Below are 122,662 nucleotides of genomic sequence, written 5' to 3'. Positions count from 1 at the left end.
ATTTGGTCACTGGCATCTCCCAGAGCTGCTTCCAGTAGAAGCCATACAGAGATGCTCCCCAGTTTCTACGGAGGGAGCAGGCCCCCTGCCCGTACAAGAGCGCCTTCATCACAGTCATTCCTGGGGCTCTTCCGCTTGGCCATCATCCCATCAGGGAGGGGCTTTGTCCAAGTTTGTTTCCACTCTTGAATATTCTGCCTTCAAGAAAACAGCACTCTCGCCAAACCATGTTTCTCTCTCCCGCCGTTTAGTGCGATTTCCATTATTCATGAACTCTTCCAGTAGTCTTAATGCCAAAAGTTTTGCTGCCAGAGGGGCCGAATTGATTTTGTGGAGTGGTTTGCACACTATATATAAGATCTTCTCATTTATTTATGTGAAAGGAGCCTACCCTGGGCTGAGCATCAGGCTGGGCCAGGCAGTGCAGGGCACTAGGTTTCTGGGCCACATTGCCTTGGAAACCACGGGGCTTTGAGATGAAGCCCAAGCGGGGGCGCCCGTAGCAAATGGAGACCTCTTCCCTAAGGGGCTCCCCCAGCCCTCCCCCGCCCTGGGTAATGAGACTCCAAAGGCCACTGCCAAATTCAGCTCTGGCCAGCTCCCAGCTGTAGAAATATTCAAGCAGTATTAGTAAACATGGATTCCAGGGACGATGTTTAGCCTTCTGAATGAGCCTGCCTCGCTGGGCTCTATTTACTCTGAAAAAAAATCATGGCGCGATGGGAAGAGGATGGGCTTTGCAACCAGACACACTGGAGTTCAAACACCAGCCCTGCCTCCAGAGGACGGACCCATCTCTCCCAGCCTCTGTTTCCTCATTTGTAAACTGGGTTAGTATGCAAATTAAATGCTAAAAACCACAGGAGCACCTATAGCAGGGCTTGGCATGTAGAAATGCCCAACAACGGTAGTGCCCTGTGATTACCAAGAGCTTCTTACCAACCTCATCTGAGCATTGACATGGGTTTCCTTCCTTTACTTAGCAAAGTAAACTGCTGCTTAATCTTTTTAGCCCTTGTGGTAGGTAAAATAATGCTTCTCTCCCCAAAATATCCATGTTCCAGTCCCTGGAACCTATGAATGCTACCTTACACGGCAAAAGAGATTTCACAGACGTGATTAAGGATTGTGAGATGAAGAGGCTCACCTGGATTATCCAGGTGAGCCCAGTGTAATCACCAGGGTCCTTATAGGTGAAAGTCGAAGGTAGGGAAGTGAGAGAGAAGGACAGGTTAAAACCGAAGCAAAGGGAGAGATGCAAGGGAGGTTTGCAGATGCTAGGCTGCTGGCTTTGAGGCTTGAAGAAGGGGGTCATGAACCTAGGAAGCCTCTAGAAAATGGAAAAGGCAAAGAAATGAATTCTCTCCTAGAGCCTCCTGAAGGCACTTCGCTGTGCGGATGCCTTGATTTTAGCCTGGTGAAACTCATTTCAGACTTCTGACCTCCAGAATTGTTAATAAATTCGTGTTGTCTTAAACCACTAAATTGTGGTAATCCGTTACCACAGCAGTGGGAAACGAATACAGCCCCTAATCCCTGTCCGCCCTGGAAGACCTGGCAATCCCCTCCTCACATCGTGGAGCATCCCTGGAATCCTCCAGCTTGGCTCTGGCCCTAACCCAACGTGCCTGGACGAAGGAGAGAAGAAAAGTCTGACGTGGGACACAACCGCCCCAACAATAGGTAACATTAGCTGGTTGCTTCTAAATACGTGACAAGTCTTAATTCATTTAATCCTCACCACACATCTATAAGGTAGGTACTTTATATCTCCCTCTTACAGATGGGAAGCTGAGGCACAGAGATGTTAAGTCAAATATCCAACGTCCATACCACTGGTAAGGGACAGGATGCAGACTTGCACTCAAGAAGTCTTTCTTCAGAGTCCAAACTCTAAACCACTTCTCTGTGCAGCCAAAGTCCCCACCCTTGAGAGTGAGAAGCTGGAAGCACCATCTCAGGTTCTCCCCTTCCAGAGATTCACCCCATCGGCATGACCTGAGATTTAAAACAGCATTTTCCCTTCCCTCTAGAGGTTGAAGAGTGGTTGGAGAGAGGATGGAAGCCAGTCTACCAACCCCATTTCTGAGACGCAGTCACAGGCAGAATCCAGAACGATTTCCACAGCGCTTAGAAAAGGCTGGTCCGGATAGCGTGCCCCCTCTCACACAAATCTCCCCCCTCCCACACCATGCTCTGCCTTATGATGAGCCCCAGAAAAAGGCTCCAGTCATCCCCCAGCTGGCCTGGCCAGTGTGGGGGCTCCATGGGACAAGGCACCTGTTGCCCTCCGGGTGGCCCTGACACAGGCATCAGGTGAGAGAAGAGTGCAACGGTGTGACTGATGGGTTCTTAGAGAGTTCATATCTGAAATGTGTTCAGAACGTTGCCTAGTCCACAGTACGGCTATGCGAGCATTTATTTACTGGACTGAGTTTCTTTTCCTGGACAGAAGGGTGCCAAGGAGCATGTCATGTAAGGTGGTGCTTCTCAAGCTTTCACGTGCACCCACATCACCTGGGGAGCTTCTTGCAATGCAGACTCTGATTTAGAAGGTCAGAGATGGACTCAAAGATCCTGTGTTTCTAACAAGGTAATGCAGATCCAGCTGGGCCGTGGATCGGACTTCGAGTACGGAGGGGGTAAAGCACAGGTAACATTACCAGGAAGCCAACCTCATTGTGAGAAGAGGCCCTGAGGGTCCAGTGTGTACCCTGACCGCAACTATTAAGTCTGGCCTTTCAAGCCTTTCTCCCTTTCTGGGCAAGTGGCTCTGGGCGGGAGGCGTCCCTCAGTCTGGCCAGGATGGTGGCAGCAGGCCATTTCCACTGAAGACCTGGCCATGTCTCAAGCACAAAGGAGGCACTTAGCCAGGAGGTCAAGGAAGGAATTGACCAGTAGAAGCTTAAACCCTCAAAGCTTCCCCATCCCCTACAAGGTAAACACTAAGATTCACGCCCGTGTCAACAAGACTCAAAACCCTGACCTCCTTTTTACCACATAGCTTCCCAAATATGACTGGCTGTGACCAGATGGCCTCCCACTTGATGAAACAATGTCTCCTGTCACTCGAAAGTCCCAACAGCTTGCAAGCTCAGACAATGAGGTGAACTGCACCCCTCTGGGCCCCTCAGAGCTCGTCGTTTGCCCCCTCTGCATTCCAAGCCCTCACTTCTCAAAGTGTGGTCCGTGGACCGACAGCATAGGTACCACCTGGGAGCTTGTTAGATATGCAGACCCTCAGACCCCAACCAGAGTGACTGGATCAGAAGTCGCGTTTTAACCAGATCCCTGGGGGTTGGGACAGGGGGATTTGTGTGCCTGTGAGAGTCAGAGCAGCACGGGCCTGAGCCACTTCTATTTCTGCGTTTGCCTCAGGTTCACGCTCAGCCCCAATCTCAACTTCCCTCTCCGGAGCAAGTCAGCCTGACCCGCGAGCCGAGTATAAATGTAGCCTCGTCTCCCGCTCTCCTTGGTTACCTCTCCTTTCAGAAGCTTCCAGTCCTTTCCTCATCTTCCTCTATCAGGGCCAATTCTGAAACCCTGCCACCTTCTTAAAGTAGTCCCAGAATGTGTCAACAGCCCTCATTTGAGAATCCTTGCAATGATTTTTTTTTCTTTCTAAATAAGAAATTATCTACTTGAAGGTTTTAAGCTGTGGCCAGCCAAGCCGCTCTGCACAGGCGCATGGCTGTGCTGTGTTTGCCACTCTGGCCTCTGAGGCTGTCTGTGCACCTGCAGAAGGAGTCAGCCTCGGTGGGACAGAGGGGAGGCCACCACTTGGGGCCAGTTCTGTGTAGAGTTCTTGTCCTAAAGGCACCTTGGACTGCAACAGGGAAAAACAGCAAAATTGCAAGCAGCTGCCATGCCTCACATGGCACCAGCCAGGCTGACCCCGGTCGTCCCGGGGCAGGTGGGGTTATTCCAGGGAGTTGCTTTTCGAAATGAAACAGCAGAGGGTTCCTTTAAGGCGCTCAAGGCCTGAGGATAAATTTCGAATTTACCCTTGGAGTAATGAATGATACTGTTTCCCTTTTTATTCGTCGTGAAAACAGCCTTCACAACTCTTCATGAAGGCTTCTTAGATTGTGTTTTATTTTTTTAACCCAGTCCATCAATTTCTCGCAGAACATAAAAATACATGTAGAAAATTTGTAATATAAATGCAGACATTTTTATCAAAGAAAATAAAAACTAGTTCACCAAGCAGAGATGATCACAGATCATATGTGGGTCTGTTTCCTTCCTCCCTCAGTCCTGTATGTCTAATATATACACATAATTATGTTTTATGCCCTACATACGTATGCACCAAGATATAGAACATCCTTTATAAAATGGGAATGATACCATAGAGTTTTATACACTTCTCTTTAACTTAAGTATGTACTATCTCGTGTCATTAAACTTTCTTTGAAAACATAATCTGTTGTGTGGTTCTGGTCATAATGTATCTGTCCACGCCTCTAATGTTGACTATTTCTTTTGTTTTGATTCTTTGACTATTTTTAATTTTTGATACCTTTACCACGTGGTTTAATAAAAAGTGACTTAAATCTTTTATTTATTTAGCAAACGTTTATTGAGCACCTACTCAATGCCAGGTGCCCTGCCAAATGGTAAGCATGTAAAAATGAAGTACTGAGGGACTCACGGTCTTGCAAAGAGACAGGCAGATAAGCAAATGCACACACTGTAGTAATACCTGTAATAAAGGGAAGTACAGGGCAGGAAATGAGACTCCTAGTCACAGACAGCAGGATACCCCACAGAGTCCTTAGTGTGGAGGATAATTTCAGAGAGTACTGAGTAATGCATCCCCTCCAAGATAAAAATCACTGTCGCTTACGTATATGTCCTGTCTTCTGCCACGTCTGTGTTTATGGTGGCAATATATCTTCATGACCTTTTCCATTTCTCTCTCATTTTCAATATCAGCACAAAGCCTCTCAAATCTCTAGAGGCGCCAAGAGTCCTCTGCAGTTCCCCGTCTCACGTAACCACATTTTTCCCAATAGAAACCAGTGTCAGGATGACAAGGATAGGATCCGTCACCCTGGAGAGCAAGACCCACAAAGGCTAGGTGCGTGGCCCGAGTTCCCGCCACAGGGGCAGGTTCAGAGTAGGACTCCAGATCCAGCTGCCAGCACATTCTAACCATCTGTTATGGGTTGAATTGTGTCCCTCCCCAAAGATGTTGAGGTCCTAAGCCCGGTACCAGTGAATGCGATCTGATATGGCAATGGGGTGTTTGCACATGATCGAGTTAAGGTGAGGTCATTGGAGTGAGACAATCCAATATAACCGGTGTTCTTCTAGAAAGAGGAAATTTGGACACAGAGACAGACACATGCAGAAAGAATGCCATGTGAAGATGAAAACAGAGGCAGGGAGCATGCATCTACAAGTCAAGGAACACCAAAGATTGCCAGCGAACCACCAGAAGCTAGGAGAGAGGGATGGTACGTATTCTCTCTCAGAGCCTTCAGAACGAACCAAACCTGTCAGCACCCCGATTTCAGCCTTCTAGCCTCCAGAAAATAAAATTTTTAAAGCCACTCCATTTGTAGCACTTTGTTACATACAGCAGCCCTAGCAAACTGATGTCATCACGTGACCCCAAGTTGATATCAATCAACTGGACAATTCATATAACGTTGAACCTCTTAGCTAGACTAATTCTAAAGTGCACTCAGTTTTGCGAATCACGGATTTTAGAAGAAAGCATGCTGTGCATCCTATCTTTAATAAGGAAACACATAGCAAGAAAGAAGGCCAGGTAATAGCAGTCCCAGATTCTTAATGAGAATCACAGTTTGCCATCACAGTTTGAAGATGGACATGTGCAGAAAGGAAACTCTAGGTAAAACTTTGCTCCAAATCCCAAAGTTCTTGTCTAATGAGCCACATTCATTACATGTGAGGTACTAGAACTTTTGTCCCTCCAGCCTGAGTCCTAAAAGCTCTGTGAAGGTAGGGACCCTTGTTTCTTATCATATCCTCGGTGCCTAGTAGGTTTGACCCTCAATATTTGCTCAAGAAGTATAATTTTGAATAAATGAATGAACAGCCTCTTTATTTCTTTTTAAACTCACAAGCTATTCTTAGCCATTTTAGATCACTGGTATCCAGATTCGGTTGTGTACCCCTAATACATGTGTATTTATTATAAACATATGCAACACTACGTGATCAAATACACAGAAATAGAAACATCCAAAAGATAAAATGAAAAAAATAAACATAATTAGAGGTTCTATTAAGCTCCCCTAAAGCTCTAGTGGACGTTCTTTGCACCCCAGAGCATCCTCAGCCACCACCACCGCCGCAGATTTTACCACAAAGAAGAGCAAGAAAACGGAGATCCAGGGCAAATGAAGGCTTCTCCCTCAGACCCAGAGAAGCAACCCCTGCTCCGACACCCGCTTCCTACTCATTTAGCTTTGGTAGGAAGGGGCAGAGTCAAAGGAGAGAAATGCCTCTGATTGAAGAATAGAAGGTCATAGGTACCTCTCCAGATCACACCCACGAAAAACGCAAATAGTATGATCAAGTGTCTGTTAAAAAGGTTTAGCAGGGCTTCCCTGGTGGTGCAGTGATTGAGAATCTGCCTGCTAATGCAGGGGACACAGGTTTGAGCCCTGGTCTGGGAGGATCCCACATGCCGCGGAGCAACGAGGCCCGTGAGCCACAACTACTGAGCCTGCGTTTCTGGAGCCCGTGCTCCGCGACAAGAGAGGCCGCCATAGTGAGAGGCCCGTGCACCGCGATGAAGAGTGGCCCTCGCTTGCCACAACTAGAGAAAGCCCTCGCACAGAAACGAAGACCCAACACAGCCAAAAATAAATTAATTAATTAATAAACTCCTACCCCCAACATCTTCTTTAAAAAATATATATATATTTAGCATAGGACCTCCCAGAGCTGTTAATATGCTTCGGAAAGCCCCAGGAGGCTGGAGCCTGGTTCCCCTGGAAGAGGGTGAGAACCCTACAAACTGGGAATATGGGATTATATGATTCAATTTGTCTAAACTATTCAGAAAAAGCATTCTTCTTTTTGCCTACCATCCCCCTCAGTGCTTTCTCCCAACATTTTTGATCACGGAACTCTTTTCTTCAGTGAATCCTTATTAACATTTTGAGAGAAATTAGTCTGAGACTGAGGTAACCAGAGAAAACAGTTATCTAAAAGTATTAAACTTCATTAGAAACATTCAATTTTTAATTCAAATATAACTAAAATTTTTTTCACTTAACTTGGGAGTAAATTACTGTCTTCTAACAAATTCTCAGAAACTTAATAAATTTGTCATCAATTGAATTTAGGTTCACATCTTTAAGCCCTAAATACATAATGGACATAAAAAAATAACTAAATGCAAGCAAAAACATCTAGCTCTAGCTCACAGTGAAAAAACACACATTAAAAATGGCTATTATTAAATTAGAAAGAAAAAAGAGAAAGACAAAACGCTAGTGAGTATAATGAATGTGCTGGTTTGATACGCTGTAGTGTTTTATTTCAATGGAACAACCCTTTTGAAAAGTAACTTAACAATAACTATTCAGAGCCAAGAAAATGTCCTATACCATTTTACCCATTAATCCCTTTTCTTAGAAATAATTGAAAGTCTGGAACCAGGACAAGAGATGAAGGAGGGGCACTATACATTCATTGCATTTTTTTAATGGAAAAAAAATCTAAATATTTCATCCTACAGAAAACAGTGAATTTTGGCACATCTCCTAGAAGGAATATCATGTAACCACTGAAATTCTAAATTAAAATGTGGAATATGTAGCAACATAAGAAAAAACTTATTTTATAATAAGGAAGAAAAGCACAGGATACAAAATTGCATAACAATATGAAAACCATATGTCCACAAAAGATTATAAAAAGATGAGTTCTTGTAGCAGGCTGGTAAGATCATAAGCGAATTTTTTTGTTGTTGTTTTTCTAAAACTTTGTAATGTTATTGTATTTTACCTTTTAAAAATATTTTTAAGAACATAAAAGCAATTTGCTGCTATATACATTTTTAAACCCAAATGAATTTCTCATACAGTACAAAGCACATTTTTCAAACATTCTCCCACTCATCTGTAGGCGCATTAAAATTCAACTAAATTTTCAACGATACAGATTATCTTTCAACTTGAAAGGTGTGTGAAGGCCCTTAGATAAACAGAACCATTCCTGGTGCCCAACATGATTATTTATTTTAAGTCATTTTACAAAATCTAGTCCGTTCTTGCTGCACCTGGTAATTAAGTTCAAACATCCTGAAGAAGGCAGCCTCCTCTCCCCGAGGCCCAGAAAGAATTTCAATGGCCATGTAAATCTTCCAATTAGTTCACAACATAAAATTACAATTCAGTTTTGATATTTTTTCCCTCTGGGTTTTTCTCTTTTACCATTTTTGTAACCCATATTGTAATTATGCCTGCTCAACCTGACGCAAAACAGCCCCTCTTTTTATGCTAGGCTTATAAAATGCAAGCTGGCTAGCTGGTCACTGTCCTGTTTAAACATACCTGTTCCTGGGAATTCCCTGGCGGTCCAGTGGTTAGGACTCCGAGCTTTCACTGCCAAGGATGCGGCTTCCATCCCCGGTCCGGGAACTAAGATCCCGCAAGCCACCGCCAAAAAAACAAAAACAAAAACAAAAACAAAAAAACACCCGTTCCTGAAGACAAAGGGTCACTCTAAGCTTCTGGGAAAGACTCTCCCAGCGACTGAAGACCTCCTGACTGAGGCCTCACCCACGCCCCTTGTCAGCTGACCTTTGAAACACCATCATTCTCAGGTGGTGGGATTTGCAGGTGTTATCTCTAATACCCGTTTCCATTTCTCTAACCTGGCTTCCAGAATTGCCCCCATTGTAATCCAGGGGCTGAAGATAACAATTGAAAGTTACCTTCCCACCAATCAACTCGGAAGTAAGTAGCCATGCCAGTTACTGGCAGGGTAATTTACTGAGATACTAATTTCTGTTTGGTTTTCCTGTGACCTTCCCTCTTCCTATTTTAAGCAGACATCCAGACCCTTCACAACTCCTTGCCTCAGGAGTGTCACCTCTCCCCCCGACTCCACCTCCACCCAGAGATCTGAGGTTAGCTGAAGTCAGGTTTTTTGAAATACTTAACTCATTAGAGAGATTATACAGAGTCCTTGAGAGAGACAGGAGAAAATAGATTTTGAGAGCAGTGAGAGCAAGGGGAGAGATGGCCTTCTGTCACTCACAGCTCCCCTCACCTCCATCTCCCACCCACCCCTCTCAACCCTGGAGAGGAGACGTGTATCTGGGAGACTAAGCCCCGGGAGTTGTGCGGAGCAATAGAATGGTGGGCAGTTCTTCCCAGAGGCAAGAGGCACCCCTGCCCTGGGCCCCATGGTTTAGAGGATTCCATTTAATCACAAACACACACACACATAACTATGTTTATATTCATGAGAGGACGTGCTAAAAACGTGCTAACAACTTTTAGGTCCCAAGGAAATACTTCTCCCCATCTCTTGTTCTGTTTCCTCAAACTAACCGCATTTGAACGCCATGAAATTCTGCACGTCGTCCCACTGACAATGTCAGAGATGGGGACTGCTTGGAAATGTAGGGGGGATTTGAAAGACGGAAGACTTTAGGTAAGAGAAAAGACAAATGAATTCATTTGTCAAATCCTTTCACTTGGCATGAATGCAGTAAGTCTAGCAAATGAAATATTAATTCCCAGGAGTGCCAAGGATTCTTTTTTCTTCTGCTTCTTCATGTCCCAATTTATCGTTACAGAGCAAGTCAACAATTAGAGCGGTGTTTGCAATATCTGCACATGGTAGCTGAGAAACATTTCACAATATTAAAGGAATCATATTAAAGTCTTTTACACATAGGTCTAGATTATCACACACACAAATGGATCCTGATTTAATTCAGTGGCAACTAGAAGAACAATGAACACTAGAATTGTGAGTAGTGTTTTTTAAATTTAATAAGATTAAATTAAAATTTCAAAATTAATTTAAAACTTAAGCTATATTATATATCTTTGATTTATCATTTTTAATATTAACTATAATATGTATTTTTATTTTATTTTAATAGATAATGTTAAAATATTAAAAGCTAAATAACTTTGAAAACATACAAATATTGTTATTTTTTTAAATTTACATTTACCTGAATTCTATATTTTTTGATGAAAATATGTTCAAATTTCATTTTTTAATTTATTCAATCATTACTGTCAGCAGAATATAAGTTATGTGAAAACCTTGATAATAAAATAGTGATTTTTGCTGATATAAATAAAAGGAAAATAAAGCTATGGAATAAGTACATAATTTGTGGTGTATGTGTGTGTGTGTGTGTGTGTGTGTGTGTGTGTGTGTGTTTAATTACTAATTACTTATCTAATCATCACCAGCCCACTAACAAAACGCCCAATTATGCTCAGTAAAAATTTAATTCCTTTGTCATTGGGTATTTGACAGTGTTCCATCATATAAAACCCACTGTTTTATGCATTTTGATTCTGTCATAATGAAGGTGTATTTGTCATGGTAGAAGGACAGAATATCTCATTAACCACCTTGGTACCTTGGTTTATAACTTCATCATTTTTAGATGTAAGGCATGACCTTGATCTGTGCCCTTGCCACAGCAGCTCTGCTGTCCGCGGAGGCTCTGCTTCCCAACCCACCAGCTTCCAACACAAGCCACAGCTGAGTCTCTTTGGCTCTGATTGGGTCATGTGACCCTGAACCCCTGAACCATTCTCTCCAACCAATTAAATGCAGTGTAGCATAGGCCAGCCCTCAAACACCCGCCCTTGTAGAGTCTGGAATGGACCCAACTCCACTTGAATGTCATAAAGTGAGTGTGGTAAGAAGGGTGGTTCCCAGAGGCAGATCAAGTTTTGTGAGTTATAACATTTTTTCAACTGGGGGGCAGGGGGAGCTTTCTAAGAAAAAGACAGATATTACAAACTCAAAACTTCAAAATTAGATATTGAAAGAAAATATTTCAAAGAAGAAAAAACAAACCCCAAATCCCCCAAAACAAAAGAAGGTCACCATTATCACAAAATCCTCCCTAGAATATCTCTATTATTGTTGGTTTTTTTCCTACAGTTTTTGGCTGAATACTCTTCAATCACTTCTTCATACAACAATCACTTCAAAATATCTTTCACTGTTGTGGCCTCTCCCGTTGCGGAGTACAGGCTCCGGACGCGCAGGCTCAGCGGCCATGGCTCACGGGCCCAGCCGCTCCGCGGCACGTGGGATCTTCCCAGACCGGGACACGAACCCGCGTCCGTTGCATCGGCAGGCGGACTCTCAACCACTGTGCCATCAGGGAAGCCCCAAAATATCATTTTTTTAAGGAGAATAGAAAGATAATTCAGTCCTTATTCTACTATGGTTGAATAACATTTTTTGAAATCACCGATAACTTTAAAATGTACTTTCAACTTCATATTGTATTGGTAATTTTCTGTGTATTTTATGCCAAATTATTATTATATTATTATCATTGCCAAATTCGGGACTTTTTTCACATTTCTCCTATGAATGTGCTGGATGATTTCAAGATATTTCAATTTTTCTTCACAAAATTTGACTCATCTTAAATACTCTTCAAATTGACGACACTCATTAACCAGTTTGCTGTCAATGTCCTCTTGTCATATCAGATCAGTCACCGCAGTGGGCAGTAGTGAGTATTCCTGGAAGTCATTAGGAAGACATTAGGATGCCAGCAAACACTGAACTATAATCGAGTGACTATGAACCACATAAATTTATCCGTTGAAGCACAAACTCAACTTCCCCTTAACTGGACTCAAAAATATGCCTTCAGCCCTTCTAATACTTTAAATACAAGGGGAAATGTGAATGAGGAAGGTCAGGGTGGAAAGATAGAGTCATGCCAATGAGAAGCTTGGAGGCTTAGGCTTCGGTAGCTTCACAGTATATCCACCTCTGGTGGTTCCCCAAGGAAAATTCTGAAGCTATTTCCTGAAGAAGGGGGAATGGATTCTGGCAGGCCAAAATAGTAGCTGTCCACTACAATCATGTTGGCTTTTAGTCCTTCTACCACTAAGTCCACTTTTTTCCCCATGAATAAATATACCTTCTACAAAAGATGTTTTGCTGCCCTCAATTAAAATGACACTTTGTTTTTTGCTTTTGCTTTTCTCTCCCTAGAATATCCTGTACCCCATCTTTATTTGACCTAGTCATTCCCATCTTACAAGGCCCAGCCCAAGGGCTGTCTTTTTTACCTCTGATCTCCCTACCCCAGAAGTGTTCTATGGTCAAACAGATTTGGGAGAAGTTGCATGACTTCTCTCTCTCTCTCTCTTTTTTTTTATTTCTCACAATTGAATTTTATTATTTTCTTTTTCTAAAAATTTGAAGTATCGTTGATTTACAACGTGGTGTTAGTTTCAGGTGTACAGCAAAGTGATTCAGATATGTATATATATATATTCTTTTTCAGATTCTTTTCCCTAATAGCTTATTACAAAGTACTGAGTATAGCTCCCTGTGCTGTACAGTAGGTCCTTGTTGATAATCTATTTTATATATAGTAGTGTGTATATGTTAATCCCCAAATCCTAATTTCTCTCTCCTCCCCCCATCCCCTTTGGTAACCAAGTTTGTTTTCTATGTCCCTGAGTCTACAAATAAATTCATTTGTATCATTTTTTTCAGATTCCACACATAAGTGATATCATATGATGTTTGTCTCTGTCTGGCTTACTTCACTTAGTATGATAATCTCCAGGTCCATCCATGTTGCTGCAAATGGCATTATTTTCTTCTTTTTTGTGGCTAAGTGATATTCCATTGTATGTATATACCACATCTTCTTTATTCCTCTGTCAATATGCCTGTGAGTACTTTGGGGCTTGAGAAGTTCCGCTCTACAAGAGTAATCATTACTGAGAGCTTACGCTATACCAGGCTGTTCTCATTGCTGTACATGTCTTATCTTATTTAACCCTCACTACTTACTCTACAGAATACATTGATTTTACTGATGAGGACATTCTAGGGTTAAATAATTTGACCAAAATTGCACTACTGATAAGAGAAAGATCCTGGTTTTCAGCTCGGACACTCTTAGCCATTTTACTATACTGCTCACTTACTTTTGTTTAAGCGGGGCTTCCTAACAACTTTAATCAACAGGCCCCCTCTCTGCACAACCCTTATTAATTCACCCATAAAAATAGGCTACACCCCATGCACCTAAGTTGCGCCACTCCTGGGCCCTATCCCCTCTGCATCCTAGCAGAGACATTTGTGTATCCTTCTTATCTCCTCCAGTAAGTCATGAAAACCTCTAAAGGGACCTTCATTTTAATCATTTTATCCCCCAAGTCTCTCACAGTATCTGACACACAGTAGGTATTCAATAAATATTTGTGGACTTAATACATATTGATAGCATTTTCAACTTTCCCAACCTGTATTTAATTTCAAAAAGAAGAAGTAAATCCAATAAATTAAATGCTAGAAAACGGAGACTAGAACGTTTTATACAGCTTTTCCAAATCCTTTCATATTTTTCCACTTCTGCTGTTTACTGAGTGAATAAGGAAATTAAAAAGCAGCGGCAGGCTGTTTAAATAGTCAGACAAATTCAATTTGGAATCAACACAAAGATATATTATTTTTGAAGGTCCTTAACTGAAAAGGAATGGAAAATAAATAAAGCTCAGAATCAATCGTAGCTTGATATGTGCAGCTTTGAAAGAGGAAATAACAACATTCTTAATAATGTCTAATAATTCTCATAGCACAGGGACACAAAAAATATTCATTCTGAATGACAACATGTCAATTCAGCTTCTTGTCCTTCAACCTGGAATAAACAAGGAGCACCCTCTGAATGTCCTATTTTTAAGAGCGACAAATGCAGAAGGGATTTTAATTTCCGAAGATTCAAGTTCAAATCATGAGTCATCTTCTCCATTTCAATCACAATTCTGGTATACTTTTTATTAGCTAAAATGAATATTTCTTACTGTAGGGGGAAAGGAATAGAATCTAAGCAAATTGGCCCACTCACTGTTGAAAACTTAATCCAAACACATTTTGCTACCAACAGAAATAAGCCTCACCCAATTTTGCAGTGTCTTTCAAGACAACAAAATGGCTTATCTTAAAACCCCCTTAACCATATTATGAATGTATCGCATATCACCAATCCATATTACATTATTTTGATTCCAATAAGCCAGTCCAAATATTTAATGTGGATAGTTCTGAAGAGCAAAATTCTCTGCAGGTAACAACATGTGGACCAGAGCTGCCTGACAGGTAGGATCCCAGCTGTGAAACCAAATCCGATCCTCCATGTGACCTCCAGAAGGTTCCTGCCCCTGCCTTGCTTTTAGCCATTCAGTGGCTCTCCAGTACCTTCAGAAGAAAGGGTAGACCAGCAAGGCCCTCCAAGACCTGAATTCTTCTTTGCTCTTTAACCTTATGTATCACCACTCCCCATACAGAACCACTTCAAGTTTCCTGCACATGCCTTTTTATTCCATACCTCCATGGTTTTGCTCAAAATGCAAAATACCTTCCAATTCTCACCCTCCTTCTTCCTCCCTCCTCTGACCCTCCCTGCCTCTTCAACCTAAAACCCTAATCTTTCGAAACAGTGCGTAGCCATGCAATTCCACTCCCAGGTATACACACATGAATGTTCATAGCAGCTTTATTCATAATAGCCAAAAAGTGAAAACAACCCAATTGTCCATCAACTGATAAATAGATCAACGAAATAGGGTGTATCCATACAATGGAATATTATTTGGTACTAAAAAGGAATGAAGTAGTAACACATGCTATGACATGGATGAATCTTGAAAACATTATGCTAAATGAAAGAAGCCAGATACAAAGGACCACATATTGTATGATTCCATTTACGCTAAATGTCCAGAATAGGCAAATCTATAGAGACAGAAAGTATATTAGTGGCTGCCTAGGGATGGAGGGGCTGGGGGAAATGGGAAGTGATCACTGATGCATACAGACTTCTTTTTGGGGGGGGGTAACGAAAATGTTCTAAAATTGATGGTGGTGATGGTTGCACAACTCTGTGAACATACTAAAAGCCACTGAATTGTGTACTTCAAACGAGTGAATTATACGGTATATGAATTATCTATCAATAGCTGCTATTAAAACAATGCTCAGGGGCTTCCCTGGGCTTCCCTGCTGGCGCAGTGGTTGGGAATCCGCCTGCCAACGTAGGGGACACGGGTTCGATCCCTGGTCCGGGAAGATCCCACATGTCGTGGAGCAACTAAGCCCGTGCGCCACAACTACTGAGCCCACGTGCTGCAGCTACTGAAGCCTGCGCACCTAGAGCCCGTGCTCCGTAACAAGAGAAGTCACCACAATGAGAAACCTGTGCACTGCGATGAAGACCCAACACAACCAGAGGAAAAATAAAAAAGGTACATACATATGAACACTAAGACCTTATTAATTTTGATTATCCAATGAAGACTGGAATGGTCCAGTCTGAAACTGACCTATGAATTTTCTCTGAGGGTATATTTTGCCAAGCAAAATAACAGCATAAACAAAACTTGTAGGAGTTTGTTTAACCTACTTAGCAGGAAAGAAAAAAATTAAGGGCTTTATCGACTCTATTATTTCTTTTTTCCTTTTAGAAGATGTTGGGGGTAGGAGTTTATTAATTAATTTATTTATTTTTACTGTGTTGGGTCTTCGTTTCTGTGCGAGGGCTTTCTCTAGTTGTGGCAAGCGGGGGCCACTCTTCATCACGGTGCACGGGCCTCTCACTATGGCGGCCTCTCTTGCTGCGGAGCACAAGCTCCAGACGCGCAGGCTCAGTAGTTGTGGCTCACAGGCCTAGTTGCTCCGCGGCATGTGGGATCCTCCCAGACCAGGGCTTGAACCCGTGTCCCCTGCATCGGCAGGCGGACTCTCAACCACTGCGCCACCAGGGAAGCCCTGGTTTCTTTCTTAATTCTTTTGGAGTTAGTGTTTTCCTGATTTTTAATAGGGAGCATATATTACTTTTAAAATCAGGACAAATAAATAAAGGTCATTGAAATGAAAACAGTTCTTTTTTTTCTTTTTTTTTTTCCTCCAAAACAATTCTTTTTTGAGGCCACAACAGTGAGAGGCCCGTGTACCGCAAAAAAAAAAAAAAAGAAAGAAACCAAATCACCGGGATTGCATCACCAGCTCAGGGCATTTACTTAGAAGCCTCTGTACCCTCAGCTGGAGCTCCCTTAGCATCTGTAGCCCACGGGAGAAGCTGGGTCCTGCCTGGTCCTTTTTGATCAGCTCCCAGAAATTTGTACTCAACCAGGTCACCAGAGTTGGCACTAGAAAAGGCAGTTTTATCTCGTGTAAGCTCAGAGGGCTTTTGGAAGCCCAGACTTATATTTCCACCCCCTCATCACTTACAGGGTACCACGCCTCCCGTCTGTTTTGAATCCAGTGGCATTTCCTGGAATTCAACTGCCTTCCTCTCTCTACAGAGGAAGTGAACAGTTTAGAAACCTAGGCTCTCCAGAATGCGAACTCAGTTATTGGCATAAATGTCTTTATACTGCTTCCCACGAGTGTAATTATCAAGTACCTTCTGTTTTGCTTCCGGTTTGTAGTACTTCGTGTCAGACGTTTGACTCAGGTCAAGTTTCTGACCTTTTCCTTTTTTCTGTTTTTTTTACACTTTTATTGGCATATAGTTGATTTACAACGTTGTGTTATTTTCTGCTGTACAGCAAAGGGAATCAGTTATACATATACATATATCCACTCTTTTCTAGATTCTGTTCCCATATAGGTCATTACAGAGTATTGAGTAGAGTTCCCTGTGCTGTACAGTAGATCCTTATTAGTTATCTATTCTATATATAATAGTGTGTATATGTCAGTCCTAATCTCTCTGACCTTTTCTTATATAACTTAGTTTTCCTTGGACTCAGACAGCTTTCAAACTAATTTGTCCTTGGGACATAGTACGGTGCAGTGGTTGTGAGTCTTATGACAGCACGCTGTGTGAGCGCTGCAATGGTGAAATAGGCACTTTGGTACATAGCTGGTGGGGATGGTAAAGGATCCAGGTCTCTTGGAAGGTAATTTGGCACTAGCTATCAAAATTACAAATGCATATAGCCTTCAATTCGGTAATTCCATTTCTGGGAATGTATCCCGCAGATAGACCTGCACACAGAGGAAATGAATGTGAGCTTCATCCTTATTGTAGCATTTATACTATTATTATGTTATTTGTTATAATTATATATTATAGTACAATAGTACAATTGTATATTACAATATAATAATAAGTATACATTATACTCTATATTCTATTGATACTATTATTGATATTATTGATATTTATTGTAGCATTCATATTATTATTATATACTTTGTTATAATCATACATGATAATGGTATATTATATTATGGTATGTTGTATATAAGTGTATATTATTCTATTCTATATTATTATTATTACTATAGCAAAAGATTTAGAAACAACCCAAATATCCATCAGTAAAAGATGGATGGTTAAATAATTACAGAACATCAGCATAATGGAATACTATATAGATGTTTAAAAAGTGAGAAAGTGGGAGTTCCCCGGTGGTCTAGTGGTTGGGATATGGCGCTTTCACTGCCATGACCTGGGCTCAGTCCCTGGTCGAGGAACTCAGATCTCGCAAGCTGCATGGCACAGCCAAAAAAAACCAAAAACAAACAAACAAAAAAGTCTGAAAGCCCTCTATAGTATATATTTAATTCTATATACAGAAGATACATAATTCATATTATATGAAAGTGAATAGATTTTTTATAATATGTGATCTATATTATATATTCATGATGTATAATACCATATATATATATATATATATATATATATACATATATATATATGCTGAGAAAGACAGCTTGGAGAGAGGTTAAGAGCACAGAGTCTGGAGCCAGACTACCTAAGTCAGAAGCCTGACCCCACCTCTTCCCATCTGTGTGATCTTGGGCAACTCACTTAACCTCTCTGTGTCTTGATATAATCATCTATAAAATGGAGATAATAATAGCACTTCTCTCATAGGGTTGATGAGAGTATTAAGTGAGTTAATATGCATTAAATGCTTAGAACTGGGTGTGGCACATAGCAGAGAAGAACCATATAAGTGTTAGTATATTCCATGAAGTGTTTTATATTCCATGAAGTGAAAAGAGCAAAGTTTGGAGGTGTATAATATGCTACGTTTTGTGTAAGAAATGGGAGAAAATAAGAACCCCTATTTGTATTTGCTTTTCTTTGCACAGAAAAGCATTAGAAAAATACTTACAGGAGGAGGGGGTGTAGTGCCAGACATAGATAGGAGAGACTTTTTAAGTGCATTTCTTTGAATGTCCTTTCAACTTTTTGAGCCACATGGATTTAATGCCTTTTCAAAAATATATATATATTGTTAGTTTTTTTAAAAAAAGAAGTATGAACCTCAGATTCATGAGAGTCTGAACTCTGACTCTACCACTCACTAGCTCCAAAGCCTGGCACAAAATTACAAAATTTATGACTTCTCTGAGGCTGAGATTTCTTTCTGCATAAAAATCATATCCACCAGTAATTGAGATGCACCAGTAACATGTCTGGTGTAGGGCAGGCCCATGGCACGTGCTCAGGAAGTGTTAAAGGCCCCTGACTCCACTTGATCTTCACGTCACTTTCTTCCAGGTGCCCCCAAAGACACTGATTCTCCTCCTCCAGCTGCTGGCATCCCAGAACCTGAGGCCAGATTACCTGGGGATGGGAGAGGAAGGCCAGACTCTGGGATGAAATCAGAGCAGGGTTCAAATCCCAGCTAAGTGGATTATTACCAACAGCATGGACTTGAGCAAGTGGCCTCGGTTTCCTCATTTGTAAAATGAAGACAGTGACAATGTCTCCATCTTGTAGGGTGATGGTAAGAACTAAACATGGTGTTTGGGACGCACAGCTTAGCACAGAGGAGGCGCTGTGTCCGTGGAAGTGACTGTGACACGGAGGGCAGGAGGGGCTGGGAGAGACAGGGAATGGCGTTTGTTCCCAGCTCCTGCTCTCCCAGTGTTGTCAGTGCCTTAACTGCTGAAGGCCGGGTGCTAAGTCTTGCCCTCTTTAGCCTCCTGGGGGAGAGAGAGCGTCTGGGTTAAGAGGACACGTAATCATTCTCAATATGCAAACAAGGCAGATGAGGCCCAAGCTCTCCAAGCATCTACACTCCTGTGGACCATAAACAAGCGAGCACAGAGAATTAGGATCATGTTTGTGGGCTGCTTCCTGAGTGAGATAGTTATGAAGGTAAATTGGAGAGCTCCAGTGGTTGGTTTAGGGTTTGACTATGCTTTTTTCAGACTGAAGATGTCCTGGTCTCCAGTTTTTTGAAAGATTGAGGACTTCAGACATGATATTCATCTAAGGAGAAGGAGGGGAGGCTTCAAAATAGGAGGCAGTTTAAATCCTGTTTCCACCATTCACCTGGGCCTGTTCTCTCAGTTGATGGAGTAGCAGTTGGGCTGGAAGGTAGCTAATTCTCCAGGTCCTGACACCAGGATCCGCTGCTTGATTTGGCATCAACCATAATATCTATGTGATGTCATTGCATAATATGATTTTTATGTCTTTGCAGACTTTATTGTTTTACTTTTCCTCTTGCTGAGAGCCATGTGCAGCTGTAAGTGTCATGGAGTCAGGTTTTTACTATCCTGAATGTGAAAGGCCACATTTCTGGCAAGATGTGGATAAGCAAAACCCCATGTGTGTCTATAAAACTAAATAGTAATTCCAAAGTATTTCCTAGTATGAGCCTGGGATGTTACCCAGGTTTTAAAATATATAATTTAAAATCCATGATCCTCTTGGGAAAAAATTCAGGATAGTAAAATAAATCTGCTCTTTTATATACACATGCCTCAGGGAAAACAGAATTTTATGTAAATAGCTGTAGGTGGTGATGTAACAGTATTACAATAGCCCCTAACAATTCTTGGAGTTTTCCAAGTGTGCTCTGAACAAAGGCTCTGAGTCTTTGCAAATTCTGTTCCTTCTCCCTGGAGTACCCTCTCCCTTCCTCCCTACCTGTACCTAATTCGCCTGAAAATTTTCTAATTTTCTTTCAGTTACAACCGAGACAAGCCTTTCTCTGGGAAGAGATCTTCCTGTGCTCTCCCCAAAAGTGGGTTAGTTGCCCCTCCTCTGTGCTCTTTCAGCAACCTGAGTCTTTAGCAAATGATTTAAATAATCTTTACCACACTGTCTAAATAAAGTTCTTTTTTTTGCCCTTGACTTCATAGGCACAGAATTGGTTGAAAACTAATCCTTGGTTTGTAATGCATTATCATTGCTGGCCTATGCTTGGCTGTGTTTTATAGTTAAGTGTTTTATTTTACCTCTGTATTTATTTGTAACCATATTGCCCAGTAGAAATATAATGGAAGACTCATATGTAGCTTTAAATTTTCTAGTAGACCCATTTTAAAAAGTATAAAGTAACGTATGGAATTAATTTTAACAATATATTTTATTTAACCCAATATAGCCAAAAGATTGTTATGTCAGTAAATAATATAAACATTATTAATGAGATATTTACATTCATTTTTTCCATATGAAGCCTTCAAATTTACATTCATTTTTTCCATATGAAGCCTTCAAAATCTGGTAATATATTTTACATTTAGAGCATATATTGATTGGGTCTAGTCACATTTCAGATAATCAATAGTCTTATGTGGCCAGTGGCTACCATACTGGACAGCACAGATTTATAATATAGCCAAACTCCATGCACACATGACCAAAAACAAGAACTAAAATACTACCAATAACTTATGTCTACCTATAGATGCTTCCCTCATCCTGCTTCTTGTCATCTGCTCTGTTGGCCCAACTAGAGGTCAAGTTCATGGAGGACAGAAGGTGTATATTATATAGATGTTTATGTTTCATTATCTTCTCAAAGTGTGGTCCCTAGATGCTGCGAGTCCCTGAGACACTTTTATTTCAAAGTGTTTCTTATAATACTATGAAGCCGTCGTTTGCCTTTGTCATGGGCTGACATTTGCACAAATCACAAAAGCAATGGTGTGTAAAACCGCTGGCACCTTACCACAAATCAAGGTAGTAGCCCCATACAGCACTGGTAGTCATTGTAATCGTCAGTGCCACGCACTTTCGGTTTTTTTAAAAAAAGAAAGTTGCACTTACAAAGTCCTTGATTGGGCTTCCCTGGTGGCGCAGTGGTTGAAAGTCCGCCTGCCGATGCAGGTGGACGTGGGTTCGTGCCCCGGTCCGCGAAGATCCCACGTACCATGGAGCGGCTGGGCCCGTGAGCCATGGCCGCTGAGCCTGCGTGTCCGGAGCCTGTGCTCTGCCAACGGGAGAGGCCACAACAGTGAGAGGCCCGCGTACCACAAAAGAAAAAAAAAAAAGTCCTTGATTAAGCATTAAGATGTATTAATTTTATTAAATCTTGACCCTTGAATGCTCATCTTTTTAATATTCTGCGTGATAAATGGGGACACACATAAAGCACTTCTGCTGCACATCGACGTGCAAGTGTTGTCCCAGAAAAGCATGTGTGCCATTGTTTGAGCTGTGAGCTGAGCCAGTGGCTTTTTTCATGTAACACTGTTTTTACTTGAAAGAACAACTGACAGACAAACCATGATTATTCAGAGTTGGGAATTTAGTGGACATTTTCTCAAAATAAACAAAGTAAACCTGTCACTTCAAAGAAAACAACTCACAATATTTATTGACAATAATAAAAATTTGAGCTTTCAAGTGAAGACTCAAATTTTGGAGGATGTATATCTACCACTGTGAATTTCACAGCTTCTCAATATCTAAACAATTTTCCGGAGAAGGTGGTGGTGATATTAACAAATGTGAAAAATGTTTTGGTTGTTACCTAAAGAAGTGGCAACATTTGGAAGGTATGTATAGCTCAGGGAGCCAGTATTTCCCAAATGACCAGTGTATAATGTTAACAAAATCACGTACGGATAAAAGATGCACTCAAAGTGCAGGAGGAAACAGTGGATTTTCATGTAAGAGAGAACAAAGTGTTCACTGATGTGGTTTCAAATTTTATGCTGCAACTAACTTTTAGGAAGTTATACTTACTGAGTTTTGGTGTATAGTATCAAAGATTATCCACAATCATTTGAAAACGCTACCAAGATATCCCTCCCTTTCCCAAATGCGTACGTGCTTTCTTTCTTTTCCTTCATATACTTTAAGCAAAAAACATATTGCAATAGATTGAATCCATATTGCAAGCAGATATGAGGATTCAGCTGCTCTCTATTAAGCCAAAATTAAAGAGGTTTGCAAAAATGTAAAACAATGACATTCTATTCACTTTTGTTTGGGACAATATAGTTATTTTTCATAAAACGTATATTATTCATGTTTCTATGTAACAAGTTCAGTATTGTTATTGTTTATTGTTTTTTAAATAAGTTTATTTATTTATTTATGGCTGCTTTGGGTCTTTGTTACTGTGCGCGGGCTTTCTCTAGCTGTGGAGAGCGGGGGCTACTCTTCGTTGCAGTGCGCGGGCTTCTCATTGCGGTGGCTTCTCTTTTTGCGGAGCACAGGATCTAGGCATGTGGGCTTCAGTAGTTGTGGCTCGCAGGCTCTAGAGTATAGGCTTGGTAGTTGTGGCACACGGGCTTAGTTGCTCTGCGGCATGTGGGATCTTCCCAGACCAGGGCTCAAACCCGTGTCCCCTGCATTGGCAGGAGGATTCTTAAGCACTGCGCCACCAGGGAAGCCCTGTTATTTTTAAATAAATTAATAAGTTAAAAATTTTTAATTTCTGTTTTAATTTCTAATACAGTAAGTATTGATAAATATAACTAAAATAAACAAAGCTCTGAGACCCTCAATAATTTTTAAGAGTGTAAAGTATTTCTGAGATGAGACCAGAAGTTTAAGAACCACCAGTCTAGCACATTTCCTATTCTATTCTATTCTATTCTATTCTATATTTCTTACACATTGTATTTTGCTTACATATTATATTTTATTTGTATATTATATTTTGCTTACATATTATATGTGTTAATATATAATATATTTTATAGCTTTCATAATATTTTACTATTATCTTAAAAAGTGATCAAAGTCAACATCACCGGTGATGGGACAAATCAACATCATGTGCCTCCCATATAATGTACTGAGATATAGACACAACATCTTTTCTATGGTATTCTTAACAAAAATGTACATCCTGAATCTAATCGTAAAGTAACTTCAGATAAACCCAAACACTGACATCTACCAAATATTTTACTTGTACTTTTAAAAAATGTCAATATATGAAAAAAATACAGGGCTTCCCTGGCGGCGCAGCAGTTAAGAATCCGCCTGGCGCACTGCAACGAACAGTAGACCCCACTCGCTGCAACTAGAGAAATCCCGCGTGCAGCAACGAAGACCCAACACAGCCAGAAATAAATAGAAGTAAATAAATTTCAAAAAAAATTAAACAATATATACAAACAGGGACTTCCCTGGTGGCCCAGTGGTAAAGAATTTGCCTTCCAATGCAGGGGACGAGGGTTCGATCCCTGGTCAAGAAACTAAGATCCCCATGCCGCGGGGCAACTAAGCCTGCGTGCCACAACTACTGAGCTCGCGCGCCTCAACGAGAGAGCCCGTGTGCTGAAAACTACAGAACCCATGCGCTCTGGAACCTGCGCGCCACAACGAGAGAGAAGCCTGCGCACCACAATGAAGAGCCAGCACACCACAACAAAAGATCCCACTTGCCTCAGCGAAGATCCCGAGTGTTGCAACTAAGACCCGATGTGGCCAAAAAATAAAGAAAATAAAAATAAATACTAAAAAAGAAGGCAATTAGACAATATTATTTTTTTTAAATACAAATAAAAACAAAGCAAAACCAAGAAATGGTTTCAGTTTAAACTAGCCTAAAAAGATATGACAGTGGAATGCCACCTACCATCTGGGGGTTTTTTACTATAAAATAATATTGGGCTTCCCTGGTGGCACAGTGGTTAAGAATCCGCCTGCCAATGCAGGGGACATGGGTTTGAGCCTTGGACCGGGAAGATTCCCACATGCCACAGAGCGACTAAGCCCGTGCACCACAACTACTGAGCCCGCGTGCCACAGCTACTGAAGCCTGCGTGCCTAGAGCCCGTGCTCTGCAACAAGAGAAGCCACCGCAATGAGAAGCCCTCACACCCCAATGAAAAGCAGCCCACGCTTGCCACAACTAGAGAAAGCCTGCACGCAGCAACAAAGACCCAATGCAGCCATAAGTAAATGATAATAAATAAAATAAATATAAAAAATATTAATGGCAATTGGAAAAATCTGAATAAAGTCTGTAGATTAGAAAATAATAGTCACTGTTAATTTCTTGATCTGGATCATTGTACAGCGGTTATGTCAGAGAATGTTCTTGTTTTTAGGAAATACACCGTGAATAGGGGAAAGGTGTCATTTCTGTTATTGACTCGGATGTTTCAGAAAACAATATGAGAGAGAGGGGGTCGGAGAGAAAAGAGCAAACATGGTAAAATAATATTTGGAATTTGGGAAAAGGAAGTTCAGAAATTCCTCGCATTATTAGTGTAATTTTTCTTATTCTGAAATTGTCAAAATAAGGAGTTAAAAGGGAGAAAGTTTACTCAACAAATACACGAGTGAATCCTTTTCTAGATACTCCACTTTTTTCAGCTTCTGGATTTAGATGTAAGAAGGATTAAACGGAGGAAAACGAAAAGTCTCTTACAGACATAGAGAACAGACTTGTGGCTGCCAAGGGGGAGGGGAGGTGGGGGAGGAATGGATTGGGAGTTTGGGATTAGCAGATGCAAACTATTATATATAGGTTGGCTAAACAATAAGGTCCTACTGTATAGCACAGGGAACTATCGATATATTCAATACCCTGTGATAAGCCATATGGAAAATAAAATGAAAATGAATATATATATGAGTCACTTTGCTGTATAGCAGAAATTAACACAACATTGCAAATCAATTATACTTCAATAAAATTTTTTTAAAAAACAAAACCAAAAAGTCTCTTAAAGTTATTATTATATCCTTACATTGCTTTAACAATATGTGCTAAAAGTGCCTCCAAAACTTACCTCCCCCTGTCATTTTTCTTAAAAGGGCCTTTAAACCCCAGAAATTGAGGTTTTCATTACATGCACTGCAAATTATTTTGTTCCTACTTTGATGTGGCAGGAAAGAGGATCCTTTGCCAGTCTCTAAGGCAACATGAAGAGGAAAGAGTAATTAGAGAATTACTGTTGGAAGAATTTAGAAAGGCGCTTGCGTCCTATCTTAGCTTTGGCCATCAGGAATTAGGACAGCCGGCAGGGAAGCTTAACCTCAGCGGCTCTCAGTTCCAGGAGGCTCTGGACCTCAGGGCCAGGGGGTGGTTCGCCGGATCCGTGAATCTTCGTTCCACTCCTCTGGTCTGGAAGTGCACCGCTTGTGGCTTGACTGCTCTGAGGGTAAAAAAGAAGCTTGGGGCATCTAGGATTGGCTGAAAACGTGTGTGGTTAGGAGTCTAGCCCTGCGGATAATTAGACGCAGATCCTGGAGTGAGGGAAGGTTTTGTGTTTGTGTTTTTTTTATTTTTTTAAACAACACGCCCTCTGTCTTTTCTTAACAATTCAATTCTGCACAGGTCGCCTCGCCCGCCTCCCTCTAGCGGCCCCGAGGAGGATCGTCACAGCCGGAGGAGCCATTGTTTTGACCGTGGCTTCCTTGTTCGGACAAGGGTCGTGAGCATTGGTTTCTTGTTTTAAGAGCCAGAGCCGGGCTTTCCTGGTGGCGCCGTGGTTGAGAGTCCGCCTGCCGATGCAGGGGACACGGATTCGTGCCCCGGTCCGCGAAGATCCCATATGCCGCGGAGCGGCTGGGCCCGTGAGCCATGGCCCTTGAGCCTGCGCGTCCGGAGCCTGTGCTCCTCAATGGGAGCGGCCACAACAGTGAGAGGCCCGCGTACCGCAAGCTACTCCGCCCTGGGCTAAGGACGTTTAAATCTGGAGAGATTAACGAAATCTCCCGAGAGCACAGCAAATTATTAGGGCTAACCCAGGACAGGCACATCAGTCAACTGACCCCAGTCCTGAGCCCGTCTCAGGAAAACTTGAAGAGGGACCCACTGGCACACACGGAGAATCCCCAAAGCCATACTTAGAAGAAAATACAAAGCCCTTATCTCCTTATCACTCAGGGCCTGCAAGCCCTGCACACCCCGCCCAACTTCCTTTCTAACCTGCTCCCAAGCTCTATGGGCTTCCACCACCTGCTTTATTTTTACCGTGTAGCCAGCAACACTGTCTGGCATTAGACTGTGCATCCATTTATCTGTTCATCGTCTGTCTTCCACTATACAATATAAGCTCCATGAAGGCTGCTTTTTCTTTCTTGCTCTCTCCTCAACACCGATCGCCTGATACGTGTATTAGATTCCCATGACTGACCTAACAAATCGCCACAAACCTGGTGGCTTAAAACAACGGAAAATTATTCTTTTACATTTCTGGAGGGAGAAGTCTAAAATAAGTTTCACCGAGCCAGAATCAAGGTGTTAGCAAAGGCCACACTCTCTCCAGGGCCTATAGGGGAGAATCGGTTCTTTGCTTCTTGCAGTTTCTGGTGGCTGCTGGCAATTCTGAGCTTGTGGCTGTATCACTCCAGTCTTCAAGGCCACCTTCAAATCTCTCTCTGCCTTTCTCGTAAGAATACTTGTGATGGTGTTCACGGCCCACTCAGATAATCCAAGCGAGTCTCTTTGCATATCAGGAAATTGAGGTTCCTAAAGATTAAGTGACTGCCCATGGTCAGACAGGTAGGAGTCTCGTACACACAGGTTTGAATCCAGGCAGTCTGACTCCAGTGCCCCTCCACTACCCTGTACAGGAGTCTGATGGGCACTTGTGCATTTATGGGTTTGGCTTTATAGATGAGCCCAACTATCTATTCTTTACTAAGTCCTATTCTAGACACCACAGGGATACAAGGAGGTCAAGGATCGCGCCTTATCCTCCAGGATGTAGCCATTTATGTGGAAAGAAAAGGCATAAAGTTGGATAGTGGTTACCCGTGTGTGGTAAAGTGACTAAAAGAGCGTGAACGGGCTTCTGGGACATTTGTTGACCTAGTGCTGGTTACAGTAGTGCGTGAAACAGTTTGGAAAAATTCATCGCTATACACTTGTGATTTATGCGCTTTTCTTTGTGTATATTTTGAAAAAGGCATAAAATTAAGGCATAAAGGCAGGATTCTGGGAAATGCAGGGGCTTCGAGAGAGGCCATAAGGCAGCCTCTCCCACAGCACTGGATGTCTAGCTTTCTGACTAACTGCCTGACTAATAAAGGGTTGTGAAGTAGGAGGTGAGGGAGTGGAATTTTCCAGGGACTTTCCTATGAAAATTCCCAAGGTCAGCCCATCTCAGACTCAAGTTTGGCTGTAAAGCAGAGTTAAACAGACATTTTAAGTAACATTTAAAATGTTGCCAATAAGGATTAACCCCCCCCCAAAGAAATCTACTGTCACATAAATTTGGAAAATCCTAGGCTAAACAAATTTTGATCCCTTTCTTTGCTGCAGGACTTGTCAGAGCCTTTAGTATATTAACATGACCTCTAAGTCTCCAAAAGAGAGATATATTTTGCATTTTTCCCCCAAACTTATTTTACTATGGAATACTTTATTTGTTTTCTTAACATTTTCAGGATTAATGTTCTAAGGAACAAATTTTGGGAAGTGCTATTGTAGAATCCTAATTTATAGATCCAATTCACCCAGAAATAATGGAGACCAAAAGTCATCTTTCAAAGCATTCCCTGAGGCCTTTCTAGGTTACTCTCACTGTCCCTCGACAAGCCATAAGAGCTGGTTCAAATGACTAAATAAAATATCCCATAACCTAAATGTCTGGATAAATGATGGGGCTGAGGGGGCACAGAGGACAGATGGGGAGCAGGGGAAGGTTAGGGTGCAAGTAGAAAAAATTACAATGACTTGAGTTCCAGATTATCCTGGAAAGTCGTAAGAGTGGTCTGGTTGAACAAAATGATTATTTACTATGAGGATGCAGGGCTTTCTCCCACAGCCAAAGAGTGGACTCTGGGACTCAAGGACAAGTTGGAACTGGACACCTGGATGCCACCAAGGCTCCCTCTCTGTCCTAAGTGTCCCCTTCATCCTTCAGTCTCTCAGGAGACCTATGTTTTTGCTTCTTGGCTGGCAAGATGGAAAATACAGTTACCAGCAGTTCCAGAGTTTATGTGTCACTGTCCAGTCATGAGGAGTGAGACTTAACTGACTTAATCCCAAATTCCTGAAAAAGGGATATTGGTCAGGCTGCTAGCCACTGGTGAGAACACTGGGTGAGTCACAGCGCATGCCACAGTCACACCATGACCGTGTTGGGGGAAGGGTGCAGTATGGATGCCCACATCCAGGTGGGGAGCTGGGCAGATCACCCAAAAGATGGCTGTTCCATCTTTTGGAACAAGGATCCATCCTGTGTACAGCTGCTTTGTAAAAGCACTTTCTCACCTTCTATGTACATAAAGAAATACGATTTTTTTTTTTTTTGATGACTCGGGAACTTTCAGTTCTTCAGAATCATGATGCAGAACAGTGGCTCTCCTCCCCTGACCTGTAGATGTCTCCTGTGGAAGGGACGCTGCAGACTGTGCTAGCCATTTCTGAAAATCATTTCACCCAAGTAACATGAGAGGAGCTTGCATTTTTTAAAGAAAGATTTGTTTCTTTCCCCTAAAATTTGAGTCCATGGAGGGAAATTTGGTTAATTAAAACAATATTTGTTTTGGGAAACTGGTTGTTTAAAGCTTCACTGGGCAAGATTTCAGTTGTTTTCTGCTATTACATCCTCCATATTTAATGCCGTCGTTTTGAAAATGGATTGACTTCAGAAGTATTTTTCTCTTGCTTTGGAGACTTTGCACATTGGCCCAAATGGGGTTTTATTTTCCATTTTAATTTATACAGTATAAATATGATGTTTGACTTCTTTGAAGTTAACAGTTTCACTGTGCAGATGTTTCTTGAAAGCCTTTTCAATTCATAGTGTTGGTTAAAAAAAAAAAATTTTTTTTATTTTATTAGCCTGGCTGCCTGCCAGGGGTAGGTGGGGAAACTGTTCCATTTTGCATAAAACTGTAAGATTTTCTTTCCTTGTGCTTTCCCCACCCCCAGCCAGCTACATGATTATTAGGATTAAAGATGCCATAGTGACATCTTGTGGTCAGCTGCCAGAGACACAGCAAACAGTGGTCATGGTGGGATGACAGAAGTGATCTGTTCATTCTCCCACAAGTATTTCTTGATTTATTTTATTTGCTTTTTATTTACCAGTTGGCTCAAATCACCCTAGATTTCCAGGTTGTTTTGCTTTACGGAAAGTACTGAACTTTACCCCCATAGGAAGGATAAACATGCTGTGTTCTGGAAGGGGAAAGAAGGACATAACTCTTACTTTTGGCTTTTTGTTGGACGCCCTCATGAAAACAATGTTGCACAAGTTAATCAGTGATAACTCTGAAAAATACCCAAATCTTTTCCCTAAAAGGGGACAGGAAAGAGTGATTCTAAATAAGCTCTCATTCTTTATTCTAATTCTCAGCTTTCAGAAACTAACAGGCGGTTTGTTTACTTCACTTGTTTAGTATTTAGATGAAAACGTATAAATAATAACCCTCCAATCTTTATTTCCTCTCCCTAACTAGTGTCAATGGAGATAAAAATCTGCTTGCATAATTCTTGACTTTTAAAAGAAAAATGTAGCAAATATTATGCAGAAATTTTAAAAATTATGTTTACCAGAAATTTTGTAAAATGTAGAAGATATGATGTAATGTTAAGAGAGCAAAACACCAAGTTATATATCTGTTGAGGTCCTATATACATATCAATGTGAAGATCAGCATGGGTGTAGAAGTCTACACAGGTATGGATGTAAATGTCAATGTCAAGGTCCATGTGGAGGAGGGCATAGATGCAGAAACAAGCCCAGAAAAAAACATATATACTAACAAACATTTTCTGTTTCATAGTATTATAACTAATATTTACTTTCTTATGCTGTTCTCGATTATCTATGTTTTCTTGACTGAACATATATTAAAATCATAATCAGGAAAAATACTTGGCACTTTTTTTTTAAGGATCAATGTTCTGTTTGTTTATATGTAAAATATCTCCATTTCAGGATGACACAGAAACATGAAAAAAATTCCTGCAAAGTGAGACGTATAGCAATGCACTGAGATGAGGGAACGGAGTGAATCATAGACCAAGATCAAAGTCACTCAGGGAGAGCTAAAATACTTGGCATTCCAGAAACCTAAAGGTCTGTCCTGTCTCTTAGGTGCCTTCCCTGTGGAGCTGAGGATACGGGGTCTCTGGTGTAGGGGGCCACTCTCTGCAGGAGAGGTTTGCCAAGGCCTCCAGAGAAACTGTGAAACAGTTCAAGTTTGTCTTTGGTGCAAAATGTGCATCTCTTTTTTCAGTACCTAATGTATACCAGGTGCTTTGCTAGAATCTTGACATATGTTAGTACTAAGATTGACAATTCTCCAAGGTATCTATAAAAGTGAGAAAAGTGAGAGTTGGAGAAATTAAGTGCCCCAAATCACACAACTGGTCGGACTGGGATTTGAATTCAGTCTCAGTGGGCTCTAAAGCCCCTCCTCTATACACTACACCTGGCTCTCACCGCCCTTTTCAGCAGATGAAATACTTTACACACACCTTTAGTGTCTCAGATCTCCAGAATCATAAAAGCAAATTCCTTTAGAAGTCATTGAAATATATCCTGAGAAGAACCCCTGGCAGGTGCCTCAAATTCCACTGTTACGGTGAACACCTTTATCCACATGCTCCTCATGTTTCCATAGGAGAAGAGGTTTTCTTCTCCACTCCCCCCAAAAAAGAGTGGTAAATCCTTCTGGTTGCCTCTCTTCCCCATCACTCACTCGACCCCCTAGGGAGAGGAGTGTGATATTTCAGTGGTGATACTTTTGAGAGTCTAACATCCTTTGGATCACATGAACCAAGGGGCAGGACCCCTGACTGTAAAGGTAACACATACAGCCAACAGTCCCCTCTTCGTTAACCAATGTGTTATACAAAGCCAATAAAATATTAACTTTTCACATTAAATAAGTTAATTCTAAAGTTTAGTTGGAAAAATAAACAGGCAAAAGTAGTCGAGAAAATTCTGAAAAAGAATAATTACCAGATTTTTTCCAAACCAGAAATCAAAGCATATTATAAAGCTATAGTGATTAAAAATGTATAGTGCTGATACATGAATAGACCAAGAGATCAATGAAAGAGAATAAAAAGTCCATAAATAGACCTAAGAGTATGTGGAAGTTTAGTATGTGATAAATTTAATATAGCTTAAAGAACAGTATCTCAAATCCATGGAGAAAAGATACGTTTTTCAATTAAAGGCTTTAGGACAACTAGATGGCTATCTAAAATAAAGTTGGATCCCATACCTCACAACTTCACCAGGAAAAATTCCGAGTGGTACAAAAATTTAAATGTAAAAAAGAATAGCATACGACAAGTGACATAAGAAACCATGGGAGAATTATTTAATAATCTCAGAGGGCAGAATATCTTTGCATTTATGACACACACGAAACACAGAAGTCACAACATTCCGCAGAAAAAATCAAAGACAAATGACAAAACTGGAAGGAAAAAATATTTGTAATAGACACCATGCTAATTTTTCTAAATATATAAAGAATTCCTAAAAATCAACAAGGAACAAACCAATGGCCCAATTAAAAACTAGGCAAATGATTTGCAGCAACATGGATGGACCTAGAGATTATCATACAAAGTGATGTAAGTCAGAAAGAGAAAGACAAATATATCACTTATATGTGAAATCTAAAAAAATGATACAAATGAACTGATCTACAAAACAGAAATCGACTCACAGACATAGAAAACAAACTTAAAGTTACCAAAGGGGAAAGTGGGGAGGGATAAATTAGGACCTTGGGATTAACAGATACACACTACTATATACAAAATAGATAAACAACAAGGACCTACTGTATATTCAATATCTTGTAATAACATATAATGGAAAAGAATCTGAAAAAGAATGTGTATATATATATGTATAAATATATATATATATTTATACATATATATATACACACACATATGTATAAGTGGATCAATTTGCTGTACACCAGAAACTAACGCAACATTATAAATCAACTATACGTCAATATAAGTAAATACATAAATAAATTTTAAAATAGGCAAATGATATGAACCAACTCTTCCCAGCACAGAAAAGACAGAACGTTCTTAAAATATCTGAAAAGGGGTTCAACGTCACTCACAATTGGAGAGACGTACTTTACAACTATCAGGGAGCGTCGTTTTGCACCCGGCCTGTTGGCAGACCTGAGACTTTGGTAGGAGACTGTGCTGGTGAGGTTGTGAGGAAAGAGGCCTGCTCCTACACTGCTGGTAGAAGTGGAAATTAGAACAGCCCCTGTGAAGGGCAGTCTGTGAATGCCCATATCCTTTGACACAGCCATTCCACTCCCAGGAATTTATAGAACAAAAGATGCTCCCATATGCAAAATGACTTAGGTACACGGTCATTCATTGCAGCAATGTTTAAACACCAAAAAGCTGAAAACATCAACCAAATATTGGTTAAGTAAGTTATAATACACCCACCTAAAAGGCTACCACGCAGCTATAAAAGAAGAAAAGGATGACATTCTTTATGTGTGGATATAGATCATCTCCATGAGATATTGTTAAGGTAAAATCCAGGGCTTAAAAGTGCATAGACTGTGCTGTCATCTTGTGTTACAAATCAAAACAGGAACGCACTGAATATACATATCTGCTAATGTTTACATAATCTCTCGCTTGAAGAAGTGCTAACAGTGTTTAGTTAAATAGCCAGAAAGAATGACCTCTGAATGTCTCAAACTCACTCAACATGGTGAGACCTTCGTGATGGTCAGGGCTATGCTCTCCACCCGAAGGTCAGGGGAGACTAATAGCAGAGGCGTGAACAGTACCCTCGGGGAGGCCCAAGCACTCCAACTACTGTGTCCTCCCCAGAATGGGGGGATCTTTTCAAACCATGTGGACACTTTTTTCTTAATTAATTGATACAAATCTGATACATTCTCATCAACAACGTATTTACACTCATTTTAAGATAAAAATAATGATTTATTTTTCCCCAAGGAAGATGCACCATATGGCGCTGAGGTCTCAGATACTCACAGATATATTGTGGCCTTCACCCAGTTTTGGCAGCAAGAGAGAATCGCTTGGGATCCATGCTCACATCTTTAACTACCCAACATTTTATGCTTGATCTTTCCTCCTGAATTCCAAATCATAACAAAAATAACAGATTTGTTGCATGCCAGGCATTTTGATTAGATGCTCATGGCAATCCTAGGATGTGAAGATCATTACTATCCTCACTTTCAAAACACAGAAGCTGGACTTCCCTGGTGGTGCAGTGGTTAAGAATCCGCCTGCCAATGCAGGGGACATGGGTTCAAGCCCTGGTCCGGGAAGATCCCACATGCTGCGGAGCAACTAAGTCCATGAGCCACAACTACTGAGCCTGTGCTCTAGAGCCCACGAGCCACAACGACTGAGCGCGCGTGCCACAACTACTGAAGCCCATGCGCCTAGAGCCCGTGCTCCACAACAAGAGAAGCCACCGCAATAAGAAGCCCACGCACTGCAACGAAGAGTAGGTCCCGCTCGGCGCAACTAGAGAAAGCCTGCGCGCAGTAGCGGAGACGCAACGCAGGCAAAAATAAAAAATTAAAATTAAAAAATAAATAAATAAATAAAAACGCGGAAGCTGAGGCTCAGAGGGTTAAATGCTTGCACAGCATCACACAAGCTAAAAGGCAGAAAGGCTGAAGTTCCACCACAGATGGATCGGACGCCAAAGTTATTTCTCTTTATCTGTATCAAGCAACTTTCAATTCTTTCTGCACTGTTGTTTTTTTGGGTTTTTTAAAAATTTATTTTTGGCTGTGTTGGGTATTCATTGCAGTGCATGGGCTTCTCAATGTGGTGGCTTCTCTTGTGGAGCATGGGCTCTAGGCGCACGGGCTTCAGTAGTTGTGGCACGTGGGCTCAGTAGTTGTGGCTCACAGGCTCTAGAGCACAGGCTCAGTAGTTGTGGCACACGGGCTTGGTTGCTCCACGGCACGTGGGATCTTCCCGGACCAGGCCTCGAACACGTGTCCCCTGCATTGGCAGGCAGATTTAACCACTGTGCCACCAGGGAAGCCCTGCACTGTTCTTTAATGCCTTCTTTATTTGGTTCTCTTTCTAGTGGTCCTCTATGACATATTAAACCTTATACATTCCTCTGGCTTCAATGTCTACAAATTCTAGTGGCTCTCAATCCGAGCTGCACATTGGACTCTCTCGGAGAGATTTTAAAACACACCCACCAGAACTCACCCACAGATACTTTGTTTTCATTGGTCTGGGATGGGATCTAGGAATCAGTGTTTTCAACCCCTTCCTCCACTCCATGTGTGTTTTATTGAACTTTGCATCCCCGGTGCCTAGTAGGCACTCACTAAATATTTGTTAAATGAATGAATGAATAGATGATGAATGAATGAAAGAAGGAAGGAACGAACGAACGAACGAACAAACTTCAGGGTAAGGTAGGAGCCAAAATTGTTTTTGACAATAAAGCAAGAGCAGTTTTGAAAGCCCTAGGCTAGGTCATAAATGCAGAGTCATTTTGATCTCCTTCTGGGACGCTGGAGAAGAAGGAAGCTGCATCCCTGTAACCCGCTCTATTTCCACACAATGGAGAACTATAAATAGCAGCCCTGAATCACATGAGGGTTATGTAATATAAGGTTCACAGAACAGGCTGCCTTTATCACTCAGGCTTAAGTTGCACTGAAATGGAAACTCAGCTGATGCCCTATGTATTAGTTTCTCCAAAAGATGAAAGTCTCTGGCATTTGCCCAGACCATCTATTTCCATTGCCCAGGTTTGAGGCCGGTTGCCAGGGCCTGTCTTGATAAGAAATTCCTGCTGTCTTTCCAGATAACAAGTAGGCAATTTCAGCAGAATTATTTTTATTTGCAAAGATAAGACCAGAATTTCCCCTGATCAAGTGAAAAGGCCGTGTATATCAGCTTTTCAGACACTTGGGAACACTGGATCATAGCCTCCAGTGAGAAGGTAGATATGCCACACTCGTGTGTACAGTTCCGGGGAGGTCACCCCTGCTTGTTCCCGTAGAGATTTGCTGATCACCTGAAATCCTTTGGTGAGACACTCAAATCCACTGTGTGCCATTTAGAAAGGGTTTGTCATCCTCTATAAAATGATAAGGTGGGCTTTCCTGGTGGCGCAGTGGTTGAGAGTCTGCCTGCCAATGCAGGGGACACGGGTTCGTGCCCCGGTCCGGGAAGATCCCACATGCCGCGGAGCGGCTGGGCCCGTGACCCATGGCCGCTGGGCCTGCGCGCCCGGAGCCTGTGCTCCGCAACGGGAGAGGCCACAACAGTGAGAGGCCCGCGTACCGCAAAAAAAAAAAAAAGATAAGGTACCTGGCCTGCCTAGGAAAGGGATCCCTGAGCTACTTTTGAATACACAATTGATTCTCACTGGTTAATAAAGGGGGACTTTGGAATAAATGTTTCCATGAGCCAAAGTGTAAGGATGTGGTGGCAGAGATGGGCACCCACATTCTTTTCTTCTTCAATGCCCAACTAGCCCTCATTTCCCATCCTGGCTTGCAGTTAGGTATGGCCATGTGACCGTGTCTTAGATGATGGAATGTGACAAGTGAGGTGTGCCGTGTCCACACTTGGCCAGGCACATTGCTCTGTGTTTTTATCTGCCTCCTGGATGTCTGGTACCGAGACGCCTGCTAGGGCAATTCTGGAAGCCATGGGATGAAGATGCTAGAGCGTCGCCCGTCTGGGTCCCTGAATGACTGCCTATAGGAGAGTCATCCTGTCATCCTTTTCGTTACCCAGTGCTCTCATCAGAGCAAGAAATACACTTCTTGGGAATTCCCTGGCGGTCTAGTGGTTAGAACTTGACGCCTCCACTGCAGGGGGCACAAGTTCAATCCCTGGTCGGGGAACTAAGATCCCACAAGCCACGCGGCGTAGCCAAATAAAATAAAATAAAACTTCTCTTGTGTTTGTGCCATTTTACACTATAGGCAGTGAGCCTTCCCTATCTAATTATAGATGTCATGAACGTGTCATTACACTTTAGCATCAAGGACAGGAATCCCTCATTTGCTTTGGAAGAAAAGATCCCACAGAATGGCTTACTCAAAATGACTCTGCCAGACTGCCTTTGCCCCCACGTGGCCCTGGGAGTTGATAAGCTCAGAATTCTTGTCTGACACCAGATGGGGATGTTTGCAGGGATCATCTGGCTTACCTCTAACGTGGATGAGCAATTTTTCCAAATTTCATCTCAAAACACAGACACTCCATGCAAGGACTTTAGCAAAGGCCTGAACTGGAAGAAAGGGATACTTCAAGTAAAATTCACATTGCACAACAGATGGGTCTCTGGAACAGCTGATCAAAATTGAAATTTTTATCAAACTGATCATATGTCAAGAAAATGAAAAAGAATCTTTTAAGACTTTTTGCAATTCAAATAATCACAATCCACATTCCCCACCTAAGTACTTTTTGAAATATCATAGACTAATAATTCTTTTAGTGAAACAACCTATATTTTTCAGAAGCTGTAATGATTTCCACGATATCACTGAAGCGAGAGCGGAGGTGGAGTGGAGAAAGAAGAAAATAGAACACTTAGATGAAAGTGAAAATAATCCTCAGCCCAGAAATCCACTACAGTACAGCAGAAAGGATTCCTGGGCAAGAAAGTAGGCAAAGAGTGTTCGATGCCCAGACACTGGATAAATGAGCAGAACTCGTTGGTGAAGTTGGTAGAATGCTCTAGAATTCCATTCCAGAGATAGAATGATAATGATAGATGATGCTTGCTTGGCATCCTTTGCCAAATGTAAATGTCTGGCAATAGAAGAGTGGGGAACTCGGGCCCCAACCGATTCCCTTCCAACTCCAGATCAGGGGCAGGAGGGAAGGGGGTTGATAAAGCACGGTGCTTACTTGAGAAAATAGGTGAAGACTCACTCTGCAGAAGAGCTCCAACATCAAATAAACATAAAACGAGTTCTCCAAGTATAAGGGGAAAAAGTACACTCTTAAAATTCAAGATCCTGGCAGGAAGGAAGGGATTACTGAGCTAAGAAGAAATCTATCCTTCCTCTGTGTAAGAGAGAAGATCTGGCACAGACTGTAGGACCTCACTCAAACTTTACTGCTCTAGAAACTTTGTATAAGTCTCTCCTCAGCCATCAGGCCAAATCTGAACCCAGTGACTTTGGAAAGCTCCCCAAATGAGCCTTTCAGCAGAGTTTTATATACTGCTGAGAAAGGAGAGGCAGTGTAGCTGTGGCTGTAGAGCAGGGAAACCCAAATTCTTGATTGCCCCCCCATCGATAAAACACTATTGAGCACATGACATATGTGTAGTTATGGATTCAGAAAGTATATATGTGCACTACTGCATGTAACACTAACATATTGTACATCATGGAAAACATATTCCCAATAAAAGAAATGTTAAAGGATACATCAAAATATTTTCTTTTTGCACCCTATGTGGGTTGTCTTGTACATGTTGGACTCTACCACCTTCAATCTTGGTCCTGGAACAGAGCCCTTATCTTCACAGGGGTGACTATGGTATGAAAAAGAGAATAATGCTGCACTCAAGTCTGTTGCCCAAGTAACTAAAAGAGTCATGTGGAAATGGAACTCCTTAAGGGTCTAACTCATGTTTCATTTCTAGGACCAGCAGGGTGCCCTAGGACACCAAGGACATGCTGGGTCCTCAGTGATGCTTGTTGAATTCAAACATGATCAAGTAAATGACTGAACAATCGAACGAATGCATGACAAACATTTTTAAGCTACAGGAGAAACACAATATTTAAGGCGTAATTCTCACTTGTCAATGAAAAATTTCCATTGCTGGAGGAGTGCACATCTTCTGCCTGGCTTACAGTCTGGAATTCCCAGGACCAGAAATCAGCTAAAGTTCTTTCCAATTTCTCATCAGAAGCTTTTCTTCGAAGGCCTTTGAGGTCTAGGTGGGTACCACAGAGGCCAGAAGAAGAGCAAGTAAGGCAACAGGGAGAAGTGATGGAAACTGGCTAAATGAAGGATGATGCATAGGGCCTGATGAGGGTGATCATATTTGCCTCTGTTAGGCCAGGTGTTTTCTTCTCTGGGTGTCTAATGGTTTTGTGACTCGTCTTATCAGCTACATTGCAAACCTAAACAGGTCTGGGAACATAGGGTGTTTCTTCTTTCTTCTGTCCCCTCCATGGTCTGGTGGAACGAGAACTAGACTTAGAATCCAAACCTACAAGTCTTCTACCCAAGTAGCTAGATGGCCTTAGACAAGACACTTAACCTCTGTGATCCTCAGTTTCCTTATCCAGCCAATAAGAATAGTACTACCTCACTCAACGGGCTGTTCAAAAGAGCAAAGAAGACTTTTGCAAACTGTGGTACTGTATACAAATGTAAGGAATTACTACTATAATTAAAGTAGAGAATAAATACGTGTTGAAACGCCTTGAACTGAGAAGAGAGGTGATGCAATTCTTTACACTAGGCAAAAAATCAATATGTGCCTCTACTTAAGACTCCTTTTAAAAATAACACGTATAGAGAATATATATACACATAGAAAAAAATTTCAATATACATATATATAGAGAGAGCAAGCTAATGCATACATCAACACATCACATTATTGTCACCAATGAATTGGAAATCTCGAACGTTTGTGATTTTATGGTAAATAAACAAGCATTGATGAATGTTTTTCCATTTTACAGTTTAAAATATATGTTAGGGCTTCCCTGGTGGCGCAGTGGTTGAGGGTCTGCCTGCTGATGCAGGGGACACAGGTTCATACCCCGGTCTGGGAAGATCCCACATGCCGTGGAGCGGCTGGGCCTGTGAGCCATGGCCACTGAGGCTGCGCATCCGGAGCGTGTGCTCCACAACGGGAGAGGTCACAGCAGTGAGAGGCCCGCACACCGCAAAAAAAAAAAAAAAAAAAAAAATATATATATATATATATATATATATAAATTGTATATGTGTTTTATTGGGACATGCAATATACCCATTATAAAGTATTGTATCCTGAACACCATAATGGTGATCACTGGAATATTTCTGCTAGTAGAATTACTCTTACATTTTATTTTCTTCTTTGTGCTTTTCTCTATTTTCCAAATTTTCTTTAATAAACACATCACACAACTTTTTTTTCTGATTCTGAAGTATTTAAAAAGAAAAAAAAAAATCACCCTTTTATACCTGACTTACATCTGTCTTGGACTGGTGGGTGACCACAGACTTTTGTAAGAAAATTTGCAAATGATATGATAAGGAGGGAATTCCCTGGCGGTCCAGTGGTCAGGACACCACGCCTAATCTGTCTGTATATGCTATTTTGGGGTAAAAACAGAGAGGTATAACAATATACATTCATATTTACTTGCATAAAGAAAATATCAGGGGGGAAGGAGAGGTGGGAACCCAGATGACAAGGGCAAGAAAGAAGCAGGGCTTTGTGTACTTTTCGTTATACTGCTTGAATTTTTAAAATATCATGTGCAAGTAATAACCAGCCTAAAATGCACATGTTATAAGAGCTCCTGACCTTTGTTCTGGGGAGTCAGGCCTCACAGTGCGTCTGTGCTACAGGCTGCTGTCCCCAATGGAGAGATGGATGTGCGGGCCTGGGCAGCGTGCAGGCGCCAGGCTGGTCCTGGGCTGGCCCTCCTCAGCCTGCTGTGTAGTCGTGCTTAAGATTTATCTGCTTCCTGTGGCAGCACGAGGCCCCGGCCGCACACTGCCTCTGGTCTCTGCTCCAACCCAGCATGGCTCTTGGTTGCCAGTTGGTCACATTGAACGTAGCTGGCTATGTTTCAGGGACTCACCCTGTTCAATACACTTTCCAAGCCAGGCTCAGTACAAATTAAAAAACAAACAAAAAAAAACACGTTCCCTTTATAGGCTTGCGTTCAGCTGAGTCTGAGATACATTTGGGCTAGAAAAGCCTGGGAGGTGCCCCCAGTGCAGCCAGGCCCCCTCCATGCTCCCACGTAGGAAGGATCTGCAGCAAATAGAGCCTCAGACTTCCTCTCGGGAGTCCATTTACTCTAATGGGAAATGCTGACATAGGGTTCCTGACTAGCCAACTGCAAGCTGCCTTCTGCACATGCTCTGTCGAGGGGATGTGGGTTGCAGAATTTTGCCAATATAGGTAGGCTGGTCACATCTGGTGGCCCTCATCTGATCAGTAATGTTCTGTGAAACTCAGGGAAACATGAAAACTTTGTGAAAACTACATTACAATTAGAAACGTCTGTCCACGAGAACATACTATTGAAAAAAATGGCAAGACAAGACAAGGAATGGGAGAAGGTATTTACCACACATATAGCCAACAAAGAATTAGTATGTAGAACATAAGTAACTCCTATAAATCAGTAAGAACCAAACAATCAAAAAATAGGCAAACAAGCAGTACGCTCCGTGGTCTCACGGATCTCTCTTGCTGCAACGGCGTTTGGAGGCCACAGACCCAGGGACGCCCCTCGCTCCAGCCTCCGACTACCCTCCAACGTTTCTTCCAGTCGCAACCCTCAGAATCAGCAGTTCAGGATCCTTGGCCTCGGGACCCACCAACACCCTTTTTTGAGCTTAACTCCTTATTACGAACCAACCGTGAGCTCCCAAATTGGTCAGAATGATTCCACCGAGGTGGAGGCCATTGTCCACCGCCTGGTCAACCTGCATCTGCGGACCTCCTACACCTACCTCTCTCAGGGCTTCTATTTCCACCGCAAGGATGTGGCTCTGGAGGGCGCGGGCCACGTTTTCCGCAAATCAGCCAACGAGGAGCGGGAAGGCTCCCAGTGTCTCTTGAAAATGCAAAACCAGCGCAGTGGCTGCACCCTCTTCCAGACGTGCAGAAGGCGCCCCAAGATGAGTGGGGTAAAACCCAGGACACTGTGGAAGCTGCCATGCTCATGGAGAAGAACCTGAGCTAGGCCATTTTAGACCTGCCTGCCTTGGCTTCTGCCCACGCAGACTCCCACCTGTGTGACTTCCAGGAGAGCCCGCGTCCTAGATGAGCAGGTGAAACTCATCAAGAACATGGGCGACCACCTGACCAACCACCGCAGGCTGGCTGGCGCCAGGCTGGGCTGGGCGATTATCTCTTCGAAAGGCTCACCCTCAAGTACCACTAGGAGCCGACCAAAGCCCAGCGACCTTTGAGGAGCCCTCTGGTGTCAGGGCTTCTGCCTGAAGCCCTTCTCTGCAGCCAGTAGGCAGCTTTTTAACTACCCTGGAGCCCTCCCCCAAGCCTTGGACCAAGTGGAAACAATAAAGCTTTTTTGCAGAAAAAAAAAAAAAAATAGGCAAATAATTTTATACCTCTTAGGTAGTTAGAGGTGGAATGGCTCAGTCATACGTTGCAGTATATTTCCCTTTTTAAGGAACCAACAAATTTTTCTGAAAAACGGTTGCTAGTGTGCAGAAATACAATATATTTTTCATACTGATATATTCTGTAGTCTTGTAAAACTCATTTATTAGTTCTAGCTTTTTTTGTAGATTCCATAGGATTATCTATGTTGATGATCATGTTGTATGCAAATAAAGACAGTTTTATTTCTAAAAGGCAAGCAAGCAATTTACCAAAGGAAAACCTGGATGGTCAATAATATATAGAAAGATCCTCAGTCTCAAGGAAAGAAAACTAAAGCTTCAGTAAAATATTGTTTTGGACTAATTAGATTAGCAAGATTGTAAAAGTCTGACTATCTTATTTATTTATTTATTTATGGCTGTGTTGGGTCTTCATTGCTGCGCGTGGACTTTCTCTAGTTGCAGTGAGCGGGGGTTACTCTTCGTTGTGGTGCGCAGGCTTCTCATTGCCGGTGGCTTCTCTTGTTTCAGAGCGCAGGCTCTAGGCGCGTGGGCTTCTGTAGTTGTGGCACACGGGCTCAGTAGTTGTGGCTCGCGGGCTCTAGAGCGCAGGCTTCAGTACAGTAGTTGTGGCACACAGGCTTAGTTGCTCTGTGGCATGTGGGATCTTCCCGGACCGGGGCTCAAACCCGTGTCCCCTGCATTGGCAGGCGGATTCTTAACGACTGTGTCACCAGGGAAGCCGTGACAATTCTTAATATTGGTTATTAAAACAATGGGAACACACACACTGTTGCTAGAAGCGTTAGTAGGTGTACCCACTTTGGAGAGCAATTTGGACTTGAAGATATGCACAACCTATATATTAGGATGTAACTGGAAAAGAAAATCCATTCCAGGTCTTGAAACAGAAGGAATTTAATCAAAGGAATTGGTGACCTGTGGATTGAAAGAGCTGGGAAGTCAAACAGCAAACAGTGAGGTGACCAGGGACCAGCCATTTCAGGAAATCACTCCCATCTCAGTCTATTGAGACAAAAGACTGAGGCTACAGAAGACCAGGAGTTAGTTGGGGTCTCTGGGCAGAAGCTAGAACCAGGGTGGACCTGTGGGGATGGGAGCCGGAGGTACAGAAGCGACATCATCTGGGCAAGAGGCAGATACGCACTCTGACTTCTCTCTCCCGCCAGCACCTCCCATTGGCTAAGCCCAGAAGCAAGCCAGGGGACACGGGAATCTGGGAAATGCAACCTAGGGGGGTCAGGTCCCTGAGATTCAGAACAGAGCAGGGGAAGGACACGGAATGGGTCTGTAACCCCTACAAAAAAAGCCCTTGCACACTAGCAGATGGAGACATATATAATAAAACTTATAGCAGCGCTGTTCATAACACCAAAACAGGAGAAACAAGTGCCTATTAATAGAAGAGATGAATAAATTATAGTAGTCATACAATGGAATGCTGTAGTAAAAGCAAATGAACTATGGCTACATTTATCAACATGGATGAATCTCACAAAGCCAAACAAAATAAATAAATGTCAGAATCTTTAATATTGATGTAAGGCATAAAGGCATGCAATACGTGGATGATGATGAAGATAGATATGTTGTAGAAGTATAAAGAAAAGTTGAAAACGTGTAAGGAAATACATCTTTTTGAAAAAGAAAGGGAGATGTGGGCAGAAAGAGATACGCTGTGGGTTTCACATGTAATAATAATGACACTGTGTAATGGGTACACGGGGCCGCTGTATATTGCTATTGATAGTTACCTTAACTTTACAAAGGGGCCTGGAGGAGTGTGAGTCTGAGTGGCTGTTCTAAATGGCAGGAAGAGACTCCATTAGCTTTGATTGGAGGCAGAGCTTGATGCCATTTGGAGAATGCAGACTGGCCCGAGAAACCCCTTCCAGCTCTCTCCCCATGGACCCAATCCAATTAGGCAAACAACCCTTGACCCCGTGAGCTCTAGCCATGCGGTTTGGTCCCATCCCAGAGGCACCCTCCTGACTGTCCTGCAGATATCGTGGGTAGGAGCTACGCTCCCGGTAAGTCTTCAGTGTTAGCTTCTCAGGCCCCTCCGGTGGGCACTGGTTCCGTGTCTCACCATGGCAGGAAACACGTGTCAGAGCTCTTCAAGGGTCCCTGTGAACCGTCCCCGCCACTAGACTTGGGTTAGTTAGACGGTAGCATTCCCAAGCATAGCCCAGCTCTCCAAAGATCACCATCCCCCAAATCTCTCTTCTCTACTCTAAGCTTTTTCACTTTGTTTTGTTTTTTTGGCTAAAGGATCTAAGCAGGACCAGCTTCACAGGCATGTGACCTGTGCAGTCACAGGGGCCTCCACACTTGGAAGGGCCTCGGGCCTGGTTTAACGCTCTGTTGTTGCTGTCTGGAATTTAATACTTTCACTTTGCCCCGGGCCCTGGAAATGCTGTACCTTTATCCTGGGCCCAAGACTTGTGGGACAGGTTCTTAGAGCCATTTCCTTGTAAATCTGCATATCAGGTATGGAATTCTGATAACTACTCTGACAACTACCTTACTGGTCAAAAGAGGCAGGAACATCCCATTACATTTATTTACTTGCTTACAATCTGTCTTCCCAACAAGGAGTTGTAAAGTCCATGAAGACAAGACGAGTTGAACACTGTCCTCACGACCTAGTTATTTGGCTCATAAAACGTTTTCAATAAATACTCATTGGAAGAACGAACATTTACAGAATCATTGAACCCGTGCTTGTCCCAGAATTGTTTCCTAACAATAGTTTATATGAAAATCATATACCAGATTTTAGACAGAGGATATATCCTGGAAGAATGTGCATAACTCAATACTGATTTTTCCACAGAAGTTAATGGGAGATGCTTCCTCAAAATCCACAACTATTGTACATTTTTGCTTTCATGCTGCTTTTTATTTTCTCAAGATTATCACTAACATTTTACAGGGTCCTCGCTCTAAAATGTGCCAAGGGAACTGTTTGTTTGGCCTTCATGACATTAAAGCCAATCTGAAGTTCATTCCAAAATGCCAAATTTTCAGCCTGTTTTTCAGCCCTAGCATTGTCACCCCCATTTAATGAGCGCTCAGGTGAGATTGCCTCAGAAGGTAAAAATATTTCAAATTATAGAACAGTCGATGTGAAAATAAGGAGAGTCAGGACTTTCCTGGCTGTCCAGTGGTTAAGACTCTGCGCTTCCAAGGCAGGGGGCGCGGGTTCGATCCCTGGTCGGGGAACTGGGATCCCACGTGCCCAGTGGTGTGGCCCAAAAAAAAGAAAAGGAAGTAAGGAGATTTATCATCACAGGCACCTGCAGGAGCTCTAATTCAGGGAGGCCACAGCCTGGCTGACACAATGCTGACAAAGGGCTGCAGGTATGTTTTCTCTGTCAAAGTGCCAGTCGGCAATGGCATACACCAGCTTTACAGTCCTCTTGGCTTGCCAGCCTTCAAACGAACTTTCAGACACTGGTGGTATTTCCATTATTTCAGATTCTACACGTGATCTGACACATACACTTATACTGACGTTTGCATAATTAAATCCACACAAATGCCACCATACTGTGTGTCACTAGGTCACCTGTGTTTCAATGTGTCCATAAACACACTGCTTTACACTAAACAGAAGAACTCGTGGATGGTGAAGCAGCAGAGCAGCAGCGGCTCTGCAGCACCAGATGACCTGAAGCGGTTTGGGCAGCAAAATCAAACACAGGGAAACTTCTTAAATGCAATTTGCTCCACATGGCAACTGATGGAAGAAGTGAAATATCTGACTAATACCTAATATTTAATTCCTAGACAAAACATTTCAGTGCAAATAGGGAAGTGCTTTATTTACTCTGATCCAAGTCAAAGGTAGCTGGATAATTAGTTTTCTTTAAACAACATTCAGCTTTGCTGACATCTCATTTTCCAAAAGCAGCTGTTAGCCAAATATAGTATTGTTTATTCACTCCCTGGAAGGCTGTTTTTAAAAAGACTTCTTCTGGTAAAAATATTGCATCACATAATTGGAGATAACAGGAAAAGTAGGAGTTGATGTTTGTATTTAAATAAACATCTGCTCAAAAGTCCAGTTTTCTGTTTGTGAATAACTGCTTTATTTTGTGCCATCAGGCACACTGAATGATTGCTGTTTATTCCTTGCTTTTTCAGCCATGCTAGGAAATATTCCAAACATGGTAACACATGAGATATTTCTCTTGAAAAGGGATTAAAGAGATAAAGCTGAGTTCTTTGCCTTTTACTTTATTATACACACGCCAGCTATTCCAGTGCCAGAGACCATATGAATATGTAATATTAACATCACAATGTTTATTACATGATACATACTTAAATTGCAGTTGGACAGTTTCTTTTTTCGGTTTTTTCTTTTAGAATGTGACTATTTACAAATACCTGTAACATCTGAGTTAAACCCCCCATTACCCTCTGAAGGGAAGTAGAGAATGACAATCGTTATTGCTCTTGCAAGGAACACGCTCAGTACCTCTCACTGGCAATGTGCTTGGCTTGCACGTGCTACTTGCATTGTTGGCTATTTCACTTTTAATTTCTAGCAACTGAAAATCTCCGCAACGTTCTCTGATCTGACTTCTATTTTCTCCTCACTGATTACTTGGGTTCTCTCCTGTCCGCACATTTTACCCTTAAAATACATAATTTCTTTCTTGAAGCCATTGTTGACTCCCAGCTTCACTGTCAGAGGCAATCTAAAACAGAGTAGAAGTCTCTTTAAATTGGAAGTCAGAAAACCTAGGTTCTGTTTCTCACTCTGTTGCTGAAATCTGTAGGTTCCTCCTTGGGAAAATAAGGATTGAACCGAACAATGTCCAAGATCCCATTCAATTCTAAAATTTTATTTCACTAACTTGGAAATGAGGTTTGTTGCAAGTGGGTGGGTCACAGAGTGCCAAAATCTGGGGGGAGGGAGGTGAGATGTTGGCTCTTTAAGGTTATCCAAGACGCTAGAACCTTCTGTTGGCATGGGTACCTAAGAGCTCTGAACATATAAATAATATTGCATTTGTCATCCAGTCCATGTGGCTTCAGATTGATGTTGACTGGTCTAAAATGTTTTGTGCCCACGGGGGAAATTGCAATCTTTCTATGTTCTGAACCATTTTCCATTAGTGCCTATGCATGACAAGTAATTCAAACAAGAAACCAAAAAGCATTTCTAAAACTATGTTCAAATTCTAGCAAGAAGATTTAAGATGGAGCAAATGTTCTGCTTCCCACTTGGATCTTTGAAGAGTGAATGCAGTTCATGAAGAATAGGTTTGTATTTTCTTGCACATAAATATGTCTGTCATGATACCAGAACCATTGAGACAAATGGCTATGGTCGGTTGGGAAATGTATCTTTTCTGTCCATATTATAAAGTATGTTTTATGGTATAATTATTCTTGTGGTTTTATAGTTAAGGGCATTTTTATAGTATAGGAAGCTTCTGGCTATTGAAATAGCATAGGCCACTTAATTAGTACAAAGCTCTTTACAAATACAAAAAACTACTAATACTCATTAGGAAACAAATTCTCCCCAAACATTCTGCTTTTGTCATTGCATTATTTCCTTAGCAGAAAAGTATAGCATGGTTTTGAAATCCTATCTCAAGGAAAGGCATAACTGCCCATAGAAATAAAGGCTGCAGATTTTTACTCCTGACTGGTAAAGAGTAGGTACACGTATGTAAGCATTCCTCAAAAGTTTGTAGGTTCTTTGAAAGGTCAATAGGAATACATCTATATCAGTACCATTCTACACAACCAATACTAGAAGCTGCACTGAAAACAATGATTATGAGAAATAAAGTGCTTTTAAAGGAAGATATTTATGTAAGGATTTATAACTATGAGGGTGCTTAAAATTCGGGGTTCCTTTAGGATTATTCATCCAAGTGTTATCTTGGTATTGACAGCTGTGGCTCTTGGGGGTTGAAATGACAGAACCCCAACTCAAACAAGATTAAGCAAAAAAGAATAAACAACCCACAACTCCTACCCCTACAAGGGATAGTGGGTAGCTCCAAATGTTAAGGCAGCACCGCCGGAACCAGGGACATCAAACTCCTGAGAATCTTTCTCTATTCACCACTTTCTTGGCTCAGCCAGTTCGGCAGAATGGGGGAGATGCCTCAGGCTTCCAGCCATGTCATCCCAGCTTAGCACTATCAGCAGAAAGACGACTTCATTCTCTCGAGGTTTCTATAGCAAAAAGGACCCTCATGGGCCTTGCTTAGATCGTTTGCCCACCCCTGGACCAATTACTGCTGCTGGGTTATGGTTTACTTGTTTGTTTGTTTATAAAGGTCGGGTCACGGTTTACTGCACTGATCCAATCTGGGTCATCCGTATGAACAAGGAGCCGGAATTAAGCAGCACAAGAGGGCCACGTGCAACGTGATAAAAGGAGACAGTGCTGCCTAAAATGGGACACCAAATGAACTGGACTGAAAGCGATCTCACCTTGGTCCTTTCAGCCTTGACGTAGAGGTCTCAGGAGTTTCGGCGCTAATGAGGGGCTTGCAGGCCTGTGAGGGCTGGTTTGCACAACCCTGAGCTGGGTGCTCCTTGGCATCTGGGCTGCGCTGGCTTTAGCATTTGCCTGCCTTCTTCAGGTTCTTTCTTCTTAAGCTTTAGAAACTAAACACATGTTCACTTTATCGGTTTATTGTGGGAAGCAACATGATGCCATGGAGAGAGAACAGTGTGAAGCCAGAAAGCCCCCAGATCCTCGCTCCAGCGTTTACTAGCCTTGAGACCTTTGGCAAATTATTTATGCTCAACGAATCTTAGTTTCACCATCTCTGTAAGGTAAAGTTGCCCACTCCCTTACAAGGTTGCTGGGAAAGACAGGGAATGTATGTAAAGCACAGTGGCTGCTCACTATAGATGTTCAGTTGTTATTGAAGGGGAGGTGCCATAACCTTTGAGCAACCTTAAAGGGCTGGGATCGTGTCTAATGCTTGAGGTTCTAGACCAAAGGCTGTGAGGATGAAAGAACAAGACATGGCCCCAGCCCTCACTGGACTTAGAATTTAGTAAGGGAGAAAGTAAAAGTGCCAGAAGAGGTAATATAAGAAAAAAGTGCTGACACTTCAAAGGAGAAAGGAATTACCGTGTGCCAGGAACTTTACCCATATTCCCCATCTAGGGCAACTTGTGTTGCCATTTAACAGATTTAAGCACCAATTACTGTGGCAGAAAAATAGCTCTAACTGCCCAACTTTTGTAATGTATTGAAAAAGGAATATTTAGGGCATTCTGACAAGACATGTACTATATAATACATGCAAGATGCCTGGCAGCCCTATCTACATCCCTCACAACAATCCCACAGTCCTACCTATGTATTTATATAAATAAATCCCATTTATTATCTCCATTGTGCAATTGAGGAAATAGATTCAGAGATGTTGAGTGACGTATCCAAGGCTACAGACAGAACTGGCAGAACTGGGAACCAAGTTCCAATATGGCTCTAAAACTGGAAACTTTACATTACACCGTTCACTTTTCTCAATTCTCAATGACAATGGAAGATTTAGGTTCGAATTCCAGTTCAACCTCGAAATGTATGCCTGGCTCTAGGCCAGTTTCTCCTTCTGCACTTCTGTGTTTCCTCTACAAATAAGCTGACCAAATAGCTAGGTTTCTGTTCAGTTCTCTAGAGTTCTGAGAACCACCCAGGCAGTGATTCTCAAAGTGTGGTCCCTGGGCCACCAGCAACATCACCTGGGAACTTGTTAAGAAAGTATATTCGTGGCGACGCAGGATGTACTGAATCACATGCTGGGGATGGTCCAGAAATCTCTTAACAAGCTCTCCAGGAGACCCTAATTCAGCATTCTCAGGAATGCTGGTATTATGATACCTTTTTTCCTCCTCAACAAGTCTATGACTCTCAATGCATCTCTTCTGAAGCTTTTAAGGCATCTTAGGAAACTTGATATTTACATGACAGCATGGGACTAAAAACGTCTAGTCTTGCTTCCAAATACTTCATTAAACTTCACTCCTTTCTCCAAAGGGTCTAAAGTTACAATCCTTGTCAGTACCATTAATATCCCACCTGAACCTTCTACTAGATGCTATTTTTAGGTCGGAAGTACCTCCCTCTTCAGGGACTTTCACCCTCGATCCCTCCATCCCTCGCTTTCCCTTTAATCATTCAATACTCTATCCATCTTGTCCCAGACGTATTTAAACAATGCCCACTACTCTCTTAACTCCATAGCCCACAAACATCTCTAATTGTCTCTACTCTGTCCACAAAATATAAAATGATCCTAGGGTCCTATGGAACCTCACCGACTTCAGTTTGAATATGGCAACATTTAAAAGGCGTGGAACTGAAGTTGACCTATTATGAACTACAGTTTGCTAAAGGCACTAAAGTGGAAGTGTATTCCACCTAGTAGAACTTGCAAGTCTCCTTAAGTACTTTAAAAATTACTTTTTACTAATTAAAAATTATTTTAGTATGTTAATCCAAGTCCCCAAAAGACCTTTTATTAACTCTAAAACACTATCATTTTTTTTCAAACATTTAATTCACATATGCCATGTCCACATATAAATTAGTAAGATTTTACTACAAATTACGTATTAACTTCTTTGCACCATTACTGCCTATATATTTTAACTTTAACAGCAACAACAAAAAAAACCCTTCTCTAAAGCCTACGGACAATGAGAGGTAGAGCAATTGTCATAGTATATGGAAGTCTTCTATTGGTGATGAAATATACAACCCCCTCCCCTCACTAAAGAGTACAGCCTGAAACAGAAATAGAACAACTTAAAGATAATGCAAGGTGACATGAAGTTTTGAGACAACTAAAACTAAATGTCGGTCCAAAGTTGTTAAACTCACCACCAACTGGTGATAACTGGCTACCTCAGAATCACCCTGGGGAAATTTTGAAAAGAGACAAATTTTCAATTTCAGAATTGTTCAGGGTGGGACCAGCATTAGTCTCAGGTGTTTCTAGCACACAACAAATATAAGAACTATTGGCTCAGAGAAAAGATCCACCTTAAAATTAATCAGAAGCACCATGGCACAAGCCAATGTAAAAATATGCACGAGATGAGGACCCAATTCAGTAGCTCTTCACCCAGTCACTGAAGCTGACGTAAACACTTCACATGGGACTACACAGATAGCTGGAGCAGGACGGAAGGGTGGTCACTCATTACAGCAACTGTTGGCAGTGTTCTACTGTCTCATTTCCCTGGTCCACTACGTAGGTTCTCAATTGATGAATTACTGACTTTTCAAACAATTAGACTGCATGGAACAATAGTAGTGAGGATGCATGCTGCTTCTACCAAGTCCACAAGGCCCCAAACATTGGTGACACCAGTGCATCTATATATTATTGAAACAAAAATACCAAGAAATAATTATATAAGATACACCGGTAGTTTCAGGGTGCGGGGAGGGTATCATTGATTAATGCTGACCCTGAACCGCTAAAGGGCTGCAATGCACAATTTGAAAAGTAGACTCACTTCAGTACTTCACTTCATAGGTCAGAAAACACAATTCTGCAGATACACCATGTCACCATCTCAATTCAATCTTTGGTGTGACCTCTCATTTAACAAATTCCCGCCATGAAATCTCTCCACAGTATGACCTCAAATGACTTCCAAGCTCTGCATTCCCTTACTGCAGGCGGGCTTCCACCAAAGCGCCTAGGACAAGGCCACCAAACCTCTCAACTTATAAGCCCTGTTGCCAAAGAAAGTGACCCATCCTTTCTCCTCAAGTGCAAAAATTCTAAGACAACAAGATTAGGTAGATCACCCATTACATGTTCAATCAACTGGATCAGTCACACAAGAATGCCCATTCTAGCCATAGGTAACCAGGAGGAAAAATAGAGTCTATGGGCAGACAATGGATAGATGTACACTAAAAATGATAAAACTATTTTCAGAGACATTTCTCTAGGCTATAACAAATAAATTAGCCTGCTTACAGGTAAAAATCACAACGAGCAGCATTATTAATTAAACAATTCCCAAAGCTAGTGATTTTAGCTAAATAATTTTACATTAGAACCTTCTAAGAAGGCTGCTAATAAACTAGAAGAAGGCTGCTAATAAACTAAACTATGTCAAAATCTACAAACCGAGTTTTAAAGTCAGGCTTGAAAGCCAAGATAAGCCACTACTCCTTTGTATAATTACCTCTGACCAAGGCACAAGAATTCACTCAGACAAATAACTTTCATAACCTACCTAAAAATAGGATAGCTCATAAATTTTCTAAACTGTTCTTCCCTGCTGTGGACAGCCCTTAATCTCTGACTGTAAAACTTAGCAAACTTTGGCATACGCTAATGTTAGTTTTATAAGTTACTAAAAACCTCTCTAAATTAAGCATCAGTTCTCAAATCTGGATAGTTTTCTCATTTGAATGCCTAAACATTTAGGTCACGAATTGAAATACCAGTAGAAAAATATTCATCTTTGGGCAGGTTGTAGAGTTACCACATGGCAAGAAACTGACAAGAAAATTTAAACATTCAGAGCATAAAAATACTTCAAAGCATTATGAATTTTCAACTTAGCACACTTTCGTAAAGTTTAGTATTTCCAACTACAGGAAAAGCAGACTGCTGTAGGATTTTAGATGATTTAAGCTAACTCAAATTTTTCCCAATTCCTGACATCAGTACTAGATTTATATAGTTTTATTATAGTAACAAATAGTTGTTACGGTGGGATCTACAAACATATACAGAATTATTATATTTAAATTCATATAGAACAGTATTTACATTTTTAAGTTACACTTTTGAAATCAGAAGATGAGGCACAGCTTAAATTTTACAACAAAGAAAAGAAAAATACACAACACAAAAACAGTTAACAGTAAAAATACAGCTATCTGTTCTCGACACAACACATGGAAACTGTCAGAAAGCTACATCTTCTTAATTTGATTGTCCAAATCATTAAAGTATGGATGATTCAGTGCCATTTTGCCAGAAATTCGTTTGGCAGGATCATAGACTAACATTTTCTGTGGGAGGAAAAAGATTTTTTAAAAGGTTAAGAAATAAACCATTTAAAAAAATCTCCAAAAAGCCTTACTTTTCTACCAATAAGCCCTAAGCTGATAATTTTAATGAAAAACTACTAAATGAACATTTCTGTTAGTTTAATACCAAAGCACATAAATGTCTTACTTCACCCCCAGCTCTAAATAATCTATTCCTTAAATCATAGATATCTTGATAACCTCTTTTTGCTATAAATTATGGTTTAAGACACAAGCATTCAGATAGCTTTAAAACCAAGGCATAAATTGAAGAAAGATTATCTAGTTAATTATATTTACTTTGAGAATTAAATGGCCCTCTGAGTTATTTACAGCATTGCTGAAGTGGTGGCAATTAACTATAGAGGTTTCTAATGTAGCTTCCAGCAAGTTCCAAATAAAAACAAAACCAATGTGTTATAAACATAGTTTAAATGAGTCACTAAATGAATTATGGTCAAACAACCTAGTATTAAAGTTTATTTATACATTAACAGAAAAGGCTGAATAAAGTTAAAATTTATCTTAAAGAAATATTATTAATCTTAAAGAAAACTAAATCAATAAGCAGACCCAGAGATACTTTTACTATCTAGTTACCATTTGAGCTCTTATTATATAGCTAGCACTCTATTAAGTGCTTTGTACATTTCATGTTACTTAATCCTCACAAAAAAAGGTAGGAATTAGTCCCACTTTACAAATAAGAACTTTGAGGCTCAAAGAGGCTAAGGAACCTGCCCAAGTTCATAGAGTTTAAGAGTGATAAAGCTGAAATTTGAAACCAAGACTGACTTAGGATGTACAGCAGTGATTGTCAACTTGGTGAGACTCTGCCCCTCAGGGGACATTTGGCAATGTGTGGAGACATCTGGGGTTGTCACAACTGGGAGGAATGTGTTAATGGCATCTATAGGACAGAGGAATGGGATGCTGTTAAATATCTTACAATGTACAGGACAGCCTCCAGCAGCAAAGAATGAGTCGGTCCAAGATGTCAATACTGGCTAGACTACGGAACCATGATTGACAGTATGATTTTCATTTCATTAACTAAAGTGAAATTCTTCATGTTCAAGAATCACAGAAGTTAAAAAGACAGACTGGGCCAGGAATATAGAAGGCCTTTTACATCATATCATCAATATTAATGTACAAAATATCTGAGTGGCAGTAAAGGATCTTGGACTGCACTTGTAAGCATTTGGGAACTCTAAGCTGAATTTGGTGGCATGATTTATAAATTGTGAAGGGGCCCAAAGATCAATTAGAACATGTGTATGATGATATAGCAGTAGATTTTTTCCTTTGTTTAGTAACCTGTCAAAATCTTTTTTTTTTTTTTTTTTTGCAATCACATTACCTGAGATTCATAAAAACTAGTTCCTTCTAAAATCCCAGTATTGGACTTCCCTGGTGGCGCAGTGGCTAAGAATCCGCCTGCCAAGGCAGGGGACACAGGTTCGATCCCTGGTCCGGGAAGATCCCACATGCCGCGGAGCAACTAAGCCCGTGCCCCACAACTACTGAGCCTGTGCTCTAGAGCCCGCGAGCCACAACTACTGAGCCTGTGCTCTAGAGCCAGCGAGCCACAACTACTGAGCCTGTGTGCCACAGCTACTGAAGCCCGTGCGCCTAGAGCCCGTGCTCTGCAACAAGAGAAGCCGCTGCAATGAGAAGCCCGCGCACCGCAATGAAAAGTAACTCCCGCTCACCGCAACTAGAGAAAGCCCGCGTGCAGCAACGAAGACCCAATGCAGCCAAATAATAAATAAAAATAAATTTAAAAATAAGTTTAAAAAGAAAAGAAAAGAAAATCTCAGTATTTAAATACTGTTCTAAAGCAAATTTCCTGAGGCAGGTCTAGGACAATTTTTTATCCTAACAATTTTTTTTTTTGTCTTGTTTTTAAAGAACACAACTGTTTAGTTGGGAACAGCAACGTAACAGAGGGGAAAGGTTTTAAGAACTACATTTGTCCTTCTGCTAAACTGTCTGATGTGGAAACAAAGCAAAGTGAGAAATGGGAATTCATGCAGTAAAGACTTTAAAAACTAAAACGACTGTGTCTAAACTAAAAAGCAGTAAATACTGAGACAAAAAACCTGGAGAGGAAGGCCACTCCAAGTCCACAACTTAAAGGTTTATTAACCTCATCCTCTCCTTCAGAGTATCTACAGCTACCTATCAGATTAAAAACAAGTGAAGAAGGGCTTCCCTGGTGGCGCAGTGGTTAAGAATCCGCCTGCCAATTTAGGGGACATGGGTTCGAGCCCTGGTCCAGGAAGATCCCACATGCTGTGGAGCAACTATGCCTGTGTGCCACCACTACTGAGCCTGAACTCTAGAGCTCATGAGCCACAACTACTGAAACCCGTGCGCCTAGAGCCCGAGCTCTGCAACAAAAGAATCCACCATAATGAGAAGCCCGCGCACTGCAACAAAGAGTAGCCCCCTCTCGCCGCAACTAAAGAAAGCCCACGTGAAGCAACGAAGACCCAACGCAGCCAAATAAATAAATCTATATATTAAAAAAAGTGAACAAATGCCACATCCTCCTCTCAAAACCACTAGTGTTTTTCGTATCTAAAATGGAGCTAGTAATGTGCTCGCTTTGACAATAAACATAACAGACATAATAGTTATGTGCCTGGCTCAGTATACGGTGGTTTTCTTCCTATTTCCTACGTGAAAGAAAGAATTAAGTACATTCAGAATCATGCACAGTGTTAAAGTCAATATAAAGGGCACTCCTTACCGAGAGCAGATCCAAGCCATTCTCATCCAAGTTTTTGACATGGGATGCTAAGCTTCCTGGTTTCCACTTGGGAAATGTATTCTTATAGTCCTGTAAAGATTCCACTTCTGGCCACACTTCATTATTGGGAGTACCCAAAGCTCTAAAAAGCCACAGCAAAACAAAAACTTATGGTTAAAGTATAAACATAACTCTTGTTATATACATGTTAATTTAAAAGTTCTTAGTAGCTCAAGTATAAAACAAAAATACCTGAAAATTCTGAAGAGTTGATCGATTTCTGAATCCCCATGGAAAAGTGGTTTCTTAGTTGCTAATTCAGCAAATATGGTACCTATACTCCAAATGTCAACTGGAGTTGAGTAGCGAGCTGACCCCAGCAATACTTCTGGAGATCTATACCAGAGTGTTACTACCTATTACAAAGAAAATATCTTACTTGGAATAAATGTGGCACGTTAAATTACCTAAATGTAAACATTTCTATTTCATTAGAACTGTCCTTTAGAATGCTGCTTGATTGCCTCTGATAATAGTGTTTAAAAGTCAATTAACTATACACAATACTAAATGTTAGATAAATAATGAAGTATTTCTAAGTTATATTCATTAGGGGGAAAAAGAAAAAAGCATACCAAGTCTTTTCAAATCATTAAAATGCGAGGAACAAAATAGTCAAGATAGCCTTCACTTACAAAAAAAAAAAAAAGCCCAATGATAATGGATTTGGGGTTGACACTGTACAAGTGCATGTAGTGATTACATGCTAAAATCAAAACTAAGTCAAACAACAGTTTATTAGTAGTCTAGCACCAATCTACTATTTTAGCATATCTAATTTATCACATTGGAGGTCAGTGGCATATGTTTAAGCCAATGGAAACCAAATAATCTTTATTTATAGAGCCATGGGAAAAATGATAAAAAGGAATAATTAAAAGAAGCCAAGACATCTGACCAGATCAGCACCGTCATTAAGTTTTGATCTGGAGGAAGTCTTTGGGCAGAAGGGTAGACAACTCCACAGAAGACAAGGTTTCCCAATAATCCTTAACTATGTGAGTCAACATTCCCTTTCCCTCCAGAAATAGCAAACAAAATGCCAAGTCATCAATATAACACAGACAAAACTTGGTTATATTTAGAAGCTTCTAAATACATCTGAAACAGTGGCACTTAAGCAACAAAACCTGTCTTTTAACCAATCTTATTGTTTCAAGAGAGGATCCAGTCAACACAGAAATCTCATGGTAATTTGAATGGGGAAAGTTTACTGTAAAAGATTAGTAACTATAACAGAGGATTGGAAGATTTAGATTGACTAGTAAGAATAACGACTCCTTCCTGTAATGCCTCTCCAGCACCCTCTACTGTCAAAGCGTAACATCACAGCAACTGGCAAAAGAAAAATACTCAAAAGGTTCCAGATACATTTTCACATAGCAGGCAATGAAGGGTGACTTTGGAGCAGAGAGGCAATAAACTGATACTGGCACAGAGTGGAAATCTTTCTGATTGAGTATTTCTTTCTTGACTTAAAGAATATAGAAAACAATCCAGCAATCACACTTAACAAAAGCACCAAAAAACATACCTCATGTGTATATACTCTAATAGGTATTCCAAAAGCTCTGGCAAGGCCAAAATCTGCCAGTTTAATTGTTCCTTTATCATCAATCAATAGATTTTGAGGTTTTAAGTCTCTGTGTAGAACTCTTCTAGAGTGACAAAACACAATCCCTTGTAGGATTTGGTACAAATAACTCTGGAAGAAGGAACCACAAGTTAGAAACTTAACCATACCATTTAACAATTTTCTAAATAATCTTGGTGGCTTTCTTTCAAAGACATGAGAAATTATAATGCGGAGAAATAAACAATTTACAAAAAAAGTTCTCAGGGGCTTCCCTGGTGGCGCAGTGGTTGAGAGTCTGCCTGCTAATGCAGGGGACACGGGTTCGAGCCCTGGTCTGGGAGGATCCCACATGCTGCGGAGCGACTAGGCCCGTGAGCCACAACTACTGAGCCTGCGCGTCTAGAGCCTGTGCTCCGCAACAAGAGAGGCTGCGATAGTGAGAGGCCCGTGCACCGCGATGAAGAGTGGCCCCCGCTTGCCACAACTAGAGAAAGCCCTCACACAGAAATGAAGACCCAACACAGCAAAAATAAGTAAATAAAAATTAAAAAAAAAAAAAGTTCTCAGGCAATTTGAGACTAACAGGAAGTATTTGGGGGTGGGAAGCCCATTTATATAAGGTAGTCATGTTCGTATACCTATGACAAAGATATTCACCTTATGGGCACATGTTTATGAACTCACTTATTCTTCTTTTACTTATTTTGGTCCCTAATTCTTAAGTTAGTTTTCTATATAGAAATTTTCTTAAACTTTTGTTTTATATAATTATAGCAACTCTATTTCTACCTTGAATAAGGTTAGTCTTTTCCATTTCAGCCTTTTATCTTTACATATTCATTTCCTCTTTGGAGACATTGGTCACAGACTCCAAAAGAAACAACAAAGAGAATATTATGACTGTGTATTTAAAGAGACACAATTATCGCAAAATCCTGTTTGGTAAGTTCAGAGAAGTGTTTTATAAGATACTTGTTGCCAAGACAATGTAATTGACATTTGAAGCAACATGGATATTACAGAAATAGAAAATATACATAGTTATAATATTGACTTATAAAGTTCAAAATTATAAAATACAAAAAATCAATCAGTTGGAACAACTGGCTAGCCATTTGGAAAAAAATTAAGAACCCTCGTTCTTACACCAAAATAAACCTTTGATCCATCTAGAATTTAAGACAAAAGTAGGGGGTGGGGGTAATCTACTAGAACTACTAGAAAAACATTGTCATGTATTGTTCTAATACATGTGGTCTTTGAGTGAGGAAGACTTAAATAAGACATAAAAAATCTCAAAGTCCAAAAGTCATGTATAAGATTGTTAAATTATAAAAATTACTAACGGTGTACTCCATTAACAAATCAAAAGACAAAAAAAAGGAATAAAAGAACTATTATCAACATGTTACTGATAAGAGGCTCTTAGAAACCAGTGGAAAAAATATCCTAACAGGATCATCAGTGAAGAATATGTATAGGCTGTTTATAAAATGGCTAAGAAATGAAAAAATGTTAAATGACATGCAAAATGATATTAGTCTTTTTCACATAATAGATTATCAAAAAGATTGATAAAAACAAGTTTCAACAGTGAGGTATTAAAAGAAAATACACACCATGATGTTTAAGAGTAAATTGCTCTAATTTTTTAGAGGGCAAATGGCACTCTCTATCAAGATTTTAAGTGTAAATAAACATCTTCAACCCATTGATTCCACCTGTGAGAATCCATCCTATGAAGATGTATATGAAGATATAAAGATATTCACTGCAGCACTGACCATAAGGGCATGAATCACCAAGCTGGAAAACAATTTCAATGTCCACCAGTGTGGAACTGGTTTACATAACTGTAGCAAAAATTAGGAAGACTCTTGAACAAAATGGAATTGAAGAAAAAATCATAGTGGGGATTTCCCTACGAGGTGATATTACAAGGAATACTCATTACAGTTACGTTAAGATATAGATGGATGTCAAAAATAAATAATGTTTCTGAGTAAAAAAAAAAATTAGAAAGACAGGTAGACCTATGGTCGAATAATGTTTTACACAGAAAAGGGAAAGTAATGCATATATATATATAAATATATATAATCCCATTTTTATAAAAACAGTATATGTATATATACATACAAAGTTGACATATAAGTATCTCTAAGATTACTAATAAAACAATGGCTACACAGGGAGATCAGCTCCGTGCTTTGTGACCACCTAGAGGGGTAGGATAAGAGGGAGACGCAAGAGGGAGGGGATATGGGGATATATGTATACGTATAGCTGATTCACTTTGTTATACAGCAGAAACTAACACAGCAATGTAAAGCAATTATACTCCAATAAAGATATTTAAAAAAAAAAAAAAAAAAGAATGCCTACCTCTAAGGAGAGGTTTGGTAGAGATGGTGTAAGGATAATTACACATTTAAAGTTTAAATGAAATTTAATGTCTAAAATAAATTAACCAAAATATAATTTAAAACCAGAATAAAATGAAACCGCCTGCCACCATCACCCTGCCCCAGGCTTTTGCTACTTTGTTTTACACGTACCTGACTGCCAAATAAAGACCAGAATATCCTAGCTTCCAACAATGTAATATGTACTTATTACTTTTGTTATCTCAGGCACTACTTTTCACTTTACAGCTAGAAGCACTATCTAGTAATAAAATGGGTAACCATTAACAACCTAACCCATAGACTAACTGTGTGGGAGAAAACAAAATACTCTTTTCTTCCTTGTTCTACTTTCTAACACTTTTTCCAAGCACATTTTCATGAAACACAGGGACTTCTACAGAGTAAACACTTTACATTCACAGTGGAAAAATACTAATAAAATTAGGCAAGATTCTTACCTTAACAAGTGAAGGATCCATGAACTGACCAGGAGGGATAGAATCCAAGTATTTCTTGAGATCCATGGAAAGGAATTCAAAGATGAGATATAACCTGGAATCCTGCATAAGCACATCTTGAAGACTGAAGAATAAAATAATTATATGAAAATTTAAAACACTAACATTTTTGACCTCTCACAAAATAAAACTATTTCTATACATTTCACAGTTGTTGTTACAAAAAGTAGGGCCATAAGAAATTGTACTATACCGCTTTGGGAAAGAAGAGGTGGTAGCTTCCCTAGTTGTGAAAACCGTAGCACTAACCTGGAATTTGAGAAAGGAACCTCAGGGCAGCAATAGAAAATTAAGTCATATTATATTAGGCGCTAACTGGCAAGCGGCTTCTACTCCAGAAGAACGTTTCTAGGCTGACTGCTTGTTGCTCAGAGCTTGTCTTTCCATTGAGGTAAATAATAGAAACAAACCTTAGAGTAGTATCTGACCTTACTAGTTGCTCACTATCTCTAGCCCCAGAAAAATGCAGTTAAATCCTGATTTGGAAAGATGCCAGTCCAAATACTTGGAAAGAAAAACTTTTTCTTCATCTGACCTATCTACCTGTCTCAGGTCTCTGATTAAGGAGTCTTTAAGGATCAGAGCTCTCAGAGTGGGAGCAGTGTCAAAGCTCTGTGAAAAAGACTTCCTTTTCTCCCTTGACCAGTTTACCCTGATTTTCCAGCCCCCACTACTAATCTTCATCACCAAGCTCCTTTAACTCTGTTCCTGCTTTACCAGCCTTTTTTTCTATGCCCAGCATTCTCAATGAACAAAAAAAGTAGGGTTCTAGTCAGCTCAGCAAGGTTAGACCAGAAATTAAGCAAATGTAAAAGTTTCCACAATGAAATTCACATTTGAAATAGAATGCGGAAAATGATTCAAATTCAGATATTACACCATACCTGACTATATTTGGATGACGAAGTTCTTTTAATAGAGATATTTCCCGAATTGCAGTACTAGGAACTCCTTCCTCTTCACTTTCTAGTCTGATTTTCTTCATGGCTACCACTTGACCTGTAGTTTTGTGTCTACCCTTATACACAACTCCATAGGTACCTGAAATAGACAAAGTGCCTGCTATGTGACAACCTCCACAAACTAAAAAAGATTTTAAAAATGATTGAATCCCATAAGGTGTCACATGATAGAAATGTCTGCTGTGGCCAGATAGAAAGCATCTTAGTCATAATTATACCCTCATCACTTCCAAAACAACACTGAAGGTAACTAAAACCTATCATGGCTGTAGTTTAGAGAATTCATATAGTCATCACAGGTTTCCCATACATTTAAATTACCAGTAATTTTCCAGCACATTTTAGAGAAAAAGGATCGTTTGCAGATTGGAATGTATCTCCTGTCAAATATCCTACCTGGCAACAAGGTAGGCATAAAATACAGTGTAAAGATTTGGGCTCAGGAAATATTACTAACAGGAGTCACTGTGACACTTTCAGAAAACTTCATATAGAGTGCTTCATACATTTCAAATATACAGTCAACAATCCTCATCTAGAAAAGAATGAGGATAAAATATGTTATTAAATATTTGATCTATTCAAGCTCATATTATCTACTATATAGCAGAAAGCCTCACATCCATTTGGAAGTTGAGAACACTGATTCTGATATATGGGCTTCAGATAATGAGCAACAATGTCAATATTGACATTGACAGGGATCCTGGAGCAGACCCCACTCAGGAAGATCAGTCATTTGCATAATATAGTCAAATAAACTGTTAATGGTAAATTCAGAGCTTTTTTTTTTAAGTATGCTTACCTCTCCCTCAAGTGTACAACATTCACCTGGTCCTAAAATTTACTCATAACAACCACTGATAAACTTATAGCAAACACTAGATATGCATTTTAAAATATGTATTTATTTATTTGGTTGCGCTGGGTCTTAGTTTTAGCTTGCTGGTTCCTTAGTTGCGGCTTGCAAACTCTCAGTTGAGGCATGCATGTGTGATCTAGTCCCCTGACCAGGGATCGAACCCGGGCCCCCCACATTGGGAGCGCAGAGTCTTAACCACTGTGCCACCGGTTAGGTTCCTTGATATGTACTGAATTGAGTTTTAGACATCACAAGTGCTCTATGTCTCTCTTCTGACTCTTTTTGAACCATATCACTTCTCAATGAACTACTGGAATAGAGCGCTAGTTAAACAGAGCACAGTGATTCCACTGGTTAATTACCAAAAATTATTTGTGACATACAAGGTATGGGCTCTGAAATGAACTAAGCATTATAAAATTTTAAAATGTTCGATATGGACAAGTTATGGAGACTGAACAGTAAAGAGAAAAACCTTTGATCAACAAATGTTTACAGAGTGCCTACTAAATGCCAACTAAGGTTCCACATCATGGATATAGCTATGTTCTCTACAATCTAAAAAGACATTTCCTTAAGACAGGAAGGAGTTCCAAGACTAATGTAAAAACACTCAGATTTTTGTTATTCAGAAGAAACCAGAGAACAACTTTGTAATAAATGAAATAAGAAAAGTCTGGATATATTTAAGAAATGAATTGGGCTGTCAAAAACTCAATGTCAAAGGGGAAAAGTCAGGGGGACAATTCTAAATCAGAAGACATTAAGGAGACATTAACCACCAAATGAAATACATGACCCTGACTAGAACTTCAAGTATATATGCAGAAGTATTTAGAAGTAAAGCACATAATTCCACTGCCCTAACACCCTTCCCAACACACCTACAAGATATCAATAGTGTTTTCAAAATACAAATATTGCTTTAAGCATTTAGTATTAGAAGGATGTAAGATTATTGGAAGGGGGCTGTTGGGGAGACATGTCACAATAATTTCAATTCTCCTGAAATGTGAACATTTTTGTGTTTTATTATGTAGAGAACATATGTATTAATGCACTAATATACTGTTAGACGTACCTGAAAGATTGGATTTTAAAAAACTAACTAGTTAATTAATTTTTTTATTTTTGGCTGCATTGGGTCTTCGTTGCTGCGCACAAGCTTTCTCTCTAGTTGGGGCGAGCAGGGGCTGCTCTTCGTTGCAGTGCGCGGGCTTCTCTTGTTGCAGAGCACGGGCTCTAGGCGCACGGGCTTCAGTAGTTGTGGCTCGCGGGCTCTTGAGCGCAGGCTCAGTAGTGGCGCACGGGCTTAGTTGCTCCACGGCATGTGGGATCATCCCAGACCAGGGCTCGAACCCGTGTTCCCTGCATTGGCAGGGGGATTCTTAACCACTGCGCCACCAGGGAAGTCCCAAAGATTAGACTTTAATGAATATTTACATGTCTTCATGTCAAGGACATTACAGCATCATTAAATCATTTTTTAAAAATCCTTTTATATTATTAAAACCACTCACCTTCTCCAATTTTCTCTATTTTGGTATAGTCTTCCATAGTTAATCAATGGGTATTGTAGATCCTAAAATGAGAGGAAAAGCTGATTTGATTACATGTCACTAACTCAAAGCGTGCTTTTACGTTATTAATGAGATACTATAAGTAAAGCATTTCCCACAGTGCCTAGTGCAGTATTAATTTTCCATGAATATTAGCTATTATATTAGAACAATAGTTAGAAGGGAAAGAACTCAAAGACTCTCCCACCCTTCTTAGTTTCTGAAACATTGGAAATATTTGTATATCCTATACCAGTGTAACATTTAGCCTCTTCCAAATTAACCCTCAAATTCACACATGGACTTACCTATTCTTCCCAAACACATTCCAGATGTTCTCTTTATGTAACACTTCTAAGGAGCACCAGTGTGTGCCAGTTATACCCAAATATTTTAACAAGGTTATTTGACTGAATTTGTACAGCTTTATACTTTTATGAAGATAATTAAAAAAATTTTTTTTTGAAAGACATGAGTAGGGAGCTAAAATGTGGTCACACTGCTCACCCATTAGAGGGTTTAAAGCAGCGAAAAGTATACGTGTTTCAACTTGCTCAAGTGACAGTTTTAATCTTTCTCCTGTTGTCAGCAGTCACATAACACAAACATGACAAAAAGTTTCAAGGTACTTTTTGTAAGGTAGGAAAGATCACTAAGCACTCTAAAAGAAAAAGTGCAATTCCACACATAAAATCTAATTATACCCCACACAAATGTCAAGAACAAAGTAAAAAGCCATATACTTGAATCACAAAGAATGGTTAAAAAAAAAAAAAAAAGAGCTGAAATGACAACCAGCTACTCAAGACTTCCTGGTAAGTCTTGGCTGGTAAGTTTGCAATGAAACAATAGCTCCAGCAGCCCAAAGCATCATTTTATAATACATCACCGATGAAACCATATATAAAGGTCACTGAGCCTGAGGTTATATTGACCCTTAAGTTATGTTTCTCACATTCTTCTTCAAAATCATTCCAGAAATAAGTAGAGATAAATCTTTTTAAATGAACAAAATTGCACTACCCTGGCCATCTTAAAAATGGTTAATTTTACAAATGACAGTGGACGATTAGGATAATTATCTTTTCTTCAATATCCAGATGTAATATGCCTAAAGCACAATGAAATTGCTGAGCTCATTTTAGACAAATAACTGAAAACCAACCCAATTTCAAAGCTTACTCTTCCACCCTTTCCTGGTTGTAACTATTTTAAATAAAGGATGCGGCCTCAGCATAGCTTTTGAAAGCCCCCTGTACGTGGCAGGATGTAAAATACCAGCGGCTTAATCCACCCAGAGACCTCCAGGTCTTTAGAGGAAGCAAGACGTGCACATTGGCAACTTTAGTATTAAATAAAAATTGATTAAAGGATTTAAAAACACACGTTTCTAACTCTCGGCATTTCTTAGATTTCCACTTTTTGCCAATTCCATAGACTGTAACCACCACCAAGCATAAAATAAAAACGACGACAACAAAAAATCCAAGTTCTCTAGTGTTGTTTGCCTTGGCTAAGTGTTCTTAAAAGCTCTAGGAGGGCTAGGGTCATGGGCACAGAGGCAAGCCTGAGAAGGCCCACAAGGTAGTTCATCCGATCGGTTTTCCGGGACAGCCTGTGATTGGGAACGGGCTTGGGTACCTGGCCCAGGTGCGGTCTTGCTTTCCACCCCCGGAGGCGAGGGCAGGACGCACCGCGGACGGGCGGGAGCTGCAGGGCCGAGGGCCGAGCCTGGCACTCCGCAAGCGCTCGGCGTCGTCCAACCAAGGCACGGATTTGGCTTCAATCAGGACCCGGGAGCCTCCTCAGCCACCCGCGTGACCCCAGACTGCAATTCCAAGGCCAGGGCAACCCCAGCCCTGCCGGAGTAACCCCGCCGGGGCTGGGCTCCCACAAGCCTCCCGCTAGAGCCGGCCGGCGTCGCTCCCACGCCCAGGCCCCGGACCCCAGGTGAAGGCCCGGCCTGGCCGCACGCAGACCCCAGCCGCCTAATTATCACCCGGTTCCGTAATACACCCTCTCCGAGGCCCGCGAGTCGACGCCGGCCTGCCGAGTCGACGCCCCATAGGCATGACCCTGACCCCGGCAACTCTACCCGGCTTATTATCCCCCGGCGAAAGCGGCGGCGGCTATCACGTCAGCGGCGCTCTCCCCTAACTTCGAAGCGCCAGCTTTGAAGAGAAGTGCGAGCAGTTTCAAACTCACCGCGCTAAAGGGTCCTGGATCCACCAATCAGGTATCCCGTAGACTTTCAAAGAAGCCAATCAGGGCCCAGCTTCCCTTAGGCTGGGCTTTCCGGGTGGCTAGAGCGCGAAAGGCGGAGGAAACGGCGGCTGGAGAAAAAGCAGGAGGGCGGGCGCCCACTGAGTCTGAGCGCAAGCGCCGTCTTTCATTCCAAGAAAGTGTCGTCTTACTGTTTCTAGTCATCAGAAACCTGCTGTTCGCTGTGGGTTGGTTTTCCTCCCCCCCCAATATTGGCACAATTAAAATTTATTGTAATCAAATAGCTCATCACAAAAGCGATACTACACGCAATCCAAATCCCATTACTTTCACTTCTAATACTTAAAGCTAGTGTATATTTATTTTTTTCTAAATTAATGATTCTCAGGCTGGGCCAAAGGAGCACATTTCGGTTACCTGAAGGAGGAGATAACAGAAAGCTAGGAAAGATGTCCTCAATAATGTAAAGAAAATTTTCCTATATATATAGATAGAGGACTTAGACACCTTTTTTCTACATTACACACACATATATATGGCCGTGCTATGTTTTTACCTCACTTTTTTATTTAAAATTTTTAATCTATTTAACACTTTATTTAAAAATTAAAAACAAAATTTTTCTTTTTTAAAATTTTAAATATTCTCACATCAGAATTTTAAATGTTCTTTAAAACACAAAAATTTGCACTTCTGCGGGGGAAGAAAAAGAGATCTAAATTACACTTTAAATAATCCAGTATCCCCAAATTCTTTCGTTGCCCTCCACTGTATCCTAAAGAGAGATTACTGCACTTGGTCATCATTGTGAAGTCTTTAAGAAAATAAAAAAGTAGGGCTTCCCTGGTGGTGCAGTGGTTGAGAGTCCGCCTGCCGATGCAGGGGACGTGGGTTCGTGCCCCTGTCCGGAGGATCCCACATGCCGCGGAGCGGCTGGGCCCGTGAGCCATGGCCACTGAGCCTGTGCGTCCGCAACCTGTGCTCTGCAACGGGAGAGGCCACAACAGTGAGAGGCCCGCGTACCGCAAAAAAGAAAAGAAAAGAAAAGAAAAGAAAAAAGTAAAATAGAACTGGAGATAATAAGAGTCTTTGCACTGACTCCAAGGGACCTAGAACAAAGATTGATTACCATGACCTCTACAATTACATATTAGATGACCCAGATTAGGATAAGCAATGGAACTAGCATATCACATGCATTTAAGTGTTTAATACCTTGTTACACAAGGAGCAGCATCTGTCATCTGGCCATATGTGTGGCACAAACAGTCAGCCTTGGCAATTTTGTGCTACTGGGTAACAGAAGCAGAGCATTTGGGATTCAGGGTGGAAGTAGGGGATTGGGAAATCTTGGCCTGAACCTAATAACTTTTAAAACTTATTTTTAAAATCACAAATTCACATTTTAAATAAAAACTACCCCAGAGAAGTGCTCTACAGAAGACTCTTCTCTGCTAGTCTAGGATATTACTTTTAACTAATTTTAACAAATAAATATATATATAGCTTTCTCTCTGGTAGGCCCAAGCAAGGGATTCAATTTATATCATCTAAAAACAGCTAGTAATTCATTATATACATTTTACATTCAACATAAAGAAGACCACAAGCTTCCATAGCTCTGACGCTAGATTTTTATTTAAATTTAACTCAGGAGGAATTTCTTGGCGATCCAGTGGTTAGGACTGTGCACTTTCACTACGGTGGACCTGGGTTCAATCCCTGGTCGGGGAACTAAGGTCCTACAAGTCCGGTGACAAAGCCAAAAAAAAATTTAGCTCCGTTATCTCTCTTTTTTGCGTGTGTGACTTGTCTTTCTTTGTTTGTTTTTTGTTTTGGCTGTCTTTCTTTTTAAAGTTTCGGGGTTATTGTAAGTTCAGGCTATCATCTTAGCAAATACAGTTTATTGTACATTGGGCCAACTTCTATTCAGTGTCACAAAAAATAAGTCAGATACTTCTGCTCTAGGTGTTGGGGGTGGGAGAACACAACCATTACTTATAATTTGCTTCTAGCACTGAGGTTGTACGTTCTACTATAAGCCGATATGAAAACACCGACCAGGAAATTACTAATTCAAGCAGAGGATGTGACATTTGAAGGAACACTGGAGAAGGAATTGTGGAGTGAACCTTCCACACAGAGGAAGTTGCATGAGTAAAGCACTGAAGTCTGCCCGAGTTATTCAGGGTGCCTGCATCAGAGGGTGTAGGGCTCTTTAGGTGATAAACAGGGAAGGGAAATTGGAGTCAGAATCTTGAAGAGCCCTGAATATTGTTCTAAGGGGCTGCTCAGGAGACCTACAGCCTTGGCACAATATCTTAGACCAATTCTGGAAGTGGCGTGGAAAAAAACTAAAGAGGAGAGGATGGAAAGGCATATGCTCTCCAAAGTTCCATATTTATATTTTGGCAACCTCCATTTAGAAGGGGAAAAATAAAAGATCCATTGGTACTGCACCTAAGTTTTGTTTTCTTTTGAGATATGTGTTACTGTGAACTGAATTATGTTTCTCTCCACTACCCCTTCCCTCCCATCCATATCTTGCAGCCTCTGGCTCAGTGTGATGTTGTTTAGAGATGGCACCTTGGGGAAGAAATTAAATAAGACCGTGAGTGTGGAGCCCTCACTGTGGGATTAGTGTTCTTCTAAGAAGAGACACCAAAGAGCTTGGTCGCTCTATTTCCTCCACGGGGGGACACTGCTAGAACGAGGCACCATCTGCAAGCCAGGAAGAGAGCTCTCACCAGATTCTGACCATGCCAACACCTCGATCCAGCCTCCAGAACTGTGTGAAATAAATATCTGTTTACCCCACCTGACCTATGGTCTTTTGTTATGGCAGCCTGAGCTAAGACAAGTATTTTTTCAGATAAAAAATTTGAGAAACGTACTTTTAAATACCTAAAATACCCTGGAAGGAGATGCAACAAACTAATAACAATGCGCTTGTGTGGAGTGGAATAGTGCCTGGGGCACAGAGGTGGGAGGGAGGTTTTGGTAGCTTTTGAATTTTGAACCATGTGAGTGTATGGTTCAAAACTCAAAAGCTAGTCACATTAGTCCAAAAATGATTGAAAGAGTAAATGGATGAACGTATGAAGGAACGCATGCATGAATGAATCTTGCCAAGGCTTCTTTTGCTACTGGATAAAATTCATAGAAGTTTCCAAAATAAACATATCCAAAAGGAAAAGACTGTTCTTTTACATTAATTCAGAAAGTAGAACAGTGGAAAAAAGCAAGACACATAGTTTCAAGACCTTTTAATCACAACTGAAAACACTGAACTCTCATGGCTGTTCCTCAGACATTTCTCTGATAACAAAATAATGGGTTTTTTTAATAAATGTTTCAAACAATTCCATAATAAAAGTGTGTCACATACCATAAAGAGTGAAGTAAGTCAGAAAGAGAAAAACAAATATCGTATATTAACGCATATATGTGGAACCTAGAAAAATGGTACAGATGAAACGGTTTGCAGGGCAGAAATTGAGACACGGATTCAGAGAACAAACGTACGGACACCAAGAGGGGAAAGTGGCGGGGGACGGGTGGTGGTGGGATGAATTGGGAGATTGGGATTGACATGTATACACTGATGTGGATAAAATGGAAAACTAATAAGAACCTGCTGTATAAAAAAATAAATTAAATTCAAAAAAAAAGAAAAGTGTGTCACATACAATCTCTGTGCCTCCACCCTCATTTCCTCAACAAAAGACAGACAGAGGGATCACTGCTAACATTTTGGTACTTTATTTTTTTTAATTTTTAATTTTTAAAAATTTCCCTCACCTATTTCACTCATCCTCCTACCTCCCTCCCCTCTGGCAACCACCTGCTTGTTCTCTGTATTTATGACTCTTTCTGCTTTGTTATATTTGTTCATTTGTTTTTAAGATTTTTTCATACAACTGAAATTGTACAGTGTTTTTCTTCCTCTGTCTGACTTATTTCACTTAGCATAATACCCTGTAGGTCCAACCATGTTGTCGCAAATGGCAAGATTTTATTTTTTATGGCTAATATTCCATTGTACACATATACCACATCTTCTTTATCCACTTATTTCAAGATGGGCACTTAGGTTACTTCCATATCTTGCCTATTTTGAATAATGCTGCATGAACATAGGGGTGCATATATTTTTTTGAATTAGTGTTTTTGTTTTCTTTGGAAACTTACCCAGAGGTGGAATTGCTGGATCATATGGCAGTTCTACTTTTAATTTTTTGAGGACCCTCCATAAAAGTTTTCCTTAGTAACTGCCCCAATTTACATTCCTACCAACCGTGCAGGAGGGTTCACTTTTCTCCACGTCCTCACCAAGACGTGTTATTTGTTGTCATTTTGATAATATTCATTCTGATATCTCACTGTGGTTTTGATTTGCATTTCCCTGATGGTTAGTAATGTTGAGCATCTTTTCATGTGCCTGTTGGCCATCTGTAGGTCTTCTTTGGAAAGATGTCTATTCAGGTTCTCTGCCCATTTTTCAATGGCATTGTTTTTTGTTTTGGGGGGTTTTTTAAATCAAGTTTCTTTCACATATGAGCTGTTTGTACTAATACTCTGAGTTTATGCCCTACAAACACAGCAATTGTGGAAGATTCTAATTTACGGGATTCTAAATATTCCAGATCCCAAAAACTGTCTGATGCATTTATAATTGTTCATGCTCTGTTAACGAGCGTGTTCCTAATACAAGAAAAGTTCATTTTAGAGGAGGTAACGATATACTACAGTATTGAAAACTCTCTCTTTCATTGCTTCCACTATATCCTTAAGAGAGATTTCTGCTCTTGAACATCATTCTTAAGTCTTTAAGAAAATAAAAGAGTGAAACAGAGCTGAGGATAATAAGAGTCGTCTGGTAAGGTTTTCTCTTTGCACTGATGGGATATGTAGATATAACTTTACACATCTGATAATTGGAAGAATTTTCCACAGATTAGCTTTTCCCCTATTACCCACTACCCACTTATTTCCAGTTCAGATAACATCTCTTGCCCTATGTCTTCATTTCGAGATGCCTGGAGGGTGAGCAGAATGGATGCAAGGAGTTGTCCCAGAAGCTTTTCTTATATTAGGACTGCTGGGAGTAACTTGGAAGTGTGAGATACCACTCATCCTAAACTCAATATATCCTTCTTTTGTTTGTTTGTTTTTGTTTTTGTTTTTCTGCGGTACGCGGGCCTCTCACTGTTGTGGCCTCTCCCGTTGCGGAGCACAGGCTCCGGATGCGCGGGCTCAGCGGCCATGGCTCACGGGCCCAGCCGCTCCGCGGCATGTGGGATCTTCCCGGACCGGGGCACGAACCCGCGTCCCCTGCATCGGCAGGCGGACTCTCAACCACTGCGCCACCAGGGAAGCCCTCAATATATCCTTAATTCAACATCTCCTGAGCTGAATCTCAACAGTGTTCATGGTCGTGCCAGTGTCACTGGACAGGTGGAGAAGTGTGACTGACTGGAAGTTGAAGTGGAAAGAAACAGCGGCCTTAACAAACTGTGTTCAAGATATCTTACTTCATACATTTTACAAAGACATGACCATGTGAACACCTCTCTCAGAGTCCTGGAAGGGACCTGTGCAAAGACAGGATCCTGATATGTAAGTTTCATGAGATTCATGGTGATCTGCTTCATGTGACATGCTTACTATCATTGACAGATTCCAAAGAGCGAAGTTACAGTTACCCTTTCTTACTGATAAAATGATACGGAAACATAATTTACTCTATCTTTAAAAAAAAGGCAGGCACTTCAGAGCCTTGTAGCACCCGAGGGCCTCCCCAAGAACATCAGCTGTCTGGCCCTTGCTCGTGCATCAGTTTATACCTGATGTGAGAGTGAAGTACGACAGCAAATTAAACTCTATTGGCTTCACTCGCCAAATATTTGAGTTTCTTCTGTTTGTCTGGAATTATTCGGTGGCTACTAAAGATACAAAGATGGATTAGATATCTGTTCTTATTAAGCTTGACAGGAGGGGCCGAGATAAGAAAAATGCACCAAATGATGATACTTCTTGTATGCTAATTAATTAAATACTTTCCTTCCGGCTGAGTACTGAGGGAATACAAGATAAAGTGATTTACATTCGAACAAGGCAAAAAGAGAAAGATATCCACTGTTTCAATAACATTTGACAACTTTATGGAGGCCTTATTGTGTCCCAAGCACTAGCTTAAGTAATGGGCATACAAACAAGAATCAAATGCAAGCCCCCCCGAACTTCAGACTCCAGATGGGGAAACATATAAAATGAAAAAATTTCAAAGAGGAAAAGTAGAGCCTTCTATTCAACAAGACAAAACAAAACCTTTTTCCTACCCCAGGAATCAGTTTCGATTTCTTCCACAGCCAATCCCAAACCAAACATCCAAAATGAAAAGTAGGAGGAAAGCCATTCAAGAGACACTGTCCTGACCAAGAGCCCTTCTGGAATGGCTGTGCCATCACAGTTAAAAAGCTCAGGGTCCCAATGTCCGTAGCAGCACTATTCACAATAGGCAAGACACGGAAGCAACCTAAATGTCCACCGATAGATGAATGGCTGGAGAAGATGTGGAATATATATACAGTGGAACATTACTCAGTCATAAAAGGAGAATAAAATACTGCCATTTGCAGCAACATGGATGCACCTAGAGATTATCATACTAAGTGAAGTAAGTCAGACAGAGAAAGACAAATACCTTATGACATCACTCATAGGTGGAAACTAAAAAAAGATACAAATGAACTTATTTACAAGACAGAAATAGACTCACAGACCTAGAAAACAAACTTCTGGTTACCGACAGGGATAGCAGGGGTGGTGGTGGGGAAATAAATGAGAAGCTGGAGCTTTACATACACTCGCCACTATATACAAAATAGGTAAGCAACAAGGACCTACAGTATAGCCTAGGGAACTCTACTCAATATCTTGTAATAATCTATAATGGAAAAGGATCTAAAAAATAAAAGATATGTATATGTATAACTGAATCACTTTGCTGTACATCTGAAACTAACACAACTTTGTAAATTAACTATACTTCTATTAAAAAATAAAGCTCAGGGTTCAAAGGTCACCTGGGCTCAAATCCTTTTCAATCCTGACTGCTTCCCTTGACATCTCTGTGGCTTTGGGCAAGTCACTTCAATTCTCTGTGCCTCATTTACTCAAATGATGAGAGTAATAGTACCCAGTTGTGTCGTTTTGAGCGTGAAATGAGGTAATCCATGAAATGTCTAGTTAGATCAACGCCTCACCCACAGTAAGGATTTCACACATAGGATTTTCCTTGATTGTATTGATCACTGTCTCTCACAAAATTAGCTCTGGTGGTAGATACTGGAACAGAGACTTGAGTAAATTGCTATGGGGTCACAGGAGAGACGGGAGAAAACAAAACTAGGGGAGGCAGATCAGGCTTCATTAAATGACATGACCCTTGCATTGGGTTGGGGAGGAAAGCTGTGATGATGTGAGTTTACATGGAAACTGAAGGGGAGGAGCCTGCGGAGAACATCCAGGCAAAGGGAACAGCATATGCAATAGACGGCATAGTGTCAGAGGTACCCGGCTTATGTGAAATTGGTGAAGGGAGCTTGATGATGCTGAATAAAAGCACATTTGAAAAAAGTCTTGAAATATGAGCACAATTCTGGCAAATAGAAATGAAAGAAGGAAGGTTGGTGGGGTGGAGATGACTACACGGGTGGCAAGGTAGGCAGAAAGGAAAATCATAGGGCAGGCGTGGAGAACACGCAGCAGTGAGATTTGGCTGGAAGGTGGGGTGTGACAGGAGGTAAAGGGATAGGAGAGGGGAAAGGAGAGTTGGATTCATATTGTGAAGACTTTTGGAAGTCACTGTGGGGGAGTTTACCAGCAGCACTTCAAATAGCTCAAAGGGAAGGAAGGACTGAAGGTTTTTTCATTCATTTGAGCAGCGGAGTGATAGGATTTCCCCTTTAAACAGACTAATCTGGCAGTATTTTTCACAAAGGATTACTGGGAAGAGAGAGGAGCAAGAATGTCAGTTAAAACTGACATTAGGGCTTTCCTGGTGGCGCAGTGGTTGAGAGTCCGCCTGCCGATGCGGGGGACACGGGTTCGTGCCCCGGTCCGGGAAGATCCCACATGCCGCGGAGCGGCTGGGCCCGTGAGCCATGGCCGCTGAGCCTGAGCGTCCAGAGCCTGTGCTCCGCAACGGGAGAGGCCACAACAGTGAGAGGCCCGCGTACCGCAAAAAGAGCCCAAAAAAACCCAAAAAACTAAACGAAACTAAACTGACATTTAAACTGACGTTAAAACTTATAACTCGTTCCAGGAGTTCATCATATCTAAGGCTGGGACCAACTATGTAAAGCTGAAATTTATAAATCTGTGTGTGTGTGTGTGTGTGTGTGTGTGTGTGTGTGTGTAATCTGGAAGCAATGCTGTAAGGATATTATGACTATGGTTCCACTAGAGGGTAGTAGAGACAAACTGGTAAAGTAGATGAAGCTGTTTCCATCTCTACCTGTTACCAGCCAAGTGTTTTTCTTCTTGTCTATATTTTGTAATGGTTGTAAGCTTAATTCAGTCATTCGGTGGCTAAGAAATATATGACAAGTACATTTAGTAGGTTGTAGCTCTAGATAAGTTAGTAAATTCAAGGTACCCAATTTTTAGAAGGTGATATAGCTGGGTTAGGAAGACCAGAAAACCAGTTGGTATTTAGTTAGCCTCTTCACAACAGCCAATATCTCATTATGACCTTGAAAAGAAACTTTTTTTTAAAAAAAACTGAACCAAAAATATTTCATCCAAGTCTTTTATTGATTACAGTAAAGGAAAAAGAAGGAAAAGGAGAAGAAGAGGAAGAAGAAAGAGGAAGAGGAGAAAAGAAGAAGAAAAGAAAACTTGGTACAAGTTAATTCTGGTGTGTTCTCTTAGATAATTGAAGTTGGAAGAAGCATATTTTTAATATACTCATTTATAGATAATGTCTTAAAATATATATTGCTATGTTGTATATATTGCTATATTTTATACACATACACACATCCTTTTGGAAACTAATATAGCACTGAAGAGCTATAATACCCAAACTCTTTTTTTTTTTTTTTGGTAAACTTAGTATTTCCTCCAACATTATTTTATCGTAAGTAAAACTTTTTAAATGAATAAAAGTCATATATTTGAAAAAGCTTATTACAATATTTTCTATAATAACAAAAATTTAGAGCCAACCTAGAAGTCTAATAGGCAAATAGTTAAATAAGCAAATTATGATATTCCCCCCTTAAGCAAATACCACACACCCAAACACATACATTATGATTGCAAGTTTATAAAAGCATGAATTTATTGTAGAATAAAAAAGACACAGAATTGTTCTCTTAGTGTGATGGGATGTGTGGTCATTTAAACACATTTCCATCCAACTAGTTTTATGGTGTTTTTACAATGACCACACACTAAAAGGGAATGTACTGCCACTAACATTTTACTTACAATTTCAAGATTTTGTCATTTAACTTACATTTTTCAAGGCTGCACCGTGCAAATATCACTATATATTAAACTTCTCATCACAATAACTCTCTTCAATTACCTTACCTTGTTTAAAAAAAAAAAAAAGGAAGGAAGGTATGGAGGAAAGGAAGAAATTAAATTGAGACACCTAGAATGAATATGTCTACAATCAATATATCTCTGGAGTAAAATATACTATTTGAGAAGATTTATAAATACCTTCCCCAGCAACTTAAGAAAAGGAATGCAAAGAAGCCAGCAGAGCAAACAGTAACTTCAAATGAAATGAGTCGGTATTGCAGCAGTACTGTGTGTTACTAAATATCAAATAGGCACGTCCTAGTGTAGGAGTAGATGTTTCCGTATACTTGTTCAGTCATGAAAATGTCTGTGTTGACCACCCTCTTCCATCGGTAAAAACATGATAAAACTCCAAATAAACTCACCTTCATTTCAATGCCTTCTAAACACTTGCAAAGGCAATAATCATAGAATTTATAAGATAATAAAATGTTAAAGCTGTGGAGCCTTAGAGATCATCTTACGAGGAACGAAGAGTGTTAAGGAGATAAGTTTTTACATTTCCCCTATTTTCAGAGTTCCACGGACTTATTTGTATTGTTATTTAAGTTCCAGATAATAAACAGTGTAACTTTGTTAGTAAGCAGGAAATAATGCAAACATGTATTAATATATGTATATGTGTGCATAGTAAAATAGATAAAATAAATCAGTTTAAATGTTTTGGTACGATAATAATAGCTACCTTTTATAACATTTAGACTTATGCTATGAATTGTGCTAAGAACTTTACATGGTCTATCTTTAAAAATGCAACTGTCCTATTGGTGCAGATTCAGCTTCAAAGGAGGAAACTAAGATCTAGAGAGGGTAAATAATTTGTCCAGTGTCAGCTGACAAGAGGTAGAATGGAGCCTTGAACCCAGGATTTTCTGACTCCAAAGCCCAGCTTCTCCACTACCATGCAATCTTCCACTTACGTGTGATAAAATAAATATGACCCTCTAAGATGATAAATTATTGGAAATGTTATTAACACTAATTTTGGTAAATAGGAATTATACGTTTATCCCTTATACTGCATATCTTAAGGACAATTTCATTCTCACTAGTGTCTCCTTAAAGAACAGTAGAAGTGTATCATTTTCTTTAAATAAGAATATGATTAAACAAGGTTGAATCATAGGTTAATAGTAGAGCATTTAAAATAGTTGTTCATTATTCTTGGAACACCACATGATTAGCTTCAGATGAAAGGGATGAAAAATTCAGAACTCATTCTCAAATAGCTGTTGGTCCAGCTTTTCTCTCATTGCTAGAATTTTCCACTCAGGATATCTGGTTATTTTCACTGTTTTTGTGGGTGTAGGCTGGTGGTGCCTTAAGAACACAGAAGTGAATTAATGGTTTGTGACACACTTTCATCATTGGTGCATTTTTGACCACCTTTATTCATACAATTATTAGTTTATAGAACTAATATAATAAGCACCCACGAAACCATAACCCAACATCAAAACTGGGACCTTAACAATAGCTTACATGTGTGTGATCCTTTTTGTACCATATCATTCCACAATCACCCGCAACCTCGGGTAACTGCTATCCTGAATCATCATTCCTTTGCTTGTATTTTTGTGTAATTTTACCTTACCTGTACAGTCTTAAAGAGTGTGTGTGTATATGTTTCCCCTCAACTTTTTATTAAAAACATTTTTAACCTACCAAAAAGTTGATAGTAATAACAATAAAACCACTATGCCTTCACCTAGATTCACTGATTATCACCATTTTGCCAAACTTGTTTTATCTTGTCTTCTCCCTCCCTTCACCCCTACCTCCCTCCATCCTTAGACTATGTAACTGAGCCCAGGAAATGTCAAGGGGAGGAGTGGGGAAGCACCAGTCAAGACTTGCTGGTCTGGGGACTTCCCTGGTGGTCCAGTGGTTAAGACTCTGAGCTTCCACTGCAGGGGCACAGGTTCAATCCCTGGACGGGGAACTAGGAACCCGCATGCCAAAAAAAGAAGACTTGTTGGTCTGTGGTTGTTTTCCCTGCCCTTCACCTGCACAGCTTTCCCGTGTCGCCCTCTGGTCCAGCAATTTCTGTCAGTCTCCTAGTGACTTCCAGTTGTTTAGTTTAAGATGACAAGAATGCAAACTATGTGGGCCTGGAGGCAGAGACTGGTTATCTCTGGCCCCACAGGAAATGGACAGGGTTTAGCACATGGTAATGGTCCAATAAATAATTCTGTAGTGAAATAGTGATAAATGAGATGAGGGTGGGACAACAATGGTATTTACATATTGATGACAAACACATATTGGCTATTTAACAATATCGAAGGTAAGGGTATATAAAGAATTTGAAAAAAAAGGTAAGTTCATTGGGTTATTTTACAGAAGTAAAAATTATTTGGTTTGTTATTCATACAGATAGAAAAGTCAGACAAGAAGCATTTATTTGCTATACGTACATAAGTTTGTATGAACTCTATGAGGCGTTCAGTATTTTTGCAAAACTTTGTCTTTCGAAACTCTGTTTTCGAAGACACATCTTTCAGAAATAAATGAAATAAAATAAAAAAATAAAAGGCACATCTTTCTCAATACCAGCCTCTCTTGTGGTTTTTCTCTTACCACTGGTTTCTGCTTCCCAGTGTCCTTCACTGGCTGATTTCCTTTCTCTCCACCATGATTGCCAAGATTCCACCCTGGGTGTTCACTTCTCACTCTATTCTCTTTCCTTGCATAGACCGTCTCATTGAACCCCAAGGTGATAGCTACCATCTATAGAACGGTGATGACTAAATGCTTATTTCCAATCCTCACCTCTCTTTTGAGCTCCAGGGTTACTCCTCCTGGATTTCCCACTGGCATCTTAACCTCTAATATCTTCCCCAACCAAATATAGTCTCTCCATTTCACCCACTCCCGGAGTTGCACTGGTCCACTGTTCTCCCCAACCACTCCTAATCTGATACGTCCATTCTACCTTTTCTTTTCTTTCCATTCCAACTGCTACTCCTGTAGTTTGTCATCACCACTTCTTGGTTACGGTTTCAATAACTGCCTTCCTGGTTGTCCTCCCTTCAGTGTCTCCTCAGTCTCTACAGCCATGTTAGTACTTTCTTTAAAAGTATTCAGTCGCTCTCCATCACAGAGATAATAGAACCTAAACCGATTAGCATGGCTTTCTCCTTTCTTTACAGTACAATTCTATCTAACCTATCACATCTCCTTATAGCCCTGACGCTTCATTCTGTGCTACATCCAGTAGCTTCAAACAACTTGTGATTCTTTAGTCACATCATATTGCATTCTCTCTCTGCTTTATCTGTACTTTGTTGAGTGAATTGGTCTGTAATTTTCTGGCTAAGAGGAAGAGAAAGGCCTCAATTTTAGCCGGTAGTGAAGGAATGAATTCAGTAATTTCAAGAGAAATTGAAGGTCAGCCAGAACACAAGAGGCAGCAGCCTCAGAGAGTGGAAAGCAAAACAAGGAGAGGAAACAGAACTATTAGGTAAAGTTTCATTGTCCATTATCAGGTTCTGGTTTACCTTGGCTGTGGGATCATCATTTTACGGTAATTATGCCATAACGAGAAAACCTACGTGCAAATAAAGTAAATAGTCATTAGGGATCTTGGCCTAGTAAGCATTCCTTGGAAGAAAGTCAGGGGATGATTTTGGGACATGTCTGTGCTGTAAAGAAAGAATGAAGTCATGGAGGGGAGGGAAATGTTTACGTATTTACAGGATTAACCTGAGCCTGTGCTTGGGAGAGCTTCCTGGTACCATACACCTGTGTTTTCCCCACTGTTTTTGTCAGTCAGTGTAAACGAATAAAGCATGTGGTTATAAATGTCTCTCATAGTCTATTCACCTGTTTCTGTTTGGAAGGAAACCCTAGAAATCAAGAAGCTAGACTGGAGAAATGGTGGACACTTGCTGTCTCCCAAAGGTTTGGAACAATTTAGGCGGTTTGGGCATTGGCTTGCCCTTCTGGTCCTGCCGTTACTAAATGAGGAAGGTGGTGAGGGGTGTAGAGGGCAGAGACAAATTTATCCAAACCTATCCTGGGGATTAGAGTAAGGAGACAATCTATAAGGAGCTTGTTAAATAAATGATATCTCCCCAAATTGTAATCCTAAACTATTAAGAAAAAAGAAGCCTAGGGCTTCCCTGGTGGCGCAGTGGTTGGTTGAGAGTCCGCCTGCTGATGCAGGGGACACGGGTTCGTGCTCCGGTCCGGGAAGATCCCACATGCCGCGGAGCGGCTGGGCCCGTGAGCCGTGGCCGCTGAGCCTGAGTGTCCGGAGCCTGTGCTCCGCAACGGGAGAGGCCACAATAGTGAGAGGCCCGCGTATCAAAAAAATAAATAAATAAATAAATATAAAGAAGCCTAGGAGGGAAGGGTGTGGAAAAGAGATAGTTTCTTATGTATCAGCATGGTATCATCTCCAATATACAGCTAAATAAAAAAAAAAAGATGCAGAACATGAGTATACTATGCTAGCTTTTGGGTAAGAAATGGGAAAAATAAGAATATACATGGAGCATTTGTTAATATTTGCATAACAACACTATAAACTTACATAATAACCTAATAAAAATGGTTTTCTACGGTGGGAAAAATTAGGAAACAAGATGGAGAGTGTTAGCAAGGTATCTTAATTATGATTTTTATATTGTTTTGATATTTAAAATATGTAAATGTTTTATCTACTGAAAATAAAAGGTGATAAAAGTAAGTTTATGGAACTTATGGTTACCAGTGGGGGAAGAGGGAGGAAGGGATAGACTGGAAGTTTGGGATTGACATGTACCCACTGCTATATTTAAAACAGATAACCAACAAGGACCTATTGTAACAAAAATAAATTGAAAAATTACAAAAAACATAAAATAAAATAAAAGAGAAAAAAGATATAATAAAGAACTCACAATTTGGTTCCAGCAAAAAATAAAAAAAGATCAAATGCCGGACACAAGTTTGCTTCTGCCTCTGCCCGCCTCTGTGCTTGTCATTATATTTAAGAATTTTCTCATTAAAAAAAAGAAATCTAAGTTTAACTGTTGATGAGTTTTTGCTACCTTCTAGAAATGAGTCAGAAAGAAATTATCAGATGATTATTAGACAATTGACAGGGAGAGATAGAGAGGGAGAGATGTTCATCACAGTGTCGATTCTAATAGAAGCAAAAGAACTCTGACAGGCAATCGACTGAACACAATAGCATGCAATTATGTAATGAATACAGGGAGCTATAAATTATGATATAGATGCATTATTGAGAGTAATAGTGGGAAAATATGATACCAAATAGTATGTGTAGTATGATCTCTCTATATGGAAATAAAAAACTGTGGAACGATATGCACCAAAGTGTTCATTTGAGAATACAGGTGACTTATGTTTAACCTCTGTTTTCTAATGTGGTTAAGTAATGAGTTAATTTTTTATGTATTAAAGAGGGGAGAGAGATAAATTAGGAATTTGGGATTAACATATACACACTACCATATATAAAATAGGTAAACGACAAGGGCGTACTGTAGAGCACAGGGAACTCTACTCAATACTCTGTAATAACTGATAATGGAAAAGAATCTGAAAAAGAATAGATACATACATATGTATAACTGAATCACTTTGCTGTACACTAACAAAATATTATAGATTAAGTATACTTCAATTTAAATAAGTAAAGTTGACAAATAAAAACATTTTATTATGTATTAAATAAATAAAAGTTTAAAAAATACCACCTCTCACTGTCCCTCTCTCCACTTATTAAGTAGGGCATTCTTTCATATTTTGTACTATTAAAGAAGTGGCAGTAGAAGCACTGACATTTACTGGGTGTTCCCCAAGTCCCAGGCATTGCTGTAAGTGCTTTATAAGGATTATATAGGTTAATAGTCAAAACATCATTATAAGGTTCTGAAGTATGAGTTATTATATTTCCATTCTACAGGCAAGGATCCTGAGGCTTAGTGAGGGTAAGTCCCTAGCCCAAGTCACATTGATAATAATCAGTGGTGAGGGTCTTGAACTTAGTCTGACTCTAGAGCTTATGACCTCATCATTGTGCTATTACATTATCTATACCTTTGTTGGGCTCTTATCTCACTTTGTTATAACCGTACAATCTTGACTCCCCAAGATTTCTTTTACCTTTCCGTCCCTACAAAGCAGCTCAGCTCCAGGCTTTTAACACACAACTAAGTGTTTGTTGGCTGAATGAATGAATTGGTTTTAAGCCAGAGTAGAAGTCGTTCAGCTTAGCACGTCTCTGGGTATTACAGAGTGTGCTGGTTCCTAATCATATTGGTTGGTTGCTTCTCAGGAATATCTCTCTATCCAGACACATCACTGTGAATTCCATGTTTCTGATAGTCATGCATTCCTGTACTGTGTAGCTGAGGAGTAATTTTTTCATTCCATCAATAAGCCTGTCGAGGAAAATTGATAAAACATGTACTGGGTACCTAGTATGTAACAGGCTTGGTCCTGAGCACCAGATGTACAAAGATAATAAAAAAGTCTGCTGTCAGAGAAAGACAAACATCATATGATATCACTTATATGTGGAATCTAAAAATATGATACAAATGAACTTATTTATAAAACAGAAATAGACTCACAGACATAGAAAACAAACTTATGGTTTTCAAAGGAGTGGGAGGAGGTGGGATAAATTAGGAGTTTGGGATTAACATATACACACTGCCATATATAAAATAGGTAACAATAAGGACCTACTGTATAGCACAGGGAACTATAGTCAATATCCTGTAATAACCTATAATGAAGAGAATCTGTAAAAGAATATATATGTATATCTGAATCACTTTGCTGTACACTTGAAAATAACACAACTTTGTAAATTAACTATACTTAAACAAACAAAAAACTCAGTTGTAATGAACTCATAGGCAGAGGCAGAAGGTGGGGGAGGGGTTTCCCCAGTCATCACACCTTTACAAAAGAGAGGAAAGCACACAAAACCAGAGAGCCCAGAGGAAGAACAGCTCCCTCCAACTGGGAGTGGAGCATCCTGGAAGACTTCCCAGAGGAGGTGGCAGCGACTGAGCTGAGTTTTACAGGATGAGTGGGAATGAGGCTAACAGTAAGGAGTGGATGGGCAATACTGTTTTGTTTGTTTGTTTGTTTGTTTTTGCGGTATGCAGGCCTCTCACTGTTGTGGTCTCTCCCGTTGCGGAGCACAGGCTCCGGACGTGCAGGCTCAGCGGCCATGGCTCACGGGCCCAGCCGCTCCGCGGCATGTGGGATCCTCCCAGACCGGGGCACGAACCCGTGTCCCCTGCATCGGCAGGCAGACTCTCAACCACTGCGCCACCAGGGAAGCCCTGGCCAATACTTTTAACAGGAGCTTGATGTTGAGGCAAGCCCTTTTACAATTTTGAGAAAAGACTTCTCTGATAGGAATACTAATAATTTATATGTGGATGTGTCAATTAAAGTAGGAGAGTGGAGATTTAGAAATTGCGTGCAAGGAGAAGTGTATGTGTGCGTGTGTGTGCACAGGCGAGCCTGTGTGATTGTGCAAGATCAGGGTGAAAGGAAATTACATTTAGGAGAAAACTAGATCTTGTTTCAGATCACATCTCTGTTTTCTGACATTCTCAACAGTAACTGCAGTAATTGTGACTAGGCCAGTCTCCTGTACCTTGGCTTGAGCACATGAATTCCTTTCTCTGATTCCAGTAGCCTGAGGCAGAGTCAGAGTGATTTCCTCATTATTACTGTTAACTCAGTGACCAGGAAGAAATTAACAAGCTTCAAAGTATGTCAATTTTTTATCCAGAGAGAATTTTAACCCTTATGATTTTATCAGCCCAAATAAATAAATGGCCAAATATATTCATGGCATTTCTTCTTTCTAACTCTAAAAACTTTTTTAAAGTCTAGGAAAGTAAGCGGGCTCATCCTTCATGATCTCCAGAAGCCCAGAGGCCAAAGCAAAATTTCTCCAGGTACTTCAATAGGTAACTAGGTGGGGACCCAGGAAAAATGTCCTGAAAGAAGACTGAGCTTATATAGTCAAATCACCCAATTAAAAAAAAAAAAATGACAACTGCTTTAATTTCAACTTATATATTGAAAACTGTACCCCAGATTTCTTCATCTCAACCACTTTGCTTGTGAAGTGGAGGAAGTAGAGGAATTAATTAGAAGTCAATTAAAATCCAGGCAATTTAATTAAGGGGTTAAAAACTAATTAAGACAAACTTAGAAATGTTACCCAGCTCTACTTAGAAGAGCAGTAAAAATCAACAGTCATCCAATAAACCTATATTTTACCTGCAAACTTTTACATCACCTAATTAAGTGGACCAAAAAAACAGGGGGCGGGGGAGGGAAGGGATTATATTTGAGCATGAACAATTTGTGGGAGAGATACCAGAGATGAGTAAAATCAGATTTCTATTTCTTCTGTACCTTTAGTGAATTGTATTCAAAATCTCTCTCTTTTTTTTTTTTTAGCGCTGCGGAGCACAGGCTCAGGACGCGCAAGCTCAGTAGCCATGGCTCACGGGCCCAGCCGCTCCACGGCATGTGGGATCCTCCCGGACGGGGCACGAACCCGTGTCCCCTGCAACGGCAGGCAGACTCTCAACCACCTCGCCACCAGGGAAGCTCCAAAGGTCTCCTAACGGAACATCTGGTGGCTTTGGGTGATTCTGGACAGGAAGTAGATAGATCTTTATGTTGAATACACGGTACATTCTTGGAACACATTAAGTGCAAAATACTAGCCTCTTGGATCTCACACCACACAAGGTCATGGAGAAGTTCATTAAAGGGCTTTTTTAATAATGACTAGGTTTTACTTTTTTTATATATAAATTTATTTATTTTAGGCTGTGTTGGGTCTTCATTGCTGCGCATGGGCTTTCTCTAGTTGCGGGGAACGGGGGCTGCTTTTCGTTGCGGTGCGCGGGCGTCTTATTGCAGTGGCCTCTCTTGTTGCAGAGCACGGGCTCTACGCACTTGGGCTTCAGTAGCCATGGCGCACTGGCTCAGTAGTTGTGGCTCGCGGGTTCTAGAGCGCAGGCTCAGTAGTTGTGGCGCACGGGCTTAGTTACTATGCAGCATGTAGGATCTTTCTGGACCAGGGCTCGAACCCGTGTCCCCTGCACTGGCAGGCAGACTCTTAACCACCGTGCCACCAGGGAATCCCTGACTAGGTTTTACTTTTGCTAAATGATGAAACAATACTGGTGATTCAGGGTCGGTATAATTTGTGTTTGATGTTCAGAGTGGTTGGTTAAATAGTACACTTCCCATCCCAAGGCTATATGTATCCTTGGGTACCACCCCTTGCAAGACTGGAATTGCTGACGTGAAGACAACCATTGCCCCCATACCGGGAAAGAGCTGGGAGAAGGTGACTGGATTTTAGGGCACCAAAATCCTCTAGACAGAGAAGATGGGGCTTGTCTATCTGACCTGTTTACTTGATTTTCTCTTCTTTGAGTCCAGCCACCAAGTCTTCATCCAGTCAACAGATCACTACCCCCAGTTCTCCCAGTCACTTACAGCTGTTCTCACTTTGACTCAGTAGGAATACTCAAAGGTATAATTTTGCTGCCTGCAAACATGAGGTTTTCACTGGGAAAGACTGATACCTAATGTATGACTGAAGTGGAGGCTGTCAGGGCACCTTACCCAAGAGCAGGGTTTCCTGACCTCAGCCCTATTGACGTTAGAAGACAAATAATTCTTGCAGAGGGCAGTCTTGTGCATTAGATGCCAGTAGAAACCTTGCAGGCTGTGACAATTAAAACTGTCTCCAGACATGGCCAAATATGCCTGGGAGAACAAATAGCTCCCAGTAGAGAAGGAGTGCCCTAGATCCGTGTCCCAATAGGTGTAAAGAGGAATTTCTGCTCCCTGGTAAGTTTGAAGAGTCTTATCTCTTACCTCTTGACCTAAGAAGAGAAAGGCATCCTCTCCTACCACACTTCACACCCCCCACCCCCCCATGTAAGCCAAACTCAAGCCAGCCTCCAACAGGAGGCTCTAAATCGTTTCTTCACCAGTTTGACAAATCTCTGCTGATGTCACCTGGTAAGTTGTCAGTTTCTCTTGTAATGATTTGTTTTAATACACCTTTATTGGAGAATAATTGCTTTACAATGTTGTGTTAGTTTCTGCTGTAGAACAAAGTGAATCAGCTCTATGCATACATATATCCCCATATCCCCTCCCTCTTGAGCTTCCCTCCCACCCTCCCTATCCCACCCCTCTAGGTGGTCACAAAGCACAGAGCTGATCTCCCTGTGCTATGCGGCTGCTTCCCAATAGCTACCTATTTTAAATTTGGTAGTGTATATATGTCAATGCTACTCTCTCACTACGTCCCAGCCTCCCCTTCCCCCACCATGTCCTCAAGTTCATTCTCAACGTCTGCATCTTTATTCCTGCCCTACCACTAAATTCATCAGTACCATTTTTCTAGATTCTCTATATATGTGTTAACATATGGTATTTGTTTTTCTCTTTCTGACTTACTTCACTCTGCATGACAGACTCTAGGTCCATCCACCTCACTACAAATAACTCAGTTTCATTCCTTTTTATGGCTGAGTAATATTCCATTGTATATATGTGCCACATCTTCTTTATCCATTCGTCTGTTGATGGACTCTTAGGTTGCTTCCATGTCCTGGCTATTGTAAATAGAGCTGTGATGATGAACATTGTGGTATCTTTTTGAATTATGGTTTTCTCTCTTGTAATGATTTTGCTGCTGGAGCTCCATCTTCCTTTCCTTGCTCTTTTGTTAAAGATAGAACTTATTATTTTTTTTCAGGTCTCTGGGTTACTGGGATGCAAGATATTTTTCTACATATCCCATGTTTCCCTGTCATATTGGTTGAAATGGTTCTCTTTTCTGTCACCCAAAACCACACTCCAGAATCTTTCTGAATTCTCTCCACTCTATTAGCCACGTGATTCTGTACTTTGTCAATTGCTTCTGTCTCCTCAGTCATAGTATAGGGTCAGAGCTCCCCATCCCAACACACCAGAGAAGAAAACCCTTAGGTATAATCATTTTCATGGTCATTCTCAACTTGGGAAGCAAACCTTGCTCTCCCTCTTTTCTCCTGCTCACCCACCACCTTCACCCAGAGAAGTCTGGCATTGACTTAAGGAAGTGGTTCTCACACTTGAGCTGACATCAGCAGGGCTTGTTGAATCAGATTGCTGGGCCCCAACCTCAGACTTTGGATCTGGTCTGGGGTGAGGCACAATGATTTGCATTTGTAATAAGTTCCAGGTGACCCTGGTGCTTCTGCCCCAGACATCCCACCTTGAGAACCACTGTCGTCAGGTGTGATGGCAGAGGAAAAAGCCCTCTTGGTGAATCTGATTGGATAGGGTGCCACTTACTGCAGATTCACTGGTTAATTTTCCCTTTTTCCCCCAAACATCAGTGTTTCTTGACAAGTTCCATTATCACCGGCAATGCCAGCTGAGCTTGTAAAGAGCTATGAGAAAGCTTCCAGACCTCAGGGAACAAAGGAGGTGCGCTCAAACAAAAATACACAGCACTTATATTTAAAATGGATAACCAGCAAGGACCTACTGTATAGCCCAGGGAACTCTGCTCAATGTTATGTAACAACCTAAATGGGAAAAGAATTTGAAAAAGAATAGATACATGTGTATGTATAACCGAATCACCTTGCTGTACACCTGAAACTAATGTGACATTGTTAATCAACTATACTCCAATATAAAATAAAAAGTTAAAAAAAAGAGTTACAAACCTTCAGTTATATAATAAATAAGCCATGAGGATGTAATATACAGCATAAGGAATATGGTCAATAATATTGTAATAACTTCATACAGTAAGTCCCCTACATACGAACGAGTTCCGTTCTGAGAGTGCATTTGTAAGACCAATTTGTTCATGAATCCAAAAAAGTTAGCCTAGGTACCCAACAAACACAATCGGCTATATAGTACTGTACTGTAATAGGTTTATAATACATTCACATCTTTGACAGTTTGCAACTTGAAGGTTCATATGCAGGGGACTTACTGTATGGGGACAGATGGTTACTAGACTTATCATGGTGATCATTTCATAATGGATGCCAATGTCAAATACTATGTAGTACACCTGAAACTAACATAATATTGTACAACAGATATATTTCAATTAAAAAAACATATATTATATATAAAAAATACACAGCACTACAACACATACATACTTTAATTACTCCACCCTCAGGTGGATTTCTACCTTCACTGGCCTTTAGGAGGAGTCGTTTTGCCATATTCCTTCCATGAAAGAGAACATTTGCTAACTTTGAAATGCATGGATATTTATTAAGTAATTACATTCAGAAATAGGGGAGAGAGCAGGGGGCTTGGAATGGGAACACGTGAGCTCTAGTCTAGGCAAGGTGCCTCATGGCATTTTGCAAAATTCATTCTTGTCATCTATACGGTGAAGGACCCAGGTGTCTTCTCAGAGGGGCCTTGCAGTGCTATGATTCTAGAAGCACTTCCTTAAGGAGGAAGCTGTTAGGATCCTGTTGAGTTGGAACACACTCGGCTTGATGTGCCAAGGGGTCTGCCTGGTCTCCCTTGCTAGGCACAAATGCATGTGCAGCATCACTCAAAAAAAAAAAAAAAAAAGAGGCCATTCATGGCATATTTTAACATACCCATTGTGGTAGGCTGAATAATGGCCCCTCAGAATGTACAGATCCTAATACCTGGAGCCTGTGAATGTTACATGGTAATGGGAACTTGGCAGGTGTGATTAAGTTAAAGGAATCTGAGATGGGGAGATTAGTCTAGATTATCTGGGTGGGCCCTAAAAATGTAATTACAAGTGTCCTTGTAAGGGGGAGGCAGAGAGAAATGTGATAACAGGAGAGGAGAAGGCCATGTGGTGACAGAAGCAGAGGGAGAAAAGACGATGTGATATGAGGACATGAACCAAGGAATCAGGACAGCCTCTAGAAGCTGAAAAAGGCAAGGAACAGATTTTCCCCTAGAGCCTCCACTTGATAATTGTCACTTCCACCCTGCTCACACCTTGTTTTTCCCCCCATAAGACTCATTTCAAACATCTGCCCTCCAGAACTGTAAGAGAAAAAATATATCCCTTTTTTTTTTTTTTTTTGGCCATGACCAGGGATCGAACCTGTGCCCCTGCAGTGGAAGCACAGAGTCTTAACCACTGGACCGCCAGGGAAGTCCCACATGTGTGCTGTTTTAAGTCATCTAGTTTGTGGTAATTTGTTATAGCAGCCAACGAAGACTAATACACTAAGTTTAGATGAGCACGACATTCTCCCGATTCCTAAAGTGGAACCTTTTGACAGGCTGGCTACAAGAGGTAAATTGGATGCATGGCAGATGGGGCCCTTGTTCCAATGAATCTCATTGCCTTCCCTTCAACATTAGAACTGCATTTCTCTAGATCTTAGAGTTTCATGGTTATTTATTCAAATTGCAATGTCTCTAACAGGCACTCCGCCTTAGTAGCTAGTGGGTTTAGCCCAAGTATTTGGTATATTGTGGGTACTTCCTAAATGATACTGGTTGACTTCCACCTGTGCACAAGGCACCATGAGAACAAAATCTATAGTTGGGGAAGGTGGGAGGGAAATGTCTGGAAAGATACAGAGTGTCTGTCCAACCCTACTTCCTCAGTTCCATGCGTTCCTTCCAAGTCCATCCTAGAACCAAATACACATCATTTCACCAAGGGCCTGGAAAAGATATTTTTATTGCTATTGTAGGGGAAGCTCCACAATCACTCATTCCTGATTCCACCATTAGTACTGTTTAGCTGTAGTGATCCACCAATACCTCCCATGAAATCATAGAAAATTTATATTGGTCTCTGTCCCTGGTTCCTGACACAGAGTTCCTGAAACCCTTGTAATTTCCCGAGTGTTGGGAGTGTCTTTTGTTTTAATGAGACAGCTCTGGGTGGTTTCCCGGATGAGGCCTGGTTATAGGAAAGACCAAGTCATGACGAGAAGCTTGGGATTCTCAGTCCTGCTTCCCATTCTCCTGAGAAGGGAAAAGGGATGAAAATGAATTGATCATGCCTACATGATAAAGCCTTCATCAAATCCCCAAAGTACAGTGTTCGAAGAGCTTCCAGGCTGGCAAACACACGTCTCCTGGGAAGGTGATGTACCCCAGTCCCACGGAGATAGAAGCTCCTGCGCTTCGGACCCTCCTAGGCCTCGCCATATGCACCTCTTCATTTTGCTGTTCATCTGTATCTTTTATCATATCCTTCATAACCTGGTAAACACAGGTGTTTCCCCGAGTTCTGTGAGCCACTCTACCAAATCAATTGAATCTAAGGACCAGGTTGTGGGAACCTCTAATTTGTAGCCAAATAGGATGGAAGTTGTGGGTAACCTGGGGACCTACTACTTGCAATAGGCATCTGAAGTGGGGAGCAATTTCCTGGGACTGAGCCCTTAACCTGTGGGATCTGGCACTATCTCCAGGCAGATTGTGTTAGAATTGAGTTAAATTGTAAGACATTTAGCTGATGTCATGAAGAATTACTTGTGGTGTGGGCAAAAACCCTACTCTCACCTTTCACCTCTAAATACAGCCTGTGTTCACGACCTTCTTGGACCTTCTTTGGCCTAATTGTTTCTGGCAGCTGACAACTGTTTCCCCAGGCTCTCACCAGGAGTCCATGGTGATGATAATAACCATGAAAGCACTAATACCTGTTTGTGGGGAGCATCCTATGTGACAGGTACTTTACACACAGTATCTCTAATTACTCCAGTAATGATGCAATGTACATATTATAATATCTTCTAATAGACACATAAGTTAACTGGGGCAAACTATTATAATCCGGACCATACAGGTGATCAGTGATGAAGCCGAGATTCAAACCAAGGTCTGCCTGATGCCAAAGTCTTTCCATTTTGTGACATGTCTGTGACCATAAGAAAATGTACCCCAAGTGTTTAGCATGGTGTTTGGCATATGATAAATTCTTGATTAATGTTAGCTTTTGTTATTGTCATTATGTGTCTGTGTCTATGACTGTAGCTGCCAGTCCAAGTAAAATGGAGCACAGTCACCCTACAGCCAGGGTGGCCTAGCGCCCAGCAGATGGAAAGGGCCACTTTGGCCTTTCCGTAACCCATATCCCTGGAGAGCTTCAAAGCCACAGAGATGCTCTTCTGCTTCCACATCTCCCTACTTCCACATATCCCACTGTTTCTAGAAAATAAAGGTGCTACAGCCAAAAGGAGAATGAGTGGGGAAATGTACACATAGAGAGGGCCTCTTAGATTGAGCCCCTCTTCACCTGGTATCCTGATAAATTGATTCCCTCTCTGCCTCCCTTTAAATGCCCTCAGGTAGGCCTCTGTGCCTGCACTGACACTATCCCAGAAACCTCCACATCCTTGCCTTCAACCTCACACATACTGCTGAGAAGCAGAGGAGCTGAGGAGAGCGGGATTTAGGGAGAAACTGAGAGAACCCCCTTTTAAGAACAAATATCTCTTCTCATTTTCTTCTTCCATCTTGGTACTGGAACACTTCAACATTGGTAGAACTTAAAAAGAAGATATTTTCATGTGAAGAGACATAACATTTGAATTGGGACAAAATGTTCTCATTGTGATGCAGGAAAACAGGTCCCTGAGAGATCTAAGCAGGTAAGACAAGCATGTGGCACACATGGTTCCTTTTTCCCATATCTGACCTGTGGCAGGCATCACCAGTCGATCACAGCACTCTTCTCTACTGAACCCAGACCAATCAATTACAGATGACACTTTAAAGGACACTTATTTGGCATGCTTGGAATATGACACAGCTTTGAAGATAGGCAACTCTGTGAACTCTTTCCACGTTGTGAATTCACTGATCAATTTCTGAATTCTATCCATCTATTAAAGCCCAGGTCCTATCCTATCCACTCTAGGGAGCCTTCCCTAAGCATACTGATGTTGGTCTTTCTTAAATTCCTCTCTGTTACTGATACATCCTGGGGAGAATCCAGATTTTGTGGGGACTGAAACTTGTCAACAGTGTTGTAATACTTTCTACAGAGAAACTGGAAAGATAATTCAAGTTTTCCTTTAGGTTGATCTGAATTTGTTTAGAAAAGTTTATTTTGATTTCGCACTAATTATTGATAATATCATGTAAGTTTTCAGGACGTTCTTTACTTTGAGAAAACCACTAGCAATTTTCTTTCACATATGAGTGCTAAGATTTCAGAGCATTTCAAATTTCCTGTGCAGCGTCTAACCGAAAATAGCCTAATTGACGACACAGTGACAAGGTTGTCTTCAATGTCTTCATATCAACATGTTTTCTAGGAAGGGTGCATCTAAATATCTTAAAGTATTGCAGTTGACCCATCACATCCTGGCAAAGGAAACTGGGCAGATTCCTTGGATCATCATGTTAGGAATGTTCCTTCCTGAGCTCTATGGACTAGAACCAGGTATATATACTCCAAGCCTCATACTCTCTCTCCTATCTGTTAAGGGAGCTCAGAATGCACTGAGTATTTTTAAAATATCCTTAGCATTCATTCCTCTCACTATATTTAGTAAAATATCTGTGAGGATTCAAAAATATATCTTTGAATTAATGGATGAATGAATGGAAAAGTGAGTAAATGAAGAATACAAGTCCAAACATCTCCGAATATTCTGTTTGCTCTTTTTTTTATATTTTCTATATATATTTTTTCTATATATTTTCTATATATATATATATTTTCTCTCTATATATATTTCTGTATATGTATTTTCTCTATATTTCTAGATTATCTTTTTTCTATATTTCTTATACTATTGATGGAAATGTGGCTTATTTTTTATTAATACTTTTGGGTGTTTTTTTTTGGTTTTTTTTTTTTGCGGTACGCGGCCCTCTCACTGTTGTGGCCTCTCCCGTTGCGGAGCACAGGCTCCGGACGCGCAGGCTCAGTGGCCATGGCTCACGGGTCCAGCCGCTCCGCGGCATGTGGGATCCTCCCGGACCGGGGCACGAACCCGCGTCCTCTGCATCGGCAGGCGGACTCTCAACCACTGCGCCACCAGGGAAGCCCCGATGGGAATGTGGCTTATTTAACTGAATTACAGGCTTATCTTTTCAGCTGCTGAGATTAAAATCTTGGTGAAACCACACAGTGTTAGCATTGGAAGATATACTAAAGATCACTTAGTTTAATACCTTTTTGTTTTTAATGAATAAAGAAACTGAAGCTGAAAAAGTTATTAAGTTATTGTCCAGGGCCTCAGAGTAGCTCTTCTAAATCCTGACCCCACCTCTTACCACAACTATACTCTTTTTAATTTTTTTATGTATTTTTTTGGCTGCACTGCACGGCACGTGGGATCTCAGTTCCCCAACCAGGGAGCAAACCCATGCCCCCTGCATTGGAAGTGCAGAGTCTTAACCACTGGACCACCAGGGAAATCCCTATACTCTTTAAAATTGTAAAATAAATGCTTACCTTTTAACGGGCTCCAAATTTAGAATCCTTCCACTTACCTTAAAATCAATCATTTGGGGCTTCCCTGGTGGCGCAGTGGTTGAGAGTCCGCCTGCCGATGCGGGGGACACAGGTTCGTGCCCTGGTCCGGGAGGATCCCACATGCTGCGTAGCGGCTGGGCCCGTGAGCCATGGCCGCTGGGCCTGCGCGTCCGGAGCCTGTGCTCCGCAACGGGAGAGGCCACAGCAGTGAGAGGCCCAAGTACTGCAAAAAAAAAAAAAAAAAAAAAAATCAATCACTTGCATAGTTCTTCCCCTTCCTTAGTTTTTATTCATTCAATGTATGTGTGTTTAACATAATGGGAATGTAAAGAAACATGGTCCATACTCTTAAAGAACTTACAGTCTCGTTAAGATAAAAAACATATAACCTAATTCATGGCAGGGCATAATTACAGGAAAAATCCTGTTGATTTCCCTTGAATTCAGTGTGAAATGAAAGTTGTTTCCTGTTTAGACCATATTTTTTTTTTCATTTTTAATAAGACCTTTGAAGAATGGCATTCTAAGAGTTAAATCACTGCAGCAAGGCTGCTTATCTAAACAATAGAATTTCAGCCACATCAGGATAGGGCTGTTGTTTTCAAGGGTATTATTCTTTAAATGGAACGTGTCATCATCTTTGGTCATTGACCTAACTGGCCAAACATAGTTGGTATATTTTGTTTTTCTCTGCTTATGTCCTTGGGGTTATAAGTTAACGATGTGAATGGAACAACACAAACCAAGTACTTCCCCAGCCAACTGCTATGATGTGTCTTATGGGAAATAGCCTCAGCCAGTCCTGGGAAGTGGTTAAAGTGTGATGAAGAGCATGAGATTTTTGTTAACAAGCATTCACTCAGCAGATGTTGATAAATATCTCTTGAGTCTTTAATACATGCCAAGCACTGTTGAATACTCTGATGATGTAGTGGTGAATAAGAGAGAATGATATCCCTGCTTCTATGGAGCTTACATTCTGGTAGGACGGACGGGCAATGAACAATAGCCTGGAAAATTCACACAGTAATGAGTTATGCAGAGAAGAATATGGTTGATGATAAGGCATAGACTGAGAATCAGGGAAGACTTCTGGGGGAAAATGACCTTGAGGTTAAGACAAGAAGGAGGCAACTGGGGAAGACCTGGAGGAAGGGCAGGGAAGATGCTTCAGGCAGAGGAAGCCTTGTGTGCAGAGACCATGCGGGCAGAAGGATCTCGGTATGTTCTCAGCCTAGAACTTAGGCTGCTGTGGCTGGGACCTGAAGGAGAAAAGTAATAGGGCAGAGGGTGAGGTCAGACAGGCAGGTAGGGGGCAGACCACGCCAGGCTTTGCAGGCAGGATCAGGAGTTTAGTTTTAACTCCAAAGGCAATAGAAGCCACTGGAGGGTTTTAAGCAGGGCAGTCATGTGATCTAATTTACATTTCTTTTTGGCCAGGCCACTAGGCTTTCAGGATCTTAGTTCCCCACCAGGGATCACACTTGGGCCCACGGCAGCAGTGAAAGCGCCGAGTCCTAACGACTGGACTGCCAGGGAACTCCCTAATATACATTTTTAAAAGAACATTCTTGGGACTTCCCTGTGGCGCAGTGGTTAAAAATCTGCCTGCCAATACACGGGACATGGGTTCGAGCCCTGGTCTGGGAAGATCCCACATGTCGCGGAGCAACTAAGCCCGTGAGCCACAACTACTGAGCCCGCGAGCCACAACTACTGAAGCCCACGTGCCTGGAGCTCGTGCTCCGCAACAAGAGAAGCCACCGCAATGAGAAGCCCACGCACCGCAACGAAGAGTAGCCCCCGCTCACTGCAACTAGAGGAAGCCTGCGCACAGCAACGAAGACCCAACGCAGCCAAAAATCAATAAAGTAAATAAATTAAAAAAAAAAAAGAACATTCTTGATGCAGTGAGAAGAGTGAAATATAGGGAGGAGAGAGGGCAGCAAGGAGACCGGTTAGGCATGAAGGGCAGTATTCTAGGTGAGAGAATGCAGTCTCCGGGCAAGAGTGGGCCTGTTGCACAGACAGACCAGGCTACTTGACTCAAGAGACAGGAGAAGCCAGTCAAATCGGTTGGCTAAACCCTAATTTCTTCATCCATAAAAAGCGGAAAATAATACTCATCTTGGGGATTTGTATCAGGGATTAAATGAGATAAAATAGGATGTACTACATGACAACCCACAGAACCAAAGGCTAGGGTGCAGGCAATCTCCAACAGGAGTCAGCAAACTCTGGCTCCTCTGGCCACCACTTGTTTTATTGAACATTGCCATGACCATGTGTGAGGTATGGCTGCTTTCATGGTACAACAGTGAAGTTGGGTAGCTGTAACACAAACTGTATGGCCTCAAAAACCTAAAATACTCTCTGACCCTTTACAGAAAAAGTTGGCTGACCCCTGACCTAGATTGGAATGAAGAGTAAGAGGAATGTAAGAGAGACGTACTAAATCTATACACCTGGGAGGCAGTGCATTCGGAGAAATGGTAGTGGCATGTCATGGGCTGTATTTTTCAAGTGCTCTGCAAAAGAGAAGGCCCTGGCTGTAAAGAAGTGATTAATAAAGGGACACATTTGAAATGAACTTCAAATGTCATTGTCACATAAACCAACCAATAATACCATGTAACATTTACAAAGTGCCTCTATATTTCCATTCTATTCATCAATAATTTTATTCAAATAATCCACTATGGATTTATATATTCAGTGTGAGACAGGATAAGCAATAGAAAAGATATATGTCAATAAATTGGAAGAACCATAAATAAAACACAGAGTTCAGACAGGTAGTCAACAAATGTGACTTTAGCATTACGTACATGCTAGGTCCAGTGCAGGGTGCTGGAAGACACATTGATAGACATGGCAGTCGCCATTTTTGTTTTCATGGGATTTTGAATTTAATATTTCCACTCACACTGTATGTGAGTGTCTTTGTGTGAATAAAGGAAGACCCTCTCTTCCTTCTGCAAGACATGTCATCTCCATCTGTAGGAAACCTTAAAACACATTGATTTGCTTAGGGCCATCTGCAAAAAATTTAAGATAGATGTTCAACTCTAGTGTAATATGATGTGAATGGTGCTTGGGTATGGCACCCTTCTGCAGTAAACTTGCTTAATTACATGTGCAGTCGCCGGAGGTGTGTGTTCAGAAGAGAAAGGGATGATGACATTATAAAGAAGCGACAGTACTGAGCTGAAGGCTGTGAATATTGTTTTTCTAGTTACCTATTTTTGTCAGTGATCCCTACTTATGGTTGTATCAGTAACGAGTGTCCACAAGAATTTCATATGTCCTCTGAAACTTACAATATGAAATTTAAGCAAGTTATATACTGTACTTGAAAGAGTGGAAAAGAGGAAGCGTGTGACAAAATAAAATGATCAGTTATAGGACGTCGAAGTGCCCAGAAATATTTGGTACTCCCTGAAGGTGGAGACAGTTTGGGAGTAGTGTTGGGGAATTGTGTTGGTGTTCTCATTTATAAAAGAAATTTTATTTTACATTAGAGCCTAGTTGATTTACAGTGTCTTGGTGTTTCCATTTTCATTGAATCTAATTTATTAATTTACTTCCTGGTTTGAATTTTAAAACTCAGATTTGAAGTTCAAGGTTTTATATCCCAGAGTGCTGTGCAGTTAGAATCCCTAGGTGAAGAAGGCCCCTAGAAACAGCTTTATAAAGCACAAAGCCTGAAATAGGCAATTCTACTGGAGCTGGGAGCAATGTGTTCATGGAGTAGGTCAAGAAGGTTCGTCATTATTTTTTCCCTTTGTTCAGAACAAAAATGAAAACATATATGAATTAAGAGAGCCTGGTTTTGGCTCAGCAGAATCTGAATGGAGGAGAGTACGAGAAGCAAGAGGGAGCAAAAGGGAGTTTGTGGAAAGGAAGAAAATACTTTAATTGAACATCAGTTCCTTTTTATTCTCCCAAAGCTCGTTTTCAAGGTGTCACTTTCTTCTGTTGCCTTCCTCCTGTGTCCTAGATGCCATGCCAATGAATGAAACAAAGTCCCTCTTTCCGGAGCGCCCTCAACGAGAAGCAATACCATTCATGTCACTGGGAATTCCGGAAAGGGTAATAAGGAAGGTTTGCTTTTCCTTATCAATATGCGGCTGAAAGGCACCAATTTATTTCCAATTGCTAAGTAATTTTGCTTCACGTTAGCTTTTTACATGTATTTTTGGGAATTGATATTACTATTATTTACATTACCATCACTTTGTTTTTGAAATCCCATACCAAACTAAGTAAGAGAAATCGATGAAAAGTTATTAGAATCAAAATGGGGAGATAGGGGCTTTCCTGGTGGTCCAGTGGTTAAGACTCTGTGCTTCCAAAGCAGGGGGCATGGGTTTGATCCCTGGTTGGGAACTAAGATCCCACATGCTGTGTGGCACGTCAAAAGATTTTTTAAAAGAAGTGTGGACATAAAGTAAACTTAACCCTGTCAATCTTTTCTCTCCTGTAACTCTACTATGAAGTTTATTATTATTATAAAGTTATTATGATGATGAGGTTTATTAGTCCCATTTCATAAACTACTTTGTGACTGTTTTCTTTTCCTTTACAAACTAGAGGTTTATTCTCTAAATTTTGAATATATAAAGTTGTAGCCCTGAAGATTAATGCAACATATAGTTTTAAAATATGAAAATTAAATGAGATTTAAAAAATCTCACTTGTAGAAGCCAAAAGAAATAGGTAAGTATAATGTAAATAGTAATCTATGATTAGGGTATATTTTCCCATAGACATTTTAATTCTTTTATTGAAGTATAGTTGACTTACAATATTGTGTTAGTTTCAGGGGGTAGAGCAAACTGATTCAGTTATACATATATATTAATATATATATATTTTCAGATTTTCCACTATAGGTTATTATAAGATATTGAATATTGTCCGCTGTGTTATACAGTAAATCCTTGTTGCTTATCTATTTTATATATAGTAATGTGTAGCTGTTAATCCCATACTCCTAATTTATCCCTCCTCCCCTCCCCTTCCCCTTTGGTAACCATAAGTTTGTTTTATATGTCTTTGAGACTGTTTCTGTTTTATAAATAGATTAATTTGGATTATTTTTTAGATTCCACATATAAGTGATAGCATGTAATATTTATCTTTGTCTGACATCACTTAGTGTGATAAACTTTAGGACCATCCATGTTGCTGCAAATGGCAATATTTCATTCTTTTTTATGGATGAATAATGTCCCATTGTATATATATCACACCTGTTTATCCATTCATCTGCTGATGGACACAAGTTTATTCCATGTCTTGGCTATTGTGAATAGTGCTGCTATGAACACTGGGGTGCATGTATCTCTTTGAATTAGAGTTTTTGTCTTTTCTGGATATATGCCCAGGAGTGGGATTGTTGGATCATGTGGGTGATTGTGTTTTTAAAATCAATAATTAATTATCTTAAATTTGTTGAGTCAACAATATTTCTCATTCTATGGGGGAATATCAGAAAAATCTCTATTTCTTTTCAAACGCTTAAGGAATTAAGAAATGGAAGTTGATATTAAAAAAAATTACTTAACCATTTTCTACATGGGATTGCAAAGCTTAATAAATAGACATCATACTATTTTTCCAGTTGACTCTGATAAAAATATTGCTAAGCCATGATCTTTATTGTGTATTTAGAAGTATGAGTTTCTACCCAGTTGAGACCATAAATGGGGGAGGGAAAGACAAAAGCCACAAGAGAGAAAACATTTTGGTTCAACTTTGTGCTTGGCGAGCTGTTTTCCCTCATAAAATTTACAGATTAAGGGATAAATTTCTATGTATGATCACAGTTCCCATGGGTAGTGGTAACCAAATATACATAGATACTCCTTTTATTTGAGAAACGCTTTTCTACTACTTATTTTATGAAACAAACACACATTTGCTAACCATAATCTCCTGAACTTTAAAAACATTTTCTCACAGGATAAAAATTTCTGTATTAACTCTTACTTCCTTGTTGACTGGAGATTTCATGGACACCATCAAGCAGAAACCTCTCTCTTGCTAACAGTCAGGTGGGAAATTCCTACTGTTTAAATGTAATCATAAGTTAGAGACTAATTACAGTAGGAATTACTCTGGAAGGAATAGAGTGTCCGATTGAAGCTGTGGGGAAATATCATTAAGTGTAGAAGCAGAGTGAGGAAAAAAGAGAGGAAAGTTCATATCGTCTTCCTTCTACTGGTGGTTCTTGAGCTAACAGGAGGTGGTTTAAGGATAGGGCATTAAATAATATTGAATCATAGAACGAGTTATTACCTTTTCAGTTCTTTTTCACTCCTTTGGTTAACATTAAGGAGAAAGTTCACATCTAGTGGCAGTTTTCACGTCCCCTTAATACTTGCTAAGTCTCCTTTATCACAAAGAGAGAGGGCCTCAGCAGAATACAGAATAAAACAAGAAATTGACAATATTTTGTTTTCATCATATCGTTTAGGGCAAGGGAAAGTGACTTTCCATTAGGATAAGAAGAGAAAGTTTCTTTTAAAAATAAATTTTTTTAGGTCGAAAGTTAATTTAAATAAAAATATTAAGTAGTGAAAGTGATGCACAAATATGACAAAGGTTGTGAAGTGACAACATAGTATGTTGGGAACATACTATTAGAGTCCTCTAAATAGAGATGAAATCATCTTCCCCCAGACTTCTTCCATTCTTCTTTTTTATCTTCCCTTCTTTCTCTCTCCCCCAATGTTCTTTTCTACCTTCATTCAACAAGATGTATTGAGCCAGTATATGTTTTTGATATTGTACTGCTCACAGCAAACCCAGAAATACAAAGGTTAGTACATCATTATCTTTGCTTTGTTGAGAGCTCAGTCTCACTAGAGACACAGTTATGCAAACAGTTATTATACAGGGAGAAATCTGGTGTGTGTGCAAGGTATCCAGTAGAGGGATAGCCATGTGTGGAGCAAGGGGAGGTATCGGGTTTCAACCTTGGAAAGCAGTCCTATGAAATACAGTCCAAGTTCATAAATATATCCTTAATTTCTTCAGCAAACCTCTATAAAACCAGATATTGCATTAGATACCGGGGATTTGGACATGAAAAAAGTACAGTTGAACCTTCAAGAAGCTTATGATTACAAGGGGGAAAGACAAGGAAAGCAATGGTTATAGAGGTCTATATCCCTTAGAGGACCTCCCTGGTGGTCCAGTGGTTAAGACTCTGCGCTTCCACAGGTTTGAGCCCTGGTCAGGGAAGTTCTGCATGCTGCACGGTCCGGCCAAAAAGAAAAAAAAAAAAAAAAAAAGAAAGGACACAGGTCTATATCCCTTAACTGGAACCCTTGGAGGTAGATGTGTTTCACAATTCTGAATTTTTAGAATGTTGATATGGTACACAAACTGTATATTACATAATACCCATAAAAGGGTCTGGGGCAGGTACCCCATAACAAAAACATATTCATCCACGCTAAATGGAATAAAGACTATAAACAGCCCCACGTCAGTGTTGGCTTTTGTAACGTTAAGATTTCTGAACTGCAAAAAGTGTGGACCTATTTTTCACAATAACTGGAGGTATGTTGCTCTGGAAGAACATTGAAAGGGCAATGAACCACACTTCAATAGAAACGAGGTCAGGGAAGCCTTCCTCAAAGATGTATTTTCTGAACGGAGTCTTGCTGGATGAATAGGCGTTAACTGGGCAGAGATGATGGAGGAGACAGAGGATTGGAGGATGGGGAGAAGGGTTTTCTAGGCTGTAGGGTCAGCCTGTAAAAAGGCAATGGACTTGGGGTTTGGGGGGAACTGCAAGTAATTCGGAATGGCTGTGTGTGATGTGCTGAGACGGAGATGAGGAAGGGTATGGAGATGGAAATGCTGATGGAGAAATGCTGAGATCAGGTGGCAGCAGCGGACAGGGACCCTTGCTAAATCTAATCTTAGCCTGAAGGATAAAGAGAGCTTTAAATGATTTTCAAATCATGTGTGTAGTCATGTGAACAGATTTGAAATTATAGGACAATCATAATATTGGATGACAGAGCTGATGCGCTGCACAAAACTGAGGCAAATGTAGTTGTCTGGGTGAGAGATGATGAGAGAATGGTCTGGCACATAGTAATTGCTCAATAAATCATGGCAATTAGAAGGGCAAAGGCAAGGATGTAGTGGGGATGGCTAGGAAGGGACAATTTAGAGATATTGAAAAAAATTATTCGGGACTCAGTACCTGACTGGACTTGCAGGAGGTGGGGGGCAGAGTCTCCTCCCCTCCAAGATCTCCACGCCTCCTCTTTTGGCTTCAAGGTCTGTGTTGCTTGGTGTTCCATTTTTTCGGCCGTGCAGCATGTGGGATCTTAGTTCCCCCGACTAGGGATGGAACCCGCGCCCCCTGCAATGGAAGCGTGGAGTCTTAACCACTGGACCACCAGGGAAGTCCCATTGGTGTTCTATTTTGGACATGATGAAATATGGGTTTGGGGCTCAGGGAGATTGTGTCCGCTGGATTTGGGAGTTGTTATGTGATAGCTACAGCCTTCATGTGGGTGAGATCACAGAGAGACAGTGCGTGGTACGATAAGGAGGACTGAGGTCAAAAGCCTGGAAAATACGTAAGGGGAAGGGAAAAGAACTGTTAACCGTGTTAAGTACCCTCGAAAGATTAACTGAGACAAGGTCTGGAAATATCCTTGATGGACATGGCAAATAGGAGGTCAACAGTGATCTGAGAAGACCAGCTTCAGTAGCTGAGCAAGGGGCAGAGGCTGGTGACTCTGAATAAAGGAGTGTGCAAGTGAGAAAGCAGGGACACAGTGCTGGCTGCTGTCCTTTTAAGACACTTGGCTGTGTAGGGAGGGACACAGAGAAGGACAAAATTAGAAGCAGTCATGGGCTGTATGGCAAGGTTTTGGGGAGGAGAGATGCCGCTGCACTCTCAGGAGTCAGCTTTTTCGGTTGTGTTGCAGCCGGCCTCTGGAGGAGACGTGTCTTTAACCTGAACACAAGTGTTTCTCAGAAACAGACGGCTGCATAAACAGACTGGACTGGAATAGCTCCGCAGGAATGCACGTGTTTCTGGGCTCATGTCCCAGGCGCTGCTTCTTGTGCTAACTTCCTGTAGAGTTTTTGCTCCTTCCTCCCTCTATTGTCTACCTGGTTAGCTGCTTGCCGCTTGTTTAAGATGGCTCTTGGGGCTGTGTAGGTGCCAGGGAGCTGGCTTGTAGAATACCTGTGTGTGTGCTGGATTCCTCAAGGTAATGCTCTTCCCAAGCCGCCCCCACTCATTCTTGTAGCCTATATTCTCTGCATCACACGTTTGATAATTTAGTTCGATCAGTTCCTATGAGTGGCTGGGGGGATAATGCACCAGGCTAGGCACAGGAGAGCTAGAAGAAGACAGGGCATTTGCCTTCACGGACCTTATAATCCAAGTCGTGGGACTGTCTTCCAAAAAATGGTAACAGTGGCTCTTAAACTTTTGGGGGGACCTATAGATCTTTTTGAAAAGTTGTTGAAACTACATACCTTGTTTCCATGAAAGAGCACAAAGAATTTTTTTTTTTTTTGGGCCACGTGGCCTGTGGGATCTCAGTTCCCCCACCAGGGATCGAATCTGCATCCTCCACCTCGGGAGTTTGGAGTCTTAACCACTGGACCGCCAGGGAAGTCCAGCATGCAGAATTTAACATAAACTTTCAGGGGGCTTGTGGACTTGCTAAATTCTGAAGTGGTTTTTAAAACTCAACCTAAGTGTGCCCAGACTATAGAGTCATTTGTGCTCCATTAGTTTGTGACCTGGGCTAAAACAATGTTTCTGAGCCTCCATTTCCAGATTGTGTTGCCTCTCTCACAAGGATTTTGTGAGGACTAAATGAGATATTATGAATAAGGGGTTGAGCAGAGAGCCCAACACAGAGCCGATGACAGTAAATGTTATTTCAGCTTTAAGTGTGTTATGGAGGAAGGTAGCTAGGTGCTCAGCCCAGGCCACAGCTAACTCACTGCTCTCTGGTGAAGGAGTTATTCCAGGATTTTGTTGTCACTAGTTGGTGAAAACGTTGTCGTCTGTCTCCCATGTTTCAGTCGTTCCCTAGCTATCTGTAGAATTTTTGCTTTATCTCAGGCCTATCTAAACGATTACTACCTTTATTTATATAATGTTATTAAACTTACATGTACTTGCTTAAAAAGAAAACTTTGGATCCCAACTATCAATAGAAAACGGCTTTCACTTGCCCTACATAGAAAGTAACAGTAACAGTAAACAATGAAAATTTAACAATGCTCTAGATTCTAGTTAGAGCGCAGTACTTACCTAGGGCTTTGAGCCTGTGGCCTGCTCTCTGATAAATAGGGAGTTTAGCCAGTGTTTGACAGAGAATACTTTCTTCTTGTTGCAATCAGAACTGAGAGAGCATTCAAAAGGGAGTAACTTTCTCTCCAATGGGATTGGCTGTCATTTAATGCCCGGACCCTGCTCTGTGCACCGACTGAACGCATCTCCCCTGACTCCAGCGAGGGGCTCTCCTTTGGGAGACATTATGTGAGGGGCAGTTACCTCTCTCGGCACCCCAGCTGAATAATAAGTTCTGGGAGAGCAGCGTCCTGAATCCAACCGGCCCCGAGGACAGGAGCTCCGCAAAAGCCTTGCCATTTGAGCTCCTAGAAGCAAGGACACTCAGAGGTCCTGCCCCCTAGTTCCTTGATGGATCAGGCTCAGTGTCTACTTCACACCCTCACACCTCACACTGCTCCAGAGTTTTATATTTTCATTGGACAGATAGCTGAGGCCACCTAGGTGCTGCTGGGACCTCGGTGGGGTGGAAGGGAGGCTATGGACATTGTTTTGAAGCTGTCTGCCTGGCAAACACTGCGTCTACATGGATTGCAGGCTGTAGATGAATAATAATAAAAGCGCGAAAGCAAAATTGCCTGAAGATGTTATTCACTTCGCGCTTGAATAAGCGCCAATTAAGCAAATCATCAGAGCTTACTGTTATTAGCAGTATTAGTATTTTGTTATTATAATGGAACTCTCTTCAGCAGCCCGCAGGAAACAGGACGTGCCCTCCCTCCCTTCCCGGAGCTACCTCCGCTCCCCGCTCCCCAGGTGAGACGCCCCCCAACTCCCCCCCGCCCCCCACCCCACCCTCCGCCCGGCCGCCCCTCCGACCCCCCAGCGCCGCCCGACTGGGCATGCTCGCCGGGGCCGGGCGGCCAGCGGGGAGCGGGCTAGGCCGCCCCGCGCCTCTACCTGAGCGGGGCCCGCCCCCCGCGCACCGGCCCCGGGCGGGCACCTGGCGGGCGCTGCGGACACGGCAGGGGGAGGAGACGCCGCGCGGGGCGGGCGCCGCGGGGCCGCGCTCGGCGTTCCTGAGCCGCCGCCGAACTTTTCTCCGAGAGGTCTCACGTCTGGGGGCCGGAGGAGCGGGGCGGGGAGGAGAAAGCGGAGTTTCTGGAAGGAGCCGCCGCCGCTCCTCAACATGGCCTCCTCCGCCTCCTCGTCTCTGGCCGGCGCCGAGAGCACCCCTCCTGCGCAGGTGAGCGCCGCGCCGCCCCCCTACCTGTGGCTTCCTGCCCGGCGGGGGCGCGCGGGGGGCCCGGGGCGGGGGTCCCGGGAGCCGGAGGGGCGGGCGCGCGCGGGGGCGCCGCCGGGAGCCTTGCTCTCCAGGGGGTGCCGGGCGGAGCCGGCGAGGCGAGCGGAGTGGACCCGGTCTCTGCGGCCGCTGGGGGTCCGGCTGCGCCCGAGGGCGCGGGACCGAAGTTGCGGCCGCGGGCAAAGGCGGGAGCTCGCAGTCCGCCCCGGCGCGCGCGCGAGCATCCCGGGGAAGGAGGGAGGGCCCGAACCTGCGGGGCTCCCGCTGGGAAACATTTGTCTAGAGGAAAAGCGCGGCCCGGGGCTCGGGACGCCCTCGCCTCGGTCTCCCGTCTTTGGGCTTCTGTGTTGTCGGCTCGCCCCTCCGACTCCGTGCCAGGCTGAACCCGTCCTCAGGACACGAGCGAAGTCGGCTGCCCACGTTGGCAGGGAGGAAGGAAATCACCTGGTTCTCAAAGTTACCTTCAGAGTTAGGCTTTTTTTTTTTCGCCTCCCTTTCTTTTCTGAAGGTGAGTCGAGATACTTCGTTTAACCCAGTGAGAATGCAAAATCTACTTTAAAGATTGGGACATAGAAAAAGTGCAGGCCAGTGCGGATATGGACTCTGCAGTGCTAAGGGGTGGCTTGCGGTGCGTTTATCTTCTCCCCTGGTCTTTGAGAGCCTTGCCTTGGCGCGCAAGTAAAACACCCTAGAAGTAAAAAGTGGGTGCGTGATGTGCAAAAACGCAGCTTCAAGATAGGTCTCCTTTCTCCCACCCCACACCCCTGAGCAGATTGCCACCTTTAAGCCCAGAGGCGTTTAGTAGCAGTTTTGCAGCTGCCACTGTGTGTGTGTGTGTGTGTGTGTGTAATAGAGGGTAATTGGTGTAAAACAGGCGCGTATGTTTGCATGTGCATAGAAGGCCTATGGAAGGAGGACAGTAGTTGTCCTTGGGAGGGGAGCTGGGGGACGGGTGGGAGAGAGGCTCAGTTTCACATACCTTTTGGGACTTTTTTCTTCTTTTTTTTAAACCATGTGCATAATTACCTATTTTAGGAAAAAAGAGAAATATTACCGTTCCAAAAACCGAGGCACGTTTGCATAGCCTTGAAAGCAGTAGTTTACCTAGTTTCAAGTTACGTGGAATTGCCCTTGAAACACACAAATCTCCTAGCCCCTATCATATCTTTCCTTCAGTTGCTATCTCTAAAAATCCTTAGGGAATCAAGGGGAGGTCTTCAAAAGAAGACTTTTAAGTCTTGACACAAGCTATTGGTGGTTTTTATTGCTACCTCGATTCTGAGTTTTAATTTTGCTTTTTTGAGAGCAAGTGTGGCTTGTGTGATTTTGGAAGAGGTGGCTTTCTGGTAAAAGCACAGCCAGGAGACGTGCTAGGGTGATACCAGAACTTTTTCCGGGAGTTTAGGCCATCATCACAAGAAGGTTCTAGTAGGAAAACCAGAGGGAGACAGTCTCAGAGTGGACATGGATTGCTGGCAGAGCAGTTTAGGCATCTTTCTGATCTGCTGACTTGGGCTCAAATGGATGCATCTTTAAGGAAGCAAATTTTCAATATTGAAAGTGAATGTAAAGTTAAAACCACAGCTCTGAAACAAAAACTGACCGAAATCGAGCAATCCACTGAATATCTTCAGTCCAGCTACTCGTACCAAGAGGGCTGATTTCTCTTAGTTCTCAAGTCTGTGGAGGATGAAGAAGTGAGTTGTGGATCTGGACGGTAGTTAGATGGTTATTTATGATGAACCATTGATGCCAGTCCTCGCTGTTCTTTTTGATAAAGCCTAAATAAACATCAGTTTCATAATCTGCACAGTGATGTGTGAGGCTCCATAGCAGGAAATGTGGCTCTGGGCCCTTCAGACAATATAAAGACCAATGGTGTGTTTTGGAGTCCAAAGAGACACTGTGGATTCTGAATTCGTTTGCATTTTTGTGGCAGTGGTTACATTAGGGCTGTCCTTTTCCTTTATTCAGTACTTCAGTTTTTCCCCCTTTTACAGTGTTAATGCATTGAGCAAGTAGTCCGCCTAATTCTAGAATAATATTTTGGTCATTGAAAATAATATAATTGTTCTGGACTCTCAGTGGTTGTTCTTAGGTTAAATTCCAAGTAGTAACATCTATATTTAAAAGTTATCCATTATTTTATGCACAGAATGTTTGTATATTTTTATAGAATGTGTTACTGTGGTTCTAGGAAATCATTATAATCCAAATTGGTGGTCATGTGAAATTCTACCTTATATAAATGGCATTTTTACTTTTTTGAATAAATACCTGACATTGGTGAGACCAGGTACCTGACACCTTTACTTGAGAATGGTCCTGAGTTAATGAATTGTAAGTGGAATGTTTAGCCTTGCTACAATGTCTCCAAACTTATTAAAGTCTACCCTTCTGAAAAGATCAAGGTTATTCATGATGTAATCAGATCTGAAGTAACCCTTCCGTGTCTGTATTGACTGGGTTGTTGTTCTCATAAATCTACCCTTGGATCTTGCAAATGTAAATGCCAGTGAGATGTTGGGTTAATGTTAAGGTACCTGGAACAGCAGGGCCATTTAACTGCGATTTTTCATTTTCATCCCATGTCAGTATGTGAAAACAGCTTAAAAAAAATTTAATTGCCTTCTATATATGATATAATTTTAAAAGTTATTTTGATATTGTGTGCTTTCTATTAGCCGTGTTTTTAAGTACTAGAGGCACAGCTGTGGTTATAGATTGAACGTTCTATCAAAGTTAGGTGCAGAATCTGTTTGAGTATCTTTTTCCTGATTGGACCCTAAGGGATGTAATAAATCTTCAAAATCTATACTCGTGGTTGAATTACACCTTGGACACTTCTCCCTTTGTGTTTGATACAGAGGGCAAACTGTATCTTCCAATGGATTTGTCTGTTGCAAAGGACATAGGTTTTTCCTGGAACCAATCAGGTTCCTGTTTGACCATGGGAGTGAGATCAATGACACCAAAATAGAACCAATTCTTTGATGTTTTATGGAAATTACTCCTGAATTTCCTCTCTTGGGATGGTCCTGTATGGATTAATTAGTAAGTGTCTTATGTTGGGTGAGAAGAAAGCAAACACACGTAATGTGAAAGTTATATGTGTTCAGACCTGAGTAGAAGTGGTATTTTCCTTAGAAGAAACTGTCTTTAGTACTTGACAATTTATATTAATAAATAAAGATTAAGTGAACTAGTGCTTAGAGTTAGAGCTTTAAAATACGAAATAAGTTATTTTGGTATTTCTTTCATCAGGTGATGCTTAGTTGCTGCCATTTTTCAGATAATATTGAGGAAAGGGAAATATTGAAAAATTGGCCTGAACGTACATTTTGTTTTCTGGGCAGGGCATGAATATTTGGACCTGGTCTGGTAGAGGAAAGGGGCAGAATGGAAGTTAATTTAAATGCCAGTGTAGGCTAAAGAACTGTGTGTGGCTGATTTGGCAGACTGTTCCCCAAAGTGTTATAAAGGTAACTATGGTGATTCATTAGTAGCTATGTTGTCCCTCCAGCATGGAACTGCATTTCTGTGCTGTGTAGCTCCTCTGGGTAATGCCGTGACTTAATGCCAAGGACCTGCTTACAGGTGTGGGGCTTCTCTTGTCCCTCTTTTTTTCACATCATGGCATTTTATATGGAATCCGGCAGAAAGAAGCTCTGCCACTGCAGCTTTGCCCTTTAGCATCAAACACAGGGCTGGACACACAGTAGGCCTTCAATTCATGTTTGATGAACGGATAAATATTGAGAAGGATCTGGCATTCAGATTTAGGAGCAGCATTAATCATATGAACAATACTTTGCACTCCTTTCATGTGAAAGGCACTCCCAGGTACACAGAGTCTTGGTTTTTACTGTCAAGAAGTTCATAATCCAGGTGACTTTGAGTTTACATAGGACAAGACTCACAGAGAGCCAGCAGCAGAAAAGTTTCCATGTCTAGATCTTGGTATCATTTATTCAGGTGCCTCATATTTAGTTTGGCCTTTAGTGTATAATCAAGAAGGGAAGAAAATGTAGATAAAGGCACCTAAGAATTTTAAGGAGAGGTGCATCAGGAAATAGACTTACACTTCCTAATTTCCTCCCTGAAAAGTGCCACAGAATGGAAATGTGTACCAAAAGGCATGGAGAACTGTCTGAAAAAGCAGTCTAATTTATTCTTGTTTATGGTGACCTCATATTCACAGTGTGGATAGACCATAATTTATTTCCTAATTTCCCTATTAATAAATGTTTGCCTTGTTTCTAGTTTTTTGGCCCCTACAGACAGTGCTGCAAGTAAATATCCTTATATGTTAAAAAAAAAAAGTTCAGAATTTAATTGGCTAGAGAAGACCTATGCATCTTTACTAATAACAGCTGTGATTTCTTGTGCCTCTCATAGTAGGCGCTACGTACTTCAAAAGAAACTGTAGGGTAGAAATCATCACCCCTCCTTGTTTTATACACAAGGAAACTGAGCTTCAGGAAGGCTGTGCAAGTTATGGTTGGTAAGGGCTGAAACTGGATTAGAACCCCTGTCTGCTTGAGAAATGGACAGAGCAACGATGGTGAAATCAGGAGGCCAGGCATGGAGTCCCCATCCCCCAAGTAACAGTAGCACCAGCTCCTCAGAACCTTATCATCTCCTGGGCTTCAGTTTCTCCACTGGGAAAGGGAGAGAGTTGGAATAAACTATTTCTAGGGTTTAGTCCAGCTAAAACAGTCTATGATTTAAAAAAAATTAAGCTCTAAAAGAGAGGTAGAGATAATTAGTAATAAAGTGATACAGAAGCATTTCCCCCACTTTAGGAATTTTGGCATTCCTAATGTTAGGATACTTTTCCAAATGTTGAGAACTTTCAAGTTCATTTTGTATTGTTTATTTTAAGTGGTTTATTTTCTCCAGAAAATCTGATTTTAAAGAAATTTTGCTCTTGGCAATTCACGATGTCTTAGAGCAGCAGGCATTTATTAGTTCCAAGGAGAAATAGCAAGAGGACATCTCAGTGAGTCTGGGCTGGTAACTGAACATTCACCAAAGGCAAGGGCTTTGAATGGGAGTCAAAGTGGGACACTTCACTTGGTAGGCGGAGAGCAGTGGGATAACTGCTTGGCCTCTTTGGGTCCTTTAGGTTTTCTTTCTTTCCTCCTCCCCTTCTTCTTTCTTAAATTTGAGATATGATCAGTGATACGCTGGTAAACTGGCTCTCAAAGAACAAAACCAAACCAAACCCCAAAGCCTTGATTTATAGCATTTGCCTGTTTCTGTAGGGAAAATAGGACTTTTGGTGACCAATTCCAGTGTGTATTTGGGGGTCTTAGGGTTTCCCCCATATTAAGCAAGCAATGCTCTGACACCAGCAGGGTGCCCTGTCATTCAACTCAATTCTGACACTGTCTACCCAGAGATAGCGTGAGATCCCACAGGTTAAGGGCCTAGTTCCACGAGTCTGCCCCCCACACCCCCTGCCCAACTTCAGATGCAAGTCACGAGCCCAGCTTATCCCCTGTGCTTCTGTCCAATTGGTTATAGATTAGAGGTTCTGATGACCCCTTCTTGGGTTTGATTAACTTGCTAGAGCAGCTCACAGAAGTCAGAGAAACACCTTACTTACTAGATTACCGGTTTATTACGAAAGGGTATAACTCAGCAGTAGCCAAATGGAAGAGATGCGTAGTGCAAAGTCTGTGGAAAGGGCTCAGAGCTTCCATGTCTTCTGGGAGCACATCTCTGTCCCTGTGTCTCTCCAGGGAAGCTCCATCTCCATCCCGGAAGCTCTGCTGACCCCCTCCTTTGGGGGGTTTATGGAGGCCTCATTACATAGGCATGACTGATTAAATCCTTGGCCATTGGCGATTGATCCACTTTCCAGTCCCTGTCCCCTCCCTAGAGGTTGAGGGACTTTCAGTCCCAACCCTCTAAGCACGTGGTTGGCTCTGCCTGGCAACCAGCCTCCCTTCCTTAGGGGCTTTCCAAAAGCTCAGTAACATAACAAGACACCTTTACTGCTCTCCTCACTTAGGAAATCCCAAGGGTTTTAGGAACTCTGTGCCAGGAATGGGTTGAAGACCAAATATATATTTCTTATTATAAATAACACTATCACAGAATACTTCCATCGTGGTTGATTTCAAGCTGACAGTGGGAGGTGAACATGGAGTTGGGAAGAGATGTACAGAGTTGGCTGTCTTGAAAGCTGGTTCCGGCACACCACTTATTTATTTATTTTTTAATAAATTTATGTATTTATTTATCTTTTATTTTTGGCTGCGTTGGGTCTTCGTTGCTGTGCACAGGCTTCCTCTAGTTGCGGTGAGCAGGGGCTACTCTTTGTTGCGGTGTGCGGGTTTCTCATTGCGGTGGCTTCTCTTGTTGCGGAGCACGGGCTCTAGGCGCGCGGGCTTCAGTAGTTGTGGCATGTGGGCTCAGTGGATGTGGCTCGCGGGCTTAGTTACTCCGCGACATGTGGGATCTTCCTGGACTGGGACTCAAACCTGTGTCCCCTGCACTGGCAGGCAGATTCTTAACCACTGTGCCACCAGGGAATTCCAACACTGAATTTTTTAAGTTGAATCAGTAATCTGTTATCCAAAATATATTTGGCGCTTAAGAGATATCAGGCAAACATGGGGAAGCCTGGGTAAATAAGAACCAGTTTTTACTCTCCAGAATGTCATGATTTAGTAGGCTGTTTAAATGAACTTTAAGTAAAGAAAGGACTCTTGTACTGAGAATGGTTGATCAGGTCTCATTTTCCACTGGCACAAAATAATACCAAGTAGATCCCGAGATATCTGGATTAGAAATGAGAGAACCGGATGGACCTAGAGATTGTCATACTGAGTGAAGTAAGTCAGACAGAGAAAGACAAATATCATATGATATTGCTTATATGTGGAATCTAAAACAAGGGTACAAATGGACGTATTTACAAAGCAGAAATAGAGTCACAGATGTAGAAAACAAACTTACGGTTACCAGGGAGGAATAGGTAGGGGGGAGGGATAAATTGGGAGATTGGGATTGACATATACACAGTACTATATATAAAATAGATAACTAATAAGAACCTACTGTATAGCACAGGGAACTCCACTCAGTACTCTGTAATGATCTACATGGGACAGGAATCTATAAAAGCGTGTATACATGTACATGTATAACTGATTCACTTTGCTGCACAGCAGAAACTAACACAACATTGTAAATCAACTGTACTCCAATCAAAATTAATTAAAAAAATGAGTGAACTGAGGTCTGTAACTGGATTATTAGATGTTAGAAGGGTGGAAGTGGGATTTTAAAGGTTCTGTTTCTTTGGAGGTCAAGTTAAGCATAACAGATTTTTCTTCCCTTTGTGTATATGTTGGTGTGTGTGCAAGTTTATGAATCACCTTTATTGAGGTATAATTTGTATACAATAAAATTCACCAGATTTAAGTGTCAATTCTCCCACTCTTACAAACATTGTGCCCCATCACGATGGAATATTTATTATCCTAAGAAGTTCACTTGGGTTCTTTCCCCATTAAACTCCCTTCAACCCTCCAGGCAAGCACTGTTCTGATTTCTTTCACCATAGATTTGCTTTACCTAATGTGTTCTCTTCTGTGTCTGGCTTCTTTCCCTTAGCATAATGTTTCTGATATTTATCCATGCTGTTGTAGGTATTAGTATCACTATTACTACTAATAATTAGTAGATTATTCCTCTTTGTTGCTGAGTAATAACTTGTACGAATATACCACAAATTGCTCACCCATTCCTCAGATGCTGGATTGTTTTCCACTTTGGCTGCTATGAATGCAGCTGCTATGCATGTTTTTGGATAGATCTTTCTGTTGACATAGGTATTCCCCTACCCACATCTTTTTGTGTGTGTGTAGGAGATTAAATACCAGGAGTAGGACTGTAGAATCAAAAGGCAGTGTATGCTTAACTGTACAAGAAAAAGACATCTCTAGAGAATGAATGATATCAGATCAGAATGGGGGGAAAGGGGAAAATACACAGGAGAACTGTTCCTTTGGCAGGTACTGAATCTGAGAATTTTGAAACTGTGATTTAACTATGGACAAAAGGTGAATATTGAAAAAATTGATGGCAGTAAGATTTTACATGCTTGTAAAAGAAAGTGCAGTTAAAAAGAAGAAGTCTTCTAAAAAACAGCTGTATTGAGATATAATTCATATACATAAAATTCACTCATTTAAAGCGTACAATTCAATGACTTTTAGTATACTTACAGAGCTGGAAAACCATCACCACAACCTAATTTTAGAACATGTCTATTACTCTCAAGTAAGTGCTCATTTAGTCAGAAACCATGGTTTTGGAGTTAGGAAGACCCGTGTTTTAGTCTGAGTTTTAGCTAGTTAGCAGCTGTGTGATCTCAGTAAACTGAATCGCAGTTTCCAAACCTTTGAAAATAGAGATGAGGATACTTCCTTTACAATATTTTTATAAGGATGATAAATAAAACACATAAAGCACTTGGTATGTAATAAATACTAAATAAATCGTAGTGTTTATTGTTCAACTGTGTTTTCATCTTTGTAATTTCTTTGGCATTTGGTTCATATCTTTATAGCTCCTATGGTAGTCTGCCCTCTGCTAAAGGTACCTTTGAACATGTCTTTTAAGAGGAAATGAGGTGGAGTGGAAAGAGAAAGCTTGGACTTTAGAATAACCTGTTGGGCTTTTCTCACTCTATTGCCAATTTAATTGCTCTGTTGGGTAAATCACTTAACTGTGTTTGTTTATATGAGGAGCTAGAGTAATAACATCCACCTTGTAAGGACTGTTCGAAGTGTTTGAGGAAATATACATGACACACTGATACAGTAGGTGCTCAATAAATAGGAGCTGTTATGTTGTGATGTCAGAAGCTACCAACTTTGAGGTAATTACATCTTGGAATAAAATGTACGTACAAAATTTAAGGCATAGATGGAAAATTTGCTCATGTACTATGTGTATATTTGCTTACAGATTTTTATATTTTACTAATAGTAGAGTGCCAGGTATAGTCCTTAATAAAATATTTGATTAAGTAAGTAAAGGAGAAAAAGTATTTTCCCCATTCTGTTTCAATCTCCCTCAGTGTTTTGGTATCCAGGACAGAGTTTCATTTTTCCATGCTTCAGCTTTATTCACTTATCTCTTTTCATTTGGCAGAGGTGTGTGTGTGGGGGGGAGGAGCGGTGCAGGATGATTAGAAATTATCATAAGAGCAAAACTTACAACAATAATTGCTTACATCTGTAGACAACTATTTATGCTCCTAAAGTACTTACATGTTATTTAAGACATTTGTGCCTCACAACAACCACATCAGGGAATGGGAGTAAATAGTCTAATTTTAGTGAAAAGACAAACAAGGTTCAGAGGTAGACTTGTTCATGGTCATTATGAAGCTAGTAAGTGGCAAAGCCGAGGGAGGGCAGGGGACCGGAAAGAGGAAACCTGTGTGTGGCTGGTGGGAGCATAGTCTCAGGCAGCTGTCTGCAAAGCAGTCTGGCATTACTTAAGCAGATTAACTGTTAGTTACTCTGTGACCCAGCAATTCCACTCCCACAGACGGACCCTGGAATGTGTACCATAGGTCCCCAAGAGGACGTGAGCAAGGTTATTCGCTGCTGTGTTATTAGTAGTGGAGGGGGGTGGGAGGTAATTGGGTGACCATTGCTGGGAAAGGGAGAGGGGGAGGGAGAGAGGTAGAATGATGGGTGCACATCGTGGAGTTGTCTGCGACCATTAGAAGTAATAGGTTAGCTAAACAGAACCATCATGAATGGATCTGAAGCATCTAGTGCTTGGCGAACAATGTAAGAGTGTGAGGTATATTTATCATTCGTGGGAATTAAAAATTCATAAGTGCAGCACGGTAGACTTCTCGTAAGAACGCTTACAGAAGGGACTCATTAAACACGTTAGAATGCTGCCTTTGGGGCCCAGTGCGTGGGAATGGGCTAAGGAGATAAAAAGGAATAAATAAGTGAAGAAAATAATGATAGTGTGCCGTGAACCAGGAAGCATGGCTGATTCAGCCCTCTGAATGGTGAAGTTAAAAACAGCACATTGTTACTTAATATAGTTTGAATACCTATTATACAGTCAACTCTGTTACCGTCAGCCTTAATTAAAGAGATCTTGTTATTATAAATGGGACGAATGTTCCAAGGGAAATAAAATTTGGATTGGTATCTAAAGTCTCAAGTGAAGTTTTGCACAGAGAGCAACGTCTTTTTCTTTTTAAACGTTTACAATATTGTACTCTTGAGTTGGTATAATTTAAAAATTCACCTCCTTTTTAATCTTGTATTTTGGATGACAGAGACTGATGTGTCATATAGTACTATCAGCTTTTACAGAATTCGAATGTCATATAGTACTAAATATTTAACTCTAAAATGATCCCCAAACTATACTTATCATTCTCCATGGATTCAGAAGGTGTGCAATATCCTATCATATCTAGAAATTGTTGTCTGCATGTATATTATTATCCTTAAAGGATCTAAATGTGTGTGTGTGTTTTTGTTGGGTTTTTTTTTTTTCAGATATATCCTCTTCTATTGGAATATTTGTTTTCCAAGTTAACTTTGAAGTATAGAAGATTACTTTTTTTTTTTTTTTGGCTTAAAACGATGCAGATTTATTATGGTGCAGTTATGGAGGTCACAAGTCCAAAATGGGTTAGCAGGACTTTGTTCCTTCCGTAGGTGCTATGGAAGAATTCTTATCTTTATCTTTTCCAGCTTCTAGAGCCTGTCTGTGTTTCTTGGCTTTGCATCATTCTGACTTCTGCTTTGATCAACATTTTGAATAGATTGCTTTCTTTTCTTTTTTTAAAATTGGGGTATAGTTGCTTTACAATGTTGTGTGAGTTTCTGCTGTACAGTGAAGTGAATCAGCTATACGTATACATATATTCCCTCTTTTTTGGATTTCCTTCCCATTTAGGTCACCGCAGAGCACTGAGTAGAGCTCCCTGTGCTACACAGCAGGTCCTCATTAGTTATTTATCTTATACATAGTAGTGTACATATGTCAATCCCAATCTCCCAATTCATCCCACCTCCTCTTCCCTCCTTGGTGTCCATGCATTTGTTCTTTATATCTTTGTCTCTGTTTCTGCTTTGCACATAGGTTCATCTGTACCAGTTGTCTAGATTCCACATATATGTGTTAATATACGATATTTGTTTTTCTCTTTCTGGCTTACTTCACTCTGTATGACAGTCTCTGCTCTTTAATTTACCTTTCCTTTCAACTCACTATTTGTGATCCTTCTGAAATGATAGTTGTGTAAAATGGGTATACTTATGTCTTGCACATATTGTACATTTTTGTAACAACAGCTATCCTTCCAGTTGAAGAAAGTCATAATGGTTAAAAATTCAACTCAAAATGATCAGCCTTTGAAAGTGTTTATCCATCACTACCATGGAGGTGTTGTATTTACGAGGCAGATTCTGCTGGGATGATTGTAATGATAGATGTAGGAACTGGAGAGAAATTTATTACACCGTCAGCGATCCCAGTGCCCACCTGTTTGTGAGTGGTGTGCAGAGGAGAATTTCAGGCTTACCGGAGTTATGCAGAGGAGGGCCTAGCTCTTGTCTAAGAGTTTCATCTACAGTACCATGCAATAAAATGTTGACAACAAAGAAATAGTTTTTTTTTTTTTTTGCTGTACGCGGGCCTCTCACTGCTGTGGCCTCTCCCGTTGTGGAGCACAGGTTCCGGTCGCGCAGGCTCAGCAGCCATGGCTCACGGGACCAGCCGCTCCGCGGCATGTGGGATCTTCCCGGACCGGGGCACGAACTCGTGTCCCTTGCATCGGCAGGCGAACTCTCAACCACTGCGCCACCAGGGAAGCCCCAAAGAAATAGTTTTAATGCTGTGTTTTATCTTTCTCAAGAACTTAAATGAAATAGTAAGAAAAGGGAAGCATTGCAGTCTAGTGGAAGAGACACAAACTCAAAGTCAGAAGATACGTGAAAATAAGATTCATAAATGTGATTCTGGATTGATCTGCAATTCAGTTTCCTCATCTACAAAATGGGGATAATGATAATGCCTACTTTATCCATCTCAGAGCTGCAAGGATCAAATTGTATGATAAGGTAATTTATTTAATTCAACTTGCTTAGTGCTGTATAAATATATAGTTTTTTAAAAATATTGTTGTTTTTAAATGTACTGCTCTTTTTCACTATGATAGCTTTTCCATTGACCTAATTTAGCATCTTGCCCAATATAAGTAATAGTGAATATTTCAGTGATGATTGGATACTTTAAAAGTTGATTTCTTAAGAGATTTGACCTTTTTAGCGTCTCTTTGAGATTTTGGCAACTTTTAATCTTATTAAAGCATTATGGGGACTTCCCCGGTGGTCCAGTGGGTAATGAATGCTCTGCTCTTTCAGTGCAGGGAGCCCGGGTTCGATACCTGGTCAGGGAACTAGATCCCACATACATGCCACAACTAAGAGTTAGCATGAAGCAATTAAGAAGCCCGCATGCCGCAACTAAAAGATCCTGCATGCTGCAACTAAGACCTGGTGCAGCCAAAATTTAAAAAAAAAAAAAATAGCATTAGGCATGCCAGGAAACTGTGCTATTTCACTTTACTGGGTCCAGTAGAGCAAGTATATAAGCAATAACTAAAATCTTCTTGTGACTCCATGCTTCATTTTGCAAAGTCTGGTTGGATTTCAAAGCTGTTTCTAGGTATAAAGTGGCATGGCTTAGATTGTGTGGATGTCTACTTAAGTCTTCATTGAATCTCTCAATATGTGGAACTGATAAGCCTGAAATGCTCCAGGTATTTGAAGAATCAGTGTAATGAATTGCTCTCTGAGTTGGGAAATTTTGGTTCAGTGTATTGTTCAGAATGTACATGCACTTGGTCAAATCACTTCTCCTCTACAGAGTATCCTACCTGCTTAAAAATTCTCTGTGCTCCGAGATCCAGACTGTAGTGAGGTGTCAGTCAAAACTCGTACATGCTGTTTTCCACAGCCTTCCAGTGAGCGAAGTCTAAGCTGTAAGTTTACTCAGAAATTGATGACGACTCTGGAAGGATGAGTAAAGTACCTAATACACATTTACAAGGAATCCTGAAGAAGCCTTTTATCTGTTTGTGATCTTTGCTTCAATTAGAAATCTGAGTCATTAATGAAACCTTTCTTCCCCTCTCAAGTAATGAGGTACAAATGCTTTCAGTTCTGCCGCCTACGTGACTTTTAAATCCAATCCTGTTCAGCTATGTGCCACTGCTTTGGTTCTGGCCCTCATCATCTTTCATCTAAGGCATTTGAACAGTTGCCTAAATTGTCTCCTTGCTTCCACAATGTCTTCTAATGGACAGCTGGCTTCCCCACTTATCTTTACAAAACACAGATATGATGTCATTCTCCTATTTAAAAACCTTTCATGGTTATCCATCATAAATAAAGTCCAAACATCTTAGGGTTGCACAAAAGGTCTTTTATCATCTTGTCCCAGTACAACTTACCACTCTTATCCTTCATTTTTTTCCTGAAACATCTGACTTTGTGACCATGCTGTACTTATTTCTCCAACCTTTCCCCAAATGGACCGTGCCTTTGCATTTGTCTATGTCTTTGTACAAGTTTTCTCTCTGCTAGTTTGTGCCATTCTCATTTTTCTCTTCCTAGAAAATCCCTACAAACCCTTCAATACCTAGCTCAGATGTCCCCTCTTCTAGGCAAATTTCCTACACTTCTGCAGATGGTGACGCTCTGTCCTCTGTAGTGTTGTAGCACTTCATGTACATTTGGCAGTCATGGCATTTACCACATTTTATGGGAACTATTTATTTACCCATTCTTCTCTAAGTAACTGAACAGTGGGCTCCTAGAGGGCTTATTTACCCTTTTTTTTCCCCTCAGTTTTCATGTCTGCCTTTCCCTGTCTAGGATCTAACACATCTGATGCCGTGTTTATGGCTGTTGAACAAAAAGAGACTCGTCAGTTGGACCATGTTTGCCAACATGGTCTCCTATAAGACAGTGTTGAGGTTACTTTGACATTCAAAAACCTTCTAAAGATATTCATATTTAAGTCAGATGTAGGTATATGGTAAGATTTTAGAAATGTGTCAGAAATCTGGCAAGAGTATGCATATATGATAATATCTAATAATATTTTTGTCTTTTGGAAGGTTTGACCTTGTACCCATTTCCTGCTAAATAGTGGAGTATTGGGATTTTATTGTAGCTATGTGCCTTGGGCAAGTGAAATTAACTTCTCAGAGACTCTTTTCTTCATCTTTTAATGGAGGTGCAGATCTCCTAGGGTTGTTGAGAGAATTAAATGAGATCCTCCATGGAAAGCACTTAACATAGTGCCTGACACATAAGCTACTATCTTTTGAGCATCTAACAATAATACTGAGTTTACTGTGTGTGTGTAATATCTGTGATAATATATACTAATAATATGTATTTCTATAGTTTATTATCCTAGTAAGGAAGGGATTCTTCTCATAAATTATTTTTTGTAAAAGACCATTACATTCTTTTTCTTAAACTTCCTCTTCTTCTCTCTTCCTCTTATGGTAAAATGGTGGGAAACTGTCCAAATTTTTTCTTTAAAGTGATTTTTTAAAAACAGGGATTATTGACATAATCTGTTGATGATAAAATAAAGCTAACCTCTGTCCTTCTTGCTTATGTTAGGTAGCAGCTAAAGTCTGTGAAGAGTCCAGAAATCTCATGTGTAAAGCAAAAACATCATTGTCTGCTTCTTATAACCCTCAATCCAATGCTATATTCTTTTGATTGGTTTTTAAAATTTATAATCTAGTAATGTAGCAAATGGAATCCTAATTGAAGTCAGAAGAAAGATTAGGAGAAAATATTTATAGTAACATGACAAGATATTATATCTCTAGTATGCAAAGAGCTCTTAGACACTGTGAAGAAAATGACAAAGTACCAAAAGGAAAAATGGCCAACTGTATGAATAGACCCTCATGGAAGATGAAAAGCAACTGGCCAGTAAACATGTGAAAGACATTAAATTCACAAGTCATAGGAGATTAAAATGACTAGTTTCTATTTGATAGCATTTTATCTATTAGATTGGGAAAAAAAATCCTCTTTCAAGTGTCGAGGATATGGTCTTTTCTAAATGTTGCTGATTTGAGTGTCAATTGTACAACTTTTTTTTTTGGGGGGGGTGGCAACTTAGAAACAGTATTAAAATAGAACAAAAACATGCTTACTCTGCTCCAGCAACCCAGTTTTGGGAATCTCTGCTCTAGAAGTTAAAGCATCAGTATGTAAGGACATATTTATAGGGATATGTATTATAGCAATGTTTGTAAAGCAGAAACACTAGAAACAAACTAAATTTACCTTAATGGGACTGGTTGAATGTATTATGGTTTTCTGTTGTATGGAATATGATTAAGATAATTTAATAATGAGTTAGGACTACACATAGTAAACTGGAAGGCTGTGCATTATTTCTTGTGAGTATAGTACAATCCACTTTTGAAAACCAAAAGAAAGAAAAAGGACAGTCATAGATTTGTCTGAACATAGGTTGTTGATGGATTTGATTACCTCAGGGGATGGAGTTTTGAGGGGAGGGGGGAATCATTAGATTTTCTTTTTGCTTGACAAAATGAGCGTGTATTTTGTAATAAAAAATTCAATAAAGCAAAACAAAATTAAGAAGAGAAAATTTTAAGTTAAAGAAAAAGCAGAAAGCCTTATTCCCTTGGCTATCTTTGACTTGCATAAATTCTTATACTCTCATTTATTGTACTTACAAATGTTTCTCATTCACATAGTCACAGAATTCCACTCTCTAAAATGTCTTGGTATCTCTACTTGTGGAAGTTTTCTCAGGGCTAATTAAGATTTTTTTGCTCCTGTGCACAAGCCTACTGTACAGACATTACACTTAACACTGAGCTGGAGCTATGTAGGATTTTTGCTTGGATTTTGGTAGCATAATCATGTTTTGAGAGGGTGGAATTAGGATGCTTGTTTTCCTCACTGTTTCATGCCCCAAATTGGGGTAGCTTTAGCCTCATCCTTTTTATTTCTGGGTAGGTAATGTCCTTGCCTCATTGACTCCTCCCATTTTTAATTATTGCTTTGCCTTTGATTAAAGTTTAAATTTTTTTAAATAACGTTTTTTCTAATTATAAGAGCAAATGTTGTTCATTCCTGAAAAATCAAAAGCGTAGTCAAGTAAACAGCAACAAACCCACCTCCCTTTGTTCCAAAGCAAAAAATGCAAATCTCACTCATTTGATGTCAGTCTCTCAATGGCTTGGTAACTTTCTTTCAAACTATTCATTGAAAATATTTTCTGTAGAATAGTAATGAAGATGAAGGGTCTTAAGTGTCAGATTGTGTTGTAAGGAATAATGATGATACTTGAAAGTGTTTTCTGTTGGTTTTTTTTGGTGATCAATTATGCGCAGGTGTGGAATAACACCGCAGAGAGGTCTATGAAAGTGAAAGTAATGTATTACATGTAGGAGTCCTAGGAGAGTGGGGCATGGCATGACACGCAGAGGGACATAAGGAAGCAGTTCCAAGAGGTCAGATTGGAACTGCAAGCCAGATTTGGATTATGCAGGCCAAAGGCATGAGGGGATTTCGTTGGTGTGTTTGAATGTCACTAGGCCACAGGTAAGGGTGGTCACGAAGGGGAACTGGTTGTGGCAGGGACCAGTGTTATTACACTGGTGTGCCTGTCACCTGGGTGGGTTATTCATGACCTATTTGTGAGGATGGTGAGGGATTTTTAGCTATTTTAATACATGTGTAATGGTTTCTCATTGTTGTTTTATCTGACAGTTCCCTAATGGCATATGATGCTGATCATCATTTTATATGCTTATTTTCCATTTGTATAGGGTCTGTTCAGATCATTCACCCACTTTTTGATTGTTTGTTTTCCTTTTTAAAAAAATTTTTTAAAAACTTTATTTATGGCTGCGTTGGGTCTTCGTTGCTGTGCGTGGGGTTTCTCTAGCTGCGGCGAGCTGGGGTTACTCTTTGTTGCGGTGTGCGGGCTTCTCATCATGGTGGCTTCTCTTGTCATGGAGCACGGGCTCTAGGCGCGTGGGCTTCAGTAGTTGCAGCACTTAGGTTCATTAGTTGTGGCTTGTGGGCTCTAGCGTGCAGGCTCAGTAGTTGTGGAGCACAGGCTTAGTCACTCCGCGGCATGTGGGATCTTCCCGGACCAGGGCCCGAACCCGGGTCCCCTGCATTGGCAGGCGGATTCTTAACCACTGCGCCACCAGGAAAATCCTGTTTTCTTAATTTTTAGTTTTAGGAGTTCTTTGCGTAATTTGGGTAGGAGTCCTTTGTCAGTTGTGTGCTTTGCAAACATTTTCTCCAAGTCTGTGGTTTGTCCTTTCATTCTTTTAACACCGTTTTCATAGGGCAGAAGTTTTTAATTTTAATGGAATCCAACTTAAATTTTTCTTTCATGGATCATGGCTTTAGTGTTATATCTAACACTAGTTGCCAAACCCAGTGTCACTTAAATTTTCTCCTATGTTATCTCTTAGAGGTTTTAAAGTTTTATGTTTTACAATTAGGTCTGTGATCCATTTCGAGTTAATTTTTTGTGAAAGGTGTAGGGTCTGTGTCTAGATTCATGTTTTTGCATATGGATGTCCAGTATTCCAGCATCATTTGTTGAAAAAGACTATCCTTTCTCCATTAAATCACTTTTCCTTACTCTCTCCACAGTATGGATATATTTGTGTGGGTCTATTTCTGGGCTGTCTATTCTGTTCTACTGATCTATTTGTATTTTTTTTTCTTTCTTTCCTTCTTTTTTTTAAACCAGTACCATACTGTCTTGATTACTGTAGTTTTATAGTAAGTCTTCAAATTGGGTAATGTCAGCTCACTGACTGATACTGTGTTGGTTATTCTGGGTATTTTCCCTCTCCATATAAACCTTGCTGGGATTTTGATTGACATTGTGTTGAATCTCTTGATCAAGTTGGAAGAATTGACTTCTTAATAATATTAAGTCTTCTTGTCATGAACATGAAACATCTCTCCGTTTATTTAGATCATCTTTGATTTCTTTCATCAGGGTTTTGCTGTTTCTTTGTATATATCTTGTACATATTTTGTTAGGTTTATACCTAAGTTGTCTCTCCATCCTTCCTTTCTCCCTCCCTCCCTCCCTCCCTCTCACTCTTTCTGGTGCTAACGTAAGTGGTGTTGTATAGGCATACCTCAGAGATATTGTGGGTTCAGTTCCAGACC

At 40.9% G+C, this 122,662-nt stretch overlaps 2 protein-coding genes and 1 pseudogene across 2 annotated transcripts in view; 2 read left to right on the top strand and 1 right to left on the bottom strand.

The window, feature by feature from the left end:
* The first annotated feature begins 2,191 nt into the window (after positions 1–2,191).
* Positions 2,192–41,503, top strand: LOC111167613 (ferritin light chain pseudogene; annotated as a pseudogene).
* On the bottom strand, positions 35,218–65,662 carry CDK1 (cyclin dependent kinase 1). The gene is made up of 8 exons (XM_022560612.3): positions 65,563–65,662; positions 63,429–63,490; positions 60,969–61,125; positions 60,025–60,148; positions 57,117–57,287; positions 55,775–55,938; positions 55,523–55,664; positions 35,218–52,746 (listed from the first exon to the last, which is right to left on the bottom strand). The coding sequence occupies exons 2-8, from the start codon at positions 63,463–63,465 to the stop codon at positions 52,648–52,650; spliced, it is 894 nt and encodes a 297-aa protein (XP_022416320.1). The 5' UTR covers positions 63,466–63,490; positions 65,563–65,662; the 3' UTR covers positions 35,218–52,647.
* Positions 65,663–104,160: 38,498 nt separating this feature from the next.
* ANK3 (ankyrin 3) overlaps positions 104,161–122,662 on the top strand; it is a 676,704-nt gene continuing 658,202 nt past the window's right edge. Inside the window, exon 1 of the mRNA XM_089897519.1 lies at positions 104,161–104,321. Within this exon, the coding sequence (XP_089753645.1) occupies positions 104,265–104,321 (57 nt within the window). The 5' untranslated portion in view covers positions 104,161–104,264. The remainder of the gene's footprint in view (positions 104,322–122,662) is intronic.

The sequence above is a fragment of the Delphinapterus leucas genome, chromosome 16 (genome assembly GCF_059928025.1).
Source record: "Delphinapterus leucas isolate spDelLeu-1000000601 "Yukka" chromosome 16, BTC_Dleu_Yukka2, whole genome shotgun sequence".
Taxonomy (NCBI): Eukaryota; Metazoa; Chordata; class Mammalia; order Artiodactyla; family Monodontidae; genus Delphinapterus; species Delphinapterus leucas.
Note: the sequence above shows the minus strand (reverse complement) of the source record. Positions and strands in the feature narration are given on the sequence as shown.

Bases quoted from the DNA above. Each gene is read 5' to 3' on its own strand.
- CDK1 (XM_022560612.3), bottom strand. From the start codon at position 63,465: ATGGAAGACTATACCAAAATAGAGAAAATTGGAGAAG. The intron at 57,288-60,024 runs GTAAGAATCTTG...TCCTTCTTCCAG, and splicing joins TGGATCCTTCACTTGTTAAG to AGTTATTTGTACCAAATCCT. The intron at 55,665-55,774 runs GTATTTTTGTTT...GTGGCTTTTTAG, and splicing joins CAACTCTTCAGAATTTTCAG to AGCTTTGGGTACTCCCAATA.